The sequence below is a fragment of the Mesoplodon densirostris genome, chromosome 11 (genome assembly GCF_025265405.1).
Source record: "Mesoplodon densirostris isolate mMesDen1 chromosome 11, mMesDen1 primary haplotype, whole genome shotgun sequence".
Classification (NCBI taxonomy): domain Eukaryota; kingdom Metazoa; phylum Chordata; class Mammalia; order Artiodactyla; family Ziphiidae; genus Mesoplodon; species Mesoplodon densirostris.
The window spans coordinates 47,821,085-47,961,187 of NC_082671.1; the positions used below are offsets into that span (position 1 = coordinate 47,821,085).

Here is a 140,103-nt window from a genome sequence, read left to right on the forward strand (position 1 = left end):
GAATCTGTGAATCTGACCTTATCTGGCAAAAGTGTCTTTGCAGATATAATTAAGGATCTTAAAGTGAGATCATCCTGGATTATCCGGGTGGACCCTAAATCCAACAACAACTGTCCTGATAAGATACAGAAGAGAAGGGCCTTCCATAGCAATCCAGTGGTTAAGATTCTGTGCTTCCACTGCAGGGGGCGCAGGTTCAATCCCTGGTTGGGGAACTAAGATCCCACATACTGCGTGGTGCAAAAATAAAAAATTAAATTAAAATTAAACCAAAAAAATGTTTTTTAAAGTTTCAGAAAAGGAGGCATGGATACATAGAGAAGGAGAAGGTGATATGAAGGCAGAAGCAGAGATCGAAGTGATGCAACCAGAAGCCAGCTGTTATTGTTATTATACTGATGAACAGAGAGGTTAAGTGATTTGCCCAGGGTCACACAGCTTCTGAGTGATGGAGCTGAGATCAGTAGCCAGGTTCCTGCCCACAGCCTGAACCATTACAGGAGCCTCTCCCATCAGCTAAGTGCTCCCTGCTTTGCTTCTCTCACAACACTGCTCTGTTTCCTTCTTTCTGAGGACAGCCTTGTAACCAACGCCTTTCTGCCCCAGCGGCTGGGAAAATCGAGTCAACACTAATACCCAAGTACAGCAATGGGACTACCCTCCGTAGTCCCACCAGCTTTGTTTTCTTCCCAATTAAGGGGCCCTATTTTTCTGTTTTATCATTAATGATAGCCTGCTTCTTTCTAGAGAGAATGCGGAAGGCAGCATGTATTAAAGACATAGCAGTAAGACCAACACAGAGAACTAAAACGCTGGGCCCACGGGAAACAGAGATCGTACAAGGCTGACCGAGTGGCCACAGATGCTGTGATTAAGAGTCCGGGCGGCCAGGGCGGAAGAGGAAAGCTGATCTGTTACTATCTGCAGGAAGCAGGCTCCTTTCTCAGTGGGAACAGAGTTTTTCCCTTATAATAAACTCAAGTGAAAGTTGCTCACATGGTCCTTGGTATAGGGAACGCTGAGTGATGTGATTCACTGACTACATCCTGAAAAACTATTTTTGCAGCAAAAGGAAAGTGTATTTCATGTGACTCTTGGCCAACGTCAAGGGCACCGCACTGAGCCACACTCAGGGAGGGAGAGTCATCCAGGAGAGAGACCAGCATGGTCCAAGGACAGACTGGCCAGAACTCGGAGACCCAGGCCTGGATGGAAGGCTCAGCCCTTCAAAGCTGTGCCCTAAACATCCTCCACAGGCTTCGGTTTGTGAAAAATCGTGTTCCCTGAGAGCAGGGTCTAGTCTTTTCGTGTCTGCAGTGCCGCTCCCGGCTCAATGCCCTCAACAGCTGAGCTGGTTGGAAAGGTGGGCAGAAGGCTGGTTGGGGCCGGCACCACGCCCCCTTGCCTACTGCGGCGGACACTTCCTTCGCCCCCCCATGTCTGCTCTCCCCTTCTGTAGAAACAGTGGAGCCCTGATTTGTCACTGGGCACATGGGCACCCTGGTGTTTCTCAGCACCCCGGGCAGCTGGCCGTGGTCATGCAATAGGACAGCCAACAGGATGTGAGTGGAGGTCATGAGTCCAGCCTCCACTTTGGGGAGACACCCTCTCCCTGTCTCGTCCCCTCCCGCTGGCTGGAAGCCAGAGGTGGGGTTGGCAAGTCAGCGTGGATGGAGCTCGCCTGTCAGCGTGTGGAGCAGCAAGACAGAAAAAGCCTGAGACCTGATGCTGTGCAGCTGCTATGCCAGACCTCGATGTTCCTACCAGGACGGTATGGGACTGAAAACCAAGTTCCATCTGCTTAAGTCACTGATATTTTGAGTCTCTGATGCATGGAGAATGGATAGCCAAACTAATAACCCAGCGAACCTGGGGACTCGGGTGAAAAGCCATCGTCTTTTGTCCCTGGGTGCTGGGTTCAACCAAGCAGTCTCCCCTGAGACTAGTTCCCAAGGAGAAGGATGGCTGTTCCCACTGAGGCTTTTCACGCATTACCTCATCCTCACAGCAACCTTGCAAGGGACTACACACTGTCCCTGTTTGGCAGATGGGGAAACTGAGGCTCAGAGACATGACCAAACCAGTACAAGGCCTCAGAGCCACAGAGAAGGGGAGCCAGTCTCAAATCCAGGTCTGCCTGCTCCAGAGTCTTTGCTCCCCTGACAGAAATGAGAATTGTTCACCACTGAACCAAATGCGGACACGCTGTTCTCTGAGCGGGAGGGACCCGTGTCTGCAGGAAATGCCTTGGTAAGCCTGCCTGGCGTCTGAGCTCAGATCCCCCAGGTCTGCGTGACGGGTTGTGATAGTCGGTCGGCAGGGCTCACCAAGCGCTATGGGGCTTCGCAACCCTACTGAGGCCTGGTTCCCCCCAAAATCCACTGAGTGCGGGGCGTGGCGGGGACCCCACGGGAGAAGGGCCCTCACGTGGGCAGTGACGCAGGCTGCAGTCAGCTGCCGCAACCTTTCAGACCTCCAACTTAGTAGCATAAACAGTATCCAGTTTACTGTGCTCACAGAATCCAAGGGTCAGGGGGCTGGGACAGGGTGTGTGTTGGGGGTGGAGGCTGGGGCCTCAGTGGGGAGGACTTGAGGGGCCGAGGGTGGCTCAGATGGATGTCCGGGGCTAGAATCATCATCACTCCAGCTTCTCTCTTCACATGTCTGGACCAGACGATTCAAAAGCTGACCTGGGCTGCCACTGTCAACTGGAGGATCCACGCAGGCCTCTTCACATGGCTGCTCACAGCATGACAGCTGGGTCCCAAGAGGAAGTGTCCAGAGAGGGTCATCGGGAAAGCAGCGATCCCAGAGGCCCAGGCTAGCGCTGCCTGGCTTTTATGACCTAACCTTAGATATCATATGGCATTGTGTCCACTGTGCCTATTGGTGAAGCGGTCTCAAGTCCACCCAGTTTTAGGGAGGGGACATAGATCCCACTTCAATGGCAGGAGTGTCAAAGAACTGGTGGCCATATTTTAAGCTGCCTAGTTCCATAACACCTGAGGGTATCTCTTCAGTCGACTTACCTGTATGATTCCAGAGTGTTCTAACGTCAAAAAATAACTCCCCTTCCCATAGCTGATGCCCAGAATTCCCCTGGAGAGCTTTAGTCTTTGATCTTGAAGTGACTTTATTCTAAAACAAGCCCCCCCCCCCAGCCCCAGCCGCCATGGGGACTGTGCTATAGGCCTGACCCTCCTTACGCCTCAGTGTCGGCAGGTGGGCTCACCAGGTCTTTCCAGAGAGCCGCGGTGGCTAAGAGAGGAAGAGGGAGCACCTGGGCCACTGTATTACACCAGAAGTCCATCCTGACTGGATGCCCGGGAAGGGGGAGGGAAGGAAACAAGGGGGGGGGGCCTAAGGTCCAGGGGTAAACTTGGCAATGTCACCATTTAGCTGGTCCTCTCACAAGCGTCTGCCTCACCGCCACCTATACCCACTGCCCCACATCCCACTGGCTTCTGAGAAACAGGACTCCTGTCCAATGCTGTCCCTCTGAGGGTCCCTCCCCACACCTATCCCCCAATCTGGGGGGGTCCTCTCTCTTTTAGAGCCAAAGATCTGTTAGGAGCAGATTCAGCATTGTTTTCCATTCAAACCAGCCTCCTCTGAATACTTACTGTATCAGCAGTGTAGGAAACAAGCCAATCTAGGTTAAGAAAGCGGGGTGGGATTCAGGGAATTCGATGCTTATAAAATCATGGGTGGAGGCAGGAAGCTGGAGGCTTCCAGTGGAATTGTTGAGTTCAAGGACACACCAACATACCACCAAGTCACCATCCACAGAGCAGGAATTGCTGCAGCAATGGCCCCCACGGCACCTCCACCTTCCAAATCCTGCACAAGTACATCTCTTTGGCTCTACCTAATGCACTCTAGCTGCAAGGGAGTCTGAGAAGGGCGGCTTCTGGCTTTCTGGCCTCCACAGTGCAATGGGCGCATTGAAAGCGGAGGGAATGGATGCTGAGATACAGGACACCGTACCCAGCACAGATGACAAGGAAGGAGTTTGCTGGACCCATCCCCCTCCTCTCAGGCACCTGTAGAAGGTGGGGTCTCTCATCTCCCCAGCACGTGTCCCCTGATTTATTTTTCCTGCCATTGCTGTGTCATCTCTAGAGCCATCAATCGCCCTGTGGGCTTCCTGGCCTGAGTAAGCTGACGTCCTCTCTACTGCGAAGTGGAAGGAGATGGGGTGATACTGGCTCCCTTTGCCACCGTGTCCCTTAAATCTCCCTGAAAGTCACATTTACTCCATATGCAAATTTCTTTACTGAAACATTTACATAAAAGGGAATTACCTCTTCTGGGAGAAAACAGGTAACTCTCCAACTGACTTGGACTTTCCCTTGTGGCTCACTAAGGAATGCACTTAAAGACGAGGGCCTTTCCAAGGAAGGGACTTCCCTACACAGTGTCCCCCCCCCACCTCTCCCTCCCTCTCCCTCCCTCTCTCTCCCTCTCCCTCCCTCTCCATCTAGCATCTGCCTCTTCCCGCAGGATCCTCCCCCCTGCACCTTCCTTCCTAAAGCCTCAGGTCTGGGTCCTTCAGCCCTAAATAGTGTCCCCCACTTCAGTGGGGTGGGGAGAAGAAGCAGTGCCTGGCTGCCTATCCCTACAAGCCCTGGGGGGTTGGGGGATGGCTTGGAGGAAGTGGGGTGCAGTCCGGCCTGACATTGACTGGAATCCTCCCATTGGGTTCCTTTTCATGATTCCCATTAGAGGGAGCTAGACACCCACCAGTGCCTTTGCAGGAGGCTCCAGCCTAGAGGAGCACGGGAGCATCTCCCAGGGACCACAAGTTTAGACAAATGAGATTCAGAGGAAGAGCATTCCCACATTTTCAAGGTGCCTGTCCTGCTCCAGAGATCATCAGGTCCCCATTAATCCGTCCAGAATCCTTCATTTCTTCCTGGTCCCCCAAGGCCTAATGGAATCAGAAGAGAAGGGCTCTGGCCTGGATTACCTTCTTTGGTTCAGAGCTTCCCTGGGAAGAAATGAGGGTTCTTTCAACTTCCCTAGCACACTTTCAGGGTGCCTTGGGAGCTTAGAGGAGGGGTTTTAAGCTGAGACAGATAGCCCTCCCTCATTCCCACCACTGCATAAGTTAGGGGGTGCGGGGGGTCGGGGGAATATGGTAAGGGGAACATGGCATGAGGAGAGTTTTGCCGTGGGGCTCCTTGGAAAGTGGCTTCCTTGCCCTCCTAAGAGAGCCTCCCAAACCCATCCTCCCTCTCTCCCAGGACCTGGACGGGAAGCCACAGCCCAGGGAGCTGCTGTGCGCTCTTGGGCCACACGAGGGCGCCAGTCTCAGGTGGATGCTGCACCACAACTGCCTGGAGAGAGACCACTGACTCCCCAGGCCTTGACAGACTGAGCCCACATCAAACCAGCCCTGAAGTCCATCCTTCCTCTACACTGACCAGTTGGTGGAGCTGAAAAGCTCCCTTTACTGCTTAGCCCAGTGTGAGTGAGGTGTGTCCTTGCAGGTGAAAGCTTCCTGCTAACTCCAGGTGCTTCTCAGGACTGTGTTCCCCAGTCTCTTGTGACCCCACCCCCAATCACCACCCCTACTACTGGGCTAGACGTTGGGAGTGCAGATAGGAAGGAAGCACAGCTGGACTCACAGAGAGACAGACAGACAAACTGTCGCCAGAGTGCTAAGTGCTGCAGTACAGCTGTGCTATTGTGAGCGTGACCTGGCAGGTGTGGGGTCCTGGGGTGGGCGCTACAGAACCCTAAACAAGAGGTGTGTTTGAGCTGAGTCTGGGGTTATGCAGGTAAACAAGTGGCTCCAGGCTGCAGGACCAAGGGCGCCCAGGCATGAAGGCAGAAAGATGTCAACACAGGCAGGGAGCTACGGGGAGCTGGGGTGGCTGGAGCGGAGGGTGCATGTGGGGACAAGATGGAGGATGCAGCTGGACAGGTGCACCTAGACGGGGTGGAGGCATAAACTAGGTTAAGGAGACTGGACTTTATCCAGAGGGAAATGGACAATCAGGGAAATTATAGGTAGTAACGTGATTACAAGGCAATGCTGGCCAATAGAATTTTCTGCAGCGATGGAATTAGTCTGTATCTGCACTGTCCCATATGGAAGCCACTAGCCACATGTGGCTACTGAGCACTTGAAATGTGGCTACTAAGACTAAAGAACTGAATTTGTAAATTCTACTTGATTTTAATTAATTCAATTGTAGCCACAGGTAACTAGTGGCTACAGTACTGGACATTGCAGATCCAGGGGAAGGACTGGAAGGGAGATTTGGAGGCAGGGACATCGGTTAGGAGGCTATGGAAATGGTCCAGGTAAGGGCCTGAAGACAGTGGCAAGGAAATGGAGAGGAGGACACAGATGCTAGAGGTGGATGCTGGGAGGACTCCCAGGGTGACCTGGGTGATGGGAGGCTTGCTGTATCATCACTGAGAACAGGGACCCAGGATGAACACGCGTGGAAGAGATGGCAAGGTCAACTTTGGACAAACAGAAATTGAGACGCCTTGGGACCTCCAGGTGTATGGGCATCATCTAGTAGGTAGTTCTGTATGTGGCTTTGGTGCTCAGGAAATAATTAAAGCTGGAGACAGACACCAGACAGACTGGTGATTGTCAGTCACCAGTGGTCACAAACTGGCAACCCATGGGCCAGCTTTGGCCACAGGTGGAAGTTGGGATTGGCTCACACCATTCTTTAATGGATCCTACATTTTTAAATCAGTAGAATTCATATAAAAATCTGGATTTCCATCTCCTCTTGAACAATCAGAAGATCTGACACCATAAGGCCTGAATCCCTCATCCAACAGCCATCTCAGGTCCCTTAGAGGAGCACCCTACGTTTCCCACCTAGCCCTCGTGGGCACTGTATTTGATCACCCGACAGTATATTTGGTAGCTATGGTAGATGGTTTTGAAAGAAACTCACAACAATCCCCCCATCCCACAGGCCCCTTTACCATGTGCCTTTGCCCCTTCTTTCATTAAGAATCTCTTAATTTCCACTATTTTAAATCCAGCCACACAACCAATATGACAACCACCAGCCGTAACCACAGCAGCCAGAGTTACACTCAGAAATTAAAGTTCAGAACGTATAACATGGTAAAAGCATACCCAGGTAAGCTCAGATTCATCTAACAAAACATCTCTCAACCAATGCAGCCAACATCTCCACAGAGCCAGCCCATCAGGCCTTTGAGCTTCCGAGCCTTGGCCCCCGGTCCCCACTCCTCAGCCAACAGCCCAGGCCACCAAGTCTACTCTCTGGGTCAGTTCATTTTAGCCAACAAGGTTGCTGACTGGCAGTAGAGATTGGTCAAACCAAAGCAAACAAAATAGCTATTCAAGGAATGGGCTTCCTTCGTGACAATCATGCTAAAGGGAAACCAGCCAAGATCTATTGTGTCGAAGGAACCACGGAGCATGGTGAACTTTGGGTAAAATAGTTGTGGCACACTGAAATTCTTGAATCACATTTGCATCCTGTATAAAATTCTTGTACATATTTGGCCATTGCTCCATGCACAGATTTGTTTCACATAAGTAGTAGTTCCGAAATGTGTTTTTTTAAAACTCTCTTTGGGAAAAAAAAGTGAATTTAAATTTAGTAATGTGGCATTACAGTCCTTGGAAATAAAATTAATTTTATACTGTTGTTCTGACAAAGTAAAGGAAATGCACGATCTGAAGAGGCATGATTTATGCTTTTTTTCAAAACTTCTTCTTCTCTTCCAAAGGGAAGGTTTTCAATGTTTCCCCAAAGGATGTTGGTTGGAATGGTGGTCCCATGGGAGGCTCCTTTAAAAAAAAAAAAAAAAGAGGAGGAGGGGTAAAATCAATTCTTTGGTCAAATCTGCTGGGAAGTGCTTCTCTTAGAGTCATCATAATATTGGCATAGCAATGCCTCTTACAGGAACTGCAATAAAGAAACAATTTTAAATTCGCCTAACGCAATAATCCCCTAATTTATTAGACCACAGAACCCTATTTTCAAGCAACACCCATTAAAGTCCCTGGAGGCTGGAGGATCATGGAACCCACTTTAAGAAACACCGCCTTAGCCACCGGAGGAGGGGAGGTGGGGCATCAGCCTTGCTTTCTACCAAATGGTTTTGAAATATTCATCATTTCTCCCAAGTGACAAAGGACAAACTATAGTTTCTACTTTTAACTCATTTCTCCAACAATTCCTATAATATTTGGTGTCTGATAAAGACATTTTAAATGAAAAGATACATTCAAATTTGGGACCAAACAGGCAGCACGATGTTCCTATTCGCCTGCCACCTGTGCCTTTGAAGTGGCTGTTTCTGCTCCAGCCGTTTCCACAGCCTCTGGACCTCGCTCCCAGGTCCTGGAACATGCTGTTCCAAACTTCAGCCAATCACACAGCCCCGCCCTCTCCACCAGGCTTGCACACAGGAGAAAAAAATGTGCTTTTTTTTTTTTGCAAACCCATGAAGAGTGATATCTAAAGAACGGAGAGTATTGAAAGCATTTGGAGTTATTGGATTTCCTCACAAAACCTCATAGTTGCTAAATCCAAAAGATGAGCGTGACAATGTCCAGAAGTCTGCCGACTACCCCCCTGAAACTTTGCTGTCATTTCTCTAAAGCTTCCGTTCATGCCAGCAGCATGTCATATGATCGAACTCCAAGGTGCCTCAGCTAGGTTCTAGCACATTTCTGGGAGCTAACACATCTTTCACTCGAGAGAACTAAGGGGCTAGAATCCATTTATACTTTCTCCCTCCTCCCCACCCTGTGATCAAAGAAGAACTTTAAATTCAAAAATTTAATTCATTCAAAAATCGATTTCCTCATAGTCTTCTGTGTGCAGTGAATGGAACAGCAAAAATCCCTATCCTATTGGAGCTGACATTTAAGCAGATGGCTCAGGCAGAGAAGTTTCCAGCTAACATGGTAGCTCTTGTCATGACAGCCAGTCCAAGAAGGAGGTAAATCTACTTTTAGCTGGGTTGTTGGGTTTTTTTGTTTTTGGGGGTTGTTGGTTTTTTTAAATATTTATTTATTTGGCTGTGCTGGGTCTTACGTGCGGCACATGAGACCTTCGTGGGGCATGCCTGATCTTTTTTTAGTTGCAGCATGTGGAATCTTTAGTTGTGGCATGCTAACTTAGTTGCGGTATGCGGGCTTTTAATTGTGGCATGCGGGCTCTTAGTTGCGACATGTGGAATTTAGTTCCCTGACCAGGGATCGAACCCGGGCCCCCTGCATTGAGAGCGCGGGGGGCTTAGCCACTGGACCACCAGGGAAGTCTCAGCTGGCTTTTTGTTTTGCAAGGAAGGGATTCAAAGTCAAATAGGAGGGTTCACATGGGCTGTCAACCGTGGGTGAAGAGATGCTGTCATAGGGATGAGGAGTCCAGGCTGTTGTGGGGAGAGAGACGCTGGCAGAGAAATGCCCTAGGATCTCCTCCCGTCCCCGTGGAGGGAGCAGAGACCCGGGCTGCGGACACCTCCATCACGGAACCCTGAAGCCTGGGGGAGCAGATGTGCACAAGGCAAGGTGACTGCAAGAGGAACACAGAGGGGACAGTGAGGTGAAAACGTTAGGGACCCTCAAGTGGTACAAGGGACCGAGTTAGCTAAGTCGAGTCGCCTGCACAGCTTGGAACCCTAACTGGATCCTTCGCTAAAATACATCTTCAGGGCTTCCCTGGTGGTGCAGTGGTTGAGAGTCCGCCTGCCGATGCAGGGGACACAGGTTCGTGCCCTGGTCCGGGAAGATCCCACATGCCGCAGAGCGGCTGGGCCCGTGAGCCATGGCCACTGAGCCTGCGCATCCGGAGCCTGTGCTCCGCAACGGGAGAGGCCACGGCAGTGAGAGGCCTGTGTACCACAAGGAAAAAAAAAATACATCTTCAGCCTCCAGCAAAGTTCAGTGAGATCTGGGCCAGGGGAGGGCGGCAGCCAGGGACAGGGACAATATTCCAGCAGAAGCTGTGCCACTTGCTGGCCATCTGGGGACTCTTGGAGGAGAAGAGCATCAGGCAACAGATGCTCCAGCCTGAGAGCTCCGGAGTCCGGCCCCCTAGGCACCCCTCTGTCCCCAGATACCACTCCCCTTCCCGTGGGGCGAGCCCCTTCCCACGCCCCTGCACCATCATTGCTGGGTTGCTCTCTGGTTGAGCAGAGCACATTCTTTGGTGGTTTCCTGAGAAAACGTACAAGAGAGGTGCATGTTCTGGGTCTCCGTGGAAGAGCTCGTCGGCCTCTCACTCATACCCCCACCCCACCCCCTGACCTTGGCTCTCACCGTGGCCCTGGTCCCTGGGCCTCCTTGCTGTTTGCTCCCTAACTGTTTGCTCAGGTGGGCTCCTTCCCCAGGCTCCCAGCTCTTGCTGTTCTGCTGCCCAGAAGGCTTTTCCCCACTTACCTTTATTGCTCCTTCTCACTCCAGTCTTTATTCAAATGTCACCTTCCCCATGACCCCACTTAATACTTCAACCTTTCCTCCGAACTCTCTGTGCACCCTCCCTGTTTTGTTATTCTCCACAGCCCTTATTACCACTTGTTATGAATTGCAACCCCAAAAAAACAGATGTGTTGAAGTCCTAAGCCCCAGGACCTCCCATGTGACCTTATTTGCATTGCAGAGGTAATTGGTCAAATAAAAGTGAGATCACACTGGAATAGGGTGGGCCCCTAATCCAATATGATGGGTGTCTTTATTAGAAGAAAGATATTTGGAGTCAGGTGTACAGGTGTCACGTGGAGAATGCCACATGACAACGAAGACAGAAGTTGGAGTTACGCGGGTACCAGCCAAGAAACACCAAAGGGTGCCAGCAAGCCACGTGAGCTCGAAGAGTTCTCGACGAATCACAGAGGGAGCATGGCCCTCCGACACCTTGGTTTTGGACTCCTGGCCTCTATAACTGTGTGACTTTGTTATGGCAGCTCTAGGAAACCAATACGCCATCTGATATTCTCTGTTTTAAATTACTTGTATTATTTATCATCTGCCTCACCTCACAAGAATGCCAGCTGCACAGGGGCAGGGACTTTTATCTGTTTTGTTCACTGCTGCATCCTCAGGGTCTAGAGCAGTGCCTGGCACAGGTAAGTGGTTTATAACACTGATGGAATGAATGAATAAATGAAAGCTATCATGCCTCTGTACCACTGAAGACTGGGTGCGTGGCTGCCTCTACCTCTCCCCTCCCACGCCTGGGTACCTTCTGCGAAGCATGGATGACCCTCCATCACACCACCCTTTAATGCAACTCCAGTCACCTGCCATCCATCCTACCTGAGCTGCCTGAACCCACCCTTGAACTTTGGTGCCACCTGGAACTGTCCCATGTGGGTCAGCGTCGGGGCTGGACCCAGAGTCTGGCTGTCTTGGGTGCAGATGTCCCCCAGAGAATCTGTTATAATCTGAGAAGTGAGAAGAAATGGGAGTCAAGAAAGAGCCCTAGTGGTCCAGTGGTAAAGAATCTGCCTTCCAATGCAGGGGACGTGGGTTCGCTCCCTGGTCGAGGAACTAAGATCCCACATGCCACCGGGCAACTAAGCCTGTGCGCCACAACTACTGAGCTCGCGCACCTCAACTAGAGAGAGAAAAACCCTCATGCCGCAACTAGAGAGAAGCCCATGCACCACAACAATAGATTCCCACATGCCTCAACGAAGATCCCATGTGCCACAACTAAGACCCGATGCAGCCAAATAAATAAATAATAAATAAATAAATAAATCTTTTAAAAGAAAGAAAGAGCCCGGGCCTGGGGCAGGGGAGCAGCCTCCTTCACCTGCAGGGCTGAGGGCTGAGCTGGAGGAACAGAACAGGAGCAGAAAGGGAATCAGAGCTGGAGGGGGTCAGGGCTGAACGCTCAGGACAGAGGTTGTGAGGATGTCAGGCGGACAAGGGCTCTTGCTGTTGGGTGAGGCTGAGACACGTGGGTGGGTGGGTGGGTGTGTGACCCGAGAAGGGACACGAGACGTGTAACTGAACACTCAGAGGGAGGCTGCCAGGGGCGAGCCCAAAATGGGGGAATGCCTGACAGGGACCCCCGGGCCTGAACGGGGGAAAGAGGCCAGCTGGGCAACGGGAGAAGGAGGGTCAAAGGCCCAGAAGACACGGCGGAGAGTGGGCAGAGGCGATGAGAAGAGGGAGCAGAGACCCCAGAGGGCAGCAGCTTGGGGACCTCATCCTGGACTCCATCCTTGGAGCAGTGCAAACCCATGCTGGCAGGTGGGGGTGGGGGCGTCCAACAGGGAATGGCTCGACAGTCTACTCCTTTTTAAAAGACCGCTCTGGTGCCCGTGGAGAAGGGGTGGACTGAGAAGCACAAATAGACGTGGGGCTGTGGGAGAGGTGAGGCTGGTGGCCAGAGATGGAGCTTTCTAAGGGGTAGAATGGACCCCATTTGGTGATGGGTAGCTGTGCAGGGGAGGGAGGGGGTGACTCGAGGACAACTGCTGGGGAGGAGGTGGTCCCTCGCCCTGGGAGTCAGGCCAGGAGTGAGGATGCTGTGCCCGGAACAAAGGGCTTCCTCCTCGACTTCCGCTGTCCCTCTCGCTCATTAAGCTCCCGTCACACCAGCCTCCTTCCGGTCCCTCAGACGTGCCAATCTCACTCCCACAAGAGGACCTTTTGCCCCGCTGTCCCTCTGGCAGGAACACTGTGCCCCAGCCCTCAGCCTGGCTAGATCCTCGTCTGGCCAGGTCTCGACGCAGATGTTGCCTCCTCGGAGAGGCTTTCCCTGACCACCTCCACCTACAGTCGGCCTGCAGGTCTCCACCCCATTGTCCTGCTGTGTTACCATCTGCAAATGACCATTTGTTCACACGTCCGTCAAACATCCCCTCCCACCAGCACGTGGGCTCTGTGGCGGGGTCCCTCTGTCTCATTTACCACGTATTCTCCAGTGGCTGCCAGCAGAGCTGCTGAGGAAACCAACGCAGAACAGACCGATGCGTTAACGCGGCGTTCAGGACCCGGGTTGGGCTGGGGCTGTAGCTTTCAGTGCCATGGCATACAGATGGCAATTTAAGCTCCAGGAGAGCAGGGGAGCACCCAGGGCAAGAGGGCAGGGTAGGAGGAAGGCCTCGGACAGTCCTGAGACGCTTGGCATGCAAGCCCTGGGCGAGGAGAGATGAGGTGCTGGCACGGGACCTTCAGAGAGAGGTGAGGCTGGGACGAGGCAAAGCAAGACCTCCCCAGGGGCTTGCGGCTAGGAGCCAGGGAGCCTGGATTCAACTCAGGCAGGTGCTCCAGGGACCTGGGGCCCATCCCCTGAAATCCACATCACCTCGGGAGCTCCCCCAAAGTTGGTGTTATCCTTACCCCACTTCACTAATAAGGAAGAGGGTTTCAGCTACCCAGTGAGTGGCGGACCCAGAGTGCGGACCCACTATTGCAGCGGAGCCCACGGTGTTAGCGTCTCCCCTCCCCATCACCAAGCTTCCTCCCGAGCTGTCACGGAAGCCACGGGGACAGCTGTGAAGAGGAGGGAGCGGTCGGCGCAGGTGGAGTGGCCAGGAGAGCAGCTGAGATAAGAACTGGAAGGCAGGTTCAAGCAACCATCCGGGGGTGGATCGTGACCGGTCAGCGCCAGTGTAGACAGGAGCCAGGCTGGAGAGGAGTGAGTGGGAGGTGAGGACGCAGGGACGGCAAGTGGGGGTAACTCTGGAGAAGTTTGACGGTAAAGATGAAGCAAGACACAGGGTAGTAACTGGAGGCGCCCTGGGTGCACATGAGGGTTATTTTAAGGTGGAAGAAACCTGAGTGTTTTGAAGTTGGAGCCAGCAGAGAAGGAGTGGTTAAAGGAGCATTAAAAAAACTAAAGTGAAGGGGGTGAGTGAAGAGGTGGAGAGAGCATCCAGTGTGGGGGAGCATCCCAGCACCTCCTTTCTGTGAGAAGTAAGAGGTGAGGGCATCTGAGCAGAAAATGGGAGATTAAGGGTATGGTGGGAGCAGGGGCAGAGTTGAGAGTGGGCGTGGTCCGCAGTAATTCAGCTTCGGCGGAGCTGCCCGAAGCTGCAAAGGGTCCTGTGCGGGTCTGGTGACCATTCTTGGTGCCATCAGTCCACCCAGGGGTGAGGTGTTCTTTGGGGGCACTTGGCAGGCACCCAGGGCTGAGGTCGTACCAGGAGGGCTCCATGCGAGGAGTGAGGACAGGCAATGGGCAAATGGGATTGGGGCGACGCACCACGGAGTCTAACCTGGAGGAGAAGGAAGTGGGGGTGGGGAGGCGCTGAGGGATAAGGAGGAAGTAGGGACAAATGAAAACGGTGAAATGCACAGAGTGAAAGAATAAAGGTGTGACATAAAGCATAAAGCACAGCAGCATCTGAAGCAGGGACTTCAAAGACGGAGTGGTCTCCAGCTCTGTCAAGGTAAACAGAGGAACTGTGGGTGTGGGAGATGTGGCTGAAGTCTCAGTCCTCCAGGCAGGATGCAGGCCTCACGGAAGTCACTGCAGCTTGGAAGGGAAGCACAGTAGCCATGGAGTAGGATGAGGTCTTCTGTGTGTGCGTTTTGTGTTGTTTTGTTTTGCCTAGGTGAACCGTGTGTGTGTGTGTGTGTGTGTGTGTGTGTGTGTGTGTGTGTGTGTGTGTGTGTGTGTGTGTGTGTGTGTGTGTTAGAGCAGTCACACATACAAAGGAGTAAACTACAGAAAGGAAACCCACCCCTCTCCCTGCAACGGCTTTGCCAGCCCAGAGGGACCACGTTCCCCCTTTCTTCTGTATGGGGGCTCCACCCCCATCACGCAGGCTTAGGACAGTGGTGGGGAGGGGTAGCTCAGGGAAGCCACGTGGTCCAGAAAGAAGCCTTCCGCCCTCCCTCCCTCCAGAACTGTGGGGGGGGGGCATGGACACACCCCAGTTGCAAAATCCTTTGTTCTCTGACTCCCAAGATAGCTGGCTCCCCGGCTTCCCTCCCACCTCTCTGGGCGCCCCTCCTCCACGGTCCACCATGTCCTCTCACCCTGCCCTTAAGGGGTGGCCTGCTCGGCCTCTTCCCTTCTCCCCCCAACCTGGTCCCTTCCCACAGCTCCATTTTCTGCCTCTAGAGTCACCATGGCCTGGAAGTCCCTCTGCTGAGCCCCAGCCCCATCCACTTACTGTCCACCTTGGACGTCCCCAACGTGCTTCCAACCCAACACACCTGAGCTGGATTCATCACCGCCCCCTCTGCCTGCGGCGCCCCCATCTGCAACAGCCATGAGTCAGTTTATGGACACCCAGCCTCTGTTCACCCCAGGACTGAAACGGGATTAGATTTGGTGAGGCGACAGCCCGCTCCTTTAGGCCTTGTGGTTTGGGGTGTCTGAGTAGAGCATGTGACCAAGGCTTAGGACATTCCATACTGGCAGCACAGTACCTCCGGGGTAACACACAGTCACAGCTGCTCCCAGGGTTTGGCCTGAGGGACCTGGGACCTGAGGGGCCCTAACCCTGCCTCTTTCATGATAGATATGAATCGGAGAGGCCATGAAGCCAACATCCCCTCTTCACATGGAGGCTGAGACTAATAACAGGCACACTTACTGTGCCAGGCTCTCTACACGTGGGGGTCTCATTTCATCCTAACAAAACATGTACTAGCTCGGCCCCACTTTTCCCCACTCTGAAGAGGAGGGATTTGAGCCACGAGGGGTTAAGCACCTTGTCCAGGTCACACAGCTAGAGAATGTGGTGCCAGCTTTCAAATCCAGCCACCTGAGTCCAAGGCCTTGCTCTGACCACTAGACCACCCTGTCAGAGGCTGACAGAGGCTGCAGACCAACCAAGCCACGGGAGGCACAGAGGCCAGGCCTGCTCTCACTGTCAGACCTGAGTCAGGGCAGACCTGAGGCCAGAACTGCCGCTAGCCTTTGGAGTTATGTGCAGTATAAATTCCCCTCTGCTCAAGCCAAATATCTTTTGGGTTTCCTGTAAATTCAGACCAAAAAAGTCGTAACTGATAACACGGCCCCTCAGTGGGTGGCAGGCATCACCACCCGCTCAGTAATTCAGTCCAAGAGCGGGGGCTTCGTCCTCCCTGTTCCCTCTCCTTCATCTCTCACATCCAACTAGTGACCAAAGCCTGAATTCCAAACATCACTTGGATCCGTCCCCTTTTCTTTCCACCCCAGTCCAGGCCACCATTTTTTAAAAATAAATTTATTTATTTTATTTTTCTATTTTTGGCTGCACTGGGTCTTTGTTGCTGCACGCAGGCTTTCTCTAGCTGTGGCGAGTGGGGGCTACTTTTCATTGCGGTGCACGGGCTTCTCATTGCAGTGGCTTCTTTTGCTGCGGAGCACGGGCTCTAGGCACGTGGGCTTCAGTAGTTGTAGCACGCAGGCTCAGTAGTTCTGGCACACGGGCTTAGTTGCTCCGCGGCATGTGGGATCTTACCGGACCAGGGCTCGAACCTGTGTCCCCTGCACTGGCAGGTGGATTCTTAACCACTGAGCCACCAGGAAAGCCCTTTTGCTGGGTTTTGATCACAGCCTCCTTGCTGTCTCTCTACCTCCAGCCTGCTCCCACCCACAGACTTACCCCCCATTCCCTAAAATCCAGATCTTACCATGTCACTTCCGGGCTTAAAACTCTCCAGGCCCTCACTGCCCCCAGGGTAAATTCCACTTCCGTCCAGGCTACCACTCCTCTGGTCTCACGTCCCTTCACACCCAGCTCTACTTACCTGCTTCTAGGGTACCACCAGTCCCACACCCCACTGCACCTCTGCCCCGAGTGTTCTTCCTTCCTTTCCTCGCTCCGTGAGTGCCCATTCAGTACCCCTTCCTCTATAAGCCGAGCCAGTCACTCTCTGCTCTTGGCTCTGTCAACACTGGGCACTTTTTATTGTCGGTGTTAGCTTCAGTCTTTTTTTTTTTTTACAAACTTAATCTTTTTTTAATTTATTTTATTTATTTTTGGCTGTGTTGGGTCTTCGTTTCTGTGAGAGGGCTTTCTGTAGTTGCAGTGAGCAGGGGCCACTCTTCATGGCGGTGCACGGGCCTCTCACTATTGCGGCCTCTCTTGTTGCAGAGCACAGGCTCCAGACGCACAGGCTCGGTAGTTGTGGCTCACGGGCCCAGTTGCTCCGCGGCATGTGGGATCCTCCCAGACCAGGGCTCAAACCCGTGTCCCCTGCACTGGTAGGCAGATTCCAAACCACTGCGCCACCAGGGAAGCCCCTAGCTTCAGTCTTGTAAGCATCACTCTTTACTGGACTGTGAGCTCCTTGAGGGCAGGGCCGCTGCCTCATTCATCTCATGCCCAGCCCCAGAGCCAGCCTGGCACAGAGCAGTCACTCAATAAACACTCATGGAAAAGATGAATAAACGAAGTGTTCCCAGGAACAGGGTGGGTGGTGGGTGGTTCTATACCTTTTCTCTGGGGGTGGCCAGGTTCGGAGGAAAAAATAACAATGTCACATGATGATCACAGCCTTTTATCTACAGACAAGCACACTATATATTTGATCCTCATGCCATTGTTGCTTCCATTTTACGGATGAAGATACTGAGGTTCATGAAGGTTTACAGTGTAGAATTCAGTCCACACGCTCACAAAATCCACTTTTTTTGAGGCACAAGCTCTGGCCAGACTACGATCAGACGTCAATAGGTCAGCTGAATGAAGACATGTTCTTGCCCACACTGGCCACAGGGGGGCAATCGATTGTTGGCGTGAGAGTCACTGCCCCACTCCTACCCACCCTTGGAAAGCTTTGGATCTGGGTGTGGAAAGGGAATAGCCAGCACTGAGGAAAAGACCAGGGGAGAGGGGCCATGGCTGGGGTTGCTATTTCAGGATCTGCCAGAAACAGTCCAAACTGGAGCGGGGCCCGGGGGTTACCGCTAATGCCAAGTCAGGGGCTGGAAACATAGGCCGTATACCCCAAAGCTGCATTACCAGCATATTTAATAACGAGCCACAGGAAGAGATGGGGCAGGGATGGGGCATTGCTGGGGCACCCAAGACCTCCAAATGGGGGACAGTGACCCACAGCCCTCAGCAGGGACAAGTCACTGGCCTGTCAGACCACGGCCACCCTGCATCAGAGATGGGACAGGGCCCAGCAGGCAGGGGGCTGGTCAGCGTCTGCGGGCACTGAGCATCCTGGGGGTGTGGCCTCTTCAGTGCCCAGGACACACAGCAGTTGCCCGGGGGCCCATTCATTCCTGGAGCGCTGACCTCCCAGACCCACACCATGAGCACTTCAGGAGGTTGGATGGAGCAGATCAGAGGCAGCAGGTGAGTGCAAGGATCCCAAGTTGAGGTCTCACGACAATCCAGGTTTCTCCCAGGCTGTCATCTGCACCGCACATGGATCAAAGGTAGCAGGAGTTCCCCGTGCAGCCGGTGCGCTGGAATGGGAGCTCTCTGGGAGACAGACCACACAAGGCTCGGGAATCTGTAACAGACAGCCACCCCCTGTCTTTGCTGGGAAGGGAGCCAAGGAATGACAGACCTTTCCAGCTCAAAGTGAGACTCAGGGGCTGGAGGAAGGTTAAGGCAAGATGTCCACCCATCTGTGGCCCCGGCCTTTCCATCAAGGACAACATAGGCTAATGGAGCTTGCTGGTGACCAGATGCCTGGCCTCACTCCACGGCACTGAGACCTACAGCCATCCCCCACCTCTCCCTCCCAGCCAGAGCCTGAGAAATGCCCTGACAGCAGCACCCATGTCCCAATTTTCTAAATTATTTTCCTCCCCACTCAGTCTGACAGTCTTGACCAGGGTTAGAGTTCCACAGCAAACATCTCAGTATCTTTCTCCAGACACACTGAGGTCTCCAGCACAGGCCACGGGCCAGCTACCCAAGCACTGAGCTGAAGGGATAGCAAAGGCAGGAAGTTGGATGAAGAAAGCCTTTGTGTACCCCATCTTCTCTCACCCCACCGGGACACCCCCAGCCCTGCCTGGGTGTGAGCAGACACCATGATGCTGGGGGCACAGTCCGTCCCTCCATCAGATTTCTCTACACCTCTAACACCACCCAGACTCGAACCCAAAGGCCAACCCAAGTCATCACCTTGACCCCCGATCCCTCTGCTCTGTCTACTTGGATTTTTTTTCCATAGGTGTATATATTCCAGCTGACCCTCTGAGCTCACCCGCACCCTCAGGTTCAGGCCAGGAAAGCTTAGCCCAGCTGGTTGGGGAGTTGCTGAGGCACCTGGAAGGCCATTCCCAGCAGCAAGAAGGTATCTAGCAAGACTGCTGGGAAGTGAGGATGGGAAGGAGGACACGGAGCGGGAGGGGGGGAGTTGAGGTTCCAGTCCCGGAAACCATATGATAAATGTGGTGTGAAGGTTCATTCTTTTGGGAAGAGAGGCCATATTTTGCATCAGCATCTCAAAGAGTGGTGAGAAATCAGGGAAAGAGAGGACAGAGCAAAGAGGGCAACCCAAGGGGTCCTTCTCACTCAGGGATGCCACCCCACCCCCTGAGCTCGGAATCAAGGAGGAGCCCCAGGGTCCAGTTCCGGCTCTGTCATTCACTTGAGCATGTCACTTTCTTCTCTCTGAGCTTCCCCATTTGTAAAATGAAGGGCTCACAGCAGAACTGGAGACTCTGGTCCCAGATGGGGAAGGAGAAAAGAGCATAGTGTGGAGATGGGAGAAAGGATGGAAATGCAGCGAATTCAGCAGAACTTATGGCCAAGGGGGTGGGTGAACCTGGACACAATAAAGAGAGGGCGTTCCAGCCCCTCCCCCAGGACACAGCAAAGGGAGGTGGTGAATGTCCCGGGCTGGCCCGCCTCCCTAAGGCCAGGAGCAGTCACAAGCGCGCGCGCGCGCGCGCGCGCGCGCCCCTGGCCAGCCCTCTCTCCAAGGGGGTGGGATCAGTATGCCTGAAGTGAGAAGTCCACAGCTCAGCAAGGCCAGTGTGGCACAGCTGTCCGGGATTAGCACCAAATCCTGGGCTGCTCGGCGCAGGGATCACACGTCGTCGTCAGCTTCACAGCTGCACCCTGCCTACTCTGGCCCCTCACCCCTCATCGGCCCCTCCTCGCCAGCACTCACTCTCTTCTCAGAGGGAAGCTGGGACCCTGCCTCTGCCCTGGCAGGCAGGGGAGGGGCTCTAGAGTGGGAGGGGCAAGAGAGGTCAGAGGCACCCCTGGTGAACAGCCCCACCCACAGAGACCTGGGAATCCCTTGGTACAACACTGAACAGAGGAGACAGACACAGAAGGCTTCCCTCGCCAACCCCTATGGCTCTGCCCAAGGCAGCCTTGGCCTAGAATTACCTTGTCTTTAGGCCACCCAGGCCCTTCCCTCCAGATGGTTCCTGTCCTTGGAGAGGCAGAAGCAGGAGGGCCAGATGGAGCCCCTACAGCTGGGAACCCTCAGTCCCAGCTTCCTGGAGCAGCGTGCTCCTGAGGCCCCCCAGCTGTTACGAATCTTGTCACCTACCCCCCCACACACACCCCAAAGCCCCTTGTTCTGGGCCACACACGTCCCCCAACCTGAGCAGGGGCTGGGGGGAGGAGGCCCAGCACACCTCCCCATCCCCCAGGGTCATCCAGGCTCCTGGCTCTGCCCTAAAACTCGATCCACACTCGCATCCCTGCCCCAAGAGGGAGCCCACAGTGAGGAATCATACCCAAACCTCTCTCCGGGGAAAAGCCTTCCTGAAGGAGAGGACGGGAGGAAGCAGAAGCCGGGGGCCTGGGTTGGCTGAGTTCCTGTGGCCATGGCTCTCCCCAGCCTCCCAGTGGGATGGGCAGTGCTGGGGTGATACCAAGTTGGGCCTTAGCACTAGGTGGGGCTGGCGCAAAGCGGGGTGGCGTGGGTGCAGGGAAGAAGGGCTCCCCAGCACACTGTGGCCCCTCCAGACTCCCTCCTCTTTGATCCGCCCTGCTTCTCCCTCTCCCGCAGTTACACAGTGACCTAGAAAAAGGCCGTGGGTCGGGGCGCCGCTGGCCCAGAGAGACGACCGGGAGAGGGAGGGAAGGGAAGCCTCTCCGCTCAGATCCCGGCACCCCTGGGATAGCCGCCGGCCCACCCCGTGGGCTTCCAGAGCTGGAACGGGGGTCGCTGAAAAGCTGGGTCTGTGGCGGAGCGCAGAGAGCCCGGTCAATACGACGGTTTCCAGCCCCTGCGCCCCCAGTCCCAAGGCGCTGCGGCTCTCATCTGGGCGGGCTCTCACCTGTGTGTGTGCGCGCGCGCGCGCCAGCATCGCCGGAGGGCTTCCCGCTGCAGCCCTCTGGCTCTGGGGGCCGCTCCCTCGAAGTCGGGCGTGGAGTCCGCGGGCCGCCGGGAGGCCGCGACCCCCGAGCGCAGCCGGGCGCACCTAGGAGTCATCCTCGCCTCCGCTGGCGCCGCCGGGCTCTCCCTCCCGGGACGCGCGCAGCTCTCGGGCCAGCAGCGCCGTCAGACCCTGGGCGCGGAACAGTAGGCCGGCGCCCAGGAACAGGAGCCCGCAGAGCACGAGCAGCGACAGCACGCCCAGCACCGCCGCCTGCACAGCGCGCGGCCCCTCGGGGGGCTCCGGCAGCACCCCCGACTGGTTGCAACAGGAGCTCAGCCAGGCGGCCCGGGATGTGACGTCCGCCTGCGAGCCGTTCATGCTTCACGCCGGCTGCCCAGATGTGCTGGGGACCGCCAGATGTGCGGGAGCCCCGGGGCCGGCGGGTGGGCGGCGGCCGTGTCAGGGAGGGGCCCAAGGGGCGGATCCCAGGCGCCGTGCGACCCCACCCCCTGCGTCGGAGCGTTCAGGCCCTTTCTGGACAAAGGGCTCCTCCAGTGTAGCTATGGCCCAGAATCCCAGGGCCGGTGTTACTTCTCGGCCCAAAGGCCCAAACAACTACGCACGCACCCAACCGGCCAAACCCAGGAGTCCTGTCCCCAGGGCTCTCCCTCCCCCTTAGCAAAGGTCAGGAGATAGCCCGCCCTCAGAATCCCGAAAAGATCTTCCAGATCACATCCCAGGTGCTGGCTAGGGTGCTGCCCCCGCTGAACGGGACACAGGACAAACAAGAGCCATCCCCACTCCTGGGCTTTCTGTCCCTGGGCCAAAAAGGTCAATACTGCTAGGTGGCCCAGGTGGCCACTGGGACAGGAGGCAAATAAGCAGCCTCTAGACCCTTAGTGATCATAGTCTTCATCGTGCATCATCCCCTTGGGAGCCTCCTGGGGCTGGACAAGCAGGCCAGTGCCTCCTTGGTCCCAGGGGAGGGAGATGGAGGGCCCCCATTCCTTTGCTCAGGCCCCAGAGATCAAGGAGAGTTACAGACCAAGGGGAAGGCATAGATCTGAGTCACCAGGGCTCCTGTCCTGACCTTGAGTAAATCAGTCCCCTACCTCCAGGAAATCACACCACCAAAAGGGATGGAGATGTTACTGAACTGCCCACTAAGGGGAGCTTGCTGCCAACTGGGTGTCCCACAGCCAAGCCAGGGTGAGAGACTGGAGCAGAGCCTGGCTGCAAAAAAGTAGAAAGTCTGGGGAAGCTGGGATGGAGGAAAGACCCTCCCACCCAGGTCTCCTGAGAACTGCAGCAACCCTGAGGTCGGTTTAAAACAAAGTCACTGTCGGCAAACACCTGACTCAGCCAACTCCCCAGAAGGGATGAGCTGATGGCTTCTAGGAGGAAAAGAAGGTCCCCCAGACGGCAGCAGGCCAGGTAGGGTCACACCTCATCAAGGACTTGCTGAGAATTGGTCTTCCCCATCTCCAAACCCGAGACCCTCCCGAGTTCTCCAACTCCCCAGTGCCCTAGAGGTCAAGGGTAGGACATCAGAAAACCCCTCATGAAATAACGCATGGCCAAGAGTGGCCTGGAATGAGAAAAACGTGCAAACACTTCCTGGCCATCCTGGCACCTAACTGCTCCAGGACCATGGACAAGACCCCCAGCCCCTTTCTCCCTTAGCACAGCTGCTTATGCACTGCTCATTTAGTTTGGTTAGAACTGGCACCTATGTAACAAAAAGCATTGTAAAATATGGAAGACTAAATCAATGGAAAGCACACAATGGAGTTCACTGGTTTTGAGCATGCTTGCCTAGAAATGAGTGAGTTACCAATGTCCTAACAACTGGCGAGGGCCAGCCCAAACTGGAAGAAGTGTTACCAGACACCAGTCTCAAGGTGGCCAATCTCTCTCTCCAGAGAGAGAAACACCAAATCAAATGAGCTTTCTGGTGCAAACGGGGGCCTGTGTGTGCTCTATGAAGACAGAGGAGATATTCTTTGGGGTCATCTGAAGGAAGACCAGATAATATAAAAGGCAGGGATGTCATAGCTTCCTTAGGAAGGGAGAAGAAATAGCACAGTCATATCCAAAAGCAGTAGATCCTGATCTGTGTCCTCATTCATGGGACTGACCATGGTCACACCTGCTTATGTGAATGTCCAACCAAGTACAAAATCAATCAGCTTTAATCTATCTTTAATCCCATCCGCCCACTCCCCTCATCTTGGAATAATGCCCTCAACACACACGTGTGTCCTAGCAGGTCTGCTAAAAAAGTGTTAATGTTTCAGGGCAGAACACCAGCCAAGGGAGACGGCTCAACCCAAACTCACTTTCTCAACTTTATTCACCATCCTAGTGACGGCTCCTCTGTACAGCGAAGGAAAGGGGACCCCCACCAGGGGTGCAGAGAGACAGTGTAGGCCGGACTTGACCATCAGTGAAGGTGACAAGGATGACCAGAGACTGGCAACCACACAACAGGAAGCCAGGGGTGGCCCTTCCAAGTCTCCTCAAGGACCTGGAGCGGGTTCCAGAGCCCCAAGGGCTAACAGGGCCTAACAGTACGATCCCCAGAAGCCAAGGTCCGCAAGCCATCAAGGAGCGCCCAAGGCCCCAGCGACGCCTAGAGGGCCAGGGTGTCTTTGATGAGCCTGCGCATGGTGGTGGTGACAGAGGAGCCCAGGGCATCGGTGATCTGGAAGGAGATCTTGTAGAGATAGGGCTGCACGTCCCGCAAGCCTGTGTCAAACACGTTGTCCACCTCCGACTGCGTGGGCATCTTGGGAAGGTACTCGTGCCGGTTCATCACCTCCACAATGTTGATGATCTTCTCGCAGAGTTTCTCACCCACCTTCTCCCGGCAGATCTGCCGCTCCTGCTCCGTGGCCAGGGCCACCACGTGCACCTTGACCGTCCACACTTCCCAGGGGATGCACTCGTCTGAGAAAGGCCAGCGAGACTTCTTCTTCTGATAGAACTCCAAGGACATCTGCCCCAGCCCATCGCCCCCGGAGTTTCGCAGGGCATCCTGGGGAAGGAGGAGCAAGAGTGAGCAGGCCAAAGCCTCCGAGGGGTTCTCGCTCTGTGAGGGCCTGCTTCCTACGCCCCAGGGAATTAACTGCTCTCCTAGCTTCTTCAGTCCTTCCGGGAGGGCAGGGAATGAGACCCAGAGAGTAAAGGATTCGTGTGAAGTGCCACAGCAAACTGCCGGCCTAAAGCTGAATGGTTCAAGCAAACAAAAGCTGTGTGCTCACCCAACTCCTCCAGCTTTGCTCAGAAGTGATGTCTTTAAGCACATATTCTGGGCCAGGCTCTTTACACACACAATCCTGCTCACTCCTCTCAACAACTCTGGGCGGCAGGTATATAACCTCCATCTAACTGAGGCAGAATGAGGCTCAGAGTCGCTGGCAAGTTACCTTGCCAAAGTCCCAGGCCAGTGGATGACGGCGCCAGGGTTTGAATCCAGCTTGTCTGATTTCAAAATCTTTGCCTTTCAACTTTACCAGAAGGACCTTCCTTCTCCTTCCACAACCCCGCCCCCTTGGCCCCCATCCTTCAGAACGTTCTCCAAAATCACCTTCTCTCCAACGTCTCCTTCTCCCCAGGCCAATTAAGCACAATCCTACTTCATTCACTCGATGACAACCTAAACTCACAGCCTCTAAAGAAAAGCCCAGTGATCCTTAAATAGAGAGACGGAAGCCAAGGAACCAAAGGGGGACAGGAGGGGAAGGACAGACCAGACCTGGAGCGAAGTCAATGGGGCCACCTGGTCCGATAAATCTGCCTGCCCCCCGTGGGGTGTGGTGACCCCACACTCCGCTCCTAATGTAGCCGAGACCCTAAAGCACCTTTCCATCTGAGTCAGGGCCAATCCAGAAGGTAAGGATGCCTCCCTCAAGTCCTTCACTGCCCATCAGGAGTAAGTCTCTCCTTCACGAACAAACCAAGCTCGTGTGCCCTCGGCTGACAGTAATCACAGCTGCCACTTCTATAATGCTTCCTGCGTGCAGGCTGTCAAGCACTTGACATATTTGACTCATTTAATCTTCATGGTGCATATACCCCATGAGGTGGGTAAAATTTTCATCCTAATTTTACACACAGTGAAACTGAGGCTGGGCGGAGTGGAATCACTTGCCCAAGGTCACACACTTGTTGGGCGGTAGAGCCTGGCTCCAGAGTCTATGCTCTTAACAGTCCACTGTGCTCCACGTGCCGCTCATAGGCATCTGAGGACAGAGGGCTGAGTACCGCCGCCTCCCTTTGAAGGGGGACCGGGCAACCCTTATGAACTTGCCCTTTCTGGCCTTGGAGGGATGAGGGTGGGGAGCCCACTGTGGCCTGGGAGAGGGTCCACCCTCTGCAAGGATCACACCTCTGTGGAATGGAAGTCAGACAGACAACCCTCCTCCTCTGACCTCAGGGAACACCTTAAGAGAAATTCCCTTGGTTACTTTAAAATTTAAAAATATGCACTCATTGAAATAGTGAAACACTGCAACACTGAATGAAGACAAAATAAAAATCACGCCTCCATTCCCACCCCGAGGTGACCAACATTAGCAGACTAGCGTGTCCCGTCCACCTTTCCCCTCGCCCCTACAGGCACACACAGACACGTGCCACACTGCCCAAGAGACACTCCACTTGGATGCCCACTGCCTGAGCCCAGCAACCCTCCCTCTCAGGGAGTTTCATGTAAGAGAGGCCCAAATGTGGAAGCAGAGCAGAGGGGTATCAGTAGAGAGAACTGCAGGGTCAGAGAGAAGGTCAAGAGCACAGGGGCAATGATCACCCCAGGGGCCCTGACCGCCAGTGCTACGAGGGCTTCCTGCTCTGCTTCCTTGTATTTTTACGAGGTCCCTTCACCTCCCCGCCCCCCCCACCAAGCCCTCCTCACCCACAGAAGCTCTGAAAGTGCCTGTTCCTTAGAACCTGAAAGAACCCGACAAGTACACCCAGGAAGGGCAAGCTGTTCCAGCAGCAAGCCGGGGCGGGGCGGGGCCGACACTCAGGGGCCACCTGCCGCCCACGGCGCCCCACCTTACCCTGAACTCCCCGACGACCTTGCGCAGGGCGCGGTCCAGCTCCTCAGAGGAGACGCGCACATAGGTGAAGTCGATGAAGTCGCAGTCAACGTCTTGGGTGCCCACAGTGCCAATGGAGTAGGTGCCCTCCTTCTTGTAGTGGAACTTGCCGGTGCTGCGGTGCAGGAGCACCGTGTGCAGCACAGCCAGCATGGCCTCCTCCACCTGCCGCCCCTCCACCGACACCTCCAGCACCTCTGAGCGACAGTTCATCTTGTAGCCGGTGGCCCACGCTGGGGCCGGGGACGAGAGCAAAGACGGGGAAGCTTCGCCCCACCTGGGGACTGCACTGCAAAAGGAGCCAGATCAGATGTGGACACCTTCTGCATGATCTGCGTGTCACCTTTCACTTCCTTCCAGACCCAGCCCAGCCCCTGCCGCCGCGGCCCATCTCCACACTGCGCAGCACATGCTGGCAGAGAATCACAGGCTCTCGGGATCGGAGATGGGGAGAGCCTCAAAGTCACCAGTCCAAACACCCAGCCCAGGCCTGAATTCCATGACGGTATGCAGTGCAGGTTACAGCAAGTGCTCACTGTGCAACACCTGTCAGCCCCTGCCCTTGAGAAGCTGCCAGGATGGAGGAGAGACAGGCAGGTAAACATTACCAGAGTGGTGAGACTACACAGTGGGAATAAGAAGAAAAGGAAGATTGGAATCAGATTTCCTGGGATCTTGAATGACCAGATGAAGGCATCTGGACTCTGTCCCGAGGGCAGTGAAGAGTCAATGCATCACTGTCCAACACTGAATCTGTGCGTCAGAAAGTTAACTCTGGTTGACAAGCAAAGAATGGCTCGTCACTATTTTGGGGTCACAGACTACTCTGAGAAGTCAGTGAAAGCTAAGAAGACTGGACTTGAAAACCTGACTGATACATACACGCCAAATCTCACGTTTCCATCCACAGACTGAGGTAAAAACTTGCCAATTTAAGGCAGAAAGGGCTGGGCAAGGAGTCCAGTTAGAGGCTGCTACAGTAGTGACAGTTACAGAGACAGTGCAATGGGATATGGGAGAGTGAAGTACAGAGTGTGGGGTTTTCACGTCCAAAGGGCCTGGGTCTGAATCCCAGCTCTCCTATATCTTGCTCTATGACCTTAAGCAAATCATTCAACCTCTGAGTCTATTTTCTTATCTGTAAATTTGGATCGTTATGAGGATTAAATAAAATAACACATGTAAGACACAGTAGAATGGTGGTTAAGAGCAGTGACTCTAAAGCCAGACGGCCTGGGTTGGAACCCCAGCTCTGCCAACTGCTCACTGTGTGATCTTGGGCAAGCTGCCTCACCCTTATGTGCCTCAGTTTCCCCAATCCATAAAAAGGGCATATTCACAATAGCTACCTTGAAAGGGTCGTCTCAAGGACGGGATGAGTAAGTATCTGTAAAGCCCTTAAAGCAGTTCCTGACAAGTAGTATTAGCTGCTATAATTATTTCATTGTCATTGATGAGAGATAACGCAAGGCAACAGGACAGGACTGGTAGAGGGAGTGGGAAGGAAAGAAGAGACTTGAGGGCTTCCCTGGTGGCACAGTGGTTAAGAATCCGCCTGCCAATGCAGGGTACACGGGTTCAAGCCCTGGTCCGGGAAGATCCCACATGCCGCGGAGCAATGAAGCCCATGCGCCACAACTACTGAGCCTGCGCTCTAGAGCCCGCAATACACAACTACCGAGCCCGTGTGTCACAACTACTTAAGCCCACGCGCCTAGAGCCTGTGATCCGCAACAAGAGAAGCCACCGCAATGAGAAGCCCATGCACCGCAACCAAGTGTAGCCCCTGCTCGCCACAACTAGAGAAAGCTCGCGCGCAGCAAAGAAGACCCAACATAGCCAAAAATAAAAAAATAAAATTTAAAAATCAAAAAAAAAACCAGACTTGAGAACCAGAACTTCATCAGTAACTGAATATCAGCCCAGCAGGAGAGGAATCAGTCAAATTTCTTAGCTGAGAGGGTTCAGCCTACACACCTCCCCTAACAGAGAATTCACTACCTCTCCCAGCAGGCCATTCCGTCTTTTCAAAGCTCTACTCAGTGATTCCCTCTATGGAAGGAATCTGTCTCTTAGTGCTTCAAGCCACTAAACTTAGTTTTGATATCAAGAGCCACACACAGAATAAGTCTCACCCTTTTTCCACAAAGGAGCCTTTCAGATATTTAAAGGCAACTCTTCCATCACCCCCTTACCGCCCCCCCCACCCCGTCTACAGGTTAAAGGTCTCCAGTCCCCATAAACATGCCAGCTTGACATCACATCTTATCTCCTCAAGTCTGGCAGCTCTCTTCAAAATGTATTGGTTTGTCTCTTTGTCCCTGAAGACAGGGCAGCAGTCCATGGACTGCTCAGAGATCAAGCTGGCTCTGCCGCTTGCTTGGCAATCAGCCCAGGACTACCTGTATTATCAGTTATCTTTCCACAGGTGTTAATCTTGACTGATCTCTCCAAGTAGGCAGACGATTCCTTGAGGGCAGGGACTGCATCCTAGTCATCACTGGAATCTCAGTATACCTGATTCCTAGTACAAAGTGACTGCTCAATTCATCCTGATGCAGGAATTGTTCCTGGGTTGGTTCTCTAGTCTAACTCCATCCAGCAATTTCCCATCTAAAGATTCCCAGCTCTGGTCCAGCTCCCCTTTCTTCCACAAACCCCCTCTTGTATCCCCCGCAAACCTTCAAACAGGCCATCCACCTCTTCACTTTTGCCCCAAACCCAGGCTCTTCCGTCATTCTCAGCGCTACTCCACTCCTTCAGGAAGTCAATACTAACCAACCTCAGCCTCCTTCCCAACGCGGCCACCTTTGGTCTGTGATGAGCTTGTCTGCTCCCTCACCCCCGACCCCGGTGAGCAGGGGACTTCTCCAAGGCAGGACCTGGGAAGTCTCGTCCCTTCGGTGCCCCCAAGGCCCAGATCTGCAGAGCACAGGTGCAGAGGCTGACTGATGCCTTCTCTGAGTCAGGTCGGAGCCCAGGGTACCCCCATCCTCACCTTATGCAGAGAGGCTGGAGCGCGGGTCCCTCAGGCTGGATCTTGCCCTTCCTCCTCCTCAGGCGCAGGTAAGCCCTCCGCAGGTGCGATCTCCGCAGGTACGATCTCCGCAGGTACGCCGCAAACTCCGCGCGCCCGATGAGCCGCAAGAAATGGGCTGAACGCAAAAACACACAGTTACTCGGCTCCGCATCAAGAAACCCCGGCCGGACGCAGGAAGGACTTCCCGTCCGAGTCGCGTTTCTCCAGCCACCAGTCCCGGCGAACCTCCACGGTCCAGGGCTACGCGGGAGGAGCGGACTCCTCCAGGTCTCGGGAGCGGCGCCCCGCGCCCAGCCTGGCCGGTCCCGGGAGTTCGAGGCGCGCCCGCGCTCGCACAAGAGAAGGGGGCACACGGCTAGAACGATCCCCCACCTCCCCGAAACCCCGTCCTGGACCTTCGGGCCACGCAACCGCCCTCCCCGCGGGCGCCAGATCACCTCGGCAGGAGGCGGTGCCGGCGCCGGAAGCCCTGACCCTCCTCTGCGAGCCTGGCCTGTCCCACCTGGTCCATCGGCCTCCGGCGGGGGCGCGAGCAGGGCTGGCCGAGCCCTGACACTAGTGCAGCTATCCAGATAGTTCTACCTCCACTCCAGAGGACAAACAGAGTCATACGCTGCTCTATAATTTGAAAGCTACCTTTTTCTGGATTATCTGTCGTCTTTTAAGATTTGATGGTAAGAAGTATCTCCCTCATTTGGACGAGTCCATTCACTCCCACCACCGAGGATGTTGTTGTGTTTCGGCTGGAACAACTCACTTCCGCCATAGAGATTAGAAGGAAGGAGGGGCCTGATGGGCGCTGTGCTGCCTCCCTTGGCCGAGAGTAGTCATCGGCGGCGAGCCATCCCTGGAACGGAGCCCCAAGTCTGGGCTCAGAGGCCTGGAAGGGGCATCGATCCCCCAAGATGAGGGACATGCCATTTGGAGAGGTGCCCTGGAGATGAGCTCAAGCCAGTGTTATGAGTGAATGGCAAAACTTTTGCTTGTTCAATGTGCATGATAGACAAGATCCCCGGCCCCACAAAGATGCTGGACAAAGGGGCCTAACCTTACTCCGTTATCTTCACACAGGAGCACTTCTTGGTGCTCTGCCATGACGGATCTGGTGACATTTCTTGTAAAGCTTGTAATTCTGCCATTGCCTCTGTGTGCGTCTCTTGATGTCATTCATCCATTCTGATTTTCTCCTCTATAAATGTGGCCTGGGGAAGGAGAAAGTTGCCTGCTTTACAGTCCAGCATCCTCTTCTAGAGCCTGGACTTAACCAGAAGGGAATCAGGATAAAATATTGAGAGGAGAGGATCTGTAAGGAGCCAAAGGAGGGGGACCCAGGGAGGTTAGAACTAGCCCCCGGGGCGGGGAGGGGTGGCAGAGAAACAGAGCCTAGGGACTTCCCTGGCGGTCCAGTGGTTAAGACTCCCCACTTCCACTGCAAGAGGCACGGGTTCAATCGCTGATGGGGAAACTAAGACCCTGCATGTCGTGTGACCAAAAAAAAAAAAAAAAACAGAGCCTAACTTCCAGAGACTGCCAGTGAGTGAGGGGAGTGACTGACTGCTCTCTGTCCCCTGACACACTCATCTCAGGGCCCTTCACTGCCACTGTCCTGACATCCCCATCATCACCACTACCAGTCACCGAGCTTTCCAAGGTACCACACCAGCACTTCACATGCACTAGTGTGTTGATTTCTCCAACTGCCTTTGAAAGTAAATACAGTTTCCCCCCAATTTACAGATAATGAAACTGAGGCTCAGTGATATGTAGTGATGTGCTGTGACAGCAAATGTTATGTCTCAATTCGACTGTGCCACAGAGTGCCCAGACATTTGGTCAAACATTATTCTGAGTGTGTCTGTGAGGGTCTTTCTGGACAAGATTAACATTTGAATGCAGACTTAGTAAAGTAGATTACCTTCCCTAAGGAGGGTGGGCCCCATCCAATCAGTTGAAGGCCTGAATAGACTACAAGGTTCTGACCCTCCCTGACTGCTTTCAAGATGGGACATCAGACTTGAAGTGAACTATCTGCTCCTCCTGGGCCTCGAGCCTGCCCGCATTTGGAATCGCCCCATCGGCTCTCCTGGATCTCCAGCTTGCTGACTGTAGATCTTGGGACCTGTCAGCTCCCATAATCACATGAGCCAAGTCCTCATAATAAATCTCTTTCTATATATACACATCCTATTGGATCTCTTTCTCTGGAAAACCCTGACTAATACACTTGCCAAAGCCACACAGCTACTCTTTCCTCATTCTGCCAGTCTTTTTACCCACTCTCCTCCCTCCACACCTCACCTTGTCCCTGGAGCCTTTCCTGCCTGAGCCCCCTCACCTATCTTATCTCACATCCAGACACTGGCCAGTCCTCGCCTCCTCGTACCACCCTGAATCCTTACAGGGCCATTCTCATTGTAACTCTGACCCTGAGTCCTACACACATCTGGGTGGTCCTGTCAGGGAGCAAGGGTCTCAGCCCAAGAAAATGAGGCTGTGTGGAATGAATTCTCCCATCCTATGCCACTACTCCCAATGACCCAGATGGAATCATTCAATCATGTCACACCTGTGTAACTGTCCCCATGCCAGGCCGATGTCCTACCAAGGGGGACAAGTCACAATCCTGGCCCTCCAGGAGCTCAGAGTCTCACAGAGGAAATGGACCAGAAGTTGCACCTGGGTGAGAAAACACAACCAATGGTACGAAAAATGACAGCAGGTTTTGCAGGGGCCAGAAGGGGCCAGGATGGAAGCGACTGCTGTCATCCCAGAAAGACGCCTGTGGCCTGGAATAGAAAGTGACACATTCAGAGTGAAGAGGAATCCCAAGCCCTGCTCTCAGCAAGCTGGGAGGTGACTGGGCACCAGTGGAAAACCAGGACAACTGCAGAGAGTACACAACAGCAACCTGAGGAGATGGACAAGAAGGGGGCTTGGCAATTCCAGGAAGAAGTGGGGCTACAGGGAATTATGCTGGGGAGGCTTCCTGGAGAAGGAGACAGAAAAGAGTTGGAGAAAGAGGTCTCACTGAGGGCTGAGGGTGGGAACTGAGAGTTCTGAGGCAGGACAGGCCAGGACAGAGGGAGCTGACTTCTCAGCCAGAGTCACGGCCAGCCAGTCAGACAGGCGACTGGTGAAGGCCCTCTGAGGCACGTCTGCAGCACAGGCTTTGCGGAGGGACCTCGAAGGCCAACCCAAGACCTTGGGAGTAGGCAGCTGGCTTCGCATGGCGAGTGTGGCCTCGGACGGCCCCGCCCCATCCTAGTGTGCCCAGGGGAGAGCTGAGCCCTGAAGCTGGCCCTGCAGGCCACCCCCAGCCGCTCCAGAGCTGACCCCAGTGCGTCACAGGGAGTGACTCAAGCCTCTGCAGCAACAATGAGTGGGACTGACGTCAGGCTGGGGGCCCCTGACAGTGGCCAGCTTGGCTGTGTAGCCGGCACCCTGCCCGCTGACCCTCTAATCCGAGCCAAGCCACAGGGGCGATGAGGACCAGCTGTCCCCTCTGACATCTGCCCCCTGGGATCCTGGGCAGGGGTTGCTCCAGCTCCCACCCTTTCTGGATGTCACTCCCAGCCCCACCTCTTCCCAGGCAGAGGAAATGGCTGGGCGGATGAGAGAGTGGCCGAGAGCGTGAGGAAGAGGCGGCTCCCAGCCCAGTCTCATCAGGCAGCCTCTAGACCTGAGCTGGGTGGGAGGTGGCACATCTGCTGCCCTTTCCCCTGGGACACATGGGGCTCTGTCCTTCTGTGATGGGAAGGGTGGTGTGTCTCTTTCTCTGAGAAGATCTACGTGTTTGTCTCTCTGGCCAAGCTGGGGTGGTGATTTATTTCTGTGTCCTGCCGGGGTAAGGGGTCAATCTCTCCTTCCTGCGAGGTCTGTGCCTCTGTTCCTTTGGGAGGTGTGTGCATATCTGTTGTTCTTTGGGGCAGGGGATTCTGCGAGGCTATCCTTGCAAAAGAAGAAGCCTGTTTACCCACCCTTGGTAAGGGAGTCTCTCCACCTACTCCTGGGGGGCTGCTTTTCTGTCCCAGGTTTCCTATCGGGTGGGGTCACCTCTGTAGCTATCCTCATGGTACCCCAGTTACCTGGGATGGGGTCCAGGTCTGCTGCTTGGGCTACCCCAAGGCTGGGCTCCCCGGGTGGCGGCCCTTTCCCTCTGATGTCCCTTGACTAGGGCAGCGACGGTCAGCACCCTGCCCGCCCGGCTCGCAGCTGGGCACTGCTTCCTGCTAACGCAGCACGTACCGAGACAGGCCCCCCCTGCACTCCCCTCCCCAGCCCAGCTGCCACCCCCGGCCCTCACAGCCGAGCTGGCATGATTTATGGTCCTGAGCCAGCACCTGGGTGAGACCTTGAGGAGACCTCAAGTGGCACCCCGGCCTGGCAGGGTCAGGGCCCAGCAGGAGGCAAAGGGGAACCAGGGTGGTGGGCAGGCTGGCCGGAGCATGGGCCTAGGGGTGGGGGACGGGAGGCAGACGCCAAGGCCAGAGCCTCCAGGGCCCCAGAGCCCTCAGAGTCCAGCTGGGGACCCTGGAATGTGCCTCCCGCCCTCATAATGTCCCCGGCTGTGTGGGGAAGGGGATATTGAGGGGGTGGAGGGGGGTTTCCTCAGCCTTGCACTCCTTCCTGCCCTTCCCACAGGGGGCTGGACGTTTCCAAGTCCCACTAGGCAGCCTAGGCCTTACGCAAACAGCCCCCAGCCCGGGGGCCAGGGCAGGGCTGGCAGCGGCCTGAGCCTGAAGCAGGGAGGAGCAGCGGTCTGGGGCTCCAGGGAGAGCAGAGCGGCCGCCAGCTGAGCTGTGGGGCTGCAAGGCCAGGCCCGGACAGGGAGGCAAGGCGGACGGACGGAGGCGCAGCCCTTCAGCCTCATGCTCTGAGAAGGCCCAGCAGCCCTGGGGTCACTGCTAAAGTCAGGGGCTCGGCCGGGCTGGGGCTCGTCAAGATTTAAGCTAAAACACGCTGGGAATCCTCAGACCCAATTCTCACGTGAGGGGACCCAGCACTGCCCTCAACCAGAACAGGCCCAACACAGCTGCCTCACGGCCACGGAAGGACATCACTAGACCTGCGGACTGTCCAGCCACCACACAGCAGCTTCCCACCTCTGACAGGCTCTCACAGGCTTCCCTCTGCAGCCACAGAGCCGGCTACCACCCAGCCCGGCGCATGGACACTCAGAGCAACCGTGCGGTATCGTAGAGCTCGAGTACCAGCTGCTTGCCTGTGACCTTCAGAAGCTTCTCTACTTCCTTGAGGCCGACCCTCACCACCTAGCTCCATAACCACGTCCGGGTGTAGCACAGCTTCCCCCATCCCAGGCCCCAGGGAAGAGCCATCGGCCCCTGCTCAGAGCCTAGACCTCAGAGCTATGGCCCCAGTCACCGAGCCACCTCCAGACTGGGGAGGGGGCCAGGGCCTCTGGGCACAGGGCCCTGCGTGGGTGGGGTGTGGGGAGACAGGGAGGTACGCTTCCTGGGTCTCCTGTGAGGACAAACAACGGGATTTGAGACCTTGGAAAATCCCGCCTGGGATTCCAGGCCCTGCCGGCGTCACTGCCTTTTGACTATTGTCCCCGACGGAAACGGCCCAGCCCCCGGGCCGCAAGGACAGAGCGGCCATTGTGAGGGCCCACCAGGCTCAATACCCCCTTGTTCGCCCTCCTGGCCCCTAGCAAGACTCAGAGGCCAGTTCTTCCAGTTGGTTGGAAAGAAAAGGCCTGCCTGCAGGCTCCAGCCCTTGGGCGGGGCAGGGCGGGGCAGGGTTGGAGAAATCAGCCCCCCACCCCCTACCCCAATCGCCAGAGTCCTGGAAAGGAGCCACCATCAATGGAGCTTCTTTCATTTACAAGGACAGGGAGACCTAGTGGCTAGGTAGTTAGACCCATGCAGCTCAGCCACTTAGAAGTCAAGTGACCTTGGGAAAGTCATTTCCTTTCCTCTGAAATGAACTCTCCTCTTTGGTAAAAACGATAGCTATTATTTATTGGGTGCCTGCTACATGGCAGGCACTGTTGGAAACACTTTGTATATATTCATTCGTGTAATCACTATTAGCAACTTTGTGAAATCGGTACAACTAATTTCCCCATTTATAGATGAAAACACTGAGGCACAGAAAGGTAAAGTGACTTGCCCAAAATTGCACAGCTAGGAAGAGCTGGAGCCAAGATTTAAAGCCGGGGAGTCTGGTTCTGGAGTCCTCGCTCCTTACCCCTCTGCTGTGTTGCACGCTTTCCTTACAGTGTGGTACCGAGGGCTAGAAATAACAAATATCATATGAAAAGAACTTGGTGGATGATAAAACATAGTATGTGGTAGCTACTCTCATCACTATGGGGCCTAGATACCTATAGGGACCAAGATTCTCCACTGCCCCGGCCCATTCCCGACCCCTGGCCCCTCCTCAAACACCTTTTGCCTTCCCCAGGGGCCCGCCCTGTGCTCCACATCTGTCTTTGCCAAAGAGTGATTCAAAGGGAGAGGGACTCAGTCCAGCCACAGCTGGTGGGGGACTTCCCAGCAAGCTCTGCTCCTAACCAGAGTACTGCCACCAGACTCACCTCCGCGTGGAACAGACGGGAAACCAAGGCTCAGTGAGGAAGAGGGACTTCTCAGAGAGCAGCGTGGAGCTGGGGGCAGGGCTGAGAACAGAAGCAGATCTCCCAACAGCCCCACCCCTAGCCCCGCCTTGCCAGGTGCTGGTGCTGTGACACAGGCTCACTCAGGAGCTCTGGCAGGGGTGCCAGGGATGCACGCTTGGAAGTCCACACACTGCTGGCCGTGGCAGTCATCACGCACAGGGCCCAGGACTCCCCAGCCCACCCCACATGGACCCTTCAGAACAGAACCTGAGCGAGGGCAGGTGGCTGGGGACTACTTGGGTAACCTGCAGATGGGCTGGAGCACCAGGGAAGGCCCTTGATTCGGTCCTACTGCAGAGCAGAGCCCTATTTTGTTCGACTTCCATCCAGCAGGGGCTGCCCTCATCCAGCCAGTTCCTAGGGGCTGTGGAGGTAGAGGTTCAGGGGTCCTGGGCCAAGGGCCCTCCTGGGTCATGAGGCTGGAAGGGCACTGAGAGCAGGGAAAGGGGCCAGACCCCACGTGGCTACCTTGGGCCTCGGGTTAGGGTCAGGCTATGTTCATGTTTATCAAAAGAGTGGCCTCCAGGCCTCCAGCCTCACAGACACCTGGGTGCTGGGTAAAAGTAGAGCTCCATGAGCCCCACTCCGTCAAATCCGAGTCTTTGGGGTAGAGCCTAGGAATTTGTTTTGTTTTGCTTTTTTAAAGAATCAATTTTATTTATTTTTGGTTGCACTGGGTCTTTGTTGCTGTGCAGGCTTTCTCTAGTTGCGGCAAGAGTGGGTTACTCTTCCTTGCAGTGCGCAGGCTTCTCATTGTGGTGGCTTCTCTTGTTGCGGAGCACGGGCTCTAGGCACGAGGGCTTCAGTAGTTGTGGCACGTGGGCTCAGTAGTTGTGGCACGCAGGCTCAGTAGTCGTGACGCACGGGCTTAGTTGCTCCGCAGCATGTGGGATCTTCCCCGAGCAGGGATCGAACCCGTGTCCCCTGCATCGGCAGGCAGATTCTTAACCACTGCGCCACCAGGGAAGTCCCTAGGAATTTGCATTTTAAGCCAGCTAAGCATCTGATGGGCTTGGGGGATGGAGAACCTACGTGGGGGTATTTGGGCACAGGTAGGGACCTCAGAACAGTTTTCTTGCCAAGAGGGTGCTAAACAGATGTATATGTATGACTGATTCACTTTGTTATAAAGCAGAAACTAAAAAAAAAAAAAAAAACTGTATAAAAAAAAAAAAAAAAAAAAGAGAGGGTGCTAGACCCATGGGGAGAAATATTGAAAATGGGGATGGGAAAAAAACTTACACTGAGTAATGATAGCTGCTATCACCATCCTGAGCTGCCTTGTACCCAGCCCTATGGTGAGCACCACACCCACACTCTCGCAATCCCAGCAGCCAGGTGAGGTGGGGAATGCCCTCCTCCCTGTGTTACAGATGTGGAAGCCGAATCAGAGGCCATCACCCCAGGTTAGGAACTTACAGCCAAAGCCGGTGCTCTTATCCCTGGATGAGTCAGCCTCCAGGTGCAGGCCCCATCCACGAGCCAGGCCTGTTTCCCAGAGGCTTTCTCCGTGTCCGAAACTAGTCTCAGTGCTTTGCATAATAACCCCATGAAGCAGCTGTGATTATGTCCACCTTTTACAAATGAGTAAACTGAGGCCAATAAGCTCAGGTTGGTAACAGCCAAGGTTTATGGGTGCCACCCCTGCCTCTCATGCCATTTGGGGGATGGGTGGTATGGGGGGAGGGTGTCAGAGAGAGACAGGATCCTAGCTTCAGCTAGATGTCTATTTTTTATTCAATATATTAAATATATTAATCAGAAAAGTCACATACTATAAATCCAGGAAAATACACAAATATAAATGTCAGAATCTGTCACTTGTCTTCCTCCTAGAGTGAGTCTATGTACACGTGGAAGGAGGGCGGGAAAAGACAGCAAGTAGGAGGAGGCTGGTGGGGGCCCGTCCCTCCCTCCCAAACCCCACTCCCACATCAACCTCTTCCTTCCTGTATTTACAGCAGCATTCGGCTTATTTACAGCATGGCGGTGTGTGTGTTAAAAACGGTTTTATCTTACAAAAACATGAAGACCAGGGCTGGGCTGCGGGGTAAGACAAATAGTAAGGGTCACCCTTGTGAATGCATCCCCCTCCCCCAGGGCATGAACTCCCTGCCGACCTCCCAGAGCAGGTGGCGGGGAGGGGCGGCCAGTCTGCAGCTCAGGCCCAGGCTGAGGGGTGGTGCTCCAGGGGTCCGTGGGCCGTGGGCTAAAGGCACGTGGGGTGGCGTATGAGCGTGCGCACAGAGTGCACGCGTGTTCCCGGGCTGGGGTCAGAAGGGCAGCGTGTCCATAAAGATCTTCTCGATGATGGGCGGAGGGGGCACCAAGTCCTCCAGCTTGAGGTAGAAGATGCGCTGCAGGCCCTGGGTGCACAGGGTCCGCAGCTCGGGCAGCTTGCCCAGCAGGCGTGACAGGCAGCTGGCCGGCTGAGGCTCGCCTGCCTCGGCCGAGACGTGCTCCTTCAGGCAGCTGGCGATGCGGTTCTGCAGCTCCTCTACCCTGCAAGGCTCCTGCAGCCCGTGCCGGTCTGCGGGGAAGGTGCAGGATTAGCTGCACAGCTGAGGAGCAGACACCCCTCTCCCCTGCAGACCTGGCCTCTCCCAGGTCTCTGGAACGGCCGCCAGTGACCGGGCTCCACAGCCCTCTGCACTGTGCAAAAGCACAGGAGCCCATTTCTGAGCCCCAGCAGAAGCCTAGCAAGGCAGCAACGCTCCTTATCCTCATCTTCCAAGTGACAAAGTGAGGCCCAGAGAGGTTAAATGACTTGCCTAAGGTCGCAAAAAGGAAATAAAACCCTACGCAGGTTTTCTGACGAGGCCAGTGTTGCTTTTTGGTTTTTGGTTTTTTTCCCCCCAGACTGTTTGTGAGAAACCCTGGGTTTGAGCAGCAGTGTTTCAGAGGCCACCTCCAGGGAAAGCAGGACTCAAAACCCACCACACTCCCTCTGCAGCCTAGAGTGCCTCAGATTTTGTCCTACAGTTTTTTGCCCTATGTAGCTTTGTGAAATTTCAGTTAAAAAAATTAAGAGAAAAAGAGGTGGGGTCAGATTCTGGTGCTTTAAAAAATAAAGAGACCCAAAAACCTCCGCATTTAATGCCAAAAACTCCATCCTGCATAATTATATTTACATAAAGTATATAACAAGCACAGCTAATCTGTGCTATTAGCAGTCCGGGTGGCAGCCACCCTTGGGGGAACTGATGACCGGAAGGGGGCACAAGGATGGGTTCTGGGGTCCCGGTCACATCTGTTTCTTGATCTAGGTGCTCTTTATGTGCACATGCTCCGTTTGTAAAAACTTCCTGTGTGCAACACGATTAAGATGTTAAAAACAAACCCAAACTTTAGGCCACACATGACACCTACACGAGCAGGATCTTCGGTCCTCTGGGATAACTCACAGGCTGGCTTGGTTTGCAGTCAGCCACGGCTGGGCCTGAACCCTGGCTCTGCCACCTGCCAGCTGCATTGCCCTGAGCCATGCTTACCCCTCTCTGCATCTAATCACACTCGCTCCACAAGGTGGGGGCCCAGGAAGTGCCAGATGCCCGCCCATCCAGGGCCAGGCCCTCAAGCCCTCCCCCCCGTCTCCCCAGGTCTGTGGAACTAGCCACCCACCTGTGATGAGGACAAGCGCAGAGAGGCAGGCAAAGGCAGGGACGTCAACGACCAAGCTGTGCAGGGAGCGCGAGAAGGCCAGGATGCTGTCGATCCAGTCCCCGAAGCCGCGGGCACACTGCAGCCGGTGCAGCACCAGGCCTGAGCAGAAGATGAGCTTCCCCTCAGCCGGCTTAGACCTGGTGGGCAGGGATACAGACACTAGTGAGAGGGGCTTGAGGGCAGGGCGGCAGGGCGAGGGGTGAGCAGACAGCTGGAAGCTCACCGGTAGGCCAGGCGGAGGATGAAGAGCTCCAGGAAGGCTGACTCCAGCAGCAAGTCCTGGTCCCTGGGGGACAGCTCGGCGAAGCCGGGAATCTTCTCAGCCCACTTGCGGATAACCTCCAGGGAACCCGAAAGCAGGTCGTAGAACTGCTGCACGTCCCCAGCGTCCTCCTTCCCGAAGTGGGGCAGCACCATTTCCTGGAACTAGGAAGCGGCCTGGCTGGGTCAGACCCCAGGAAAAGCCCCGCACCGAGGCCGCCACACACAGCCACGTCGTGCCCTCCCTCGGATGCCAGATCCCGGGGGTGAGAGTGGAGCTGAGATTCCGCCCACACTTGCTTGCCAACTCTCACACGTTAACCCAGGGCCACGGCTGCTGGAAGGAGCACGTTCTTCTAATTGGCCACTGCCCAAAGGGGTACATTTTCCCATCTGGTCAGCCTGGAGGGGCCTGATCTCTTTTCAATTTGTGGAACCGGGGGTTGGTGTGGGGGGGCTTTTCTAATGTGCAGGGAAGCACTGAATGTAGGGTGGGCGGGGCCTCACCTTGGAGTAGTCCAGTTTGGAAGTGCTGGGCCCTGAGTCCAGGTGTGCCCGGACCAGGGAGGTGAGGAGATTCGCAGGGGAGGCATCCGGGGGCTGCTTGGGCTTTGAAGGGAGCCGACCCCGCCGCCCCTTCAGGCTGTCTGTCCGGACAACTGCAGAGAAATGGGCAGGGGTGAGCAAGGGAGGAAGAGACTCTCAGCCCAAGCCGTGCACAGCAGTGCTGGGCAGCAACCCCAGGTCCAAGGACCTAGAGCCCCCGAGACCCAGGGAACTCTGCAGGGACTTCCCCCACCACAAGGCAGGCAGATGGACCAGAGATCGGGGAGGAAGTAGGGCCCAGGCATGCCCTTCCCTGCGGCCACCAGAACAAATGTCTGGGGGACTCTGCCGGCCCCACCCCACTCAGGCCCGCCTCTGTCCCACTGGGCCTGTGCCAGCCACCCACCTTCCTTCACCATGCCCACAGCCAGGCACTTCTGGAAGCGACAGAACTGGCAGCGGTTTCGCCGTCTCTTGTCCACAGGGCAGTCCTTGTTAGCCAGGCAGATGTACTTGGCATTTTTCTGCACTGTGCGCTGGGCGGAGGGGGGGGGCGACACGGAACAGGCTGTCAGAGTGTGGGGATGGGGGGAGCCCAGGGGAGGGAAGCGTCCAGATCCTACTGCCATTGCAGACAAAAGCGCTCTCTGTTCACAGCTATTTTTCTAACATTTGGGTGGCAGGGGAGGGAGAGATTGATGGGTGGGGGAAGGAAGAGAAAGTCTTGGGGACACTGGGGGAGGGTTCGGCCTCACCCTCAGGACACAAGGTTAGGGGCTCGGGGCTCCCCAGCAGCCGGTACTTCTTAACATGCCTGCGTCCGCCTGCCCCTTCCTTGGGGCAGACATGAGAGGGCTGAGGAGGGGCTAGGGGTGGGGACGGGAAGCGAAGCAGGCACCCAGCACTGGGACAAACACACAGCCTGTTCCCAAGTCCGCCCCCAGCCCTCAAGCACCAAGCCCTCTTCTCAGATGCTTTCATCTTGTGCCAGGAACACGAGTGCCTGGGGCCCCCCTTCCCACCAGGACCTTGAGTGGGGGGAGGCCAGGCAGAGGAAAGCGAGAGGCTGGCCACTGAACTTCCCCTCGTGGGTACTCCTGCAGCCCGCACCCTCTGCCCAGCTCTCACCCCTCCCTCCGTATCTCTACAGCCCCAGTCCCAGCATGAAAAGGTCCCAGCTCCCTGCTCCCAGGACAGTGGCCCACCTGGCAGGCCTGCCCTCTTCTTAAAGAGCAGAACGTGTTGGGAGGAGAACCCAAGGGAAGCCACCACAGACCCCGCTGGGGTGAGAGAGCAGCCTGTCCCACCTCTCATAACAAGCTGCCCCCCGGGCAGCGCAGTACCTTGAAGAAGCCCTTGCAGCCCTCGCAGGTGCGGACACCATAATGCTGGCAAGAGGCGTTGTCCCCACACACAGCACAGCGGCCCTCGCTTCCACCCGGAGCCCCACTCCGGGCCTTGGCTGAGGTCACGGGCGCATCCACCATCCCCAAGCCATCAAGGTGTGAAGAAGCGGGCACCAGGCCTGGGAACGCTGCTGGCATGGAATAGCTCTCTCCCTCCCCCAGCTGGTGGGCAGCCTGCGAGGGGAACAGCTTCAGGGGGCTTTGGGCCAGGCTGGGACTGGGGCCGGTGGGAGGGCTGAAGGAAAAGAAGGTCAGTGGCTGGGGGGGCCCAGAAGCCTTGGGCAGCTGCTCTGTCCATGCCCGCATGCCTTCGTAAGTCTGGCTGGGCGAGAAGGGGCCGAAGGAGCCGTCCCAGGGAGAAAGCTGGGGCGGCTGGAAGCTGGGCGTGGACGGTGATGGGGCTGAGCAGGGACTGCCGTAGTAGTCAGAGCCGCTGGAGGACAGGGTCTCGTCCAGAGGGCCGCTCAGGGCGCCAGGGTAGCAGCCGTACACCTGGAAGTCCTCAAACTTGAACGAAGCAGAGGCAGGGGAGGTGGCTGACGATGAAGATGTGGAGGAGGCTGAGGAGGAGGCCGAGGAGCACGGCTGGGCTGTTCCCGGCAGCTGGTAGAAGAAGGTGTCAAACTCCCCTGTGTAGCCGTCCATGAAGGTGCTGAAGCTGGGCAAGGCAGTGGGGACGGTGGGGGCCGCCTCAGGGCTGGCCAGGTCCATGGTGGGCTTGCTGAGCTCGGGGGTCAGGGGGTCGCTTGTCAGGTGGTCACGGGGTCCTGGGCTTGGTGCTGGTGTCCCATACTGGGCTTGGATACAGGGCATCTCTGGAGAAGGAAGAGACCAAAGGGTGGGGACGGGGGGAGTCAGTGAGAGAAGCCTGAGGCCTGATCTCTAAGTATAGGCCCCTGAGTTGCCAGGTGGCAGGAATCCCAGCCAGACATGGGACACGAGGCGTTAGGGCCACAGCCCACCACAGAACCCAGGAATCCTGGCTCCCGGCCAGAGCACCATCTCGACCTCCATGTCACAAAGCCCCTGGGCAAAGGCCCAGCAAGAGTGGGCTCAAGTCGGAAGGCCAGCCACACCCCAGGCAGCCTGGGAACCCTAGGGAAGGCATCCAGCCAGCATTTCTCTGCTGGAACAGGGGAAAGCTGTGTTCCTCCAGCCCCCCGCCCCTCCCTTACTGGGTAAGGCATGGGTCGGGGCTGGGAGAAGGGTGGGTGGGAGAGGCAGCCAGGCAAAACCTGAGCCCAGTCCCGGGAGCAGATACGTTGTTCCTCCAACCTGGCACTTCTGGGAATATTCTCAGGCATGGCCCAGCCTCTCCCAAACCCCCTCTCCTCCTCCCCACACAGTGCCAGTGCCTGGGCTGAAGGACATCCTGCAAATGGAAAAGGAGCTGGGAGTGAAGGCCCAGCTGCCTACGAAAGCAGCCTAAGCAGCAGTGAGGCTGTGCCCCTCCACCCACCCCCCCACCCTACGTACTGAGCAAAGGCTGCAGATCCCACGCGCACCCCAATCCTGCCATCTGGGGACAGGCACTCACTCTACACTGCCCGGGATGCTCCCAGAAGCAAAGAGAAAGGGAGCCCAGCCTCCTTACCCAGTCCCCAGCTCCCCAAGGGATCAGGTAACCTGGCTCCAGACTTTTAAAGGCTGTATGCTGGAAGGGGGAGCGTGAGGGAGAAAGCAGCCCCTGGACTTCCAGGAGAAGTCCTGAAGAGGAATTCCTCTGCTACCCCCAAAGCATTTCCCCCTGTTATTTTTATGAGAGCACTCAGAGTCCAGGAGACTTGAGGTGGCTATGCAGGGAAGAGGAGGAGCCTGCTGGTGAGTGACGGAAACCTGGGTCCCTCCACTCAAGACTTCTGTGCCCTGAAGAAACCAGCAGCTCAGGCAAAGGGGGTTACACCCTGCCCCAAACCTGAGGAGTCTGAAGGAGCAGAGAGAGCATCATTCAGGGGGGATCCCTAAGTTCGCAGACAAGTCAAAAACTAACGCAGAGGAGGCTCCGGAACAGTTCCCCATCCCACCTCCTGGCTGGGGGATCTCCGGGACCCTGGCCTCATCAGTCAGGGAGGGAGGCTGGGTAAGAAAGCAAGCTGAAACAAAGAGTGCCATAATCAAGGGGGACAGCAGGAGGGGGCAAAGGCTGGCATCACCTCCCGGCCAAGAGCTCAGGGAGTCCTCTGGTTCTAGCCTTTCTCCCACCTCCTTGGGCCCTGGACAGGGCAGCTCCACCCCTGACCTGACACTCCCACAACCAACCCAGACAACAGAGCCCCCAGAAACTCGGGCCCCACCCACCCAGTGGCACCGGTCCAGAGGCACTGAGCACCTGCAAGAGATAAGGGTGGCCACGTCTGCCTGTGCTACCGCAGCCTGGGGAGGGATGGGTTGGGTGGAGGAAAAGAGGTAGCAGCTACACAGGGCTGGGCTGGGTGTTCCAGCCGCATTCAAATCCCGTGTCTCCACGTGGACGTCCCACATCCGGATCAACCCCCACCAAACTCCCCCCACTCCTGCTTTCATGCAGGTACTTAATGACACAAGATATGGACCTACATCTAGCCCTTGGCGGAAGCACAGGGAGAAGGAAGAAGCGGGGTTGAAGAAGGGAGCAAGGAGAATCCAGCTTCAGGCGGGTCCTGGCAACAATGTGGTTTGCAGCTGTTGTGCTAAACAACCCTCAGGCTGCACCCTACCTGTAGGATCCAACAGACTGAGGCGGGAGTGGGGCAGGGGTGGTATCCTCTAGGTGGTACCACACCAGAGACTGCAACATTAGCAACTGCCTACCAAGGATCCCGAAGGATGACGCTTTCCACCTCTCCCTCCCTCCCTCCCTCTCTCTTTCTCTCTCACACACACACAGACACAGATCCAAGCTACAGTAAAAACAACCTTCCCTACGCTTCCAGAGACCCTGCTCCTGCCGGTGAGAAGACTCCTTTATTCCAACACACAGCAGCACCCCCTGCACAGTTCAGCCAATGCTGACCTCAACAATCTAGACCTCTCCTAAAATAATTCAGGCAGAAACTTCCAGCTGGGGATCACCACAAACTAAGCCACAGCTTCTGAAGTGTTAACAAAACAACTAACAACTAACGATTGGGGTGCGAGCTGACAAGCTGGGAAGAAAGAGACCCTTTTGGAAATTCAATGCTGGTAGGAGTCAGATACATCCCAGCAGCCCAAGCTCTGTGCACCTTCTCCCCCACGCACACCGTACTGAGACCCCAACCAGCAACTAAGTCCCAGGCGCCCTGTGCCCACTAAAGGACCCTGGGAGACTGAACTCTAGCCAGTCTCCTACTGAACAGGTCCTCATTGCTGGCGCCAGCCTAACCCTCTGTGGCTTCCACCTTGCACAGACATCCCCCCCCCGCCCCCGACACACACACACACACACACACACAGCGCTCAGTAAACTCCAGTCCGATCTGAGTACTCATCCCTGGGTCCTCATCCCGTTCCAACCGCTAACCCCCAACGCCAGAGCTGCATCCTACCCCCGCCCTCCTTCATGCTGACCCTAAAACACCCTTTCTGCCCGCGCGAACACCCATCTCCTTCATGCAGCAACCCCCACAACCCAAAACAGAGCTCTGTGGAGATGCACGCTTCCCGGGCGTCACCTACCCGGCTGGCTCCTGCTCCCCCTGCCCAGGACCGGCGCCCCAAGTCGCAGCCCGGTCCCGCGTGCGTTCCCGCGGTCCTGCACACTCCCCTAACTTTCGCAGCCTCCACCACTGGGACTCCCAGCCGCGCCGGACCCTGCTCTTAAGCGCTCCGTGACGCACGGGGAGGGGCGGGGGCGCCACTGACGCACGCGGCCCGGCGAGCTTTGGCCATACAAGGGCGCGGGGGGCGGCGCGGTTCCGGCGGGAGGCGGCCAGGGGGAGGCACGGGGACGGGGAGCCCGAGGGGGCGGGGCGAGAGGGGGGGCCTGGAATGTCTGCGCGCGTGACGCACGCGGGGTTCCATTGACGCAGGGAGCGCGGATTGTTTGATCTATAAATAGTCCCCTCTCGCCCTCTGCGCCAGCTAAAAATAGCAGCTCGCGGACTCGCGAGGCTCCTCTGGCCGGACCCAGCACCGGCCCGGGGCCCCTGGAGCCGATATAAGCAGCCCGAGGGCCAGAGCCCGAGAAAAGGGTGCTCTAGCGCCGTGGCTGCGGGGCTTCCCCGGACGAGGAGCTCCTCACCCTCCGGCTGCTCCCGGGAGCCACGAACGCGCCCGGCTCCGTTTGCACCCTCCCCAGCCCTTCCAGCGGGCCCGGGGAAGGCCTAGGGCGGGCAACACACACACACACACACACACACACACACACACACACACACACACACACACACACACACACACACACACACACACACACACACACACACACACACACACACACACACACACACACACACACACACACACACACACACTCTCTCTCTCTCTCCCTCTCCCCCCTCCCCTCCCTCTCTCCCCCCCTCTCTCCCCCCTCCCTCTCTCCCTCTCTCCCTCTCTCCCTCTCTCTCTCTCCCTGCCCCCCCCAATTTCTCACGCAAAGTACCTTCCGGAGGGCAGGGATTCGCCAAGCCCAAGACAGGCCAACTGGCTGTGCTTCACAGCTGAAGTTGATTTCTCACCACTACCCTCCCCAGTCCCTGACAGGGTGAAAGCACTCTAGTTGGGAAATTACAGAATTTCAGAACCGGGTGGAGCCTGAGAAATCTTTTCGAATCTGTGCCGACTCTTCCCCATTTTATAAATAAACAGGCTCAGAAAAATAATGGCACTTGCTCAAGGTCACAGAGCAAGGTGGTGGCACACTGGGGTGGAACCTGACTACATCTCTAGGGGATCCCTTCACACCCTCCGCTGTCCATGATCAAGGAGTTCCCACCTGCAGCCTTCCCGGGAGCCCTCCCCTTCTAGGTGGGAGAGGAAGGAAGAAAAGGCTAATATTTAGAAGAAGAGAGCCCTCCCCACACCCCTCCCCCTCTCCCCTCTCCACACTGAGCTTGCGCCCACGGACCCCACTCTGGCCTCCCCTGGTCACCCAACAGCACTTTCCTCTACCCTTGAGGCACTTCGTGCTCCTCACTTCCACTCTCACCTCCGTCTCAGGTTTCCCACAGCCTGCTCTCCAGCCCCCACTTCTGTCCACTCAAAGGTCCCACCAGCACCTCAAACGTCACCCGTTCCAGACAGAGCTTGCCGTCTCTGCACTCCCTGCCTGCCCCCCATCTCTGCTCCTGATGCCCCACATGCTACTTTTCACTTTTTCCTGAAATTCTATTTTGGAACTTCTCTTGGATCCTCCGTTCCTTTTGCCAGCCAGAGCCCATGCCTCACTGGTGCCTGAAGGCAGCAGACCAGCTGACTGAGGCCAGCGACTTCCCCTTCTCCTTGCCCACATCCATTAAGAAACTGCCCCTTCACCAGCTTGCCTCCTCTTTCCAAACCCTACTGTCCACCACGGATGGAGCAGTCTTCATGTCACACCAGCATCATTCGGTGATCCGGTCAGAACCTAGCACAGCTCCCCCACTGCAGCACACAGTCTCAACATGGACCAGTCTTCAGAGAGCTCTGGCCTTTGCTAAAACATTTTCCAAAGACGCTTCACGGCCACCTGCGTGAAGGTGAAGTGTGGGCAGGATGATGTTTAGCCAAAGTTTTGTTTTTCTTTGTCTTGGGCTTTTGCAGAAGATATTACTTGGATGAAAAGGATTCCACAGCTTAAAACTGGTTTGAAACCACTAATATAATTCATGTCTTCCCATTTTGCAGATTCGGACCCAAGGGCTCCCAGAAGAGCTGCACCTTGCTCAGAAGCACAAGCAAGTCCGGGCTGGTGAAACTAACCCAGCTGGGTCACCGGCTGGTTTCCCCACCTAGCACCCCCAGGCCCAGCAGGGCCTTCCTCAGAAGATAGAAACAATTCTGTTAGCAAAAGATGATTAGCCAGGCCAGTGTTCTTCCCAGGTCAATGTTCTTCCCTCCGAAACTCATCAGCAAAAGAAGAAAAGAGAAAAGAAAAAGTATATTAGCTGCAGCCTTAACAGCTCTTTGAAAGCTGACCTAGCCTTGAGCCCTAGCACCCCCTTTTTTCCTCCACCACTTTACATCTGTAAAGAGCAACACAGACCATCCCCTACCTTCCCATGGGGAGGCCCACCCAGGAGCCCCAGGGAACTCAAGTGTGGTGAGGAGCTGTCTAGGTTCCCAGTCTAAATCTCCACATCTCAGCATCCAGCCTCCAGATTTGTGCCTGCAGCCCAGGCCCCATCTCCGTGGGAGGTTGCAGGTTTGGAGGTTGCAGTCTTGCTGCCCCAAAGGCAGAGGGTGGAAGAGACAACAGCAGCCGCCACCTGGCCATGCTCGTGGAGGCGGGGGATGCTGGGGGCGTGGAACACACTACACTCTGAAAATAAGTAAAGAAGGAGAAAAAGGCAGTCCCTCTGTGGGAACACACCCAGGGAGCACCTAGCCTAAGACAGAGAGGGGAGAGGCGAGAGGGGCTTGGGGACCTCAGGCTTCATCCCTGCTGGCCAGATGCCCTCCAGGGAGGGTGGCCTGGGGCTCTGAGGTGGAATCTGGCCAAGGTGGAACTCTTGAAAAGGCATCACTGATGCAGACTTTGGGAGACCTAGAGCATAAGCTGGTCGAAGACTGGATGGAGACTCCAAGGGACCCCACTAAGCCCAACCTTTAAGAGCAAGTCAGAGTGAACAGCTCATTGTGGGGTAGGTAAGGGTTGGTAAGAGACAGGTAATGATGGCAGAGGTATCCAAAACTAGAGGTTAGGACCAGGAGGTAAGGCAGGGCCATGATAACACAGGAAGGGCAGGGAAAGATGCTGTGCTGGAGACGAGACAGCTGCCCAAGGTCAGGCTCGCATAGCACAGCACAGCCCACCAATCTACCCTCACCACCCCCAGGATCCCTGCTGCCCCAGTATAAAGACCTTGGGCTAAACCTTCCCACCATCCACTGGGCACATTGTTCCTCTTCCTTCTATTCTAATCCTGCTGATCCTCTAAGACTTCAGCTCATAACAGCCTCCTGGACCAGCCTAACTCTTAATAATAAGTACCTTCTCACTGGAGGGTTTGGGGGTAGGGGGAGTAAGGAATACCAGTGAAGGGTCAGACCTCGGCTTAGGGCACTTCACATGGATTCTTCCACTTAACCCTCTCCCTAACCTTCTACGTTTGGCATTACCACCTACATTTTATAAATGAGGAGGTAGAGGCTTAGGGGCCAGGAATCAGACTCCCCTAACTCCCAGTTCTGTGCTAGACCCACTGCCCTCAACTCTGAACTCCAGAGCTGTGGCTTCTGGCCCCACGAGCCTTGATTCTTACAAGTGCACCACAGAGCTGGTACGCACAAGGCCTATAAACTGAAAACAGCAGTGCCTATGAGGGCATCTTTGGGGGTACTGGAAGCATCCCAGTTCCTAGTCTGAACGATGGTCACCTGGGTGTGTTCAGTATGGAAAAGTAATCACACTACATATACTCTTAAGATTTCACGTCTATGATTTGTATGTTTTTTTGTATGTATGTTATACTTTCAGAAATAAAAGTTCATTTACAAAAATAGCCACACCTAAATGGGAGAGACATATTTATTCAAATGGATGCAGATGCTGCTGGAATTTATTGAAATCACAGAGGAAACAGTGGCTGTTTCTCATTATGTTATTTGTCCTATCAACACATACTTAAGAGCACAGCTACGGTTAGGAGAGGCTGCAGCATCTGACATTAGCAAGGGCTCCTCTCGCAGTATGTTTTCTGAACCACTCAGCTCGGGCCTGGCCCCTGCTAGTCAAATCTTGTGGGGCGCGGGGGCTCTCGTGCTCAGGCCATCCCTCCCCCGACAACCAATGTGTGAACTTGAGGGCAAGGCCCTGTCTCTCCCACCTTGGCAGGAGGCCCCTTCATGCATCCTCAACGGTAAGTAGCCCAGGGCAGGCCGCAAATGGGCAGCCAAAGTACACCATTGTCCCCCCGCCAAGACGGTGGGTAAATAGGAGATGGAGGAAGTGGAACTGCACAGCCCCTTTCCCACGCTGCCACGCCCACCTCAGGCTGGCCCCTGCCCCTGCTAAGCAAAGGGCAGGAACTTGCCCTACTTTCACCAAGACCATCCTCACCCATGGGCCTCCGCACCCTTCCCACAGGGTAGGCAGAGGGAGTGAGCTTTGCCTCCTCCCCCCCCAACCCCCACCCCAGCTTCCCCACCTTAGCCCCAAGACCTATCTCCAGGCCTGACCCGGCCACTTCCTCTTCCTGCCCTGGCAGCAGCAGGGGGATTTGTGCGGTGGGCAGGGAAGCTCTGCCTACTGCCCCAGGGGCCTTCCAGGGACAGCTCCGGGAACTGGGGATGTAGGGGCAGGCCCAGGTCTGATCTTCTGGCCCTTGTCCAGGCCCTGCCACGACACACAGGCTCCCAAGGACACGGGCAGGTCAGCCGCCGCCCTCCACTTCTCACCCCAGCCCCCAGCAGAGGCAAAAGATAAAGGAACTCTCAGAGGCATCTTTGACCTGGAGCCAGCAAGCCTGGTGTGTGACCCGGGGCCATTCCCTTGCCCTCTTCGGGACCGTTTCCTCATCTGCCCAATGCTGACAACATCGCTAGTCCCGGTGCTGTTAGAATTCAAGTCACTAACGGAAGGGGGAGGCTCACAGTGAAATGGGAGCACTGTCTGGGGGCTGGGGCTCTAGGGACCTGCAGCAGGATCCTAAGGCAGGCACAGAAAGGAGACACCAGAGCTGTCAGCTAGACTGGGGAGCCAGCACCCTCCTTCTTCAAGAACCAGAGATAAATAGTACCCCCATCCCCACCTCTCCCTCGCCAGGGCTGCGGGAAAGGAAATGAGAGTATGCCCAGAGATGTGGCTCCACCCGGCACCAGGAAAATTCCAGACTGTATGCAGCAAGTGCTCAACTGATACTCTGAAGAAAGCTGGTTAATTGAGCAGGTCAGACCTCTCTCCACAGAGGTCATTTTCAGTCCAGTGATTTCTCAACCCCCAGGCCACTATCAGGCCAGAAGGAATCAACATACAACATAAAGGAACAAGATCAGACTTCAGGAAGAACATCCAGACAGAGCTGGAAAACACAGACAAGATCATGGAGTTCCTCTGGGAAGAGTCGACCCACGCCTCATTTGTAGCCTCCTCAAATCTCCTTCCATGGGCTTCCCTGGTGACGCAGTGGTTAAGAATCGCCTGCCAACGCAGGGGACATGGGTTCAAGCCCTGCTCCGGGAAGATCCCACATGCCGCAGAGCAACTAAGCCCGTGCGCCACAACTACTGAGCCTGTGCTCGAGAGCCTGTAAGCCACAACTACTGAGCCCACGTGCCACACTACTGAAGCCCGTGCGCCTAGAGCCCGCAACAAGAGAAGCCACGGCAATGAGAAGCCCGTGCACCGCAACCAAAAGTAGCCCCTGCTCGCCGCAACTAGAGAAAAGCCCGTGCGCAGCAACGGAGACCCAACGCAGCCAAAAAAAAAAAATCTCCTTCCATGCCCCTCAGTCTGCTCAGCTCCTGGCCAGCTCTTCTCTCCCCCACCCTAGGGGGGGCTCCCACCACCTTGCACAACATCAACAGCCCACCAAATTCTCCTGTCCCTGCCCAAGGTCTCCACCCAGCCTCCTTGGGCAGAATTTCAAATTCCAAAATAAAAACCCTCTGATAACAAGGCCCAGCCGGAAAGACTGATGCATTTTCCTATTGTTAAAGTATTTTTAGTCACAGGCTCTGGATTCGTTTAAAGACTCACGTTCAGAAAGGGAAAAATTTTTTTTCAAGAACCGAGAAGGAGAGCACACAGCCTCCCACGTAACGAGCTCCGCTTATTCCACGCCGGCCCAAGCCCCTGGCCCGGCTCCCGGGGAGCGTGTTTGTGGCAAGCCGGTTGGCGGACTTGCCAAGCCTAGCTCCAGTCCTGCTTCTCAGGCACCAAGCCAGGCGGGAAGCCAGGGAAGGAGGGCGGGGCAGGGGCCGAGGGCTCAGGGACGTCAGTCCACAAGTTCAGACCCCAAGTCCCAACCAGCTGGGGGGCCAGAGACCCTACTCAGGGACAAGTGCTGAGGTACCTGACTGACACCCAGCTCACTCCAGCGTCCCTCCCCAGCCTGAGCAGACCAGTGTTGTCCAGGCCGGGTCAACAGGACAGGAGGATGGAAGACCCTGGTGCAAATCTCTGAGGAAGGAGACAGATGGCATCACCTATTTCCTCGTCTCCTGGTTCTCAACCGCAAAGTGGTCCAAAGTCGTCCAAGTGCCATCAAGCCTTTACTCTCATTCCTTGGGAGGGTCGGCCACCCTTGCTTCCTCCTCCGCCCCTCCCCCTCTCGAGGCCAAAGAAACCACAATGAGGACAGTCACAATGGAAAAAGATCCAAACAGCCCAGCCCCTGTGCCTCGGTTTCCCCATTCCTAAGACTCACCAGCTTCCTCCACACGATCTGCTTTGATTCTCTAAGGTCCTGGACAACTGCACCAAGGGAGAATCCCGGGGTTGGCTAGGGACTCTTCCCGGTGGCCTCAAGAAGCCCTGTGGGAAGAGACGTGACCGCCCAGTCAGCCCGTCCTGCCGACCGAGGCTGTGCACCGGCTGAGTGGCCTCAGGACATGGAGCGGCCTCCAAGCCAGCACGTCCTCCTCTGTTTATATAGCTGAAACCAGAGCTGGCCTCTGGGGAGAGGGGGAGCTGCCTCAGGGCCCTCTTGGCTGAGGTCTGACTTTGGCCCAGGTCAGCAAGAGCCTAAAATAGTCAGCTGACGGGAGCCCTGGCATGAGCGTGACCCTGGGCCCATGCCCGGGCCTGGCAGACAGGTGCCCACGTCACAGGACCAGCAGCTCTAGCACTCATGGAGCCCCCGCTGGCAGCCCTTACGGTGGCCTTGGCAGCACCTCTGGCATGGGAATTCCACCCAATCACCACCCTCACCCAGACAACGGATTGACCGCAAGGAATTCTGACCCCAGGAGCCACTGGGTACCCAGAGGGAAGGCTAGGCGCTCAGCAGGCCGCGTCTGACCTGAGGGCAGAGGTGGGGGCTGAGCGGAGGGAAAGACACCCGGCCGCTGCTGTCATCTTCACTCACGTGCTTCCCGAGTCCAGATGTCCAGCTGACCAGGGACACCTGCCTCTTCCACTTACAGTAATTCCTCTCCCTGCCCCAGCCCGAGGTTGGTGGCACAGTGCCTGCTGCCAGCAAGAGGCCAGGTGCGTACCCAGCGCAGCCCCCGGAACAGGAGGCCCTGCTTCCCAGGGCTTTCCCTCCTTCCCTCCAGGCTTGGAGGGCTGGGCAGCCCATCGCCCCCATCCCAGCCACCTCTCTGGGACTCTCTGCACCTCGAACACCAACTCCACAAGAGGCAACAGAGTTTGGGGGTCCAGGGGGGGATACTGAGCCAGCTCCTGCTTCATCTGGGGATCTCTCAAGGCCTGAAGGGGGTGTTGCTCAGAGATGACCCTCATTTCTGGGGAAGGAAGAAGGGAATAGCAGGGTCCCTGTCCAGGGCACCAAGCTGAACTCCAGCTCTCTCAGGTAAACACGGTGACCAGGACTATGTGCCCTTGACCCCGCCCCAGTATCTCAAGTCCCCAAGGAAAGGCCTGGTGGAAATCCCATTCCCACACTCCACCCCTCACCCACAGATTAGCTTGTGTCTTCTCTGGAGGCATCTTCAGGCAAGGAAGGTGTGTCCTCCACCAGCTGAGCAGGCCACTGGGCTTGCCCAGAAGCCAGAAGACCTGGATTCTGAGCTTGGGTCTACATGTCCTCAATGTAGGACCTTGAAGAGTGCCTTTTCCCCTCTCTAACTCAGTTTCTTCATCCATAAGAAGAGGAGGGAAGCTAGACAGCCAAGGATTTCTCTGGCCATGGCCACAAGTCTGAGACTTTCCCTCTCAGGATGTTGGATGAATAGTGAAGGGTCTGACCCTGCCCTTGGTCAGCAAGATCCTCCCCATTCACAGAGCCACCTCCCCATACCAGACCCCACAGGACCTACAGGCCCACCACAGAAGTGGGCAGTCATCGCCCTTTCAGGGAGGCAATGGGTGGTCCAAGTTTCCCTTCATGCACTCCCCTGGTACAGTGTCTACACCCTAGGAACAAGGCAGCTTCCCATCCCCCAGGTCTGCCCCGCTATACTCCCAGCCTGGCCTTGAGCTACACAACCCCACCCCATCAGCTTCCTGGAACAAGGCACTTGCTGCCCTGGGAGCAGCTGTCATCCCCGACAACCCCGTGACACCCAGGCCCAGAGCCCCCCAGTCTGTCCTGCTAAGAAAGTCAGGCTTCCCCCCTTCCCTGCCCCCACGTCACCCCCACCACTGAAGAAATCAGATCTCCCCATGCTGAGCAGCAGCTCGCCCACCACCTCTGCAGGGCTTCCCCCTCCATCCCCCAAACCACATCCGCTTCAGGCAGCTCCACACCCACCTCAGTCCCCCAGCCACCTGCTCAAGGGCCCCGGGGGTGTACAAAGGGCAACAGCAGGGCACTCACCACTCTGGATGGACCAACAGACCTTGAACAACACTCGACCATCCCTCGGGCCTTCAGGGCCTGGCAGAAGGCGCCAACACCAGGGAGGGGCTGGGGCTGGCTTCTGTCCAAGGTGGAGGCCTACAGAGGGAGAGTCCACGCGAGAGAGGAGAAAACAGCCAGCAGGACCATTCCCTGGAGACAGCACAGCCAGAAAACACAGGAGTGGGAACAGAAGCAGGACCCGGGCCATAAAGGGGGACAAGGCAGCCCAAGGACCTCCGTGAGCTGGGCGTCAGAGGCTGGGGGCCCACACCGCAAGCAAACAGCACTTGGGAACGTGGGGTGTGGCTAGGAGCTGCCGACAGCGTCTGGGGCATCTCAGGGCCCTGGAGACACAGCTCCTCAGCCTCACACCCCACTCCTGGGGGGAGGGGGGTACTTCAATCCAGCTTTCAGCTCCCTGATGTGTACAAAAGGGCATGTTGTAGGCAGAGAAAAGGGAGCTATTGTGAGGACAGAGCAGAATACCCCTCTCTCCTTTAAGGGGCTCCAACTTGGCCCCCAAAGCCTCAGAGGCTGCAGAGCAAGGGCTCCATGCCCCCATCTCTAGGCAGCCCAGCCTTCTAATCCAAGCCATGGGGACTCTCAGGAAATCCTCTCTGAAGGGATTCCAGTCACAAAACTGGAAGGTCCAGCTTGGGGTAGAGTGGTTAAGAGCATGGATGCTGCATCCCTGTTGCCTGGGTTCAGATCCTGGCTCCATCACTTGTAACCTTAGGCAAGTTACATAACTTCTCTGTTACTCTTCTGTGAAAATGAGAATCTGTGGGACTTCCCTGGTGGCACAGTGGTTAAGAATCCGCCTGCTAATGCAGGGGACACGGGTTCAAGCCCTGGTCCGGGAAGATCCCACATATCGCGAAGCAACTAAGCCCGTGCGCCACAACTACTGAGGCTGCGCTCCAGAAGCTGTGAGCCACAACTACTGAGCCCACATGCTGCAACTACTGAAGTCCGCGTGTAGAGCCCGTGCTCTGCTACAAGAGAAGCCACCGCAATGAGCAGCCTGTGCACCGCAACAAAGAGTAGCCCGCGCTCGCTGCGACTAGAGAAAGCCCACGTGCAGCAACAAAGACCCAATGCAGCCAAAAATAAATAATAAATAAATAAATAAATCTTAAAAAAAAAAAAAGAGAATCTGTAATTGACATCTCTAAAATTAACAACCATACAGTTACCAGCAGGCTTAAAATGAGCTCATATGTGTAAAGGACTTAAAACAGTGCTGGATACACATAGGTGCTATCATTATTAGGAGAAATTGAATGAAGACACATAAAAGCTAACCCCAGACCCTGGTTCCTATTCCAAGCCACTTCTGGGCACCTGGCCTCTACTTCCAGAGCCACCTGTGTGTGCCACCCCTCCAGCCTCTTCAAGCTCTCCCCGCAACCCTGCTGGTGCCAAAGCCTTCAGCCAGGGCAACGCAGACCCCACTTCTCTCCTTCCCTTTTCCTACCCTTACTCAGCCCTCTCCTCTCTTGACTGGGCCCCAAGGTGAGGGCAGGACCAGCCAAGGCGTGATCTTCCCTGGTTATCAGGATGCCCTTAAGGCCAATGAGATCTGGGAAAAGAGAAGTAGATGCTTCCATGGTGGCAGGTAGAGGGAGTGAGGAGAAGGGGGTCCCAGAGGGTAGGTGACGGACTCCACCCTCCTAACCTCTGTCCCAGGGTCCACAGGCTTAGGGGAGTTCCTCTGGCCCGTGGTACCCAGATTCTCCTCTTACAGAGCTATTAGCACCCCGATATCCCTGTGGGTATAATGGGGAGCAGGGCATGAAGAAGGGAAAGGCGGTCTGGATCATCTGGAGGGAGTCCAACCCCAAACAGAAGGCAAAACCAGGCTGCAAACCTGGCCCAGCCCACAGCCTACACCTGCTTCCCAGAATGGCCCTGTCATCTTCCCGTACCCCAGAAACGGTCTGCGGTCATGCCCTAGCCTCCCCCCATCCCCGACCCCCACCAACCTTCCCTTCTCTCCCTTCCAGCCCACAGCTGAGGACAAAGGGTAGGGAGGGCCAAACACCTCTTACCACAGTCAGGCCCAACCTGAGAGCCCGGGAAGACCCTGTATCTGAGAACGGGGGTCAGAGTCGGCGATCCAGTTGGTGCCCAGAAAGTGATTCGTAACATCTTAGCGCAGGCATCTGATCCCATCTCCTGCCCCCCATCAAAATGCCATCCTCAACAGTCATTCCACAAGCATTTACTGAGGGCCTACTGTGAGCCAGACAGTGAGCCTCAAACAGTGGGAGATCCAAGAAGCAGCAAATCAAGATCCCTGGGCCCCAGGAGGTTACAATGCAGGAATGAATCAAGATCGGTTACAATCAGCACTGTGCAGAGGACAAACCAGGGGCTGAGTGGGCTTGGAGGAGGAGAAAGTGATTCCCCCCCAAAGGAAGTGGAAGCCTCAGGCCAGACTTCAGCACCCAGCTCCTGCTCCCCTTCCTTGCTGCACTCCAGCCCCATGGGCTTTCTTTCCCCCACTCAGAGCCTCTGGCACTGGCTGTCCCCTCTGCCAGGAAAGTCACTGCCTGCAATGTCGGTATGGCTAGCGCCTTCTCATCAATCAGGTTTCCATTCCCATTTCACCTCCACTCCCACCCCGCCACATGAACCTATTTTTATCATCGCCATAGAACTAATGCTGTGCGTTTGTTTACGTGTCTGTCTCAATTGCTGCAGAGTTCAGTCTCCAAACCAGAGCTCAGTACTAATAGGTGCTCAGTTAAGTATCTGTGGAATGCGGGAGAGGGGGACTCAGACGTGCCTGCATCAGGAAGGGTTTAGGAGGAGGGTCAGCCAGTCACTTGGAAGGAGGCAGGGAGAACACTGCAGCTAAGGAGCTGTCCCTTCCATTTGGGGGCAGACCCAAACTCCAAGGGTTCTCTCCTATGTTGAGTCACGACTGACACTGATCCCCCAGCCCTGGATCCCAGCCCTGCATGAACCCACCTGAAACCTCCTTCTCCTCCCTCCTATCAACTGAGTCTTTTCTTATCTGAACTCCTTGCAACAGGACATGAATGACAGACCCTCTGCAGCCCTGGTGGCTTCCTGATGGCATAAACTCTGCATTGGCCAATGTCCCCACCCAGAAATGGGCATATTACTATTATCAACAATAACAACAGCAGCTAATATTTGTTGAACACCATATGCTAAATATATCACTAAGCACCTTACACTCCTGTTCTCATTTTGGCCTCACAACACTGTGAGAAAAGCATTATTCTTATTATGAACATTTTAACAAGGAGGAAACTAAGGCACAGAAATGTTAAGCAACCTGCTCAAGGTCACACAGCTAGGAAGTGACAAAGCTAGGATTAGAACCCAGGGAGCCCAACCAGGGAGCCCAGGGCCAGGCATCCCCCTTCCCTCCTTGGACCTGCTTAGTGGGCACAGAGCAATTTGACAGCCAACACCGGAGAGCCAGTGGGAAGCTCCAAGGGCCTGGGTTGCTGGGTTGAACCTCTCAGCTAATTTTCTTAACTCCAGCACAGGCCTCAACATTCCTAATCAGTCTCATTCATCCTGTTACACTTGGTCCATCCTTCTGCCTGGCTGCCATTGCTTGGAATCTTGGCTTTACCGTACTATACATTTGTCATTGTCATTCTTCTCACCTCTAGGTCACTACAAAGAGTCGGCTGGCTTCCCTTTCAAGTCTTCATCCAATTCACTTGGTGTGGGTCTAGGACCAAGCCTGAAGTCACCACTGAAGCCTCCTACTACATCAGCACACTTTGGGCATAACTATTCTCAATCCACCTACCTCTGCCCAGCCTTCCTTTTCCCAGCACACCCCTAATACTAGCCCCCAACCCAAATTATTACTCCACTGGAAACCACTGGAGATGGCACCTCTGCAGCATTTCTAATCCCAGGTCCGCTCCTGACTCCACGAGACCCTCTCCAGGCTCGGCTTCTCGGCTCAATCCCACGAAGGGGTTGCACCGGGCAACTCTGGTCCCTCCCGGCTCGGCGTCCTGGCAGCCGAGCTCCCTAACTCCTGGAAGCCAGCGGGGAAATGGAAGGAATTCCTCCGGCCTGGCCACCTCCAGCGCCCCTCGCGGGCCAAACCCCACCCTTGGCGGGCTGGGGCGAGAAAGCGCTGGCCGCCACACTCGGGGGCTGACTCGGATGTAGCCGGTTCCGCCGGGAATCCAGTCCCTGCCCCCACGCCCCTCCGGTCTCCAAGCGGGACTCCCGGCGCGGCCCCGACCCTCGCCACGCACCCGCGCAGATCCTACCCTTCCCGGGGCCCCCGGAGCCCCCTCCCCGGCCCCCTCACCTTGCCCGTCTCGCCTGGCTCGCCTCTCCGCCCCCGCCTTCCGGGGTCGCGCCCCCGCGGGCGGGGAGCGGCTCGGCAGCGTAGGAGCCCCCATGGCCGGGCGGCCGGGGGTCGCGGGCGCCGCGCGGGGGACCCCACTGTTCCGCCGCCGCCGCCTCGCGCTCCTGCCGCCGCGCCGCCACGGCCCCGCGCCCCCGCCCCCGGGGACCCCCCCGCCCCCCAGTTCCGGCCGCGACCGCGCCCCCCACCCCCGCAGCCGCCAGCGCCGCCGCCCCAGCCCCGGGCTCGCCTCCCACGGCGGGCGGGCGGGCGGGGACAGTGACGCGCGCACATTGACGTCTCCGGAATCCCGGCTGCGTGGCCGACGCAGCCTCATCAATGGGGCTAAAAATAGCGGCGCCCGGAATAGCCGCAAGCGCCTGGCCCCGCCCCGCGGGCCCCCCTCCCCAACCCTCGCCGCACACCCTGTTACATAATCCGCCCGCCTGTGGCCTGGGTGGGGGAGCTGTTTTTCAGGTGAGGCGTCTGCGGCCTTGCTAACATCTTCCCAGGCAGCGAACCTGGAGCTGACTTATAAATAAATTTACCCGGGGGCTTCCCCGAGGAAGAGGTGGAAAAAGTGAGGCCCAGAGAGGCTCAGCAGCGGCCCAAAGTCACACAGCAATTAGGCTGCTTTGAGAAACCAGGACCGGGGCCCTCTGAGCCCTGGACACCCCCACCAGCATCACTTGGCCTACATGCCACCACAAGGGCAAGGAGCCCAGCCAACAGGGTGTCCAGCGTTCACACAAGAAGGCAGCTTAGAGAAAGAAGACTTCTGGGAAGGTGAAATTTCTCCTGGAGAGAAGCATTCCCAGAAGCAGCTGGTCCCATACTACTGTGTGACCTAGGGCAAGTCACTTCACCTCTCTGAGCCTCAGTTTTCTTACCTATAAAATGAGGATGATGAACTTCCCTGTTGTCCAGGGGTTAAGACTCTGCGATTCCACTGCAGGGGGCACGGGTTTCATGCCTGGTCAGGGAACTAAGATCCCACATGCCGCACAGCGCAGCCAATCAATCAATCAAAATGAGGATGATAATAGTATCCACCTTTTCCAGTTATCAGGAGTCAGGAGAATTGAACAACTGTGGAGGTGCCTTGTACACAGTAGTTACTCATAGTTACTTTCTCCTCCTTGCTTTCCTCTAGGAACCTGACTTCCCCAATCCACAGGAGTGCTTAGTGAAAGAAATACACAGAGGCACACCACAGTGGCCAGGAAGCCCTGAGTGGTCCACCGCCTTCTGACCATATTCTTCTCCCCAGTAAGAACATGCCTGGGAGTGAGAGCGCCTGGAGGGTTTCTCCCTCCCACCTGACTGGAACACTCTTTGGGAATGGAAGAACTGTATTTGTCTTGAGCAAACAAATCCTTCTCCCCCAACAGCAGCCCACTTAGGAGGGGCTGGCTCAGGGAAGCCAAGCTAAGGCTGGAGCAGTGGGGCGGGGGTCTGGCTGGGTGGGGCTGGGGTTACAGTGTCTGCCCCTGTGCTGGCCGGCAGGCAAGGCCCTTGGGGAACGCCCATCAGGCAGGACCAGTCCTGTGCTCTGTGGCCCCAGCCATCAGCCGCTACTCATTTTTGGAGCCACCTTAAATTATGAGCATGTTAATCAATCCCAGCACCCAGGCCAGGCCCCACGCAGCAAAGAATCTCTTCTGCATTCAAAACTCTCCAAAAGAGGCCCCATACCTCCACTCAGCCCTCATTCCAGGGGCCACATTCCTCTGCCCACCCCCAGAAATCCTTTCCCGGACCTGTCCTGAACTCCTGCTGCAACTCAGAAGCCCCTTTCTCTCCTTCTTGAAAACGATCCCAAGAATCTCTGGTTTGTCTCAAAATCACCTTCTCAGAACCTTTATATTTCTTTCCCAGATTCAAATATTAGGCCAATATGGAGATAAAGGAACCGAGTCTTCAAAAACGGCAAGGTCGGGGGTGCGGGGAGGCTGTGAGTCTGGCTTTTTCCTTCCCTCACCACCCTCCTCTCCTTCCTACCCCAGGAGTTCCTTCCAAATGGGCTTTTTAAAGAAGCCACTACCCCCACCTCCTCCTTTTCTTTTTCCAGAAGTCTAACTTTTGAAATACATTTTTAAAATATTTGCCTGTGTAGGAGAAATACATTTATTTGGACAGGAAGGATAAAATTTTTTAAACGTCTCAGTTACCAGTTTTTCCATGAAGGCTTCCAGCCCACAGAGGTCTCTCCCTTCTATAAATACTTCAGCACAACTTGGCTTTATTATATACTCTCCTGTTTTATAATGAAATAAAAAACATATTAAAATATGTAATGCTAAAACACACACACCTTTGTGGCTCGTGGTGGCAGACTGAGATGGTGGAAGGAACATAGGCTCAAGAGGCCTGGGATTGACACTGGTTCCAACTATTACCAACTATGTGACTTCACTTACCTTCTCTTGCCTTCAGTTTCTTCATTTGAAACAAGAATAACGACATACCCATCTCACAGAGTTGTCATTAAGAGTGCATCTTTGGGGCTTCCCTGGTGGCGCAGTGGTTGAGTCCGCCTGCCAATGCAGGGGACACGGGTTCATGCCCTGGTCCGGGAAGATCCCACATGCCGCGGAGCGGCTGGGCCCGTGAGCCATGGCCGCTGAGCCTGCGCGTCTGGAGCCTGTGCTCCGCAACGGGAGAGGCCACAACAGTGAGAGGCCTGCGTACCGCAAAAAAAAAAAAAGAGTGCATCTTTGATAGTAGGTATAAGAATGCAGCAAGGAGTCTGGCACGGAGTAGCAGACCTGCCATTTCCACACAGGAGGATTTGGGGGAAGGCAGGGCTGGGACTTTGTCTTGAAGCTGCACGTGCAAAGTACTCACCCTGGCTTTGCCAGCTGGTATGTTTATCAGGGGGCTTGAGGAGCTACACAGATGAGGGCAATGTCACCTCATTATGTCATGAGAGATGTCCAGTAAATTTCAATCCTCTTGTCTCCTTGACCCTGTTAGTCAGTGGCCAAGCCAGGACCACAGCCCTAGTCTTCTGACTCCCAGACCAGTGCTCTAATTTGTATGCACCATCTTGAACCTTCATAACTTAGCCTCTCCCCTTTCTACACAAATTCCAGGAACTACCACAGAGCCCACATGGCAGGTGGGAAAACTGAGGGGAGAGAAGTTCAACTCCTTTCACGGCTCAGGAGCTAGAACTAGAGGGGAAAGCAGACACCCCAGCCAGTGCTGTCCCACATTCTGGGAAATGCCTAAGGGAGAGGACAAGATTTTGCCACAGAAAGATGGATCCTAGTCTGATGGGGAAGCAGGACACAAGAGGCCTCCCTGGAAGAAGCGAACATGGGCACAGTGTGAAGGGAGAGACAGGACCAGGCAAGGCAGAGAGAAGGGAGGGTATCCCATGGAGGAGAAAGACTGACCTCAAAGTTCACAGGGGTGGGGTGAAGGCAGGGTTGAGATCCTGGGGGTGCAAAGCCCCAGGACCCAGGACAATCAACCAGACCCTTAGTGGTGTTCCCCATATGCCCTTCCATCTCAAAGTAGCAGAAACTCATGACCCAACTCCACCTAGTCAGGGAGACACCACTCCACCTCACCTCCACCTTGGCCCACTGGGGGGGGTGGTAAAAGGATGTCAAGGGGGTTCCCCAGCCCATTTGGGCCCTGAAGGGACTCCCCTGTCCAGGCCCCAGCCCTCAGTGAGGAGAGGGGCTGTGGAGGGGATTCCCTTTGTGGTTCCCTTCCTTATCCTGAAGATGGAGAAATACCTGGCTGGGGTCCTCCCACCACTCCCCAGGTTTAGGAGCAATTAAAGGGCAAAAAAAAAAAAAAAAAATGGGGGCACAAAGACAGGATCTTCCAGGGGCTGTCGCAGGGATCATGGCCTTCTACGGACAAAACCCAAAACCCCAATGAGAGTACTTGCTCTGAATTACATAAGGACGAGGAGGGGCCCCGCTGGGAGCTTTTTTTTTTTTTTTTCTTTTTAATTTTATTTATTTATTTTTGCTGCGTTGGCTCTTAGTTTCTGTGCGAGGGCTTTCTCCAGTTGTGGCAAGTGGGGGCCACTCTTCATCGCGGTGCGCGGGCCTCTCACTATCGCGACCTCTCCCGTTGCGGAGCACAGGGTCCAGACGCGCAGGCTCAGTAGCTGTGGCTCACGGGCCTAGCCGCTCCACGGCATGTGGGATCCTCCCAGACCAGGGCTCGAACCCGTGTCCCCTGCATTAGCAGGCAGATTCTCTGCCACTGCGCCACCAGGGAAGTCCCCCCGCTGGGAGCTTTTAAAAGTGCCTCCACATTTGCTCTTCCCTAGTTGCCATGGAAGGCCATCAGGGCCAACATGAAAAAGTGGCCAAAGTCACGAGGCTGGAAGTGACAGAGCTGGAATTAATGTCAAGATTTCTCCTAAATCCAAGCCAGACTCTTTATTAAAAACAAACACAAATCCTCTGTAACTTTTTTTTTTAATTACAAAATCAAACTGGCTCGTTGTAAACAAATGCAAAACGTTACAGGACTGCGTGATTTACGAAGTGAGAGGCCGGTAATCCACTCCCAGAGGAGTCGAGTTTGGTAATCCTCTGCTGTCTGCTTCCAAATTCCTCTCCATGTCGCCAGAGATCAGATCTGGCCCAGCGGGCCCTCCCAGAGGGACCGGGACCGGAACGCTAGGCCGAAAGAAAGAGGGCCGGGCCCCGCTGCAGCGCTGCGGCCTCGTCAGTGCCCCACGTCGCGTTCCCGGGGGCGGCCGCGCTGCCCAGCGCCGGGCCGGGGTGGGCCGGGTGGGGCCCGGGGAAGCCGCTACCTCACGAGGCGGACCCGAGGGAGTCAGCACGGGGTCCAGCCGGGATTCCGTTGCATCACCCGGCGGCGCGGAGCAGCGTCTGGGTAAACACCGCTGCAAACCATTGGCTACCGGGCCGCCCTTCCAACCAATAGCACGAGCGTATGCAAATCAGCCATTGGGCTTTTGCTTCCTTTGGATCTGATGTGTGCAAACAGACCTCTTTGCCAGGGCGGGGAGACCCTGGGCTGAGGAAGAAGCGTGTCTCGAATTCCGTAGGGGGGCTGGTTTGCGACTTTCCATCCCAAATCTGGTCCAGCCACTCCTATGGAGAATAGAGTGTAATTAAGGGTAAGCGCCCTTAATTCTTGAGCTATCTTTCCAGTTAGACCATGCTTCTTGGAGATTCAGTGAACCTAAGAAATGATGCAAAAATTAAGTCAACTTGGAAACGAAGAGAAGGAAGAAGTAAGAAATACAGAGATACAGAAAGCTGGATCGTACTTTGGAGAACATCTAGGCCAACCCTCTCGCTGGGGACACAGCAAAGAACAAAACAGACACAGTCCCTGTCTCCACCCCTACTTACAGCCCAGTTGGGGAGACTGCTGTTAAACCATCTTGCAAATAAGTACTAAGCGATGTAAAGAGAAAACGAGTTGCAGGGTGCCAATGCGATATTTAATGTGGAGCTGTAATTTACAAGTGGGGTGGTGGATAAGGGAAGTAATTTTTCTCCTTCCTCAGGAAGTAAGTTTTCAACTGAGGAATATTGATGAGGTGCAGAGTGGGGGGAAGGGCCAAGTGTTCCAGGGAGAGGCAGTATGTGGGAAAGCCCAGGGGTGGGAAAAAGCATCGTGGAGGGCCTTGTGCCAGACACTGTGCTGAGCACTTTCCTTGCTTTGTTTCTTCTTCCTTCGTTCAACAGCCCTCTCAGGTGGGTACTATTTAGTATTGAGAGAACTGAGGCTCCAAGAGGCTAAATAACATGACTTAATGTCATACAGCTGAGAAAATGTAGAGGGTGGATTTGCATCCTGGCTGATGTGGCCTCAAGTCTATGCATTGAACCACTAGTTATTGCCTCCCGGATTAGAGTCTGAAGTTCAGAGAGGTGAAGTGATTTGCCTCGAATCTCATGGCTGCAACAGAGCTAGGACCCCCAGAGAGGTCTGCAGCTTTTGCACTGTGTTGTGAAGGAAGGTGGGGTTCAAGAATGAGGAGCGGGACAGGGAGGGAGGGGAGGAAGGATGGGGAGACAAAGGCTCCTCCCTGTCCAGACCTTGGCCTAGAACTCGGGGTTTACTGAAGTGAAAATAGGTAGAAGGTTTTTTTTTTTTCAATTTTATTTATTTTTGGCTGCACTGGGTCTCCACTGAGATGCTCGGGCTTCTCATTGCAGTGGCTCCTCTTGCTGTGGTATGCGGGCTTCAGTAGTTGTGGCACACGAGCTCAGTAGTTGTGGCTCACAGGCTGAGTAGTTGTGGCCCACGGGCTTAGCTGCTCCGCAGCATGTGGGATCTTCCCGGACCAGGGCTCGAACCCGTGTCCCCTGCATTGGAAGGCGGATTCTTAACCACTGCGCCACCAGAGAAGCCCGGAAATAGGTAGAAGTTTTTAAGCGTCTTCCTCTGGGGGTCTGCTGCTAGCCAGCAGGCGGCTGCCCTGGAGACTCTGAGGGGACTGGCCTGCCAGATCAGCCCAGATTAGCCGAATCTTGTGTGCTATTCAGGTTGCCAAGCGACGCTGCTCCTCCTCCGGCTCTCACCAGATGATCCAGCTCTGGTTACCAGTGACAACTCCCAGGGGAGGGCCTGGAGAGACAGGGAGGCAGGCAGGAGAACACGGGAGGCCAAGCCCTTTCCTATACAGGTTTACCTGGCAGTGTGTGTGTGGGGGGGTATCCCTTAGCTCTCTGGCGAACTTTGGGCCTGTCTCCCCATGCCATGGGCTCAGAAATCCAGGACGTGCAGGCGCACAGGAGGGTAACAGAGCATGCGCAGCGCCTTGGCACAGGTGGGGCCTTCCAGGGAGAGCTGCTGTAGGAGCTTGGGGAGGGGGTCCTGTCCCCACACCTGAGCACCAAGAAGAGCAGCATGTGTGTGTGTGTGTGTGTGTCTATATCTGATCATTGAGCAGGGAATCTCATCAAGCAGGAGAAGCAACTCACCAGCCTTCCATTGCTCCTTTGTAAAATTTCCCGCCCTTCTCCTGTTGGCAGGTTCCTACCTGTCACAGGGTTCTGGAGTCATGGAGTAAAGAGGTCCTAACTCCCTGGGAGTGCCCATTCTACTGAAGGATTTGGGGGAGAATAATTAGGCGATTTAACTGTTAGGTAATTTAAATCATTTCTATACTTTTAGGGAGGTTTTTTTTTTTTCTTTTTGAGGGGTAGGAATCTTAAAGGCTAAGAATTGGAATAGCCATCCTCATAATTCTTACCATATGACCACCCTACACTGGGAGAACACCCTCCCACACCCTGGGTGGTCTTTGAAAGTCTGCCCAAGGTGCTCTCAGGAGTCGGAGTGTATGTGCCTTGTCTCTGGAGGGCTGTGTCCTTTCCAGTGGGCATCCGAGTGTGTGGGCACCTCCCTGGGTCCGGGAGTGTGGTGACAGAGCGGGCTGTGACATAGAGGCATGGGGGTGGGAGTGGCGTGTAGCCCTGCAATAATGGACCCTGCGGCCTCCGGCATCCCCCTTCCCACCCCCCCATTTCTCTGGCTCCTCTTGGGGCCCTGAGCAGAGGACGCCAAGGAGCAGAGATCCCAGCCTTCCCTGGTGCTGGCTGCAGAGATTCCAAAACACTTTCTCTGGGAGAGGCTCTGGCTCCCAGCACCCCGGGTGGCGCAGTGGGCACATGGTAGCTGTGAGCTGCCTCAGCCACTTGGGCTTGAGAGTGGGACGATCCCTCAGATGCTCGCACCATAAATGTCCAGACACAGAGTCACAGAGGACAGGCAGGGCCTCCTTCCAGAGAGGGCTGTGTAACCTGAGCTGTCGGCAGGCCCTCAGGTCACCTCAGGAGAGGTCAGCTGATGTGCCTGAAGACCATTCATCATGCCCCCAGCCCAGCCCAGCCCTGCCACGGCTATTTCCAGCCTCAGGGTACGGAGCAGCTTATGTAACGGGCTGGCAGCCAGGGGCTGAGCTGGGGGCACTTGTGGCAAGGGATGGGCTGCCCCCACCTCCCACGGTCAGGCCGGCCCCTCGGAGCCCCTGCTCCACATATGGATGTGTGTGGCCGGAGCTCACAGGCCTGGGTGGAATCACTGGGGACAGCCTGGTGGCCCCCAGCACACTTTCACTTCCTCCCTCCCAACCTGGCCCAGAAGATGACCCAGTCTCCTCCCTCCCGTGGACCTGAGGCCACCAAGCAGCCTCTCCTTCACCCCTGAGCCCTGCATGGCCTCTGTTCTCTCACCCTCCCCTGAGGCTCAGAGGAAGAGCCAGGCGTGTTTGCTGCTGGCCCCTCTAACAAATGCCTCTACCCATCCCCGAAGCCCCTTTCCTGACTCCGGTGGGGACTGGGAGGTATCCCTTGGAGGTTAAGCAGCGTTCAAATACGCATGTTCACATCACGGCTTTGGGCAGGCTTTGTCAGCTTGCTGAGCCTCAGTTTCCTGTATGGGAAATGAAAAATCATGTCTCTTTTCCCGTGTGCTTGTGATCACGAGGGCTTAGGAACCCATTCTGTCAAGAGGCAGATTATTCAGGATTGAATCCCACCCAATCTGTGTGGCCTTGGGCAGTTTATTTAAGCTCTCCATGCCTCCGTTTCCTTGTGTAGAATGCAGACAGTGACATGACCCACCTCCCTGAATTGTAAGGGTCCCATGAGTTTCTACACATAAAGCACTTAGTGCCTGGCGCAGGGCAGCCCCATCTAAGTGTTGCCTATAATTAGATAATGTTTGGAGATCACTTGCCTCAGCCTTGGCTCCTAATAAGCTCTTGGTGAAAGGTAGTTATTTTTAACTTCTTTCTCCTTCACTATTTTAATCCCCTTCATAAACCCACCTTCACTTAGCCTTGCAAGTGCCCTCTAATCTCTCCTCTTTTGTTGCTAATCTGCTGCCACTACCAATAAAGGCATGTGTGAATTATATTCCCAGGTGTTTACATTCACAAAACATTTCACACACATTCCTGTTTGGCCTTCACAGCAAACCCAGGAGCCAGCCATGCAACTCCTGTCATTGGCCTCATTTTGCAGAGCTCAGGATAAGGTGTGATCTGTCCAGAAGACTCAGCTGCTAAGGGGTGTGTCCAGGTCAGCAGTCAGGGTATTCCGAAGCACGCCGGATGAGGCGGCCAGCCCATGCCAGCCCCCCGTTGCCAGTGCAGATTAGCACAGGGGGCCCTCCTGCTTCCGGTCCCAGCCTGACTGAGCGCCCACAGAGTGGGAGGAGAGAGGCCTGTGGGCTTTATAAATATCTCCGTCCTTGTACCAGCCCTGGGAGACCCCAAAATGCTGTGTGGTGGTGCCCTCTACTGGTCAGAAGTGGCTTCTACTGGGCTGCTGCCCCTTTGAAGGAAGAAAGGCAAGTGGTAGATTTATTCATATTCACACAAAAATCTGTCCAGGGCCTACTATGTGCCAGACAGTCTCCTAGGAGCCACAGAGGTGGAGAAAAAACTCAAAAAGTCCCTACCTTCCAGGGAGATACATTTAGTGGGGAGATACAGATAAAAACATATGCAAACTTATAAGCTTTTGTACAGCAAAGGAAACCATAAACAAAACAAAAAGACAACCTACAGAATGGGAGAAAATATTTGCAAATGATGCAACCAACAAGGGGTTAAGCTCCAAAAAATACAAACAGTTCATACAACTCCATAACAAAAAAGCAAACAACCCAGTCGAAAAATGGGCAGAAGACCTAAATAGATGTTTCTCCAAAGAAGACATACAGATGGCCAACAAACACATGAAAGGATGCTCAACATCACTAATTATTAGAGAAATGCGAATCAAAATTACAATGACGTACCACCTCATACCGGTCAGAATGGCCAGCATTAAAAAGTCTACAAATAACAAATGCTGGAGAGGGTGTGGAGCAAAGGGAACCCTCCTGCACTGTTGGTGGGAATGTAAGTTGGTGCAGCCACTATGGAGAATAGTATGGAGGTTCCTCAAAAAACTAAAAATAGAGTTGCCATATGATCCAGCAATCCCACTCCTGGGCATATATCCAGACAAAACTATAATTCAAAAAGATACATGTACTCCTATGTTCATAGCAGCACTATTCACAATAACCAAGACATGGAAACAACTTAAATATCCATTGACAGATGAATGGATAAAGAAGATGTGGTACATATACACAATGCAATACTATTCAGCCATAAAAAAGAATGAAATAATGCCATCTGCAGTAACATGGATGGACCTAGAGATTATCATACTAAGTGAAGTAAGTTAGAAAGAGAAAGACAAATACCATATGATATCACTTATATGTGGAATCTAAATATGACACAAATGAACTTATCTGCAAAGCAGACTCACAGACATAGAGAACAGACTTGTGGTTGCCCAGGTGGGGATGGGGATGTGGGGGAGGGATGGAGTGGGAGTTTGGGAATAGCAGATGCAAACTATTATATATAGAATGGATACACAACAAGATCCTACTATTTAGCACAGGAAATGATATTCAATATTCTGTGATAAACCATAATGGAAAAGAATATGAAAAAGAATGTATATATATGTATAACTGAATTACTTTGCTGTACAGCAGAAATTAACAAAACACTGTAAATCAACTACACTTAAATAAAATAAATTTAAAACACATATGTAGGACTTCCCTGTCAGTCCAGTGGTTGACTCCGCTTCCACTGCAAGGGGCACGGGTTCGATCCCTAGTGGAGGAACTAGGATCCCGCATGCCCCGAGGCACGACCAAAAAAGATATGTAACATAATGCCATGTAATGAGAAGTGCTATGAAGAAAAACAGAGCAGGTCTAGAGAATGACTGGAGGCTGCTAATGATGAAGGAACAGTCAAAGAGACTTCTCTGAGGAGGCAACAAGGTAGCAGGGACCCCAGTGAAGTGAGGGGAGGCAGAGACATTTTCTGGAGAAAAAGCTAAGGAGGCCCAGGATGAGTTGGAGGGCCCCAGAAGGGGAATTTCTGGGTGGGCTGGAGGAATAATGAGACCCACGTGGCCAAGAATGGTGTCAGGGTGGGGCAAGCTCGGAGATGGAGATTTCTCCTTTCTTACCGTTATGGCACATGGAGAAGGGAGAACATCATAAGTGCTCTGAGAATCAGGCGGCTGGAGAAGAGTACTGAGCAAAACACAGGCGGCACGATAACACCGGCTAACAGGTTCTGAGCTGGCTATGCCCAGGGCTTTACCGCAAGCCTGTGAGGTGGGTACTCCCGACATTATTACCATTTTGCTGAGGAGGAAACTGAGGCTGAGAAAAGTAAACGTTATGTGGTTTGTCCAAGGATGGAAATATACAGTGACGGAGCAAGGACTTGAATCCGGGTTTGTCTGACTTCCAGAAGCAGGCTTTTACGCTGATTTGTGCCCTTGGAAAAATAAAGACAGGACATAAAACAGCATGCAGAGTATGGCCACATATGCGATATATATGTTTATTATATAATTATATTTGAATTATATAATAAATATATTTAATGCAAATGTGACCATATATATTACATGTATATTATTTTTTTAAGAAAAGACTGAAAAGCATCAAAATGTGGTGATCCCAAGGGATGAATTAAGCCTCTCCTTCCAGAAGGCGGGAGAGAACGCCTTTAGCTTTAACAACGACCACACCTCATCCTCAGATGCTCCCTTTCAGTTTACGAAGTGTCTTCTTTCACTGTCCCGCATTTGGACTTCACGACTGCTCTTTCACAAGGAAGGAAGCCAAGGCTCAGGGAGACCGCGACTCTGCCGCAGACAGCCTGTAACAGAGTTGGAACCAGGACCGACATATACATAGTCGGAGTCCTGCAAGGGTCAGGTCAAGGAAAGGACAGAGAAGGCCGAGAAGTCAAGGAAGGTCCGAAAATAAGTGGCCCAGGGGGCAATGAAAGGACGCGGCGACGGAGGTGAAGCAATTCCCTGATGTGCCCAGCAGAGGGCGACACCGCCCCCAAGCTCTGCAAACCACCCGGGCCACGCCCCCCCGCAGGGACAGCCCCTCCCCGAGACCCAGGGAGCCGGACGGAGCGGAGTGGCCGCTTTCCCCGGATTCTGAAGCGTCTGCGGGCCTTGGGGAGACTTCCGGGCGCGGGGCGGGGGCGGTGGGACGGGACGGTGTGGGCGTCGGCAGTGGTGTCAAGGGTGCTGGGGCACCGCGCGCCGCTGTGGAGCGAGAAGGTCGCGGCGTGGGCGGGGGGAGGGGGCGCGGCGTGACTGTGGGACTGCCTGAAGCGGCAAGACTTGCTGCTCCGGGGAGGCGGTTACTCGCTCAGGCTTTGCCACCTGCTTCCCTCCCAGCGAAACGAAACCCGGAGTCCCCTTCTCCACCCCCAGCCCAGCTAATGGCGGCCGCACCCCTTGGCTGGGACCTGCCTCCGCAACTCGGCCGTCAGCCGCTCGGCCTCAGGGTGGGCGAAGGTGGGTGCTGCCCAGCTGACTCCAGTTTGTGCACCCAAGTGGCACTCCCACCCCCACCCCATTTCAACCAAGCCCAGAACTTGAAGGTCAATCCTGAAGCCCCTAGGCAGCTCATGGGCTGCACCCCCCAACACCACCACCAGTCTGATCTCCCCCTGCTGACCCCAGCTACTGGTCTAGACGTGAACCCCGGCTCAGCCCCAGACTCCTCTCGCCTCCCCCCACCCCCGCCCCGGACCATTGGCTACACCCAGTCAGCCAGCAGGTCCTGGATACCTGTGTCGTATCCCTATGCCCCACTCCAACCAAGGCGGGGACATAGATGTGTCCAGTGGGCTCTCCTTGCTCCCCAAGAGCTCCCAGTTTTGGGGGCAGGGGGCGGAGGCAGGGGAGTGGCCACCACACATCCCAAAACTTACACCGTGAAGCAGAAAGTGTTTCTGTGCCAGTGGGAGGCTCAGGTCCTCAGCTCCCGGAGGATGACACGGATGACGGGACCTCAGGGGGAGGCTGAGTTCAGTCAGTATTTGGAGTGCCAAGGTTCTAGGTGGGAGGGAGCTCCGAAGCCTCCGGAATCATCTTCATTCAACATCCAGTCAATAAACCCTTACTGAGGGTCTGGGGTGTTTTTAAAAATCCTGATGCTCCAGCCCCGACCCAGAACTCCCGAATCAGACTCTTATGGGGGGACTTCCCTGGTGGCGCAGTGGTTAAGAATCCGCCTGCCAATGCAGGGAACACCGGTTCGATCCCTGGTCGGGAAGATCCCACATGCTGCGGAGCAACTAAGCCCGTGAGCCACAATACTGAGCCTGCGCTCTAGAGCCCGCGAGCCACAGTTACTTAAGCCCCTCTGCGCCTAGAGCCCGTGCTCCGCAACAGGAGAAACCACGGCAATGAGAAGCCCGCGCACCGCAACGAAGAGTAGCCCCCGCTCGCCGCAACTAGAGAAGGCCCGCGTGCAGCAAAGAAGACCCAATGCAGCCAAAAAAAGAAAAAAGAATCTTATGGGGAGGCTTAGGGTCCTATCTTTGGTTAAATGTCCCCCAGGCGATTTGTTGCTATAGTTGGTAACCACTGGTCTTGCATTCACTTAACCAGAGACCATGTTCCTCAGCACCAGTGGGGCCTGATTTGGGCCTTCAATCAGGGTGAAATTTGTAGAAAGCTGAAAGTGGGACCTGGGTGGCCAGTCACTCTGGGGGGAGTTGCTGAATGGACTGGCCAGCTGTGTGTGTTGGAGGGGGCCCTGTTAGTGACTCTTTAGGGAAGCAGTGGGGAAGGAGGGACAGTATTCGCATAATCTTTACTTTTCGCATAGATTTATGTGTTCTCTACTGAAAGGCTAAACTCCAGGAACAGAAAATTCGCTGCCATTTAGGAGGTGTCCCTTATAGCAGCAATTCTTTGTGTTGCAGTTTAGCAGCTGTGCTTCCTCCCGTCTCCACCCTCCCACCCCAGTCCCGGAGCCTCCAGACCATGCGGAGTTCCCTGCAGAGAAGGTAAGCTGGTTGAAATCACTGGAGTTGGATGACTTAAAAGTTCTGAATTCATTCTTCACTCCCTTCAGGGCTACCTGCCTTCAGTGTGTTTTGAATGCCCCACTCATTACCAGGCCCAGGAATGGCGTCAGAGAGCCTCAAATGGGTTGTGTGGTTCCGAGGAGGCCCCGCCTTGGAAGGGCTTGGGAGCATGGCTGAAGAGGTGGGCTCGAAGGCGGGGAGCTGCCTTCACAGCATGTTGGCTGAGGGGAGGACCCTACTTCTGCCCCACCCTGTTTCCCCGAGCTCTGGGCTGAGAGGTGCAGTGTTCCGAGGTCACCACCAGGGGTCAGGCGCACCTGCTCTGTTCTCCAGCGTCTGTCTCATCTCTTGGCTATCTTATTCTCTGAGGAATCTTCCTTGGTCCCTTGCCCTTTCTCTCTCACTTCTCTCGGCCTATCACTCCCTCCTTTAGGTCATCCCATCCAGCCATCAATGCAAGACCAGGCAGGCTCCCAACTCGACAGCCTGACGTTTCTCCCGACCCTTGGAGAGTCCCACGGCCCTTCTCACGTCCCCAGCTTCACGAGGGACGGCCTGGTGAGCAAAGTGTCTTCTACCGTCTCACCTTTCCCCCTGCTGCTGCCGTTCAGCTCATGTTCTCTGGTTTTGTTTCCAGGCAAAACAGGAGTGTTTATAGGTTCCCTCCTTCTAACAGGTTTTCTTATGTGTGTTCACAAAGCACTTCTCTAAACCCAAGTTCTTTTGTGACCCCCCAGAACCCAGTGCCAAGAGCCCCTCCCCACCTCACTCCAGGACAGCACCCACATCCAGGAGCCTTGAGCCCTGTGGACCTGACCTCCTCCTCCTTTTGCTGTCGAACACCTCAGACCCTGCTACCTCAGGTCCCACCTTTCAGTTACCCTCTGTGCTCCCACCTTGCTCCCCATGAGTGAGTCTTACGGCTTTGGAGGTTCAATTCCTTGAAATGGTTCCTTACCACCTTGACCCTGTCCTCACACTCCTTCCTCCAGGAAGACTTCCCTCTCCCCAGTCTAGGCTCTAGAGACAGACAGATCTGAGAGAATGCTGGCTGAAGCAGGTACCAGCTGTGCTACCTTATCCTCTCTGATCCTCAGTTTCTTCATCTGTAGAATGGACTGTCAGATATGCTGTGAGGCCTAAGTGAGGTGATGGATGTGGACGTGCTTAGCACAGTGCTGGTACCTAGGTGATGCTCTGAGAGCCAGTCTCCTGTCCTTTCCTTCAGGACAGCTGCCACCCCCACTGTCCCCCAACTCCAGCCTGCTGTCAGGAACCTGCCTTTGTCTCTGTGCACTGGCTGCTTCCGCTCCCCACACCGCCCCTGGGCAGAGCTCTGGCCTGGGCAGAGGGGGACGAACCAAGGGACTCAGGGCCATGCAGCCACCATGCTGAGGGGATGGGGCAGATGCAGGGCTCTGTGGGGACCTCATACCTGAACTCCATCTGCAGGGCTGTGTCCTCAGTCTACCATGCATGAGACCTGGGGTGGCGTCCACTCTCCTCCTTCCTGGAATTATTAGGGGCCCCTTATGGCCTGGAGAGGGGGAAGGGCTCCCACAGAGTCCCCTGAGGCTTTGAGAGGACCAGAAGGCTGGTGGGAGGGGAAGGAGGGGAGGCAGGGCAGGGGGAATACCGACCACACAATATTCCAAGTCCCTGCTCCTTTCCCATCCACCCCCACCCCTCCACCAAACACGATCCCTGGGTTAATTTTTAGCATCACAGCTCTCACATTAGTCACTCCCTGTCACCCCACCTACACGGCAGGAGGCTGCTGTGCTGGTGCCGTCATTCCGTCAGCTGAGAGGTGGGATCCAGCCCCACCCTGGGCACCCCCTCACTCTCCTCGGGGTGCATACGGCCAGCCAGGAGCCCCCCTTCAGCCTGGGTAAGCGGTGCTGACATCACTGCCAACACTAGCTGCTTGGTGGGGGAGGGGAGGAGCAGGCTGGTAAGAGAGGGGCTGGGAATGTATTCTGGGAGGAGAAAGCCAGGGAGGCCCTGGCAGCCCCCCACCCCCAGGAAGGTGCTAGACTATGCCCAGGCAGCTGGTCTCCTGGCAGCTGGGGGCTCTGGGAACAAAGGTGCGAGAGGGCCCCTCCCCTAGACCTGAGCCCCTGGGAGCTGCTGTTTGTCATCACTGCAGAGCAGCTGTTCAAACAGGGAGCTTGGGGAAGCTCCATTTTCTTAATCAAATGTCCTCCCTCCCCAGGACCAGGGAAGGCAGGGCAGCCAGGTGCATGTGCCCTGGCTGCAGCCGACAGCCAGCCCCGAAGGGATTTGGTGAGAAGGACCCACAGATGCCAGCTACAGATGGAGCAGGGCAGGGGCCTCCCCACCCCACCCTCCAGGGCTGAGAGGTGGGTAGGTTGTGGTCACCCCTGTGCAGGGCTGGCCCCAAGGAGGCATTCCTGTATATTGAGCACCTGCCATGTGCTAGGCTGTGTTAGTCCCTGGAGGTACAGTGTAACACAGCTGAGTTTCCTGCCTTAGAAAGGCAAAAGGCAGATACAAAAGAAGTCAGTAAAATTATCAACTGAGAGTAAGTGCTATAAGGAAAGAAAAATAGAGGGCTCAAGATAAAGAATCATGAGGACAGGGAACTTCTTCTGATCAGATCAGGAACATCTCTTTAAGGAGGTGATGTTGAAGATGAGATCTGAGGATGGAGGAATCAGTCTTGCAAAGAAGACTATTCCAGGCAGAGGGAACAGTATGGGCAAAGGCCAGAGGCAGGAAAGAGCTTGGCATATTTGAGAATAGGACTAGAAAGAATAGTGTGGCTTAAATATGATGAGTGACATAGAAGGAGAAACGATTTGCGCTTGAAGAGAACGGCAGGGCCCAGATCCTGGAGAGCCTCGTGCAGGGCATCCCAGTATAGTCGCAGAGGTTGTGCACTGCACAGAGGCTCCCAGCTGCCAAATTGTTGGGCCCTTGTGGCTGCCGTCAACCCACAGGAAGGGATGCGTTTTTGTAATTTGTCTGCCCAGAGGGACAACACATTATGGCTAGGCCATGATAAAGAGTTTGGATTTTATTTTTTTATTCCAGGGGAAACCATAATGGGTTTTAAGCCGAGGAGGGTTGTGACCCAATTTCCTTTTTGGAAAGATCACCCTAACTGCTGTGTGAAGGGGTGGTCCAGGGGTGAGAGAGGAAGCAGGGAGCCATTCAGGAGGCAAGTGCAGTGGTGCAGGAGGGAGAGGCCTGCCTGGTGCCACTTAGATCTCTCATAAACCACCCCTTGTATGCTGATTACTGCCAGGGAGGAGCACTGGCTCAGGAGGCTCAAAACTCAGGCCCACCTCTGCTACTTACTTTCTGTGTGACCCTGGACAGGTCACTTGCCCCGGGTCACCTCAAAGAAGGTGGTGACCACCTCTTGAAGATGCTTTGAGCACACACTGTATTTATGGAGGTTCTGTTATGTGCTAGCGTTGGGCAAGAAATAAAGCAGTGAGTAAGACAGGAGAGGTCCCTGAGTCCTGCTGTATGGAGTGTACATCCTAATGGGGAAGGGAGCCAGGCAAAAACCAAAACCCATCTGGGTCGAGACAGTTTCAGATGGGGATGAGTGGTATGATGGAAATAAAACAAGGCTCTATCAAAGCAGAGGGTGCGACAGTATTTTAAACCAGATGGGACGGCCTTGGGGAGGCCAAGCTTAGTACCAAAGGAGTCAGCTATGGACAGAGAAAGTGCAGAGACCCCCAAGGGCAGGGCATCTGAAGTGTACCGTGGGCAGAGTGGCCAGAGCAGGGAGCGAGAGGGGAAGCAAGAAAATGAGGTAGGCAGGAGTCAGATATCCCTGCATAAGAGTTGGAATCTTTTTTTTTTTTTTTTTTTTTTTTGCGGTACGCGGGGCTCTCACTGTTGTGGCCTCTCCCGTTGCGGAGCACAGGCTCTGGACACACAGGCTCAGCGACCATGGCTCACAGGCCTAGCCGCTCCGCAGCATGTGGGATCTTCCCGGACCGGGGCACGAACCCGTGTCCCCTGCATCAGCAGGCGGACTCTCAACCACTGCGCCACCAGGGAAGCCCAAGAGTTGGAATCTTATTCTAGGAGTGCTGGGAAGCCTCTGAGGATTTCTAGAGCAATGAGTGACCAGTGATTGGGCCTGTCACAGGTTGGGTGGGTGATGGCTAAGGTCTCCTAAGCAGGAGACCCCGGACCCCTGGGAAAAAGGGTGCCAAGCAGTTGTTTACACAAGGATAGTTAAGAAGTATAGAGGAGCCTTGACCCCACCAGTTGTGGTATTTGGAGAGGGAAGTTCTAGATACATTAAACACGAGACCCAAGTTCTGAAGGGGTGTGGGGCCTCTAGTTCAGGCCCATACATGTAAGTTAAACTCTCCCAGTCTGTTTCCCTGGCTCCAGGCTCCGAGCAAATAAGATGTAAAATATAGTGTGTGTGTGTGCGCGCGTGCCCGCGCACACTGGGGTGCAGAGTGGTGGAGTCAGAGCTTGCCCGAGCCCAACCCTCCCCCTCAGGCAGTCACCACACTGACACAGATGCAAAAAACCGTCGATTTTATACAGTCTGTGGTTCAGAAGCAACAATATGCAAAACGGTGGAACAGTCTGTGCTGCCCCCATCCCCCCAAGACATGCCCATTCCTGTCCCCCAAGGGGCAGAGGACCCAGGACCCCTGCCGGGCAAGACCCCACTTAGTTACAGGCTCCTGGGAGGGGCCAAGCCCTTAGGGGTCAAGGCTGGGAGTGAGGGGGACCAGCGCTGGTTAACTGGAACTATGTCTGTGGGGGGATGGGGAAACGACTGGGCATAGGCCATTTCTCCCCAAGGACAAGGGTGGGGAGCAAGTAAAGCTGAGGAGAGGGCTTCGTGGGACAGGGTCCTCTCACCCGGAGAAGGGGTTTTCTTGGACACCCCACAAGGCACTACTGACCCAGATGTAGGATGGCACGCCCCATCTTTGGCCCCCGAACCTCTCCCAACCCCGAGCTCCCCTAGTTCTCCCGTGCCCACCTCCCACTGTGGTTTTGGGGAGGAGTAAAGGGGCCTGGGGCTCGGGTTCATTCACCACTCTGCACAAGCAAGGAAGGCAGGCCAGCTGGGGCTGGCGAGGACCCTCTCCCGCCGCCTTGGGCTCCCGGAGTCTCCGCGGCCAGGCGCCCGCCCCCGCCCCCTTTTTGTACTGGCTGGAAAGAATAAATAAATAAATACCTTCCCCCGCCCGCCCCCGCCCCTACAGCTGGCTCTCCTCCTCCTCCAGGGAGCGGTTGAGTCCGGGGATGAACTTGAGCAGCCGCCGGCGGAAGCTGCGATACTTCGTTTTGCGCAGGCCGGGGCCGCACAGGGCCTGCTCGCGGGCCTCAGTCCAGAGAGCGCTCGGCGCGCCCACGCCGCCGCCGCCGCCGCCCCCGGGGCCCGCGCACCGCACGCTGGCGCTGCGGCTCAGCACCGCCCGGGGCCCGGGGACCAGAGCGTCGGCGGGGCCCGGGCCGGGCGCGCGCGCGGGGGGCGGGGGCGGCGGAGGCTCAGGCGGTTCAGCGCCCCCGAAGAAGCACGTGTGGTAGACGGCGTCGTCCGCGTCGCCCCCGGCCCGCCGCGCGCCGCCGCGGGAGCCCCCGGGGGCGGCCAGCAGAGGCCCGAAGGGCAGTGAGCCCGGGAGCAGGCCCGCACCGTACAGGCTGGAGCGCACGGACTCCAGCGTGTCATAGATGCTCGGGTCCTTCACCACGAGGCCTGCCGGGGCAGAAGACACGAGGGAGGGCCGTCAGAGGGCACGGGTAGGAGACCTCAGCTCCTTCCTGTTGACCATCTGTGTGGCCCTTGGGCAAGTCACAACCTTGAACCTCACTCCTCTTGTCTGTAAAACAGGAATTACACACTCAGATCCTTATGAGGATCACTTATGACAAGAGCCACGGAAGGGGTCTGAACCAAACTCTTGGAGCCTTCCTGTTCCCATCTGTAAAATGGAGATTTTCCTTTCCTTCAGGGGACAACTGTGAGAATAAACTAAAAATGTGTGTGCATCAGCCTGGGGCAGCATTGTACCCAAAGCAGTAGCTCAACAAACCTTTCTTCACTTTGGAGGGGGAAGTAACCCACTAGTTCTGAGGGGGAAGCAGGAATGGGGGTATCAGTAGGGGTGCAAGTGGCCCTTCACACCCCTAATCTACTCACCGTGCACCAGCCGCTGCTCCTGCACCATTAGGGACCTGTATTCTCCCCACTTCTCATACAGGGTTTGCTGTAAGAGACACCCCCCGCCTCACTGTCAGGAGCTAGCAAGAAACTAGCAGGAGGTGGGTACAGACTGAGGGATCAGGGAGTACACAAAAGAAACCTTAAGGTTAAAAGGAGGTTCAGGACTTCCCTGGTGGTGCAGTGGTTAAGAATCCGCCTGCCAGTGCAGGGGACGCGGATTCCAGTCCTAGTCTGTGAAGATACTACATGCCGCTGAGCAGCCTAAGCCCGTGCGCCACAACTACTGAGCCTGCGCTCTAGAGCCCGCGTGCCACAACTACTGAAGCCTGCACGCCTAGAGCCCGTGCCCCGCAACAAGAGAAGCCAACACGATGAGAAGCCCGCGCACGGCAATGAAGAGTAGCCCCCGCTCGCCGCAACTAGAGAAAGGCCGCGCGCAGCAACGAAGACCCAACGCAGCCAAATAAATAAATAAATAAAATAAAAGGAGGTTCAAGCAGATAAATGACCCCTAAAAAAGAGTGGGGCCGGTAGGGGCAGGGGCTTGGGAAGAGGAGGGTGGCGACTGGATGTTATCTGGGCTGCTTTACCTTCAGGTACTGCAGACGAGCCTCCAGTTCCGCCTTCCGAATTGATGTCCCATACAGAGTTTCCAGTCTGAGGAGGTTGGGGAATCAAAGGCTGAGTGGGCCCACAGGGTGGGGAAACACTGAGAGAAGCTGAGCTCAGGAATCCCCCAGGGACCGCAGGACTTGGACGTACCTGAGAACGTTGCCAGACGCCTTAATGATGTCAACAATTTCCCGATGCCGGATGCCTTCCACGTTCAGGCCGTTGACACTAGCGATGGTGTCCCCTGCCAGGCAGAGAGGGGATCAGAATCTGCTCCACGGGGCATGTGAAAGAATTCCAGCCACCTTCGCCAGAAAGGGTAGGGGTAATAACCCCACAAAATTCTCCTGAACTCCCTACCCCCAGTCATGGTTCTGGGGAGATCTTGTCCAGGCCCGGCACCCCAGCATAGGGGCCAAGGCCTTCAGACACCCACATTCTCACCTCACTCTCAGGAAGCTCTGTCCTCAAAGGCTGAGCCCTCCTGGCAAGCCTGGGCTGCCCCCAGAGCTGGTTATTTTGGTCCAGCCCACAGGCTGTCATGAGACCCAGCCAAGACAGGAAGGGGGCAGGGTGAGTAGCACCAAGCTGGGAATTAACACCGGCCTCAGGCATAAAAAGCCTCAGCCTCTCATACCCTGGGCCACTGCAGAGCCCCCTGACCTCAGGCAGAGCAAGGCACCATCTCTGAGGGCCCACTTCCCATCTGGAAAAGGGGGTGTGGACCCCTGCGGTGGCTACCATGGGGATTAGGAGGGAGGGTGGATGTGAAACTACTTTGCAAAGTTGCAATACACCACTAGCTACCAGGGGCTGCTGGTAAATAGGCAGGGAGGTAAGGGCTTAGGGAAGGAAATGGTGACAGGACTGGGTGGGGGTCAGTTTGTGCAGTCGCAGGCTGTCCCTTCCTGGGACTTGGGACTCTAGATTTGGCCAATCCGAAGGGTCTCCTACCGGTGGCACCATTTCCTTGTTAGAGGAAGTATCACAGGTGCCCCGGTTTTGCGCCAGGTTGGGAGCAAGATAGGCCCTGATCCTCAATATCAAGCAGATCTAAGGGAGTTGTTCCACCCCACCTCCTGCCCATGCTGGATTGCCAGATCGCCAGGGGGAGGAAAAACAGCAGCAGCAACACCTGCCATTTACCAGGCCCTGGCTCTGTGCCCAGGGAATTCCCTCCCCACACTGACGTGAGGACGTGTTATTGCCCCCAATTTGCAGATGGGACTGCTCAGCATCACACAGTAAATGGCAAATTTGCCTAAGTCCAATCCATTCTTCTTTCTGGCCTTCTCAAAATAGGAGGAGGAAGGGAAATTGTTTTCAGAAGAGATTTCTTACCCCCTCTGCTTGGGAGTAAGGTCATACCCCTTTTCCCAGAACCCTGTGTCCCGGGTTCATGCCCCACCTGGTGTGAGCCCAGCCAGCTGGGCAGGGCTGGACTCATGAACCCGGCAGACGAAGGTCACCATCTCCACGCGCTGCTCCTCCCGGTGGTGAAGGCCATAAGTCTGTAATAAACAAGGGGACCCTCAGCCCAGGGGTGGGGCGAGATTCATCCATCCCTCTGACCAGCCTCCCAAGCCATCCCTCCCCCTCTGCACTCAGCTTCTCCCACCTGGATCTCAAAGCCGAAGGTCTGGTTCTCCTCCTTCTCCAAAGTCAGCACTTTCCTGCAGGAGACACAGGGGCCATCTCATCAAGACTGTCAGGATTAAAAGGAGCTTGCCAGTCCCATAGCATGGCCCTCCGCTAATGCTGGGAGTCTGCTCTGGAACATCCAGGCAGGGCTCACTGTCTCCAGGGACAAGTCACACTCATCACAGGTTGTCGGAATGTCCTTTTCCCATTTGCAGCTGAAATCAGCTTCATTGAGCCACACAGCATCAATCCAGTCCCTGGTGGGGGAGGCACTCGAACAGCTGACCCCCAGAGCCGGTGGACTAGCTGAGTTTTTCGGCCACACTCCCAGCCTTCTAGTGAGCCCCAGAATACTACTTACTGACTAGCTGAGGCCCCAAATTCGGCCACAGCCTGGAGCACCGTCCGCTCCAGAGCCCTGGGGAGAGGGCTGGCCCCACCCCCAGAGGCCAGTCACGAGGCTGAGTCCAGACCACAGCTGCTCCTCCCAGCTGCGGTGAGGCCAGCCCACCAGATGTGAGGGCTGGGGGGGGGAGGGGAGCCTCGAGGCCGCCCCTTCCCGCACTGCAGGCCTGCCCACTGGACACAATGGTCTGGAGTAGCTCCAGATTCTCGTCTGCTGGGGGAGCCCAGAGTTTCCTCTGCCCACCCCCACACCCCCTTCCTTCCCGCCCAGCCAGAGGCAGAGTGAAAGCGGCCTGCAAAGGCCCCTTCAAGCCTCACGGCCTCAGAAGGGTCCTGCAGACCCAGGCCTCTCAGGGCCCAACCTGACCCACATACCCCCCAAATGCTGAGCGGCAACTCCCAGCCCCAGCCTGAGCCCCTCCCTACTTTGAACGCAGGCCTCTCCCCCTCTACGTGTATTGGGGCGGGGAGCAGGGTGACTTCTGTGTCTACTCCAGTGCTCTCTGGTTTTCTGGAAGGGTTGGCAAACTTTTTCTGCAAAGGGTCAGACAGTAAATATTTTAGCCTTTCTTTTCCAGACCTAAATTATTTGACAGCCTCCGTCCTATATTGTTCTTTGTTTTTATTTGTACAACCCTTTCGAAATATAAAAACAACTCTTAGCTCAAGGCCAGTCTGGCCGGTGGGCCATAGTCTGCTGATCCATTTTGGAAGAAGCCAGCCCCAAATCAGGAGGCGACATGGGCAGAGTGGGGCCTGAGTCAGCAACTACTTCTGCCCTCGCCTCAGACCCTTCCTAAGAGGCCACCACAGGATGGGCCAGCAGAGGACTGAGATTTTGGATGCAGGGGCAGACAGACTGGAGCAGCTGGACATAGCTTGGCCATGGTTTGGGCCCTCGGAGTGTGCTGGGCTGGGAGGGCTCGGGGTAGCCCGGAAGACTTCTCCTGCTTCCCTCCTCCCAGATCCAGGTCTCTCCGGGGAGGGGTAACTGGCAGGGACTGGGGGTGGGTTGAGGAGCACCTGATGACTCAAAAGTCCCTGTCTCCTTCCTCTGCCACCCCCTTCACACAGCCCACACCTCCAACTGCCCTCATTCCTAGCAAGGGTGCTGTGCTGAGAGGCTGGGAGAATGACTCCCCCCTGGCTGGGCTGAGATGCTGTGTCATGCTGCCCCCAACCCAGCGCCTCACCCTTTTGGACCAGGGCAGGGGCTGGGGTAATGGTGACTCACCGCTGCTGTTCAGGACTCTGGCTGAGATTCTTCCAGCGCAGTCCTGAGCCCTGGGTGGGAAGGAGAGTCAGGAAGGAGCAGGTGAGAGGGAGCTGTCCTGGAGCAGATGGTGAGAGCCCTCCTTTGGGGGTTTCTCACCTGGGCTCCGGCCCTAGACCCAGCACCCCATTTCCTGTTGCCTGTGTGTCTGGCCCCAGCTCCACACTTACTCTGGTCCCGGGGTAGCTATCTGCAGAGTGCCACTGTCAGCACCATTCCACAGCTTTCTCCCTAAGCTCTATCCCCTCAGCTGGGAGGACTGTGGGGGTACAACAGTCTCCTGGGTTCCAGATGCATGAACCTCTAAGCCCTGTGCTGTTTCCTAACCTGGAGGGTAGGGGGTTTCATTACTCTAGATAGAACAGTCTCCACCCCCAGGGTGCACGTTTGCGGCGGCTCAGGCCCCCTAGACCCCACAAGCTGAAGCAGGGGCTCTTCCCAGATGTTATTCAGGGAAGGGCAGGGGGCCCCTGGGCTTGCCTATCAAAACACTCCAGAGGCCCCTGGGCCGGTCAGGTCTCTCCTAATTTCTCATTCACGCAGAGTGGCTCAGGGGAGCCGGGGTCAGAGGCCCAGGTCTGGAGGGCTGGACTCTCAGCCTGAGCATGGAAAGGCCGGGGACAGAGGGGCCTAGCCTCCTCCCTCAAAGTAGACTGTTTCAGGGACCAACTATGGATTCCAGCTGCAGGTGGCCAACTGTGCCCAGCTCCACCTGGGTCTCTCAACATTGCCATATATTTTGTTGCTTTCTGGGACAAAAACAAAAAAACAAAACCTTGGATCTCAAATTTGTCCATAAGTCTCACTATACTTAAGGAGAGACATTGGGAGTTCCTTTTTTTTTTTTTTTTTTTTTTGGCATGGCAGATGACAGAGCTGAGGGTCCCTCCCTCTTTTGGGTCCTTGAGAAACTAAAGCAGTCTCTCTCCCTCCCTAAATTATTGATCCTTGGAAGAAGCCCAGTCCCAGACCAGCCCTTGTCCTGTGTGCCCCAAACAGCCCAGGGCCTTCCTGGTCGGTGCCCTTGTTAACCCTCCCCCTAGGCTGCCCCAAGGCCAGGAAGAGAAGGAAGCCCTCCTTCTCCAGAACCAAAGATTGGCCTCAGGGGTGGGGACAGTTCCCAAATGGGCCAAGGAGGAAGGACTGGGCCGCATAGAGAGACCCCTTTGTCTTTCCACCCGATTTTCATAAAATGCAAATTCTCAACAAGCTGTTCATTGTGTTGGGGGGAGCCAGGGGCAAGGGGGAGAGGAGGGGGGCTGAGCTGGGAAAGGCCACCAGCCCCCTCTCCTTAACCTGGGTCTTGAGTTCCCCTTTCTGAGTGCCCGGGTGCCCCTCAGGCCAGAGGAAGAGCCCTGCGCAGGGGGAGACTCAAAGGGCGGGCGCGGCCCGCATCCTTCCTGCCCCGCGGGCGCCCTGCGACCCCTCCCACCGCGTCCGGTCGCGGCTGACTTCCAGGGAGCTGTGGCCTCGAGCCCCGCACCTCAGACGCAGGGCAAGGCGGCAGGCCCCGAGTCCAGGAATCCGGGCGTCCCCCCGGAAGGGTCGGCGGCGCCGCACGCACTTCCCCCGCTAGAAGGCACGCGGCGCGTCCGCCGCTCCTCCCCACCTGGAACCCGCGTACTCTCAACTTGACTGGGCGAGCGGCGGGACCCCAGCCCGAGGCCTCCCCGCTCCCACGGAAGAATCCCGGGCGAGGCGTCCTGGGGACTTCGAGACGCCTGGACGCGGGGAGGCGGGGCTCGGGGGTGGCCGAAGACCAGCTGGGGCGAGGGGAAAGGGACCTGGGGAGGTGGCAGGAAGGAGAGCAGCGAGACGGGGCGGGGGCGCATGGGGAGTGGAGAGCCGCCAGGTCGGGGGCGGCGTGGAGCCGGGGTCGCGGGTATGGGGGATTGATTGCTCCTTCTGAGCAGAGGGTCGAGGGGACCCAGCAGGATCTGAACGTGTCCGTGGGGGATCAGCGGGCTGGGGAGGAATGGGGGGACTCGGGGACCCCAGGAGAATGGTGTGGGGGTCGGCAGGCGCGAATGGGGGCTGCTGCGGGTTGCGCGGGTCCTGAGGAAGGGACACCGGAGGGTACCGAGAGCCGAGGGGGGGGGCCGCGGGAGTTTGGGGGGATACGCACCTTTCGGCGGGGCAGGGTACCCCCGGACACGGCGAGCGCGCGATACAGCTCGGCCGGGTGATAGTCCTCCAGCGCCGCGTACAGCTCGTCCCCGGGGGTCCCAGGGCTGGCGGCTGCGGCAGGGGGGCCCGAGGCCGGGGTCGGAGTCGGAGGGGCTGGAGCAGCTTCCGAGTCGGGGGCCGGGGCAGCGGGGTCTGGGGCGGCCGCCGCCTCCTCTTTCTGCTGCAGCTTCCTGAGTCGGCGGAGGGTCATGGCTCCGGCGCCCCTCGGAGGCGGCGCTCGCTCCGCGCGGCGGGGAAGGCAGCGACTCGCGGATGCCAGCCGGGAGGGTGGTGTGTCGCCTCCTTTTATAGGCTCGGGGAGCGGGGCGGGCGGGGAGCGGCCTCGCGGGGCCTCGCCCCCCGGCACGGCCGGCTCCGCCCCCCCGCCGGAGGTGGGGGCGCTGTCCCGGAGCCCCGCCCACAGCTCCCGAGGCATGCCAGGCTGGGGAAACTCTTGGGGACAGGAGCTCTCAATAGGGGGAAAAGCTAGCCGCGGAGGGGAGGGGGGGTCCAGGGCATCCCGGGGCGGAGCATGGGTCTCCGTGATACCTGAGGGACGGGGAGCCTGTGAAGGGGCTTGTGCACGAGATTTGAAAATTTAGGGATGGATATCTTTGGAGATTCAAGGAGTCTGGCCGTGGAGCGACCGTAGAAGTCCTTAGGAGGAGGTTTGGAGGCCGCCCAGAGTAAGATTCTAGGAGACCCAAGAGGCTGCAGGAGACTTTAGGCAAGGAGAGGGAAGCAGGGGGAGGGGGGAGGTCCCTGATGGGAGGGAAGAGACGGCCCTGAACTAACTGTGCAGAAGCCGCTAGGGAGTGAAAGGGTCCAGGATTTCCCCCTTACACAGCTGTCCCAGAAGAGTTCAAAGAGGCTGCCTCTCCTTCCCATGTCATGGGGGAAGGGAAGAGGGGGAAACCCAAAAAGTAGTAGACTTAATTCTGGCCTGTCCCCTCAGAAGATCAGGAGTTGTTCCTCCTGGATAAACCTTTCCTCACCTCCTGATGTTGGAGCTCAGATATCCTTTTCCCAGCCGATAGATCCTTACTATGGGGTTGACTCATGGCAGGGGATGTGACCGCGCTGAGTGGGTGCTCAGGGTTGGGGGATGGTGCTCAGTCATTATCTGACCTTTTTTGGGGAGCATCTTCCCCCCACCCCCGGCTGTGTTGCCGGTGGCTGCCAGGCCATGGGAGAGGTGGGAATGGCCCAGCTGAAGTCTCTGTCATCAGTGGTACCCGAATAAGAAGTGAGAGGAGGAAGTGGAAGGCCAGGTCTGTCATCTAAAGAGTGGCCAGCCACCACAGGGCGTCAGCATCACAAGCTGGGGGCTCCACATCCCGACGTCTGCCACTGAACAGAAGCCAAGAATGTCCACATTGTCCCCTCCTCCAGTGTTCCCAAATCTGTTATGCCTTTATAGCTGACATTTATTGTGCTGTGCACACTGTTCTGTGTATTCTTTTACATCTTTTACATCCATGAATGAATTCATTTGGTCTTCATAACAACTCTATGAAATAGATACCATTGTCATCCCTTACAGAGGAGGAAACTGAGGCCCAGAGAGGTTAACTAACTTGCTTTAGGTCACTCAGTGGCAGAGCTGATTCGAACCCGGGCAGCCTGGTTGCAGAGCTTGCAATCTAACCCCTATGTGATGCTGTCTTCCACTGTTCTTCATTCACCCTATGTTGAAGCCCTGCTCCGGGCCAGGTTACAGAGGCTCTTGGTCAGGTAGGGAGTGATACATGCACCGGTGCTGTGTTAGATGCATGGCCTGCGGAGTACAGAGGGGCTAGTGGCCCATCAGCCTGGGGAGGCCAGGAAAGGCTTTCTGTCTCCTGTCTCTCTCAGTCCATGGGTCTGTCTCCGTCTTCTTGCTTCCTAGTGTCCTTGACTCTGTCTGTGTCTTCCCCACCCCCAGGGCCCTGGGGCCCCAGCCCCTACAGGAGGTGTGGGGGGGAGGGGGTGCTTCTCCACCCCGCAGTGATTACACAAGTCCAGATGGCAGGATGCTTGTTGGGTGGGGGGCAGGGTGTGGATTGGGGACTGCCACGAGCCAAGTGCTAGCTCCCTTAGTGCCTTCCTCACCCTCCTCCCACCTTCCCCCTTGGCATCACCAAGTGGCCATCAGCTGAGGGGCCGAGGGGGCGTTGGTGGGGAAACACGGGACTCTATTGTGAAGCATTAGCACAGATGGACCCCTGGACCGTCTGCTGCCTGCTCCTGACAGCCGGCGTCTGCAGCGGGGGTGGGGATGGGGAGGCGGGCAAAGGCAGCAGAGGCAATGGTTTCTATCCTCCTCACTCCGTGCTTATTCCTGAAGGGACCCTCAAAAGGGCATCTTGTGAGCTCTTCTGTACCGCCACCCCACCTATCCCAGAGGGTTACCTAAGGGACACCTCCTTGCCTGAAACCTGGAGGAGCAGACAACACGGATGTCACAGCACCTGTGTCTGCCAGCCCTGCTGAGACATTCCTCCTTCAGACTGACGTGGAGACAGAGACTGCCCATCAGTATCCAGGCCAGTCTGCCTCCCGACCTCCAAGTCAGAGAACAGCACCAGAGAAGTGAAGCTCACACCAGTTTCCACCTCCTGCCAGGCAGGGTACCCTAGAGAACCCCAGAGTAAAGGTGGGCCCAGGAGATGCAATTTCTGTCACGTTCATTGCATGATTTCCTCAAACCGTAGAACTTCAGAGCCGGGAAGGGCCCCGTGGTTCAGAAAGGGCACCAAGTGGTCCAAGCCCTTATTCAACGGAGGAGGCGAACTGAAGCCAACCAGGGAGGGAAAGACGGTGGCAGAACAGGCACTAGAACCCACTACAGCCCAGGTCTCCTGACTCTGGAGACTATTTAACTCGGCTGCTGATAGCTCCCGCTGACAGCTCAGAGGCCCGTGCCTGCTTCCTCCTCCCAATCTACCCAGTTTCTCCAGGGAGGTGATGGGGAGCCCAGGATGCCACACTGTGGGGTGGTGGTGCCCTCTGGTGGCCATGAGTCTCGGAAAATCTTCAAATCAGACTCGGAAGGGCTGTCTGGCTGGTGCTAGACCCCCTCCGGGAATCCCAGCCATGTTTAAGGAGCCCCCAGAGCTCCTCTCTGGCCTGAGATGGTCTGTGTTCAGCTGAGACACCAAGCCCCGCTTCAGTCACTGAGTTCTGGAGTTTCACACCTGTTAGGAAGTTGTGTGTTTGTCACCCAGCAGCAGGTGACACTGCTCAGAGAGAAGGCAGACAGCTGGTGGGCTTCCTCCGTGCAGGAACCTGCACACGTCAGACAGTACACCAAGCCTAAAGCTTTGCTTTTTCCGACCCTCCACGACTTCCTCCTGAGCCTGAGTCTCTGGTCTAGCATCTGCTCTCCTCATCCCATCTTCTGCAGCTCTCTTAAAGCTGGGGGTGGGGGCAGGGAGGGAAGCATGCTGTACGCCACCTGCAGCCTCATATTAGGACACCTCCCCCTCTGTTCTCCTCTCCCCGGAAGCCTCTTTGCAAAAGTCCCATCGCTCTGGCTCCCGCAGACATCTGCACTCAATCTGTACGTTATTCCTGAGCAAGTCCCAGGCTTTCAGAGTGAAGTCTCCAGGCTTTGCTTCCTTTGGATCCAGCTGTCCTGGCCCCTGGCTCTCAGGGTAGGCAGGGCTTGGCCTGTGGTAGGGGCACAGAGAGCAGGGGCTTGGCTAATGGACAAGGCCTAGGTGAGATCCCTTCTCTTTGGGACAAGCCCTTGCCCAGGTACCTAAGAGTCAACAGTCCCCTGAGTCCCGTCCTCGCCCACCTGCTCAAGCTCTAGGCTCCCATCAGGAGGTCGGGGCACTCAGGGCAAGAGCTCCAGAAGCCCAGGCTCCTCTGGCCTCTGAGTTAGTGTCAGGGCTCTCACACAGTCATTTCATCCCAGGACTGGGGGGCTGACCGGTCCGCTGGGGCTCCTCTCTGGGTACTGCCGCTGCTTTTGAGTAGAAGGTGGGAGGGTGAGGGCCTGGGACGGAGCTGGCTGTGTGGGCAGGAATGAGGGGCTGGGCCCTGGCTGTAGGATGCTGAGGGAGGCCTGGGCAGCTGGTAGGCAGCTGACTGGGCAGGGAGCGGCTGTTTTCCTTAGTGGCTCCTATTTCCCAACTGTTTCCACGGGCTAGTGTCTGTGTGTGGCACTGGGGTCCAGGGGAGCCCAGCAGCAGGGGCGAGGGGGGGCGTGGATCCATCACAGCCCAAAGAGCTAATTCTAGGGGGTCTGAGAGCAGGAGCAAGGCAGATATGGCAGTTTATTTGTTTTGGATACTGTGGCTTCTGAGTCTAGTCCCAGCCAGAGGCCAGGGACCATCTTGCCTCCTAGGTGGGATGGCAAGGTATCTCGGGCTTGAACAGGTTAGACTGGTAGAAGGGAGAAAGGGTCATCGCTGTAGCTTTCCTTACAGTGTCCACATACCACTTCTAGGACAGAGGGCATGTATTACTGTACCCTGCCTCCGTTCAGACAGGTACAGATAGCTAGGACAGAAAATGACAGCTTTTAGGGCCCCAGACTCCCCAGATCTCCTCTCTCTTGGCAAACACAGCTGCTCTGGTGGTCCAGCCCTGGTTCCTTCTCCCCAGGGACAGCATTGTACACAAGGCTAAGATTCTCCCATGGACTCCACACTGAAGGCGGCTCCTCCTCACTGTCCACATCTGATCGTGCCCCCAACCTCTGCATCCTTTCCACTGTCTCTCCCTGTCCTCCGGCTTTTCCTGCTCTACGACCTCGGCAATTACCTTCTCAAGTCAGCACTGTGTTCTTCCCCCAGTACAAGTAAGATCACATCACTCCCCTGCTCAAAACCCATCCATGGCCTGTCATTCCTACATCAGGAATGAAAAAAGAGGTGTTCATTCATGGGACAGCTCCACATAAGCATGCTGTTGAGAAGAATTTGGAGACCAGGTCGAGACTCAGGAGGAAAAATTACTGAGATTAGCAGTCGGAGGCAGTTGTCACGGGGGAAGTGATGGCACGGGTGGCTCCTGGGACACAGTCTTGACGGCGTAGCACGGGATGGCTCTGAGAGGTTTCCTGTGTGCACCCCTGGCTCTCTTGCTCTAGCCATACTGAACCTGTGGTTCTCGAACAACGCACTTTTAAAAAATAATTAATTAATTAATTTCTGGCTGCGTTGGGTCTTCGTTGCTATGCGTGGGCTTTCTCTAGTTGCGGCGAGCGGGGGTTACTCTTCATTGCGGTGCGCGGGCTTCTCACTGCAGTGGCTTCTCTTATTGCGGAGCACGGGCTCTAGGTGCGCAGGCTTCAGTAGTTGTGGTGCACGGGCTTGTTTGACCCGCGGCCTGTGGGATCTTCCAGGACCAGGGCTTGAGCCTGTGTCCCCTGCATTGGCATGCGGATTCTTAACCACCGTGCCACCAGGGAAGACCCGACACACTCTTTTTGACCAAATCTCCCTCCTCCCCAGTCAGCAGGCCAGTGCCTATCCCTAAATAGATGTCACCTCTCTTGACCCCATCTTCCTGTCTGTTCTGTGTTTCCAGAGGGTTGTGTGTCTACCCCACCATAGCACTTACCTCACTCCATTGTAATTACCAGGTAGGGAGCCCCTGGAGGGCTGGCTTTCCCTAGGCACCTCACCTGAGCTTCCACGACGCATTACACGCGGCTCTGCGATAGGACTTGCTAAAACCTGCTCTGCTCTCTATTCTCTATACAAATCCTCTCTGTCTCGAAGGGCAGTGGCCACAGATTGTTCGTGCTTGGATTCTGCTTACTGCTTTACACACTAAGGTTGCTGAACACGTGATTGTTATTTAATAAGAATGTATTTAGAGCCCAGTCCATCCTATTGTTCCTTAAACCTTCCTATCCCATTATCCTCCATCCTTGGCCTCCAAGGAGCATTCCCAGGTGGATCCAGAGCTATCTGCCATATTCCTTAAATCTCACCGTATCTGGCCATGGGATGCCTAACACCTTTCAGGGTGTGGTGCCAGGGGTTTGGTCAGACCAGTCCAGATGTTACTGTGAAGGTCTGATTTAGATGTGATCAACACTTAAATCAGTAGACTTGGAGTAAAGCAGGTTAGGTTACCCTCCACAGTGTGGACGGGCCTCATCCAATCAGTTGAAGGGCTTAAAAGACTGAAGTCCCCTAAGGAAGAAGAAATTTTGCCTCCAGACTGCCTTCAGACTCAAGACTGCAACATCAATTCTTCCCTGGGTCTCTAGCCTGTCAGCCTGCCCTGTAGCTTTCAGACTTAACAGCCCCACAATTGTGTGAGTCAATTCCTTTAAATATCTATCTATCATCTATCCAGCCCTCCTATTAGTTTTCATTTCTCTGGTGAATCCTAATAAACCATTCCTGTCTTGATCCACAGCTTTCCCTCCCTTTCCCTCACCTTCATTATGCATCCCTCACGTGTTCCTGTGTGTCTCTTTTTTGCGGTACGCGGGCCTCTCACTGCTGTGGCCTCTCCCGTTGCGGAGCACAGGCTCCAGACGCGCAGGCTCAGCGGCCATGGCTCACGGGATCTCATGCCGCTCCGCAGCATGCGGATCTTCCCGGACCGGGGCACGAACCCATGTCCCCTGCATCGGCAGGCGGACTCTCAACCACTGCGCCACCAGGGAAGCCCTCCTGCATGTCTCTTGAACTTTACTACTCTACCCCTCATTTTGTTTTGGTTGTATTTAGCAAGCATGTTCTCCAGACTACAGGTCAGAAGACATGGCCTGGGGTAGGGGGTGGGGACAGAAATTTAAAATGTGTGAAACAAAACCCCTAGTGATACACCATTAAATGAATGCAGGTCTCCTGGGTCATGGGCCTTACAAAGGTGAAACGTTAGTAACCTTCAAGGGCACATGAAGGGGTCCCAGAATTGCTGCCTTTCTGATTTTCAAAACGGTAAGGTTGAACCTGCAATCCATAGCCTAGTGAATTTTAGGTCTATGCTTGGCAAGAAGACTGATCATTGAATGGCTTTTGAACTAGGTTGAGATCCACTACAAGCCACTTCACCTCTCCTTCTGACAGATCAAAGAGACGCAGCAGCCACAAGAGTACCTTGCCACTTCAACAAGGTACTTGGGATTCTGCTGTTATCTTTGTCCAAAAAGAATTATGGCCAGGGCGCAAGGACAATTTAATTAGCAGCCACTCTGGGTTACTAGGATATATGCCAAACTTAGAGCCAACTTCTAGAGGTAAGTTACTTGATTTTCTCCGGCCCAACAGTCTCAGATGGGAGGACAATGGAAAACTCTGGGCAACAAGCAGAATTCTAAAATATTGACAGGCTGCAGCAATGGACAGGTTCTGTGGTAAAATTTAACAGGGTAAACATATAAGGCATATAAGGTCCTGCACTTGAGTTCAAAATACCAACTTCTCATATACAGGAAAGAGGAAGGGGGCTGGATTTTACTCAACCCAAACATAAGATGCAGTCCTGGGATGTAACCTGAAGGTGTCAAGCAGTCTGGGATTCTCGTTCTAGTCTGTGCTGCCAGTGAATGCCTGGGTGGAATGTCATGTGCTCTCCGTGGCCCCAGGCTTGAGCCAGGTTCTCGGAGAGCAGCCGGCGTGGGGGAAGGGCATGGCGCCATGGAGGCAGGATGTGCAGAGGCTGAGGGGCTGCAGTCTCTGGCCAGACACCCTGGACCCAAGGTCTTCTCCACCCTTGTGAGCTATGTGGGCAATTTATTTGTTTTCTCTAACCCTCGGTTTCCTAATCCAATCTCATACATTGTTTTGAGGATGAAAGCAGTTCATGTACGTAAAGCCAATTTTGGCACACTGCGTAGCACAGAATTTTTTTTTTTTTTTGCCGCTGCACAGCATGCAGAATCTTAGTTCCCCAACCAGGGATCAAACCCATGCCCCCTGCAGTGAAAGCGCGGAGTCTTAACCACCGGACCGCCAGGGAAGTCCCACACAGTAACTTTTTAATAAGTATCTGCTAATATTAACTGAAGAAACCCTAAGCTTTGCCAGATTCATAGTAACGTAACAGCTGCCTTCAAATATTTTAAGGGACCTTATATGGAAGAGAGAGTAAGTGCTCTGAACCGTCTTAGAGAGAAGTTGCAGGGAGGTTTCCCAGTTCTGTGTAAGGAAGGCCTGTTCACTGAGCAGATGGCCGGCAGGTGGAGGTTGTGGTCCTGAGGTTTACAGCACGAGGCCCACGCCACTCGGCAGGGATGCTGTGGGGGAGGTCAAGTGCCTGATGGGTGCTGGACCTCTGGAGTCCCATCTAAACTTGAGAGTCTATGATTCTAGGACTTGCTCGCTTGGTTCCTCAGCCTAGAGATGTTGGGTCAGGGCTGTTCCTCACAGCCACCCACACACTGAAAACCCCGGAGCCACCACTGAAGACTCCCATCTCAAAGTCGCTTAGCCAGCCCCAAATTCACATTTATACTCCAGGTCAGGAGGGGGAAAGCTCAAACTGAGGAGGGCCCAGGCTGCCTTCGAGACTGGGTCGTTTGTGACTTACCAGGATCAAGACCCTCTTTTATATAAAGAGAAAAATGCTCAAAGACAAATACAGGCAAAGCCCAAGGAAAGGTGTTGAGTTCGTCCTCCGCTGCCTCTCACACGCCAGGCCCTCCCTCTATGAAACACAGAGGAACAGCCTCAGGAAGACCCCGGATGTTCCGACAGGGTCCTCTTCTGACACGACCTGCTGCAGCTGGTGTTAACATCGTACCCCAGCAAGTGGCGGGAGGGATGCTACCTGAAGCACCTGCCCAACTCCTCTGACAAAGGCTGGGCAGCCAGTCCACAGATGTAAAACAGATGGCACCAGAAAAGCTCTGTGAATAAAACTTTAATAATGTACAGCAGAAATTGGACAGGCTCATTCTTATATTAAAACAAAAGATTTCCTATATTACAACTTATTTACATTTGCATACTGAAGAGGTAAAGTGTCTAAGTGGCTATTTTACAGTCCATTCTAATAAAATGTACAAAAACAAACAGAAGTACCGAGAATGCCGTTCGGGGGCCTTGACAGCGACCTAAGAACGGGCTTGGACTTGGTCTGTGAATCCAGAATCCAGAGGTGCAGGTAGCCCTATGGATCAGGGTTAGCCTCAGGGGGCCAAAACCACGGCTTTAGTTTCTTCCCAACTCTCTCACTCCTAACTCTTGGGTTAAGAGTGGTGGCGGTGGGGTTGGGAGCTTCCCCCCAAAACTGCTCAGTCTTCCCCAGAGGTGGAGAAGGAGGAGTGTGTGGTGAGGACAGCAGGGCCACCGGGGGAGTGGGCTAGTGGCTTGGGAGTCCCTGGGTCAAGGAGTGTTGGCAGATCCCAGAGGCTGGCTGCGGCGGGGGAAGAGGAGTCTGAGTTCCGTCATCTCCTCTAAACCGCCAAGTTCTGCCGCAGGGCTGACAGATGGGGCGGAGGCAGGGGTGGGGAGAAAAGGTCCCCCTAATGACACAATTGGTATTCGAGGGAAATTAGTCAGTAGCCAGTAAATTGGCTCAGAGGGTTAGGGGAAGATCTCCTTTAACGCAAGGAAAGAAGCGATACAGCAGGAAAATAAATAGGAAGGCCAGGGCACTGGGGAGACCAATGGAAGTCGGGGGAGGGCTCTCCCCTCCTCCACAAGCTTTGGCAGAGAATCGCTGGGCTGGAGGCAGGGATGCTCTGAGGCTGCACACAGTCTGTGCCTCCCCTGGGAGCAGGAAGGGGGCTCCGGATGAACGCAGCGACTGGGGGGTCTCACTGCCCACCACCGGCTCTTTGGTGGGGGACAGGTGGGCATCCTCACTCCTTAGTGGTCTTATATAAGAGCAATCACTCCAGGCTCAAAAGGCTCAGAAGCAACTACGAAAACTTCTGGTCTCAAAACAGTCACCCACCAACTTGAATGGGTCCCGTGGTCGGTGCTCCAAGAGTAGGACCCAAGCCTGTCTTGTTCACAGCTGTATTTCCCAGCGCCCAGCGCACTGCCTGGCATCCAGCAGGCACTCAGCGATGTCTGTAGCGTGAATGCCTGCAGGAGAAGCTGCATCCTGCTGGACAACGCACAGAAGGCTGGGGCCCCAGTGCAAAACCCACTGTGGAACTGGGAGGGGAGGCAGAACGCAGGCGAGACCAACTCCCAGGGCAGAGGAACTCTTGCCGCTGGGTAGGGGGAGCAGGCTCAGGTACAAGGACAGACATTTCCAGTGTGATTGAGCTGTGTGCGTTTGATTGAAGCATTTTTTTTTGTGGTTGTTTTTATAGGGATTTCCTTAAAAACAAATAGATTGAGAGGTAATCATCACATAGAGATGGTTTTCCTTTTATAAAAACTTAACAATATTTAAAAAAAGTTAAAATCCAGACCCTCCCAATTAAATTAAAAAAAAAGAAAGAAAGAAAGAAAAGAAAACCAAACCACTCCAGTTAAGTTATGGCTTCAAAGTTAATATATACCTAAGATATGCTGACGGAATCACCACTCACAACCGTGCTTCCAGACGTCGTTAAATACTACACTCAGGTTAAACAACAGGTTCAGCTCGGGCTGTTCCCTTTAGTAAAGCCCCTGAAGTGGATGCAAGTCTCACATCTTCCCTCCACCGTGATCAGATAATCCAGTAAAAGACCCATGCAGATGCCTCCCTCCCGCCCCAGACTCCCTCCCCACTCCTTGCCCCCCCTTCCCTTCCCCACCCTAAATCCACTACCACCAAAAATATACACTGCTGTTTCCAGAATCTGGGATATGAAAGACAGATGTGACATTCCGATCTGAGTCCCAAGATCTGGGCTTCAAATTCCTCGGCCCTTCCTTGACGCTGCCGAGGACGATGCCCTTAGGCTGGCTCATTTCCCACTGTGGCTGCTGACCACAACACCCCAGACTTCCACCAAGATTCTCTCCCTGCCCATCCCACCCTGCCTCCCTTACATTTGGACCCAAAAGCCTTGCCTGCCACAGGCAACCGGGCCAGCTTTGGTTCCACAGTCTGAAATGGAGAAGGAGGGCCAGGCGGCACAGGGGAAGGAGACCCACCGTGGAGTGGGGCTTCTGGAAGGGAGGGGAGGGAGACCTCCGGGAGGGGCACCAGGGAAACCAGACGCTGCTCACTACTGAACAGAGGCCCCGGCCGGCACGATGACCACACCCCTGACCTGCACATGCACAGAAAGCTCAAGCAGGTAAGTGCACACCTACAGACACACACACACACGCACACGCACACACACACACACGTGTAAGGGCGTGGCACAGACCAGGCACAACAGGGGACGCACCTCGGCACATGCATACACGGCTGGACAGACGGGCACTGGCAGTCCCTCCAGGTGTCCCGACGGGGCGGAGGGGAGCACGAGGCCCGGCGCTGCCGAGAGGGGCCACCCTTCTGGTTCCCCGGGCTGCCTCGCCGCGCTGGGGTTGGTCCCAGAGGAAAGCCCTCGGTGCCGCTCAGCAGGGGCCACGCTCGCTCCTCCCGGGCCCTCCCAGGCTGCCCGTCACCACGCCAGGCTTCTCGTCAGGTGCGCCGGGCTTTACAGAACTTCCCACTACAGCCGGTCCAGGCTGTGGCACTGAGTTCTCCACACCATTTGCTCTCAGAGGCTCCGTGCCACTAGGAGGTAAATATAAAAGGTGTCTGTGTCTCAAACCCAACGTGGGAGTGAACGAGTCTCCCGGGCTCTGTCCCTCTTGCGGGCCAGGCTCCTGGCCACAGAGGGCTGGGCAGAAACGAGAGGTAGGCCTCCATCGGACGCTCAACACGGCAGCTCGGCTGTAGGTCCCGCTGCCCGGCAGCGTGTGGGGAGGGGCAGCTAGATCTTCACGTCCTCCTGCACGCTGAGCTGGGAGAGGGTCTTCTTGATGCGCAGCGCGGTCAGGCGGGCTGCGCCGTTGGCGTACCAGCACTCCCGCATCATCTTCCCCATCACCCGCAGCGCCTGCACAGAGACCCGGCGTCACTGGAGCCTGCCCCCGCCCCACTGAAGCCTTCCTGGTCCCCAGGCGGCCGTCTCCCCTGCCCGTGCTCCGCCCGCCCCCCACCCCCTGCCCCGGGCTCTCCCTTCCTTAAGGGACAGCCTAGGGAGGGGGACCTTCTCGGCAAGCATGGTTGGTGAGCTACTCCCCAGCGTCTGGGTGATCCTGAGAGAAATACCTGCAACGGCCTGTGATCTGAAAATCATTTCCGGAAGGTTTGAGTATCCGTGTTTGACTGTTTACTGCCTGTTTTTTGTAAAGTAGCGCACAAGCCGGGCACAGCAGGGACGTCCGCCAGCATGAGCACGCACGCGGCTGTGACCCCACGCTCATGCGCAGAGACAGGGTGGCGGAGGAGGAGGCAGCAGCCCCTGAGAGGCGGCCTCGTCCGAGGCGGAAGCTCACGGCCAGGGCCCGGACGGCACAGGCCAGGGGCAGCCAAGGGGCGGGCCTGGAAGGTCACCTGTGGGGGGCTACGGAGTCCCCACACTGCGGCCCCAGGCCAGTGTTTTCCAGATTCCTTCTAGCAGTGGGACCCGTTTTCCCCAGCGGAGTCCAAACACACAAACAGCCCCGACTGAAGAGGGAGTGGGGTGCGGGCAGCTGAACACCAGCTCTTTCTGCTTCCTTCACCTCCTGAAGTGAATAGACCCTGAGGGTTCCAAGGAACATTTTGGAAAAGGCTGCTCTGTCAGGCAAAGAGGAGGCGTCACCAAAATGTGAGCTCAGTAATTCTGTTCTTCAACGCAGGCCTGCCCTCCAGTGGTTACACTCCTTAAAGCAGAGCCAGGAGTGAAAAGGAGGCCCAAGAGCACTAGCTAAGCAAACCCTGTACTGCCAAAGACTCTAAGACCCCACAACTCCATGTTTATTAGGAATCTAGATCATAAATTTGTCCTCATTTCTATTATTTCCATCGAATGTCACCCCCTCCCCGCTTCATCCGCCATCACTCCCCAATCCAAATTCTCTACACCCTCCTCGCTTCTGAGTTTTTAGAAAGGCCACTTCCCTCACAGACATGTCTTCTCACTGAGTCCCACCCCCTCATTCTTCTACACCCTTCGTGGACACCTCTTCTTAACTCTTCCACGAAGCTCAGCTCACCCCTGTGGCTCCAGAGCCATTTTTCTAGTTGGACAGGTCTAACAGCTCCCACTCAGTCTTTGTTTTGTCTCTTATCTGTGTCCTGGGACCAAGCCTTTTTCTTCTTCTAGGCTGTCAATTCCAAAGGGGACCCTACCGTGCCCAGGACAAGGGCTCAGTATATAATACAACAGCACATAATAGTTTGTAATAACCGACACGCTCAGGGGGTAGCCCTGGGGTTGGCCCCATTTTCGGCAAACCCTTTTCTAAGGGAGAGAAATCGGGCAGACAGAAAGGCCACGGGAGAGAGGGGAGCTTCCCACCTCATAACTCTGCCACCAGTTGGGGATGTTGGGGCGGAGCTTCTGGTCGCATACGACCTTCCGCATCTCCTCAATGGAAGGGTCAGAGGGCACTAGGTCATAATATGGCAGCTGATATTCCTCATGGACTCCTGGGAGAAAAGAAAACGTCCACCGGAGTTATCAAAAGAAGGAAGAGATTACTCAAAAGCCAATGACAACACCCATGTTGTGATCTGTAAATACCACTTCCCACTAACAGGAACTAGGGCTCCTGGGAGAGCCTGGTCAGTGCTAGTTATGGGACAAGAGACACACAGGATTAGCCAGGAATATCTTTTTCGTAACAAAAAGCAAGGAAACTATCAAAGACTACTGAGGCCATGTCAAAAGGTACCGACCTGAAAAGCTCCCAACTGGCCAAAGATGAGAACATTTAAGCAACAGTAAGACCTATGACTTCAATGGAAACAAATATTTTAAATCACCAGTTCGTGATGACACTAAAAACAAACAAATAAACCAAAACCTCAGTCGCCTTTGTAGGATGCTAGGGAATAAACTCATTATTTTGAAAAATGGCAAATAAATGGAAAGAATCAAGTATTTTTCCTGCCTTTCCTCTTCAAATTAAACATCTTGGTAACCAAATAGACAATAGGGGAAGTTTCTCTTTAAAGAAAAAATCTAGCTAATACATGAAGTTTGACAGGATTGGAATACTGGCATTTTTCAACCTCTAATAAATTTGGATTTGGACAATGATCAACAATAGCTGTTAACATCACAAAAAGAGAGATAACCACCATTATATGTGTCTTTTAACAGAAGGATTTTGGGGGAAAAAATGATTCTAGTCTTTAGATGGAACTCTCATAGGAAATTCACAGAAACAGTAGAACGTGTGAACTCCATAAGAGGCTATCTGGAAAATCTAGACAGGAAAACCCTACAGGACAAAGGACCTGGATCCTCCAATTTTGAAAACTGCAGGAGAGGGGACTTACCTGGTGTTCTAGCGGTAAAGAATCCACCTTACAATGCAGGGGATGAGGGTTCGATTCCTGGTCAGGGAACTAAGATCGCACATGCCATGGGGCAACTAAGCTCATGCACCACAACTACTGAGCTCTCACGCCTCAACTAGAGAGCTCGCGTGCCACAAACTACAGAGCGCACGCGCCCTGGAGTCCGCGTGCCACAACTAGAGAGAGAAAAAACCTGCACGCCACAACTAGAAAGAGAAAACCTGCACGCCGCAACTAGAGAGAAGCCTGCGCACCGCAACAAAAAGATCCCGTGTGCCTCAACCAAGATCCCGCATGCCACAACTAAGACCCGACGCAGCCAAAAATAAAATACAAATAAATAAATAAATAATAAATAAATCTTAAAAAAAAAAAAACCCAAAAAACTGCAGAAGAAAAAAATTGAGGGGTAACCTGTAGATTATGAGACTTGGGAGTTATATCAATCAATTGCAGTGGATGGACATTATTTAAACCCTGATTTAACAAGCTGTTTTTTAAAAAAAATTCGCAGACAATTGGGGAAATCTCAACACTGGCTAATGTTATATGATATTAAGAATTACTGTCTGTTTTTTAAAGTGTGATAATAGTACTATATTTTTGAAGTCCTTATCATCTACAGCTACAAACTGAAATATTTTCCATAATAAAAAGTTAATTTAAAAAAATCCAATGTAACTTTCTTATGCCTTTTTCCAGAAAAAAATCTGCTGTTCTGAGCTGATGGGACAGATTTTTATTTTAATTTATTTATTTTTTGAGATTAGCATTTATCTTATTATTTCTAAAAAATATTTATTTATTTATTTGGTTGTGCTGGGTCTTAGTTGTGTCCAGCGGGCTCCTTAGTTGCAGCTCGCTGGCTCCTTAGCTGTGGCACGTGGGCTCCTTAGTTGTGGCACGTGGGCTCCTTAGTTGCGGCAGGCAGGCTCCTTAGTTGTGGCATGCGAACTCTTAGTTGCGGCATGCACGTGGGATCTAGTTCCCTGACCAGGGATCGAACCTGAGCCCCCCTGCATTGGGAGCACGGAGTCTTATCCACTGCACTGCCAGGGAAGTCCCGGGACAGATTTTTAAATAGTCTGACTTGGTTAATTATTTAAGGAGCAATTAGCTTAAACTCTGGCCTCTGTCTGCCAGAGTCTGAGTCCTAGTTTATTAGTGGTGTGACCTTGGACAAATCACCGAACCTGTGACTCATCTTCTTCATCTGCAAAACGGTGACAGTAATAGTATCCACACAGACCTGTGTGACCAGATTTATCTTGATCTGTTTTATCTGTGTATCATGATCAAAATTTAAGATGTATAATACCTGGGTGCCTCCTCCATAATTTGGATCTTACCAAATGTATCACACACGGGAAAAGGCAGTAAAATACAGAAAAGGGCTCTGCTGGAATACTCATCAGTTCTTTTTAATTTAATTTAATTCACTTCCACTGACCTGGAATCTCTTACATCAAAGATAAATGGCTGAGGGCAGGGTTCTAGTGGTTCTTGAACTTGATCATGTGGCAGAATGCTTGGAAGTCACCATAAAATTCTGATATACTAAGCTGATGATAAAAAATGTTTTCTGCTAAATCTGATACTACCTTTCATTGAGTTCTGACGTGGTTGAACACTTGCAAATGCCAAACACTTAAGAGAAAATTGCGTAAGAAAAAACTCATTGTGAGAAAATTCTATGCATTAGTAAGCTTTCTCCCACAAATTGAGAAATCACCACTATTATTTTATCAATGAAACCCCACATTCCCCAGGAACGTGGCTTGAGAGCCAGTGTGTTAGAATACCCTGCCTCTTGTATAAAAGAGAGCCCTGTATTAGTCCTGTGCTATTCCTACCCAGGGCTTTCCCAACCTTGAAAGACCAATAAGGACAACGTGTTACCAAAAAAACCCAAAAAAAGCCCAAATGAGTCCCCGGAACGGTCACCACAACATAAAACACTATTCAACAAGCTGGTCCAAAGAGTAAACACACTCTTAGCCCTGCTGCTCCCCAGTCCCCTCCCTCCTCTTGGATGAGAACCCTAAGCATGACGGGTTCTGACGCTAAGCATCTGACAGGCTGTTAGGAGAAAGAAGGCAGGACAACACTAGCCCCACAGGGCTCTGGACTGTGAGGTAGGAGCCAGAGAAGGCAGGAAGAAAGGTACCTCCAGAGTTGCATCTTCGAGCAATCTCCCAGTACACGAGCCCAAGGGCATAGATATCAGCACACTTAAACGAGTCGAAGTGCTTCATGTTGATGGTTTCATCAAGTACTTCGGGGGCCATGTATCTGCAAGAGTAAAGGAAATGTGATCACACATAGAAAATGATGACTTCTTTCTCGACTCAAAGTACTGATTCAAGGGCCCCCTGAATGTGGGAGAGCATCACCCCAAGACAGCCCCTTGGGGAGGAGGAAGTGATGGATTCTTTTTTTTGTTTGTTTTGCCGTACGCGGGCCACTCACTGTTGTGCCCTCTCCCGTTGTGGAGCACAGGCTCCGGACGCGCAGGCTCAGCGGCCATGGCCCACGGGCCCAGCTGCTCCGCGGCATGTGGGATCTTCCCGGACCGGGGCACGAACCCGCGTCCCCTGCATCGGCAGGCGGACTCTCAACCACTGCACCACCAGGGAAGCCCCCGATGGATTCTTATTATTGAAAACTCCCATGCTTTGGATTTGAATCTAAACACCTTAGCAAGGTTTGGTAATACTAGCCCACTCTTATTTCTACCTCTATTTTTTAACCGCCAAGATTTATTTTAAGCATGTTTTGATTTCTTGGCAGAGATATGTGTACTGTAGGCCACAGAGCAGGAACAGTACATATATATCTGGTTGCTACTGGGGGCTTGGACTTTATTCAATGCAGCCAATAATGGGTTGAGCTTAAATTTCAGTCTGAACTTCTTTTGTTATCTCACCCGTGCAGGTAAGTGAGAATTAATTCTAGGTAGTCATCAGAGTCCCACTCAGTTAGTTCATGAGTACTGCTTGAGCCACTCCCCACTCCCCACAGAAGGCAAATCAGCTCACCTCAGGCCTCACACTTTGGGGCCTGGGTGGCTGCAATCATTCAGGTCAAAAGGAAGGGGAAAAAAAGCAGCAGCACAATTAGTGAAATTCTCTGATACTCAGCAGAGAAACAACCCTCCTATGAAAAGTTGCATTTCCAGCTCGTGAAGTCGATCTGGAGTCACAGTCAATCTGTTCCTTATTTCCTTTTTTTTTTGGCCATGCCATGCGGCCTGTGGGATCTTAGTTCCCCATCCAGGGACTGAACCCAGGCCCTCGGCAGTGAGTGCTCGGAGTCTTAACCATTAGACCAGGTTATGCCATGTTCCTTATTTCTTACTTCACTTCTCTGTGACGCGGGAAGGAGGCCCATAATCCTTACGGGGGTCCCTCATCTCCACCCTGAACTACCTCTGCTCTAGCTTGGCAAACCTGCTCTCTACACCCTAAGCAAAACATGCTCCCTGCCTCCTCTAGGGTCCTGCACAGGCCACCCCTTCAGACTGCAACATTTTCCCCCTCCCCCAGCCAAGCCTGGTGCCTGTCTCCCTTCTAAATCTTGCTCCAGGTTCTCTTTCTCCATGGCCTCCACTGCCCAATGCACCAGCACCTATGGGTATAGGGTCCTCTGGAGCTGTGCCGCTGGCACTTGTATCTGCGCGATGCAACCTGTGTGGCTTTCCAGTGTGGGGAGCAGGTGTTCAACTGCCAGCTGTCAGAGTAAGGACCACACTGCCTTCTCTCGTGCAGATGGGCAAGGGCTACCCAGTACAAGTGTCAGGCAAGCGCAAAGGCCCAGGGCCTTCCTACCGTTTGGTTCCCACCCTCTGGTTGGGGGCAATGTCAATGGTGTCCGTGACTGCATCGTGACGGACAGCCAGGCCCAGGTCTGCGATGGCACACATGCCATTTTTCTTCACCAAGATGTTCTTTGACTTTAAGTCTCGATGAGCAATTCCAGGCTTCCCTAGCAGAGAAAACAACAACAACAACCAGGGATCTTTAAAGAAAGACAGTACAAGTGTTAAAAGCATAGTCTCTGCAGCCAGATGTAGGGGTTCGAGTCCTCGTTTTGCTCCCCACTAACCCAGTAACCCTGGAAATGCAACTTAACCTGTCTATGCATTGGTCTTCTCATCCATAAAATGAGACTAAACACCAGTACTTACTTCATGGGAATGTTGTAAGGATTAAATGTATTGTATTAACTTAGGTAAGTCAAGAGCTTCGAAGGGCATGCGTATGCGCTAATGTTACTATATTAACGCTACTCCTGCTCGCCTTCCCTGAACTAATAAGATCCCATACAGAACTGCTGAGGACTTCAGCGAGAAGCTGCTATGCTAGCTAGGTTCTCAGAACCAAACGGGGGCGGTAAGGACTGCTACTTTCCCTGGAGAGCCTAGCAACAGGGTCAAACTTTCGTGGCTGGTTTTCTGTCATGGGCAGCAAGAGCCGCTGCCTGGTCGACCAGGCACCAGGGAGCGATGTGCCACCTGCCAAGCCCCAGGAGCTCCCAAAGAGCTGATGTCCGTCAACAAGCAGGGGTGCCCGAGGTCATCTTCCTGCAGGAGGGCCCTCCTAGTTTAGCAGAGCCCAGTGTCTAACCCATCAAGCTGACCCAGCGATGAGCGTGTGAACTCACTTAACTGATGCTCGGCACAGTAGTTCATTCGATTTTCTCAGTCCCTTCCTCTACCAGCGAACCGTGGGCGTCTGAGATGACCACTCGGTTAACGCCGGCCTCCCAGCCAACAGCCACGCCAGTCCATCGGGGACAAACAACCAACATCTCCGTCAGGAGTTCCCCCGAGGAGCTCTGAAGGCAGAGGCCCCTCTCATTCTCGCTGGAGTGAGGCCCAAGTTCCTCTCGCTCAGACCAGACCCCAGTCCTGGAGGCCCAGATCCCGCATCCTCAGTGAGAAGGAGTTCTGGGAGCTCGGTGGGGATGGGACAGGTCCACTCACCTTGGGTGCCCACAATCTCCATGTGCAGGTGTGCCAGGCCGCTCGCAGCAGACAAGGCCAGCTTAATCATCCCCTCGATGGTCACCGTGTACCGGTTTAGATAGTCAAACAGCGAGCCGTGCTCATGATAGTCGGAGACAAGCCACAGCTGTGTCCAGGTGCCGTTATCTGCAGAGAACCACAGAGCAGGTCCAGAAAAGGCACAACTACCAGCAAAAAGGTCAAGGTAGGAAAGGAAGAGTATGTGTGCAAACCCCAGTCAGACCCCTGTACTCCCCGATCCCCGCCCCTACACCTCCTGAGGCCCCTCTGTGCCCGTCTCATCCACCACCGTCCACAGCTTTAGGCTCCAGGAAGGACAGAACAGCCTTTCGTTCTTAGACCTGCTCCCTTACTTCTCGTAGGCAGGATTCTGAACCGCGCACCCTGATTACACCCAAATTTGAAATGTGAGGCACCCCGAAGAGGAAGCACATGCTTAGGCAAAGTAACAGGATCATCTGTTTCTCTTGCAACACTGCTTCTGATCCTGACAAGACCCGCTCACCAAAACCATGACTGGCTGCACCCACGCCCGCCAAGGAGGAAGGCTTCGCAGGCCCTCCTTTGTGCTCCAAGACCCTTCGAGCACAGCCCAACCCGAGCACCAGGCTCATTTGTAGTGGGTCCTTGAAGTCCACTGCTCTTACCAGGCTATGAGCTCTCTGTGAGAGGAGGAAAGAGCTCCTTTGCGCATTATTGTGTTCCAGGCGAAAAATGCTTTTCAATGCATGAAGAGCACACTTACAAGTATTCCAGAGAGGAATCTTATCATCTTATCCTCAGAAGAGCAATGGGAGGTGGCGAGCACACACTTTCATACTAGGGGAGAGGGGTATGCAGTGTACAGCGGGAAGGAGGAGTGGGAAGAAGGGAGGAAGAAAAAGAAAAACCAAAAGCTACGGTAATCTAATTAGCTTGTGCTGTTGTCAGTAAGAAGACTGGAAATTGGACTGAGATCTCCCAAATTCCAAGCTGGCCCTAGCTCCAGGATGCTATACTATCCATATTATGTTAAAAACGCAACAACATTATAAGCAGCTCATGCAGCTCAATAACAAAAAAACAAACAACCCAATCCAAAAATGGGCAGACGACCTAAATAGACATTTCTCCACAGAAGATATACAGACTGCCAACAAACACATGAAAGGATGCTCAACATCTTTGCTCATTAGAGAAATGCAAATCAAAACTACAATGAGATATCATCTCACACCAGTCAGAATGGCCATCATCAAAAAATCTAGAAACAATAAATGCTGGAGAGGGTGTGGAAAAAAAGGAACACTCTTGCACTGCTGGTGGGAATGTGAATTGGTACAGCCACTATGGAGAACGGTATGGAGGTTCCTTAAAAAACTACAAATAGAACTACCATATGACCCAGCAATCCCACTACTGGGCATATACCCTGAGAAAACCATAATTCAAAAAGAGACATGTACCAAAATGTTCATAGCAGCCCTATTTACAATAGCCCGGAGATGGAAACAACCTAAGTGTCCATCATCGGATGAATGGATAAAGAAGATGTGGCACATATATACAATGGAATATTACTCAGCCATAAAAAGAAATGAAATTGAGCTATTTGTAATGAGGTGGATGGACCTAGAGTCTGTCATACAGAGTGAAGTAAGTCAGAAAGAGAAAGACAAATACTGTATGCTGACACATATATATGGAATTTAAGAAAAAAAAATGTCATGAAGAACATAGGGGTAAGACAGGAATAAAGACACAGACCTACTAGAGAATGGACTTGAGGATATGGGGAGGGGGAAGGGTAAGCTGTGACAAAGTGAAAGAGCGGCATGGACATATATACACTACCAAACGTAAGGTAGATAGCTAGTGGGAAGCAGCCGCATAGCACAGGGAGATCAGCTCGGTGCTTTGTGACCGCCTGGAGGGGTGGGATAGGGAGGGTGGGAGGGAGACGCAAAAGGGAGGGGATATGGGAACATATGTATATGTATAACTGATTAAATTTGTTATAAAGCAAAAAAAAAAATTAAATTAAATTAAAAAATTTAAAAAAAAAACAAAAAAAAACCCCCGCAACAACAAAGGAGTCTGATCTTCCTCCTCCCCTGGCCCTCGTGTGGGTTTCAACAGCCAGATCCTACTCACACAAGCTGCCAGAATCAATACAGGGAGTGGCTCCTGGAAAAGCACCAGCCTCTGTTTCCCTGATTATGAATGAGGGATCCACCAAACACACCCCTTTACTCTCAACTAGCCCTGACATCTTGAGGACCCTGCCCATAAGTTAGAAGGGAAGACATCTTTTGACCCTCTAAGATATATGTCAGGTTTAAATGAATCATCAAAAGGTAATGCTGTTTTAAAAAGGCACAGCTTACTCAGAGGGAGTAAGGAATTCTCTCTTCCCCTTCCTCCCCTGCGTGAGAGGTCAAGTCTCTTCAGCCTGGGGGCAGCTGAGGCCACTACAAACCGCCCCGGCAATGTGTGGAATGAGCAGCCTGCTGTTGTTTTAGGAAGGAAAACAAACACTTAGCATCTTCCATAGCCTTTGCCAGCACCAGCTTCTAAAAATTACTGGACCACGGAGCAGACTATGTCCTGACCGCCAGAGACACTCTTCTAAAATGTAAATGCAAATGCCTTCACCCACAGTCTTTCTGACTTCAAGCGCGCTACCTGCCCAGGTGTCGGCTGTCCCCTCTTCCTGGGCACTGTAAGGTCAGGGACTGTGTCTTGTTCTCATGTGTGATGATTCCAGGACCAGACCGCAGCCAGTGAATATTACTGAATAAATGAATGCAATTTCGATTACTAGCCACTCTCTATAATAAAGTACAATCCTCTCAAAAAGGCCCTTCCTAATCTGGCCTCTGCCACCTCTCCACCCATGTCTTTGGCTGGAACATCCCAAGTTACCTGCAGGTCCCCAAAGACACTTCCCCTTTGCACATGTGTCTGGAGTGCTCTTGTCATTCGTTTTTCCTTCTGACCAACTCCCTGCCAACTTCGCCTCAATCAAGCTCGGGTATGATATCCGTGATCCCCATCTCACCCCCAGTTTGTGCTCACCAGAACTGCTGCTGTTTGATTACTTCCTATAATCAATCATTAGTTTGTCTCTTTGCTAGTCAGTGAGGTCCTTAAAAATGAGCACATGCCTGGGCACACGAGAGAGACTCAAAAACGACAGCAGAATCAGCAGAGAGAGGGAGGAGGGAATAAGGAACCTCAGGTACAAGCGGACCAAAAGCTGAGCTTGAAGGCCACAGGGGAGTACCCTGGGGGGAGGCAGGCCGTGTCTCTGCTGCGCCCGCTCCACTGCAATAGTGTGTATGATGCTGGTCTGTCACACAGTGTGGATCGCATGCTTTTCCAGGGCCATCCTTTCCTGGCAGGGGTTGAAGCCACCCTTCTTCGTTCCAACCGGAATGAAGGTAAATTGACTGGAGCCCCTGCAGGGACTACCCTAGGGGTGGGTTTGGGAGTATCACAGAAGGGACAGTGAGCAGGTAGGATGAGGGTTTACTTATCTGCTTAATAACTGCTTATTTACTTGCTTAATAACCTGGATTTCTGACAAGCTTTTCATAGAAGAGAAGTTTGAAGACCATCACCTTACTCAGGTCCTCTTGCTGTGGGTAATAACTATAAAAGGCAAACAAAACCGTGCTGTCCCACAGCCGTTCAGTTTCCACAGTCACTCCTCCATCTGGGACTACTGTTGGCTTTGGGACACCCTGTATCCAAACCCAGCCCTTTACCTTTATTGTCAGCAGCAATAAAGCCAAGGATGTTTTCATGGCGCAGCATGACTGTCTGGTATATCTCAGCTTCCCGGAACCAAGACCGCTCTTCACGAGAAGAGAATATTTTCACAGCCACATCACCACCCCTCCAGCGGCCGCGCCACACTTCTCCAAACCGGCCCTTGCCAATAATCTCCTGTAAAACGATGGTTCGGGCCACTGTGCGCTGGACAAAAAGGGGTAACCCTATGGACCAAAGAATGGAAAGAAAGCAGACATTTGTGTATTTGCTGAACTCTGCAACGCCCACTCTCACTGCCACACTGGAAAAGCCCTTATCACAGTGCCTCCATTCTACACTGGTCCACTGACCACGGAGAGCCCGGCTGCCCCTGCATCCCGTCCAGGTGATCCTCCGGAGGTCCAAGCTGTGCAGCATTGAGAGTGAGTGAGCGAGGACAGGGGAATGTGTTCGATTAGCTCCTCCTTATCTCAGCAATTTCTCCTCCCAGTGAGTACGGACGACAGATCTGAATATAAATGTCTGACCGGATTTACTAAGTCTTCAGCCAGCTTCCCGGGGCGGGGGCCAATCCACCCACAGCTGCTTTATGTGGAAGAGGAAAGCGGAGGTTTCAGTGCTGGGAGCCACCTCTGGCTGCTCCGCTCATTGGCCACTGGAGGGCAGTGCTGCGCGGCCCATGAAAGCCGACGTGTGTTCAGGGCCCACCAGGCTCCCACGTCTCTCCAGAGAGGTCAAAGTTCTGCTCACTGGGAGCTCCAGATGCAAGACGGGGGACTACCCAGGCTTATTCTAAGATCATCTTTACTGCCTTTATAGGACTCGTTTATCGCCTCATTTGACCCAGGCAGTAAGTGTCTCCCTGTCTCTCCAATCACCCCCACCATCGTGACTTTTAACCCTCCCCCTCTCCCTAACCAAACAAATAAACGTGTCATTAACCCCTAAGTTGTTTACTGTATGTTTAATACCGTGCAGGAGGCACTTGCATAAATGATCTCATTTCCTCACAACCACCTATACGGTAGGTGTTGTTATTATGCCCATTTTACAAATGAGAAAACTGAGCATCAAAAGGAAAGGTTAAGTAACTCATTCGAATTCCTACAAGCTGTACATGGCAAAGCATCTAAGACTGACTCTAAGGTTTATGCTTTTAACTCCCACAGTACAGAGCCACCAAATGCTTCTCAATTTAGCCCCCTCCTCTCCAGGTCCCCCGTCACTGGCCCTTGTCCCGGCCCTCCTTTGGAAGATTTCCAGTGGGCCTCTGTGCCTCCCAGTTCACCCGCCTTGCCCTGCCCTCCCTAACAGGGGCCATAAAGCACAGCAGCCCAAGGCTTTCCCATCCTGGCCTGGGGACAGCGTGCTGGCCTCTTGATCATTCCCTAAACACCCAGTGAGCGTTCGTGCCTTTCTGTCCTTCTTTTGCTCAAGGGTCTTCCCTTGGCCTGGAATGTTCCCTGCCCTCTTACCACTCATGACCCCTTTAGACACGACCTCCTCCGTGAGACCCTTGTCCACAATCTCTTCTCTCCAATCCTGGCTCGGCCTCTTTCTCATTTTGTTCACCCTGTATCACCCAGAGGGTATTCAACACATACTTGTTAGTGTGAACTGAAAGTCACACAAACAGCAAGGATTTATTACTTTAAGTCCACAGAATTAAAACCCCAGCACCTTGGAAGCTTTGCATATTCTGAATTAAGAATGGACTAAACCAGCCAGAGAGGAACAGTTATTAATCATTTTACTCCAGATGACTGGGTAACTACCCTGGACCTGCCCTAACCTCAGCTAATCCTGATCTTAAAAAATACTCCAAAACACCCGATCAACCCTCCTCCAGCAGCAAGTCAAGTCACAGAGTCAGTCAGTTCTAACCACTGTCCTACCCTCTTTCAGCAAAGAACAAGCCATATATTTTCTCTCTTCCAAAAATATGCAGCTTTTAAATATATCCATCATCCCGGCACTCTCTACTGCAGAGCTTAATAAAGGCAAAACCACAGAAACTCAGGAGATGTCAGAGCTCAAAGTATTCCTGTGCTCAAGAAGGGATGTCTGGCCATGACCAATGGCATAATTTCCCTACAGAAGAGTCTTGTCACGTGGCGAGAAAACATACATCAACAGCACAAAACGCTCACAGATACGATCCTGTCTGTCTTAGTTAGAATGGCAACAGTGACCTTTGTGGATGATATTTTTCTATAGGAACAGAATACCACCGTCACTAACATAATTATCTTCATAAAAAGACTCTTGCAGTCATAGCCACATCTACTAGCTAGCTGAGCTCTATCCTGAGACTGAGACAACCCAACTCTCTTTATCCTAAATTCTAGTCTCAAGTCAAGGTCCACCTAAGAAAGGCTTGGTCCCTAACAGGCAGCTCTGGAAGTGGTGCTGACGCCATGCTGGAGGCCCCGGCTGCCTTTATTTCAACCGCCACCAAAAACCCTTGGGCAACTGGCACAGGTCAATGATTCACCCAACCCAGGTTCTCAGCTTTACTCGGTGTCCTTAAACTTGCGGTTGCTCGCAGATCAATGATTAGCTGCCACCACCTCACAGGAACCCGGCACACTCCTGTTTCTCAAAAGGGGCCCTGAAACTGAGTACTCCGCTGCTCAGGTGGAACCAGGTGAATTTTAATAGCTGTACGGTTACAAGACTTGGAGAGGCAGGGATTCTGGAATGGAGAGTTTTGCACCTGACCTTTGGAATTCCAGAGGATGAAAGGTTTTCTGTGAACCCCATTCTCTTATCTTATTACGTGTCGGACTCCAAAAGAAGGGGAATTATGAAAGCAAACGGCCAGCCTTCTTCCTGAACACTCCATCCTGCTGGGAGGCAGTGATGAAGGCCAACAGCAGACACGAGGCCTGAAGAAGCGGTACCTGAGCCAGACCCCGACGTGGAGAGGTCGTAGACGAGATCCTGGAGCGTCTTGTCCTTGGAGAGACACATCTCACACGAGGGGTCCTCCATGTCCAGCCTCTGGCGGTTGTGATAGACGCGCTGATGGTAGTTAATGACAAGGAAAACAATGATGATGATGAGGAACAGGAGGAACACAGGGCCGGCGATGATGCCCACCAGCTCCACAGGGCCCCACACGGAGGGGCGCTCCGGCTCCTTGAGGTGACCTGGGTCAGGTGAGAGGGGAGAGGGAAAGAACAGAGTGAAAATGAGGGAACGCCTCAGCCTCATTCTTCCCCGCCTCCTCCCTCCAGGTGGAAACGCCCTGTTCCTCTCCCTGTGTTCAAGGTGCCCTTGATCTCTCTGGTCTTACTGGGCTTTGTATCTGCCCGGATGCTCTCCAATACAAGCCTCTCTAGTTAAGGTACCCTTCGCAACAGTCAAACCCACAACCCGCTCTGTAATTTCACAGCCCTTCATGGCGCTCTTCCCACCCCCACGCCCCAGGCACGTGCCATGTTCTGCTCCTCCACTTGTGACGGCCTCCTGAAGCTCGGCCCGGTCTCTCTCTTCCTCCTCTCATCTCCCCAGTCATACCTCCTAAATGGCGGACCTGCGAAGGGTGGTGTCTAATACTCCTCAGCCTTGATGGCCGCCCTTTCCAGCTCTAGTTCCTCTTCCCATTTTGCCATCACCGTCACGCCAGAAGCTTCCTTCAGATGGCTTACGGGCCGCCTCCTTCGGGATCAGCCCCAGGCCCTCCCATGGGGATCCCTGCCTGGCTCTTCCACATCTCACCAGCTGCCAATGGCTGCTCAGCCACGACCCAAATCGCAGCTTTCACCTCTGCGGCTCACTCGACCATCTGTTTCCCCCATCACCGGACTTGGGAGGACTGCCATCCCATGTCACCTCCGGGAGCTTCAAAAAGGCACCTTTACCTATCCTCCAACAAAGGGATGGGGGCAGAGTAGAGAAGGATGAAAATGACAGGGGTGCCCTACCTCCACGATGAGCCAATAGTCCAACAAGGGTGTCCACTCACCGCTGGGCACCCTCAGGTCGATCTTGTTGCAGAAGTCAGTGTAGCAGCAGTGCGTGTTGCGCAGATCCTCGGAGCTCAGGCAGTAGAAGGGCTTCCCAGCGGGGACCAGCTCCACTTTGGGGATGCAGGTGCGCACGTGGTGCTCCATCCCATCCAGGTTGAAAATGGAAACCATGCAGGCCCCATCTGTCTCACACGTGTAGTTGGCCTGTAAGCAGCTGGTGCACGCACAGAGCAGAGCTGCGGGAAATTTGGGAGTGGACATTGACATCAATGGTGAGATCTTATCCTAGGTCCTTTTCCAGACTTAGAATACAATCCCCTAGCATACTTGATGTGCCAAAATAAGGCGCTTTTATAGAGATGGGGCCAGAAAGATGACATCGTAAGTGGGGGCCCAAGCTTTTCACCTGTTTATTCTGCTCACAACAAGGCTTTCTGGGTCCCACCATTGTCCTCTAAGTGCTCTAGTTTATGCCTACAAGAAACAGAGAAACTGCCTTTTTAACTTTGCTTTAGACTTAGACTTATTAAAAAAAATTGTTTTGTGGCTAGGAAAGAGGTCTTCCTTTAAATTTAGAAGCCTGAGGATGGGAGGAAGGCACCTTCCCTTCGGAGACTAGAGGACCCCTCTCCCCACATACTCCAGCTGACACCACCCGGGTTCCCTGGAGCCATCATCAACCCCATCTCCTTTCTCTGCACCAGGAACGCCCACAGTTTCCTGAATGCAGTGTGCGTGCTCTCACACATGCTTTTGCTGCAATGCTTTTTTTCCTAGCTAATTCTTACAAGTTCTTTAAGATTCAGCTTAAACGTCACTTCCTTTGAAAAGCTTCCCGACTAGTCCAACAACCTCCTCCATCCTTTAGTCCCCAGCAGGTGCCCCTCTCAAGAGGGGGTAAGAAGAACACCCTCCAAAGAAGATAATAGTAGTGCCGACCTCATACAGTCACTGTGAGGATTAAATGAGCTAATGCATAGAAAGTGCTCAATAAATCTAACTCATTCTGAAAGACCACTGGATATCACTTTATTTTTTAAAATTTTTATTTATCTTATTTATTTATTTTTGGCTGCATTGGGTCTTCGTTGCTGTGAGCGGGCTTTCTCTAGTTGCGGCGAGCGGGGGCTACTCTTCGTTGCGGTGTGCAGGCTTCTCATTGCGGTGGCTTCTCTTGTTGAGGAGCACGGGCTCTAGAGCTCAGGCTCAGTAGTTGTGGCACACGGGCTCTAGAGCGCAGGCTCAGTAGTTGTGGTGCACGGGCCTAGTTGCTCTGCAGCATGTGGGATCTTCCCACACCATGGCTTGAACCCATGCCCCCTGCATTGGCAGGTGGATTCTTAACCACTGCGCCACCAGGGAAGCCCTGGATATCACTTTAAAAAGTACTATATATATATATATATAATTTTTTTTCTTTCAAATAGGTAGTGCACACAATCATCTCTGGAACTAATGAGTTTGGCTGGGTGTGTATTATCCCTAAGTGTGCACCGTTGACAGGAAATTACTGTAAATGAATTTGGTGCCTCTGAAAGCCAGCTTGGCAGCCCTGGAATCTGAAATCCTTTATTTATCCGTCTAACGAGAATAGCACAGACAGCAGCCGTTGGTCCTCCCCGGCACTGTCTCCCATGAGCCTAACCCAGCCCTGACCCCTTGGGATGGGCAGGAGGGTGGCCTGAGCCACGAGGACACTGAGGTTGGGACCCACAGTGCTGAACAAAGCATCCGCCCAGCGGGGATGCAGATGGCAGGGCCCACCCGAGGCCCCGACTGCACACTAAGTGAAAACTATCTGGATCCCAAGAGGGAACATATTCAAACTATGGCCCCTGGAGAAGAGACATTTATGACCAGTCCCGTGAAAAACTAGCCTGTCGTAACTCACCCCTTTCGGCTGTAAACAGTCTATCTTTGTCTCTTCCTCTAAAACACTGGAAGGCATCTCCTGGCTTTTCAAGTCCAAAGACAGATTCTAAATATCTCAGGGTCCAACCCCCTCCTTCCCCAGGCTTTCTGTAAGTGACACGATCCTTGCCATCCCACCAAGGAAACAAAGGAGGGCGAGCACAGACAGGTAAATGGACAGTGTGGATCTTCACTGCACCGCCTGTGGGACTTTTCTCACAGCGTCTGATCAGAACCCTTTCTTCTGGGAGAAATTCCAAAGCACGCAGCTACCTGCTGAAGGGTTCGGGTAGTGTTATATTTTAAAGGCAGGAAGTTTAAAGCAGGTACCCTTTAGACTAGGATCCCAAACATAAAAGGAATTTTAAAAGTAAATTCCTCCTAAATTTCCTTCTTCTTGCTAACTGAAATTTACTTCTGCGACTCTCAGAACACTCAGCCCAAACCTCTTTGACTCACCCTGGAGTCCTGACTACTCATCCACGAGTGCAAACGCCCATTCCTCTTTGTGTCAATGGGGACACTCAGGCACAAAAGGGGTCCCCGTGGCGCGCACACCTCTCAATACACGCGCCCCGACGTCCGGCGATGAGAACAGCCTCAGGTCTATTTTGGGAAGAAGGGAAGGCGAACAACTCCCAGAGGGCTATTCTGAGCACAGTGGGACACGCGGGCCAGACCCGCAGCCGCCTTTGGAAAAGCAGCTCACTTCGGAGTCCGTCAATTAGCAGGCAGGGAACCAGAGCCGCTGCTCCCAGACACGCACTCTCCTTTCCTTGGTTCATGGCCTCTTTCACAGTGATTCATTCTGGAGAATGAGCACACCCACACGTGGCTCATTATTTTTGGGAAGTACTTAAACAACCTTGGTGTAAGACAGGAAAGAACAAAAGTGGTGAAATCTATGCTAGACGGGACGAAGAACGGAACTGGGAGCGGGGCCATGCGGCTTTGTGATAAGGGATTGGGCAAGTCCCTGACTCTATCTGGGCCTCGGCCGCCCAACCAGAAAATACCATTGATGTTACAGAGATGGTATGAAGACCAGCCCACATCTGCTAAGTGCCATGGGTACTCTGAGAAGACTGCTCACATCTGTGTACATCTCTGCTTGTACAGAGTGAGAAGTCTGAAAAAGCTATTTGTGCGATAACCATCACTACTGCCCACACCCCTGCAGAGGTTTCAGTTACTCTCACTAGAGCCACAGCAGAGCATCATGGCAGGAACAGGCCACACAGACCCAGGGCTCAAACACCAGCTCTATCTAGTGTTAGTCACATGGCCTTGAGCAAGTTAGTAACCTTCCTGCACCCCAGCTGCCTAATCTGTAAAGTGGGACTGTTAATTACTTCACAGGACTACGTAAGAATTACACGAAATAAGAGATTGAAAAAGTGCTTAGCAAATAGATGCTCAATGAATTTTAATCCCTCCCTTCAATGTAAAACTCAAGTAAACACATCCACGTACAATGTGTCTCTCTAACCACTAATTAGGAAGTGCCAAGTGACAGCAAGACCACAGCAAGGAACTGCTGTTTGAGTCTCAGCTCTGCCAGTAACTGGTCGCGTGGTTTTGGGCAATTCATTTAACCTTCCTGAACCTCATTTTCCTCACCATTAACCAGAAAGAAGGGGCTGAACCAGATGACCTCTAAAATCCTCCAGTTGAAACCTGAATCTAGTTTGTTTTTAAATTCACATTGTCTGGATCACTGATTCAACACTGGGAAGTTCTGCTTTAATTCCATATACCTTTTCCTGAACTTTAAAGACAGACTAGTCTTTAAATTGTCTTCTGTTAATATTCATTTTTCATTGAAACAAAGTAAGTGACAATAAAATTAGAAAACATCTAAATTTGCTAAAACTTTACTAGTACACTAAATCACAAACCTAACTTTGATTTCTTTGAAAAGTTAAATCTGGACTAATGATAACAGCCCTTTATAATCTGTTTCATAGTGACTCATCAGGTGAAATCCGCCTACTACACATGTGTACATAAACAACACATACCTAAAACTCTCAGTGTTCCATCACCAAAGGGTTACGGAGTAGAAACAACACAATTAGGAAAGCCAATGGCAGAAGAGTAACAAAATCAATCTACAGAAAAGCAAGTTAAAAAGTGGTCAGAGTGAAATTCTCACTAGCACAGCATTTTGTTACTAACAAGCTAGTCAAACCTGAACTAAAGACATTTTGGCAGGATTTGCACGTGGTTCCAAAGTATGATTAGAAGGCGGTCTGTGGTAGGCTGTCAAAGCAAATTTGATTTGTGCGACAGGCTGTGTTTGGAGGAAGGCTGACAAGTCCCGACCTGGGCAGACTCTGTCCCACTGCATGTTATGGAGGCACTAACACACTGGGCCTGAGCAAAGGCAACCCCACCGCAGGCCCCTCTCTCCTGCCCACGGCATACTCTAGGAGGATACAGTAAGGCTGTTGCTCACTGGAAATTCCCAAGAACCACCATCCAGGACTAAACTCACAGCCACTCAATCCACATCACCAGGGGACAGGATGTGGGAGGAGCAGGGTGGGGGCACTGAACTCCAAAGGTAAGAGGCACGCTGCAAAACACCCACCTTTGTCCTGGTAGATGAAGGTCCACAAAAGTTTTAAAGCTACAGTATCTATGATTTTTAGCTTATGTATATGCTCCTTGGGGATGGTAAGTTTCATCAATTTAGCGTGGAACAGTGTCCCATTTAGGGACACTAAAGCCGCCTCTTCCAAGCTTCACTGGGCAACTTCTAGTTCTACAGGAGCTAAAATGTGGTGCCCAAATAGCCCGTGCCACCCCTCCTCTTCATGATTTTACAACTTGATCATAAGCTGCCTCTGAGCCCTCATCTTACCAGATGACAGCATCCATCAGGCAGGCCAAACTGATAAGAACAGCCTATTACAACCCATGATTATTTTAATTATTCTTCTGTGGACCCTATCCAAACTCCCTACAGCTTACTTGGGATAAAACAAAGACTACAATTCTACACAACTCTGTGATCCTGAATAGCCAAGATGATCTTGGGAGGGAAAAAAAAGAGAGAAAGAGAACAAAGTTGGAGGGCTCACACATCCTGATTTAAAACTTACTACAAAGCTACAGTTATCAAAACAGTATGGTACTCCCCAAAGTACAGACTATAAATCAATGGAATAGAATTGAGAGTCCAGAAACAAATCTATACATCTATCATCAACTGATTTTCCACAAGAGTGTCTACAATATTTTGGGGGTGGGAAGACTAGTCTTCAACAAACGGTGCTGGACAACCAGAAATCCACATGCAAAAGAATAAAGCTGGACCATGACTTCACACCATATACAAAAATTAACTCAAAGTAAGTCAAAGACCTAAATATAAGAGCTACAACTTATATTCGAAAACTTCTAAAACTTTTAAAATGAAAATAGGGGTAAATCTTCATGACCTTGGATTTGGCAACAGTCTCCTAGATATCACACCCAAAACACAAGTAACAAAAGAAAAATAGATGAATTGACCTTCACCAAATTAAAAAATTTTTGTGTCTCAAAGGAAAATATCAAGAGTGAAGAAAAGAGAACCTACAGAATGGGAGAAAATATTTGCAAATCATGTTATCTAGTAATGGTCTTGGACCCAGAATATGTAAAGAACTCTTAAAACTAAACAACAGGGCCTCCCTCGTGGCGCAGTAGTTAAGAATCTGCCTGCCAATGCAGGAGACATGGGTTTGAGCCCTGGTCCGGGAAGATCCCACATGCGGCAGAGCAACTAAGCCCGTGTGCCACAACTACTGAGCCTGCACTCTAGAGCCGGCAAGCCACAACTACTGAGCCCTCGTGCCACAACTACTGAAGCCCACGCACCTAGAGCCTATGCTCCGCAACAAGAGAAGCCACCACAATGAGAAGCCCGTGCACCGCAAGGAAGAGTAGCCCCCGCTCGCCACAACTAGAGAAAGCCCGCGTGCAGCAACAAAGACCCAATGCAGCCAAAAATAAATAAATAAACATATTAAAAAAACCCTCAACAACGACAAAAAATAATTTTAAAATGGGCAAAGGACCTGAATAGACATTTCTCCAAAGATACACAAATGACCAAAAAGTACATGAAAAGATGTTCAACATCATCTCAAATGCAAATGAATTTCAAATTCAAATGTAAATCAAAACCACTTCACACCCACTAGGAAGGCCATAAGAAAGTGTTGGTGCAGACTCAGAGGAAACTGGGACCCTATACACTGACAGTAGGATCATAAACCGGTGTAGCCACTATGGAAAACAGTTTGATGGTTCCTCGGTAAGTTAAACATTGAATTACCATATAACCCAGCAATTCCACTCCTAGGTGTACATCCAGAAGATTGAAAACAGGTGTTTTAAACAAAAACTTGTACTCGAATGTTCATAAGAGCACTGTTCACAACCGTCAAAAGGTGGAAACCCAAATGTCCACCAAACATAGAAAGGATAAACAAAATGTGGTATATTCATATGGTGGAGTATTATTCGGCTATAAAAAGGAATAAACTACTGATATTCACTACACTGCGTATGAACTCTGAAACATGTTAATTGAAAGAAGCCACATACTGTATGAGTTCATTTATATTAAATATCCAGAAAGCATTGTTAGTGGTTGTTAGGGGCTTGGGGGAGAAGATGGGGAATGCTGGCTTAATGGGTTACTGGGTTTCCTTCAGGGTAAAGAAAAAGTTCTGGAACTAGAGAGTGGTGATGGTTTGTGTAACATTATGAAGGTACTTAACACCACTGAATTATACACCTTAAAATGGTTAAAAATGGTTATATGTGTTTTACCACAATTTTTTAAATGCCATAAATCTCTGTAAAATAGTATGTATAATATAATCTCAATTACAAAACAATAACAACAAAAACCTAACACGAGCATACCAAAAAAAATGGAGGTACAGTGTCCTTCCCAAGTCCCTAGGCTCTCAGATGTCCCAGGAACCTGTAAACCCCTAAAGGAGGGAACCAGTGTCCTTCTCTTCTTCATTTTCTCACTGGTATCCAGCACAGTGATCAGCAAATAGCACCATGATTAATAAATCTCATTCAACAGATCTCAGCCTAGCAACCTGAGAGGGAAGGGGCTCTGCCAGAGTGGACATGCTTTTATCCGTTTTATATACCTGTCTACATTTTCATTTTTGAAAGAGTTTTACTGCTTTAAGAAGACAGAAGGAAAAAAGAAAGGGCTTCCCTGGTGGCGCAGTGGTTAAGAATCCGCCTGCCAATGCAGGGGACACGGGCTCAAGCCCTGGTCCGGGAAGTTCCCACATGCCGCGGAGCAATGAAGCCCATGCTCCACAACTACTGAGCCTCTGCTCTAGAGCCTGCGAGCCACAACTACTGAAGCCCGCGAGCCTAGAGCCCGTGCTTCGCAACAAGAGAAGCCACCGCGGTGAGAAGCCCGCGCACCCCAACGAAGAGTAGCCCCCGTTCGTTGCAACCAGAGAAAGCCCGCGTGCAGCAACGAAGATCCAACGCGGCTAAATATAAAAATAAATAATTTTTTTTAAAAAAAGAAAGAAAAAAGTTGTTCAGTAACTACTGATTTAGACAACTGCCAAAATGTTTATGAAAATCTTGAATCGGGTTTAAAAATGGAGGTGTCTGGCACTAAACTATCACAAAGTAGAGGTGATGTTTGTTTCTCAGGGGGGTGGGGGGGTGGGGGGAAGACAGCGGGTGAGGCTGCGGAACTGACACAGTACCAGGCAGAAAAGTCCTGCTGCATTAAAATATAGCAATCAGATGTTATTGCTAACAAAGACTCAAGTTGCATTTCCAGCTTTCACAATCATCAAAATTAGATTGTAAAACTACACTAAAATAAAACAAAACAAAAACTCTTAAGTACCCAAGAGCCATAATAAAGTCAAATTTTACATGTGTAGTTGGTGGCATCTAAAACATCCAAAAAGTATACTGGTAAAAAGCACTTATGAGGGCCTCCCTGGTGGCGCAGTGATTGAGAGTCCGCCTGCCGATGCAGGGGACACGGGTTCGTGCCCCAGTCTGGGAGGATCCCACATGCCACGGAGCGGCTGGGCCCGTGAGCCATGGCTGATGAGCCTGCGCGTCCGGAGCCTGTGCTCCACAGCGGGAGAGGCCACAACAGTGAGAGGCCCATGTACCGCAAAAAAAAAAAAAGCACTTATGAAAAAAATGTAACTGACTTAATAAAGGAAGCTATTTGTATGACGAGGGGAAAAAACGCACAGATTTAACAATAAGACATTTGATAAGCTTGGTATTTAATTTCAATCTGGGAAAAGGTCTCGGAGTGGGTTTTGCATAAGAGAAAGGTGTTTGAAAAGCCAGCTCCACACTATATCTATTCTACAAACTGCCTTTCTGACATTCTACTTGGAGACAAACCCAACCCCAGAGAGCTGTTTAAACAAGTTCACCCTTAAGCCTCAGGTCTAGAGAATGAAAGCTTTGTTCTCACTCAAAAAAGACGTTTGATGTTTATGCTAAGGAGACCTGTCATTGCGACTTAGCTTATGGCTGACTGTAAATGCTTGAACATCTAGCAAGGGCCCACCTGCTGCCCAGGAGAATGTCAAGGTAAAGCTGGAAGGAGTGGCATCACTATGACAGAGCATGTCCCGTGTTCCTGGGACCTAAGCGTACAGACTCAGCTGTCACATTCAGACAGCCTACTAGTAACTTGGTATTTCTCCTTTACCGACAAGTTTATATTGACACGTACAATCATTCTGTTTTCTTTCTTTGTTGTACTTAAGCAGACACACTCGTGGCTCATTAGAGCAGGGGAGGGTATTTATCAGTGGTAGTCCTATTTGCTTCCTGACCTACTTACTATACTATGGATGTGTGGAGAGGCCACAGTGTACATCACAGTTTTGAGGGAGAAGACGGATAGGAATGATTGTTTCAGGCAACTGGGACAATGAAGGAGAAAACAAAATCAGCCAGGACGGAGAATAAAACTAAAGAGGTTGAGATCAAGTTCATCTGGCTGGAATATAATGGGTAGGTGGTAGAATAAACAGAGTAGAATAAACAGAGATGCAAGAGGTGAGGTAGGAAGTGTGATTAGGATGTTCCAAGTAACTCAAAAATGTTTGCAGCATTTTGAGAGACTGGGATAAAAACTGTATATACAGGAGATAATAAAATTACAGCAGGACAGAACTAGAATTATTTACCTAGGATTTTGCTGAGAGGATGGAAAAGAAATGAATGAATTCAGTTAAATTATTAAGTACTTAAAATACGCAAGGCTCTGTGATAGGACAAAGACATATAAAGAAAACTAAAGTAGTTCTTAGCATCGGTTTTTAGGGGGTAGAAAAGCGAGAGTGGGAGAAGCAGAAAACTATAAACCAGTGTGAACCTCTATACCACTGATATGGACCAAAGAGAAAAGCAGAGAGGATGGAGTCACTGGCTGGGGGATAGGGGGAAGACAAAGTGGGTCCCACACTGGAGGATGGCTGGATTTGGATTTGGCTGAGAAGAGAAGGCCAAGACCAAGAAAAGCACAAGGCATGTTAGGTCCAAAGCAGACAGATGTGACGGCAATGCCATGGTTCCAGTCAGAGACAAGGGCAGCAAGGAGACTAGGCCAGACGGCATGGACTGTGATGCCAGGCTAAGGGGTCTGGAGGTGATCCTGGGGGCCGCATGAAAGTGACACAGAAGGTGCACTTTCCAAAGTTAAATCCAGGGGCAGGAAGGATGACAAGGGAGAGACAGGAGGCAGGGACTGGTTAAAAAGCTACTTTAATAGTCATTACAGTACATAGTAGAGTCCAGGGTTTAGAGCATGTGCTTTGGAGTCAGACAGACTTTAGGCCCACTGTTTAACCTATGTCCCAGTTTTCTCATCTGTAAAATGGGGATGAGAGTGCCTCAAAGAAGAGCTGTACAGTGTAAGCTATGTAGCACAAATGCTCAGCGTAACACTTGATAGTATACATTCAGTAAATCAGATGCTTTTATCACTACTGTCATCCTAGTGAATGAGAAGGGTCAGAGCTCTTTATGGTTTTATGGTTCTTCTAACAAGCAGAAGTCAATTTGTGTGTAAACGTCTCAATGGCAAGGACAGGTTCGTTCCTCAGTATCCCTCTCAACATTAAGCTTGGCCCTGCACATTAGGAATGAACGTTGACTGAATTTGATTCAAGCTTATCTACTACAAGTGTAGAACGTAATGTATACAAACATACACCAAGACAATACGCAAAGATTTGGGGTAAGGCAGGTTCAACACAAATACTTATTTAAAAAAGTATCCTTCAATTCACAGATTCCTCAACTCAAAACATCAAACCATCTAAAAAACTTATCTCCAAAGTACCCACAATCTCCTCTCTTCTCCAAACACTCACAAATATCTAGGAAAAGGTAACAGGCAGTAGGTGAAAGCCACATGTGGTCAAAGGACTTCTTTCCACATGCAAGGTCCATCCATGACAGGGATGACAGGGTACCAGGTCTCAAGGAGCCTCAAGCCTATCTTGGGAGAGTTCTATTTCCCTCTCCTGTTTTCCTTCTCCTCACATCACCATCTGACTCACCACACACACATTTTTAAAAACAACACCTATTTACTATTTCACAGTTTCTGTAGGTCAGAAGTCCAGGCACAGCATGACTGATGTCAGCTGGGGCTGCTTCCTCATCTAGGGCTGGGACCTCTCTCAAACTCACTCATTGCTGCCAAACTCTAATGCCCTGTGGAAGAAGGACTAAGGCCCCCATTTCCCTCCTCGCCGATGGCCAGGGACCACTCAGCTCCTGAAATCAGCCTGCAGTTCCTGCTCATGTGGCTCCCACGGGCAGTTCATACATGGATGTTTACTTTCTTCCAAGTCAGTTGGAGCATCTCTGCCTTCCTCTTCTGCAATCAGCTGAGAAAATGCTCTGCTTTCAAAGGGCTAGCTTGATTAGGTCAGGCCCACCATGATAGCCTGCCTATCTGGAGGTGCACTGATTTAATCCCTTCACAATACAGTTGACCCTTGAACAACTCAGGGGTTAGGGGCACTGACCACCATGGAGTCAAAAACCCAAGTATAACATAACAATCATCCCTCTGGATCTGTGGTTCCACATCCACGGATTCAACCAACCCTGGACCACAGAGTACTCTAGTCTGTATATACTGAAAGAAATCCAAGTATAAGTGGACCCGTGCAGTTCATACCCATGTTGCTCAAGGGTCAACTGTACTACCTGCATTCATGTGTGACTGAGTAACTGGGAAAAGGTGTGTATATACCTAAGGCTAGGAAACTTGGGGAGAGGAGAGCAGCGGGGGGACTGTGGTAGACAGAATCACCTTGTATTTTATTTCTTTATTGTCTATTTCACCAGCCAGAAGGTACACTTCACCAAGGAAAGCATTTGTCTCCTTTTGTTTACTGTTGTATCCCCGCATCTACAACAGTGCCAGGTATATGGTAGGTGCTCAAGGGTTAAAGGAACCTTTAGATCACCATAGCAGTATTCGATACGTATATATATACCTGTTTAGTTTATTCACAGGCTGGAAACGGGACTTCTAACTGTATACATTAAACTTTTGGTTCAGTGAAACCATTCAGGAATCCTGGGAATTCCACAATATAATTTTCTCTCTGCCACAATCATTGTATGGTTTTTAACAAGATACAGTTGATTCTCGTTATTCATGGATTCGTATTTGTGAATCTGCCCACTTGCTAAAATTTATTTATAACCCCAAAATCAATACTCTCAGTGCTTTCATGGTCATTTGCAGACATGCGCAGAGTGGTGAAAACTTTGAGTCACCCAATGCCCACGTTCCCACTGAGGTTGAACAAGGCGATGCTCTGGCTTCTTGTTTCAGCTCATACTGTTAACATGTGTCCTTCTCATGGTATGCTCAGTGCCAGGCTTTTTGTCTTTTTGTGTTTTTTCTTGGTGATTTCACTGCTTAAAACAGCCCCCAAGAGCAGTAGCTTAGTGTTCCGCAGCTCGAGAAGACAATGACGTGCCTTACGAGAAAGAAAATACATATACTGAATGAGCTTCATTCAGGCATGCATTATAGTGCTCTTGGCCCTGAGTTCAGTGTTAATGAATCAACAATATAAATTAAATGAGGTGTCTTTAAACAGAAACACGAACAACGCAAGGTTATGTACCGATCAGCTGATGAAAACGTGTGACCAGCAGCTGCAGGGACCCAATCCTGTGTCTCCCCCGGGAGCAGTGGTCCAGTATTTGCTAATCCTGTGTTCAAGTGGGCCTCACAGAACAGAGTTACGGCAAATAACACGACCTGACTGGATTAGCCCCATTTTACAGATGAAACAATGAAGCAGACAGGGGTGTGAAGTGGCAGCCCCCAGCGCACTCCAGCACAGCATCCTGTTTTATTTCCTTCCCAGCCCTCATGACTGATAACTGTGTTTACTCATTTATTTTCAGTCTGAGCCACTGCAATAGTAAGTTCCATCAGAGTTAGGGATTTTTGTCCGTCTTGTTCCCTGTTACCTCCTCAGGCCAAGCACCATTCCAGGCACATACCCAACCGAATGAATAAAGAAACCTCCTATATGTAATTGTGTAAATATTAGGGGGATTGATACTTTAAAGGGGAAGGCAGTTACTTTCATTGTGTTAAATTCAAAATATTTAGCAAGACAAATGCAGGCTTCAGACTAAGTGGAGAGAGAGGAAACAAAAAGAACACCAGGGCTGCCTGAAGTGGCGCTCGCTGTCTCAGACACCCGTGGGCAGGTAAGACCGCTGGGGACGGCAGCTGCACAGCTGCACCATGCTCCCGAGACTCTACACAGGAAGAAGAAAGCTACACTCTGGAACGGTATTTATCTGCGACGGAAAAGCCAGCAAGCAGAGAGAACAGGCAAGAGCAGAGACGCTGCCTCCAGGCTCAGCCGCAGGTTGAACCACGTGTGAGAGAGAGAAGCTGAGGAGAGCAAAACCCGAGAGTGGGACTCGAACCTGGCCGTGACGCTACCCCTGCAGAGTGACAGAAATGTAGCCGAGACTGCCGGGGACTGGCGGCTCCGGAGCCGATTCCCTTCAAAGGTTTGCACACTCCTAGTCCAGGCGGAACTGATGGGCTCCGGAGGCCCGCAGCACTTCCAGCATCGGGGGGGAACTGATGAGCAAGAGGACTCCAGGATTTTCTTCTTGTGAATACAGAGAGGAAAATGAGATAAGACCCTCTTACATCAACCCTACTGTAACAGACAAATAGCACAAGAACTCGAGACAAAGAGGCGGGATTCCAGAATTAATGTTCACGGCTGCTCTGAGCAAAAACTGAACAGTAAACAATAAGGATTTCAAAATTAAAACAAAAGAGCCACTTCAGTATTCTAATTTAACCTTCAAAAATAAAGAAGATCTCAAGCACCGTGGACTGAGAATTCCATTCCACCTCAACACCCCGTACTCCTGAGGTATTATGAGAACAGACTGCGATGCAATTCAACTCGTGCTCCAAAATGCAACAAGCAGCTTCAACAGGCCATGCTGGAAGAAGCAGCACGCCTCATCATCATCTCCTGATTCATATTTTGGTAGCAAGGTTACAATTAGCTCACCGGTGGAGAATAAACCTATTTATAACACAGTAGTCCACCTGAAAGACACAATCATCTAAAAAGGTTTTTAGACAAAAATGAAGTGCAGCTTCTTCCTGTACTGACTGCAGATTCCCAAGGTCCTTTCAGATGAAGTCCTCAGTCTAACCTTCCTGTGTTCACAGGCACCATTCTGGCCACCTCTCAGCCTCCATGTTCTTATGTAACATTTACATAGTGCCATAAACATACCCGGAGTTGCGTAAGAATTAAAACGTTGCCAAACCAATAAAGCCTAAAGCAGGTCACTCCCTCCAGACTGCCTTTGATTAGCAAAGGTATGCTGCCCAGCCTAAGATGTAAGGGCCTGTCAAGAGACAGAAATTAACTTGAGGAAATCTGAAACGGGTCCACAAAAATGCACAAAGAAAAAGAAATTAACCACACTGTGACATATGATGCTTCTATCAATCCCAAGAATTATTCTGCCCCATAAGATAAAAAGTAACCCAACATTGCCTGGTCCCTGAAGTCAGAAACTGTGTCTAAAAATACCTCCCAGCCAACTGGCTATCAGTAAGTCAGTCTCACAAATGTCCCAATAAGAGCGACACAGACTACTTCCTTACTTTACAGAGGCAAAACTGAGGCAGTCACAGAAAGGTTAAGTGCCTTATTCAAGGACAACCTGTAAGGGAGCAAAGTACAGGGGCTGGAAACCAGCCTCCTCCCTCCATCTGGCTCTAACCTTTAACCAGAGTAGCCATTTTATTGTTTTAATCACATCTGTTCTGGGAGCTCTTAACAAAACTAATCTGAGGTTCTCTTTTTCTCTATGAGAGTTCACTTTCACTGTAGTTCGAATTCATGTCCACTCAACAAAATTACAAGACTTGGCCTGAAATTAAATTTTTAGTTTACTCACAGAAATTAAAAATATTCCTATCAGAACCTCAAATGTCTCCCTTGTTGCTTTTGTTTTAAGAAATAAATATCATGCTCTCCTGCTACTAATTCAATTTTACATTTTCAAGTACTAATGTGAAAATTCCAAAGGCAGGCCTTAAAACATGGCCCACCTATCAAGTGATGCTGTTTATAACCTGGAACTCATGCTTCTTATCACTGGCCTTTTACTAAGTCGACATTAGTTCACTATTTAACACAGATACCGACCCCTTGCTGCCCTCATGTCCTGTCCAAGTACCAGGCATCAGGGCTGGCTGGTTCTGCCATTCCTCCAGCCCGCCTAGAGGATCACAACAGAGGAAGTGCAGGGGAGGACAGCAATCAACTTCTTGTTATCCCACAGCCTCTATTTTCCCAGAAGTGATGTCTTACTTGAAGCCTTTTGCAACAGTGGTCTCTGTAGCATGCACTATTGGCAACTAGATGTGTCCCGGAAAAAACTGTAGTGTCTGGCCAAATTTAAAGGCCTTCGAGAATGTTTGCTGGACACACAACCTAATTTCCAATTTACCAAAAAAAGAAAGCAACTTCCTATTATGCCCACCCATCCTCACACCAACAACATCCATTTCAGGAAGGTTACAGAAAATGAACTCTGCCCCATTCAGAACCAGCTGGATTATCAATTAAACATTCAAGGCTCACAACAAGAAATATCCCACCAGACACTACATCAAACCAACAGGGACACGGCTGTTAAAAATCTTGGATATATTAGGAACAGGGTAAAAATTCCTATGGAAGGAATTTAAAGATTTATTCATCACATGTAAAATGACAAACCTGAAGGCTGAGTCTCCTTACTTACTACCCTACTAGAGAAATAACATCGTGTTACACACTCCAAGAACATGGCCCATAATAAGGCCCAGCAAACATTATTCATGAAAACCGTTAATTTACCACCAATGTCAGGCTGTGTTCATACACCTTCACCATGTCTATCAGACCCCACGGCGCATTACCTATGCCACAGAGCAGCGAGACCCAGGAACACACATGAGGCGCCTTAGCAGAAGCATTAGCCTGTGAACAAAGACCCCACCGCACAGGCTGCACCACTGGGAAGAAATATCAAGGCTGGAGGTAATGAACTTGTTTTTGAGACTCCAAAGTGGGATGAGGTCTTTTGTTGATTGTCTGGTTTACGAAGGAAGCCAGAACCCACCTGAGAACCATTCTTTTTAGTGGAGAGAAGAGAGCCACAGGACATACATTTGATCTCCCACTGCTGGAAGGTTAGGGGCTGTGGAGAAGTCAAGGCAGCAGGCATTGTACATCGGGAGCCGATACAGACCTGATCAGCTCTCCCAGATCTATCTGTGGGTCAATAATCACTTCAATATAACTGCCAAGTATAACCTTCATCTGCTACCCCAATGCCAACACGCATTTGAGACGACTCCCTTAAGTTAAATATTTTAGGGTTTTCATCTGCTCTCCTCAAGCCCCCAAAGCCTCACAAACAAGACACCCAGCTGAGTGTCCCACAGAAAGGGGCTACCTCTGCAGCGGAAAGGCTGCGGGTGCTACCAAGGAGCAGAAGCCTGTGGGACTTGGAAGGTAAGGGGTGTGTGAGGTGGGGGAGTGAGGAGGGAAGGGGCTGGGGAGAGGGACTGTGCGGGAAGGTAAATAAATCCTGCCCAAGGGCCGGGAGCCGCTCCAGTGCTGGGGTCTTTAAATGATCTTGGGGGTGGGAGGCAGGTTCTAGGATGTCACCTGAAAGGCATCCACAAAGTGACGAAGTGAATGGGCCCCCTGGGGGTGGGAGAGGCGAGGTGAAAAGCAAATACACCTAGATGCAGATTAACTGTTCTGGAACTAGGTTTCCTAGGGTTCCAGAGATTCCAAAGCCAAGCTCCCAAAACGTTTAGGGCCCTGTTGGTCCCATTGCTTCCGCGGGGCATGTGTATTGGAGGGGGGGGCTGGCCCCACTGAACTCAAGGGACTGCGCGAAGGGGAAATGTGACTCGCTTTCCCAGAATATTAGAGAGAAAGGAGAGGGAGGGGAAGAGGCACCCCAAGCGCAGGAGCTCAAGGAAAGGTTTGAGACCCCTTCCCCTTTCATCTGAGGTGCGCAAGGGCTCTCAACATTAGGATACCTCGGAGAGGCAAGGACCCCATCGCCCGCGCCCCACAATCTTGGCGGGAGAAAAGGCGCCCCCCAGGAGCATCTGGAGGGAGGGAATGAAGACCACCGCCCCTGGACATGCTGAGGGGCAGAAACGTGGACCTCCAAATATTGGGGAAGGAAGCCCGCACTCCTCTCTATGGAACATGGGGGTGCTGGGAGCGCGACCCCCGAGAGCTCCCCGAATCCAGTTTCGCCGGGAAGAGGGATCGGGTCCCCAGGGGCCCGGCGTGAGCTCGGTCCCGGCTGGGCGGCCGCGCCTCGGGGGTCGCGGAAAGCCGACTGGGGGTCACCGCGACTCCACCGCGCCCCCCGCCCGGCCATATTGAGTGCGTGGGGAGGGGGCGCGCTGTAGCCAGGGGCCGCTGCGCGAGGCCTCGCCCTCGCCCGGCCCTCTCCATCCTGGCCCCCGCCCCGGGACTCACCCTGGATCCCCCGGGGCCCGGACCCGCCGCTGCCGGCAAGCAGAACAACAAGGAGGAAGAAGGAGGAGGCTCCGGCCGACTCCGCCATAGTAACCACCGCCGCCGCCGCCGCCGCCGCCGCCGCCGCCGCAGCCCAGCAGCGCCCAGCGCGCGCGCGCGCGCCCCCGGCGCCTCCCCTCCTCCCGCGGCCCGACTCCCGCCTCCCTCTTCTCCGCCCGGCGCCGGCACGTGCACTCCCGGAGGAGCCGGCGCCGCGGCCGCCGCGCGCGCCCCCGAAGGGCGGGGCCGGGTGCGCGCGGGCGCCCGCCTTAAAGGGGAGTGTCCCAGTTAAAGGGGTGGGAGGGGTTCGCGCCTCGGCCAACCTCACCCGTGGGTGCAGAGCGCGGCGCGGAGGAGGCCGTGCCGGACACGCGGCTTCTGCTCTGTCCTGCGCTCCCCGCAGCGCAGCGTGATCTTAACGGCACCGACCCCCATCCCCCGCATCGAATGTTCTATGAGTGCCGTGCGTGTTCCCGTTCCCTTCATCCCTACTGCTTAGCCGCAGGCTCCCGTCACGTCCCATCGCGATCGTCGCAACCATCTCCTAACTAGTCTCCCAGCCCCGAGTGGGCCCCCTGCGATCCGCGGGACACACAGCCACCTGTGTGATCGAATCATGGGATGCCCCTTTTCAGAACATACCGGGCTTTTTAATGACAGTACTCAATCTTGGTGAGGGTGCCGTGTGGAGCACTCCCACTCTGCTGTAGGTAGAACCCTTTTGGTAAACAATTTGGCATTATGTATAAAATGTCTTAGAATATTCATACCCCTATCCCCTGTCTTCAAGAAATAAGAGAGATGAGGACAAATATTTGTGAGAAATGTTAACTGTTGCATGTTCATCATTGTAAAAAGCTGGAAACAAGTACTCAATAATAGAAGACAAATTATGGCCCATCCATATGATGGAGCATTATTTAGTAATTAAAAATTATGTTTGTGGGGCCTCCCTGGTGGCGCAAGTGGTTGAGAGTCCGCCTGCCGATGCAGGGGATACGGGTTCGTGCCCCGGTCTGGGAGGATCCCATATGCCGCGGAGCGGCTGGGCCCGTGAGCCATGGCCGCTGAGCCTGCGCGTCCGGAGCCTGCGCGTCCGGAGCCTGTGCTCCGCAACGGGGGAGGCCACAACAGTGAGAGGCCCGCATACCGCAAAAAAAAAAAAAAAAAAAAAAAAAAAAAAAATTATGTTTGTAAAAATAATGACGTGAGAAAATGTCCATGAGATGTTAAATGAAAAAGCAAAATACAAAACTATTTACAGTACTGTTCTAATTTTGTTGACACTATATATCTGCATGGAAAAAAAGACTGAAAAGAAATTGCCAATATTATCAGTAGTTATCACCAGAATAATTTTTTACTTTTTCTGTAAACATTTCAGTATTTTCTAAATATTTTATAAATAAGCTAGTGTTACTTTCAAATTTAGAAAAAAATGCTTATAAAAGGTAAACTGAATCACCCATAACTTTCTGAAAAGAGTTCACTTTCCTTAGCTTGAAAAAGCACTTGAGATCACAAAAAGGACAGGGTTTTGGACCCAGAGTTCTGGATCTGAAATCTCCTTTTCTTACTAACTGGCATGAAAACTTAGGCAAGCTTTTTAACCTCTCTAAGCACAATTTCATCATCTGAGATGTAGGGGTGGAGAGGATGACCAAAAGTGGGAGTCGGGGTAGGGGGGAGCTTCTCAAATGGAATCCCCACATTTGAAGTTGTCACAAACCTGAAGAACACCCCTCCTCATATAAAGAAAAAAATGGGACTGTAGACACACTCCCCAGACACAACTCACACACAAACACACATGTGCAAAGTCTTGCAGAGGCACCATGTACACAGGGGTCAGTAGCTGGATGAGCAAACACCTTATTTTTATACTGCTCTACCTCAGGCCCCCAAAATGGGCATTCCCCCCTCCATTTTCTCTAACTGGTCTCCCAAACTCTGTTCCACCCACCCTTAAGGGCTCCCAGCTGTGGTGGGCACAGTGTAAGGTTACTGTGTTAGTTTCCTAGGGCTGCCTTAACAGAGTACCACAAACTGGGTGGCTTAAAAGAAGAGAAATTTATTCTCTCAATTCTGCAGGCTAGAAATCTGAAACTAAGGTGTCAGAAGCCCCATCCTCTCTCTGAAGGCTCTAGGGAAGAATCCTTTCTTCTCTCTAGTTTCTGGTGGTTCCCAGAATTCTTAGTGTTCCTTGGCTTGTGGAAGCATAACTTCAATCTCTGCCTCCGTCTTCACATGGCTGTCTTCCCTCTGTGTCTGTATCTCTGTGTCCAAATTTCTCTCTTCTTATAAAGACACCAGTCATCAGATTACAGCCCACCCTAATCCAGTATAAGTTAAAACCATTTTAACTTGATTGCATCTGTGAAGATCCTATTTCCAAATAAAATCACATTCACAGGTTCTGAGTAGACATGAATACTGGGGGCACACTATTCAACACAGGACATTCACCAACATATGCAGCTGGGAAGGGAAAGCTGACCCCTCAGGAGCACATTACTGAGACCAAGGGAGAGGAACTGTCCTTCCTTATACCTTGCTAAGTGCTGCCACTGGGCTGCAAGACCAAGAGTCGCAGAGGGGACCTGTGGTTGCTTTACTCCTAAATTACAAGGGCAGTCACATAGCTGAAGGTACAGCCCAGGGAATCAGAACGCTGGGTCCACAGACCAAATACCAGCTCACTTGATAGCCTTTGACTATGGACAAGATATTTTACCTCCCTAAACCTCAATTCCCTCATCTGTAAATTGGAACTGATGTTAGTTCTACCTCCTAGAGATATTGTGGGGATGGATGAAGATACTGTCTTTAAAGCATTTGGCACAGTCTCTGACACCTAGGAAGTGATATAAAAAGAAAAGCTATTGTGATGATGATGATTTAATCTTTACTATAATCCTATGAAGGGGTTGAGGCATGTCAGGGTGTGCTCAATTTACAGGTGAGGCAACTGAGACCTAAGAAAGGTAAGCAAGCCACTCGCCCAAGCTCACGTCTAATTAAGTATTGAAGCCACAGCCTCCTGGTCCTGTGCTTCTTCAACATCACAGCATCTCATGCTTTTCCAGGCACTGGTTTTCAAGAGCCAGCTGAAGGTGGGAAATTAGACTTGATGGGGTTGGGGAGGGGTGCGTTATATTCCTCATACCCTATTCCTGAGAGTTTGCAGCATCTCCTCAAGTCAGAGTTTTACCAGATGATGCATCTACCTTCCCTTTTAGGTCCCAAGGAGTACGGAGACAGACCGCCCAATCTCCCTGTGCTCCCTCCCACAGACTGGCTCTCCTCCCATCCCTGAAGCCCTCAGCAAAGCATCCATCTCTGTAAGCCTCCTGAATCTTAGGACTGGACCCACATCACATCTACGAACTACTCATCCGCCTGGCTCTGTGCCTTTGTCATGGGATTCCCCAGAGCTACCAGGATTTACTTCTCCGGGAAAAAGTCTTACTCCCCAGGCTCCACTGACTAGACCACCCAGGTCACAGCTGCCATCTTGTTTACAACACACCAGGACACTCCACCTCCTAGGGGATTCAGCACAGTTTGCCTTGGTGAGCAGCAGGGTCATTAATTCCAAGAAGACAATAGCTCATCTTCATCCATTCTGCAAGTGCGTATTGAGCACTGGCAGTACACCAGGCGTAACTTATAAACAGGGATAAGTCATGGTCCTTGTCCTCATGAACTTTACAATCGAATAGAGATGAGAGTGAAAAAAGGCACAACATATTATATATGCTATAACACACCTGTAAAGGGTCAGCAGGGAGACTCAGGACGGCATGGATGGTGCAACTCTGGAAGGCTAAGGAGGTGGGAAAGTTTTCATGAAGAAACCATGCTCCAGCTGACTCCTGGAAGATCTAAGAGTGTTCCTTAGATAGACAGGCTTGTGTGGGGCAGGGGAAGGCAGGAGATTATTCTTGGCAGAGGCAGCAGTATGAGCAAGATACCAAGGTGAGGGCTTCCCTGGTGGCGCAGTGGTTGAGAGTCCGCCTGCTGATGCAGGGGACACGGGTTCGTGCCCCGGTCCGGGAAGATCCCACATGCTGCGGAGTGGCTGGGCCCGTGAGCCATGGCCGCTGAGCCTGCGCGTCCGGAGCCTGTGCTCCACAACGGGAGAGGCTACAACAGTGAGAGGCCAGCGTACCACCAAAAAAAAAAAAAAAAAAAGATACCAAGGTGAAATTGCCCGATGTTTAGGCATGGCAGCACACGCAGAGAGTGGAGAGTGAAGGGGGCTGGTGGTGGAGCTGAAAAGTAATGTGAGAGAGAGACAGATGTGGAAGTCCACATGGAAGTGTCCTTTTCTCCAGTATTCCTGGACGGGTTCTAAGCAGGGGGGTAAAGTGATCATATTTGTATTTTAGAAAGACCACTTTGTTGAACCAAATTAACTTGAACTTTGTGCAGATGGTTTGGTGGTAAGGAAACCAAAGAGCCAGTAGCTCAGACAAAACAGGAGGAGGACCTGACCCTAGGCAGCAGCAATGGAGATGGGAAAGAAAAATAGATTCAAAAGATTTTAAAGAGGTAGAAACTACAAGATTGATTGGATGTGAGAAGTGAGGGGGAAACAGAGAAGCCCATTATGTTTCCAGTATAATCTGATGTGGGTGACTGGCTGCTTGGTGGCTAATTCATCAGATTAGCAAGAGCCAGTTTGGGAAAAAGATAACGAGCTCCCCATTGGACATACTGAGTTTGAAGGGCCTCTTGTAGGAACCTGGAGCCATGGAGCTATAGATTGGAATCAGCAGCATATCATAGTTATGCAGACAGCTCAGGGGTGTGCAGTAGTTCTGGAAGTACAGCAACACAGACAGGAAAGAGGAGACAGAGAAGGAACAGTCAGAGAAATAGGAAAAGAACCTGGAAAAAAAAAACAGAATCATGGAAACCAAGGCAGGAGAGGGTTTCAAGAGATCAGTAGTTTCTACTGTTGAGAAGGAGTCAAGTAAGATGGGAAACAAAGAATGTCTAGGATTTGATAACTTGAAACCCAGCGGTGACTTACTTGAGCAGGTTCAGTGGAAGGTGGAGTGGAGGCCTAACTTCAGGGAGCTACAAGTGAACGAGAGGTGAAAGCTTAGAAAGACTGAGTGTCAGACTTCCCTGGTGGCGCAGTGGTTAAGGATCCACCTGCCAATGCAGGGGCCACGGGTTCGAGCCCTGGTTCAGGAAGATCCCACATGCCACAGAGCAACTAAGCCCGTGGGCCACAACTACTGAGCCTGTGCTCTAGAGCCCGCAAGCCACAGCTACTGAGCCTGCGTGCCACAACTACTGAAGCCCGCGTACCTAGAGCCCGTGCTTCGCAACAAGAGAAGCCACCACAATGAGAAGCCCGCATGCCGCAACAAAAGAGTAGCCTCGGGGCTTCCCTGGTGGCACAGTGGTTGAGAGTCCGCCTGCCGATACAGGGGACGTGGGTTCGTGCCCCGGTCCGGGAGGATCCCACATGCCAGCGGAGTGGCTGGGCCCCGTGAGCCATGGCCGCTGAGCCTGCGCGTCCGGAGCCTGTGCTCCGCAACGGGAGAGGCCACAACAGTGAGAGGCCCGCGTACCGCAAAAAAAAAAAAAAGAGTAGCCTCCGCTCGCCGCAACTAGAGAAAGACTGCGTGCAGCAACGAAGACCCAACACAGCCAAAAATAAGAAAGAAAGAAAGAAGGAAAGAAAGAAAGAAAGAAAGAAAGAAAGAAAGAAAGAAAGAAAGAAGAAGAAAGAAAGAAACAAAGAAAGAAAGAAAGAAAGAAAGAAAGAAAGAAAGAAAGAAAGAAAAAAAAAGACCGAGTGTCATCTGTTCTTTAAAAGAACTTGGCTGTGATGGGAGGGGGAGATTTGAATTTCCTTCAGAATGATAGACCAGGTTCCCTGAGCATAATTTCTGCTAAATAAACAACCCAAAATGCTTGGTAAACTAGCAAGAAAGTGAAGAATACTCAAGTCAAAAACTAAGGAACAAAGAGAGGAAAGCAGAGAACCAAAGCTGGCTTTCACCTTGAGAGCATTTGTATACCAGGTGAACTTGAACTTTGGTGTTCTGAAGGTGAGCAGGATGCAGGGGACAGAAGAGAAAGTCCAGGACTGCCCAAGGTGTGGGAGTCTAATAAATCTTCCTCTGCTCAAATCTGAGACCCACAAGAGATAAGTCAACGCTTGGTCAAAGGATGAACTAGAAATAATTCACTCCTCCAGGAGGCTGCCAGAAAAATTGCCTGACTTGAACCTTGGTTCTGAGTGAGAAAAGGGGAAAATCTTCCCTGAGAATTCCGAACTACAAGTTGGCCTGCATCATTTAATTTAATTCCAAATTAACCCTACCTGGGTGGTCTGAAAAACTATACACTATTTAGATTCAAGTGGGCCTGGGCTGGTAGTACCCCCTGGTAGTACCTGGAAGAAAGAAGAGCAAATAATCTCTAGAGGACCCACCTTCAACTCAGGCTACAAGGAATTCTCACAGACAAAATTCCAAGAAATATAATCTGTGTAGTCAAAGATCCAAACACAATTAAGTAGGGCTGAGAGAAAAATAACAGTCAACCTAGAATTATATACTCGTAGAAAATGTCTTTAAAAAATGTATAAGTTATGTATGAATTCATGCCTACTTTACTAATTGTCAGATATTCCCTATTAGAAGAGAAACAGACTATATAACTTCCAGGTTAAGAGAAGGAAAAAAATAGAATAAGAAAATATAAGCAATCCTGGGCTTCCCTGGTGGTGTAGTGGTTAAGAATCCATCTGCCAATGCAGGGGACATGGGTTCGAGCCCTGGTCCAGGAAGATCCCACATGCCACGGAGCAACTAAGCCCATGTGCCACAACTACTGAGCCTGCAGTCTAGAGCCCCCGAGCCACAACTACTGAGTCCCGTGTGCCACAACTACTGAAGCCCATGCACCTAGAGCCTGTGCTCTGTAACAAGAGAAGCCACTGCAATGAGAAGCCCGCGCACCGCAATGAAGAGTAGCCCTCACTCACCACAGTGAGAGAAAGCCCTTCCGCAGCAATGAAGACTCAACACAGACAAAAATAAATAATAAATAAATAAATTCTTTAAAATAAGTAAATAAATAAAGGGGAGAAGAAAGAAAATATAAGCAATCCAAAAGGAGGCAAGAAAGGGGAAAAAATAAAGGATAGTATTAAGGTGAGATAAATAGAAAGCACAAAATAAGATGGTGAAAGTAAATTCAAATACATCTGTGGTTACAATAAATATAAATGGGCTAAATAATCCAAATTAAAAATACAGATTTCTAGACTAGAGAAGAGAAAGAGAGAAAAGGGGATTTCCAGAGGACATACAAGGTCAAAGAAGTGTTTGCTGTGTTTTGTTGCTTTAATAAGAAGGGAGAGATTGCAACTTAGACTGCAAAAAAGGAGTCAGGAAGAGTTCAAAAATATGGAAGAAGAAGAAGTAAGTGATGGAGCCAGAAGCTGGAGGAGGAGGTGAAAGAAAGTTTATAGGCATGAGAGGGTCACCTGGATGTTCTCAGTCAAGTTTTGGGCATGGCCTGTTTTGGTACAACATGGTCAGGAGGCAGGACAGCATATGATGGAGGACATGCTTGAAGAGAGTAGGCAAAATTTGCAAAAGCCACTGTGGGGAATGGGATGGTGTCCAGGAACATAGGAAAGCAAAAGGTAATTGCCAGGGAGGCTCTGGAGCCCAGCCGGATTTGCTGAACGTAAGGTTGAAGTCATAACGAGCCTCTTTGATGGTACAGTTTCCTCTAGAAATGCTCAGCATCCCAGAGTGGGAGCTGAAGAGGGGATGTTTGGAGGCTGAAGGGGTGGGGGAAGCGGTATAGGTCTGGTGGGAGAACGGGTGGGTCAGGGAGTTGAGGGAAGCAGAGGGAGGGCAGCTAAGGCAATGGAAGTAAAAGGAATGTGATGTGGCTGGTGGCTAAGGATGGGAGGCTGGCTAGAGGCACTGTTATGGGCCTGAGAATCCCGAAGTCCCCAGTCAGTGTTAGGGACCTGACAGAGTCAGCGGCTGCAGTCTGTGCTCAGGGGCCCCATGGGATGATGCTGAGCTCTGCTGTTCTTGAAAAAAACCCTCCCCAGGCTTTTCCCCCTCACTTTCTGCTCCAGAGGCCATGGCATGATTGTAGATTACTATAACCGCCACACTGACCTCGTTCCACCCCAGTGCCTCCTTGGTAAACAGGCCCAGTGCCCTCAGCCTTGATGATTCATACTTTAGTTCTATCCGGACATGCCAAGTGGCCAAGCAGGATGGCTCCCCTGGTCATTCTCCTTTTGCTGTGGGCCTCTGAGCTTTTGCCTATTTGTACCCGCCTCTTCTCCATGCCCCTAATGAAGCCCCCATCCAGAGCCTCATATCATACACCTCTGATACTGCTAGCGCTGTAACTTCCCCAACCTCCTGGTCATCCTTGCTGCAGTTACCAGGTACGCCATGGCAAACCCGTGTTCCCTCTCACTTTGTCATCTGCCTTCCTGAGAACATACGGGCTCCTTATTGCCCATGACACCAAGCCAAAAGCATGGCATTCTAAATCTGCAGGGGATTTTTAGAGATAATTTAGTCTGACCTCACTGTTTTACAGATGGAAAAACTGAGGTCCAGAGAAGATAAATGACTTTTCCAGGACAAAACCAAAACTGGTAGTCAAGAGCTCTACATGATCAGCCCTTAATATCCATCCAGACTTACTTCCCCTACACATAAAAATAGCATACAGAGACTGACCATGTACTCTCCTAAGAGCCCTTTGTGGATTATTTATTTAATCCTCATAACAACCCCATGGGAGCAGTACTACTGTTCACCCTGTTGTAGAGATGGAGAACTGAGGTACAGAGAGATCAGATAATTTGCCCAAGATCACCCAGCTAATCCCAGTTCTGACAGCTCCCCTGTCATCTTGGCTCCTCTCTCTCTCTCTCTCAATCCCTCCCCCTTTTACACACTTATGCACTTGCAAGCACACCTGCCAAGTCCTCAGTCATAGTCTTCCCCCTGCTTGGACAACCCATGCTCCCTTTTTTTCCATGTGGATTACAAGGGTATACTGCTCTCACCTGCCTACACCCCCTTCTCCTAGATGAATACATGGTCTGCCCTCTGGCCACAGATGATTGCACCAGCTTCGGGCATCTGAACCAAGGAAAAGTAGTAAATAGACTGGCTGAGCTATTCAGCTTCTCTTTCATGAGCATTTGAACTAAGGAGGCGTAGAAACTGTGTTACTTAGATGGTGGCAGGAACTACAGAGTAGTAACTGGAAGCCATGTGGTATCAGGATGAGCTAGGAGAAGAGACTGGAATGGAGCCAAGGCAGGGAGAAGGCCGGGGGTGGTCACCAAGGTGTGCTTGTGTACACGCACCCTCCAACCTCAGCCACTCTAACAGTCAAATTGTCCTCCACACATACCCAGTCCAGTGTCTTCAAGACCCCATGAGATCTGGCCACATTTTCCCATTACCAGTTTCTCTGAGACTCCCATGTATCTTTCCAGGAAATCCTCTTTTTTCACTTCTACTGGTTTGAGTGTGTTAATCCTTGTAGCCTAGGGTTCCTGGCTAGAACCCCAGGTCAAGGAATTCTACCCATCGTTCAGAACGAGCTCAGAGCCTGACTGCTCTAGGAAGCCTTTCCCCTTCCCGGGTGTGTAGCCTCTCCTTCTTCAGACAGATCATTAACCCTACCACTTCCATTTCCCTCCCAATGTTCAGGAAGTACTAACTTTGGGGCCCCCAGTTCTAATTTTGCCATTTGAAGCTGGACTATCTTTTTTTTTTTTTTTTTTTTTTTTTGCGGTACACGGGCTTCTCACTGCTGTGGCCTCTCCCATTGCAGAGTACAGGCTCCGGACGCGCAGGCTCAGCGGCCATGGCTCACGGTCCCAGCCACTCCGTGGCATGTGGGATCTTCCTGGACCGGGGCACGAACCCGTGTCCCCTGCATCGGCAGGCGGACTCTCAACCACTGTGCCACCAGCGAAGCCCAGAAGCTGTACTATCTTTATTGTTATCATTTTATGTTCTAGCAAATCCATGGATCCAGGCATCATTTATTCATCCTGGAACATGTTTCGAGTGCCTTTGTGCCAGGCACTGGGCTAGGCCCTGGGAATGATTCAGAGGAAGTTCTTAGTTTTTTGCCCTATAGGAGTTCACAGGCCAGGAGGGAAGTCTATATTCCCCTTGCCAAACTGGTCACACCAACACAGCCTCCAGTTTCATGATCCCAGACACACACACACACACACACACACACACACACCAGATGTGACTATGAACGCTGTCACATTGTCACACACACACTCAGACACGGGCTCTATCTTGTCTTCTCCTCCCAGTTCCTTCATCCCCTTCCTTATGCCATGTGCCCACCCATCTGGGGCCTGAGCTCACACTCACACTGCTCTCCGCTCAGGAAGATGCCCTGGAGTTCCTGCTCCACTCACTTTTCGATCATTCTGTGGTACGGGAATTGACACCATAGTCTGAGTGTGTGTGTGTCTTCATGCTATTTTAAGACCCCAGCACTTTTCAAAAACCTGGTGGAGCATACTGCCAAAGCCAGAGGGCGGGGGAGGGGCGGCCAAGCAACCTGAGCCCAGGCGGCTGGGCCTCTGCGAACCCGGTTAGTAGAGCCAGCTGCAGACTCCGCTGTGAACTGCTGGTTGCCCAGCCCGGGCTGACCTGGCCCTTTACCATCTCTTTGCCATGTCCAGCCCTCATCCCTCCCCAGGAGTTGTTTTGGAGTTTGCACACCAGGCAGCATGTAAAATTGTTTGTGTTTCTGGAAACGCACGCGCGCACAGAGAAGTCTTGAAATTCTTCTTGGAACCGTTCCAGGGATTTATTTATGAAATTCCCAGGGGGTGGGAGAAACAGAAGTCTGGACTTTGCAGACTGAGTGCTGTGCCGTCATCTCATCAACATAAACAGCAGCTCTGGTGGGCACTTACTAAATACCCGCCGCGAGCC

At 53.0% G+C, this 140,103-nt stretch overlaps 5 protein-coding genes across 18 annotated transcripts; all 5 read right to left on the reverse strand.

Annotated features, from left to right (window-relative positions):
• Positions 1–21,272: 21,272 nt before the first annotated feature.
• On the reverse strand, positions 21,273–21,548 carry SMIM41 (small integral membrane protein 41). The gene has a single exon (XM_060112178.1). It carries the CDS (start codon positions 21,546–21,548, stop codon positions 21,273–21,275), a length of 276 nt encoding a protein of 91 aa, XP_059968161.1.
• Positions 21,549–23,505: 1,957 nt separating this feature from the next.
• ATG101 (autophagy related 101) lies at positions 23,506–29,966 on the reverse strand. Of its 6 annotated transcripts, none has more exons than XM_060112490.1 (4): positions 29,949–29,966; positions 29,271–29,427; positions 26,234–26,561; positions 23,506–24,207 (listed from the first exon to the last, which is right to left on the reverse strand). In XM_060112490.1, exons 3-4 carry the CDS (start codon positions 26,483–26,485, stop codon positions 23,803–23,805), a joined length of 657 nt encoding a protein of 218 aa, XP_059968473.1. In that variant the 5' UTR covers positions 26,486–26,561; positions 29,271–29,427; positions 29,949–29,966; the 3' UTR covers positions 23,506–23,802. The 6 variants fall into 6 exon arrangements, with proteins under 6 accessions (XP_059968473.1, XP_059968472.1, XP_059968470.1 ...); XM_060112489.1 differs by lacking the exon at positions 29,949–29,966 and adding an exon at positions 29,750–29,778; XM_060112487.1 differs by lacking the exon at positions 29,949–29,966 and adding an exon at positions 29,685–29,767.
• A 7,699-nt stretch (positions 29,967–37,665) lies between these two features.
• Positions 37,666–58,845, reverse strand: NR4A1 (nuclear receptor subfamily 4 group A member 1). Of its 9 annotated transcripts, XM_060113981.1 has the most exons (10): positions 58,042–58,608; positions 54,368–54,487; positions 52,295–52,401; positions 47,270–47,829; positions 41,766–42,643; positions 40,829–40,958; positions 40,384–40,535; positions 39,839–40,041; positions 39,574–39,752; positions 37,666–38,482 (listed from the first exon to the last, which is right to left on the reverse strand). In XM_060113981.1, exons 5-10 carry the CDS (start codon positions 42,639–42,641, stop codon positions 38,226–38,228), a joined length of 1,797 nt encoding a protein of 598 aa, XP_059969964.1. In that variant the 5' UTR covers positions 42,642–42,643; positions 47,270–47,829; positions 52,295–52,401; positions 54,368–54,487; positions 58,042–58,608; the 3' UTR covers positions 37,666–38,225. The 9 variants fall into 9 exon arrangements, with proteins under 9 accessions (XP_059969964.1, XP_059969963.1, XP_059969960.1 ...); XM_060113980.1 differs by lacking the exon at positions 47,270–47,829; XM_060113977.1 differs by lacking the exons at positions 47,270–47,829; positions 52,295–52,401; positions 58,042–58,608 and adding an exon at positions 58,710–58,845.
• Positions 58,846–77,167: 18,322 nt separating this feature from the next.
• TAMALIN (trafficking regulator and scaffold protein tamalin) lies at positions 77,168–85,194 on the reverse strand. Its single transcript, XM_060112708.1, has 8 exons — positions 84,886–85,194; positions 82,722–82,771; positions 81,060–81,114; positions 80,850–80,952; positions 79,592–79,685; positions 79,420–79,486; positions 78,806–78,872; positions 77,168–78,361 (listed from the first exon to the last, which is right to left on the reverse strand). Exons 1-8 carry the CDS (start codon positions 85,135–85,137, stop codon positions 77,862–77,864), a joined length of 1,188 nt encoding a protein of 395 aa, XP_059968691.1. The 5' UTR covers positions 85,138–85,194; the 3' UTR covers positions 77,168–77,861.
• An 11,413-nt stretch (positions 85,195–96,607) lies between these two features.
• On the reverse strand, positions 96,608–129,156 carry ACVR1B (activin A receptor type 1B). Its single transcript, XM_060111997.1, has 9 exons — positions 129,068–129,156; positions 112,034–112,273; positions 110,967–111,215; positions 108,057–108,287; positions 104,266–104,433; positions 103,109–103,265; positions 101,449–101,573; positions 98,275–98,405; positions 96,608–96,825 (listed from the first exon to the last, which is right to left on the reverse strand). The coding sequence occupies exons 1-9, from the start codon at positions 129,153–129,155 to the stop codon at positions 96,700–96,702; spliced, it is 1,515 nt and encodes a 504-aa protein (XP_059967980.1). The 5' UTR covers position 129,156; the 3' UTR covers positions 96,608–96,699.
• Positions 129,157–140,103: the final 10,947 nt, after the last annotated feature.

Excerpts from the sequence above, each read along its gene's own strand:
- ACVR1B (XM_060111997.1), bottom strand. The coding sequence starts at position 129,155 with ATGGCGGAGTCGGCCGGAGCCTCCTCCTTCTTCCTCCTTGTTGTTCTG. Across the intron at positions 112,274-129,067 it reads CGGGCCCCGGGGGATCCAGG|CTCTGCTCTGTGCGTGCACC; the intron begins GTGAGTCCCGGG and ends AATTTCCCGCAG. Across the intron at positions 96,826-98,274 it reads ACTGGTGGCAGAGTTATGAG|GCGCTGCGGGTGATGGGGAA; the intron begins GTGGGAAGCTCC and ends GTCTCTGTGCAG.
- ATG101 (XM_060112490.1), bottom strand. The coding sequence starts at position 26,485 with ATGAACTGTCGCTCAGAGGTGCTGGAGGTGTCGGTGGAGGGGCGGCAG. Across the intron at positions 24,208-26,233 it reads AGGTCGTCGGGGAGTTCAGG|GATGCCCTGCGAAACTCCGG; the intron begins GTAAGGTGGGGC and ends CTCCTTCCCCAG.
- NR4A1 (XM_060113975.1), bottom strand. The coding sequence starts at position 58,803 with ATGGGGGCTCCTACGCTGCCGAGCCGCTCCCCGCCCGCGGGGGCGCGA. Across the intron at positions 40,042-40,383 it reads CCAAACTGGACTACTCCAAG|TTCCAGGAAATGGTGCTGCC; the intron begins GTGAGGCCCCGC and ends GCCGCTTCCTAG. Across the intron at positions 39,753-39,838 it reads ATCCTCCGCCTGGCCTACCG|GTCTAAGCCGGCTGAGGGGA; the intron begins GTGAGCTTCCAG and ends CCTGCCCACCAG.
- SMIM41 (XM_060112178.1), bottom strand. The coding sequence starts at position 21,548 with ATGAACGGCTCGCAGGCGGACGTCACATCCCGGGCCGCCTGGCTGAGC.
- TAMALIN (XM_060112708.1), bottom strand. The coding sequence starts at position 85,137 with ATGACCCTCCGCCGACTCAGGAAGCTGCAGCAGAAAGAGGAGGCGGCG. Across the intron at positions 78,873-79,419 it reads CTCGTCTGCAGTACCTGAAG|CAAACCCTGTATGAGAAGTG; the intron begins GTAAAGCAGCCC and ends TGTCTCTTACAG. Across the intron at positions 78,362-78,805 it reads GGAGCAGCGGCTGGTGCACG|GCCTCGTGGTGAAGGACCCG; the intron begins GTGAGTAGATTA and ends CTGCCCCGGCAG.